Source organism: Enhydra lutris, unplaced genomic scaffold (genome assembly GCF_002288905.1).
Source record: "Enhydra lutris kenyoni isolate GAN:26980312 unplaced genomic scaffold, ASM228890v2 scaffoldscaffold12, whole genome shotgun sequence".
NCBI lineage: Eukaryota > Metazoa > Chordata > Mammalia > Carnivora > Mustelidae > Enhydra > Enhydra lutris.
In genome coordinates, this window is record NW_019154096.1 from 61,229,098 (window position 1) to 61,371,006 (window position 141,909).

Consider the following 141,909-nt stretch of genomic DNA (forward strand, 5'->3'; position numbering starts at 1 on the left):
ACAGTACAGCCCCTCCTTGGGATCCACACTAATAAAATGATTTTCTTCACTGGAGGTGAGAGCCAGCACTTTCTCCAGCTCTGAGCCCTGTGGCTGGAAAACTTCTGGAAGCCAAAGATTTTTGTACTGTTACCTGGTTGCTCTTAGGTCCATCCTCATATTGAGCATGCGTGGACAAAAAGCTATCTGTTGCAATTAGATTTTTTTATTGCACTATTATTTCAGTCATTTAGGGGTTTGGAGAAAGATGGGGGGTGGTATGGCTAATGGAGACAGATGGTCAATGCAATTATCACTTGAAAAACAGGTTTCTCCTTTAAAAATGACAACAGCAGTGGACTCTCAATGGCAGGTAAAATTTGGAAAAGGATTAGGAAAGGATTACCTTAGAGAAAAAGAACAGGTGCATCAAGGGTGTCCCAGTTTGAGGCTGGAGGCCTTCGGCTTTTGAATGACACCCTCAAAATAGCCCATTTGCAATTCCATTTGCACCCAGGGACTACGGCAATGGTCAGTGTTGGTTACCTTGAAGAAGGACCCAGAGAGAGTGAAGGTAAAATTTCCCTCATTCTTCGAAGGGAAAACAAAACTTAAAGGAGCGAGTATGTTGTACTTTTTAGCAAAACAGAAGTATACATATACCTAAGGAGAGGGCAGGAAACCCACAAGTCTCAAAACTCTCCACCCTGAATGAACATGGTTGTTCCCCTTTAGAACCCTGGGAACAGACAGAAAAAGAATCTTAATTCTCTGAGTGTCTGTGGAGCGAAGGCCAGAATTTGTACAAGGGAGCTGATCACAGAGTATTATGAATAGAAGTGACCACCTGCCCTATATCCATCATAGAAGTGAAGAAACTTAGCCCGGAGAAGTGCAAGGACCTACCTAAGATCATGACCAGTTAGTGATAAAATTGCAACAGAAATTTAGCCCTTTCTTTTATACTATGAGTAATCCTATCTTACAAGGCTTGGTCAAGGGCTCAGAGAGAAAGGTGAGATCAAGGGGGTCGGGAGCCCAGGCTCTGAGATCAGGTTTGCAATGCTGCCCCACCCCCATTTTCTCTTTTTGCGACAGAGGGTATCTGGGGAAGGCAGCAGCAATGAAATCATAATGACGGCTACTTACTGAATGCCTCACGCGTGATGGGCCCCGAGCTAAGCTCTCCGCGGCCATCATCCCACAGGATCCTCACAATCACCTTGTGAGCTAAGTGCAGTCATCATTCCCATTTTGTAGATGAAAACCTGAGATTCAGAGAGGTTATAAAGTTGCCCAAGCTTATATACCTAAATAAATGGCAGAAGGAAAATTGGAACCCATCTCTGCCTGGCTCCAAACCCCAAGCTTTTAACTCCTGTGCTGTATCCTTTCTCAAAGCAGACGGCCCTCTGAGCTCTCCGAGTCACAGTAGAGATTTGGGTGACTGATTAACTTAGATATACAAAGGAAATGAAATCTGACTGGTGCTAGCTTAGCTGTTTGGGGACGGAGGGGATAAGGGAGGAATGGTGCCTCTAGAGGGGGCCAAGCTCCCTAGAGATGGTGGTGAACCCCTCGGTGTGGCCCCCAGACACGAAACTGGCAGCCCCGTCCAGCTCCCGTCTGAGCTCGTCTGGCGTGGTGGCTGGGATAGAGCCCAGCTGAGCCCTAGGAAGGCAGAACCTTGGGCAGATAAGGCTTGTTCCATGCTTGTTTTATCTCCATCACCTCCTGCACAAGGGTTGCCCACCCTGAGCCAAGCTCAATTTCCCCCCCATCACCCTTCAAGATTTTAGGTGCTCTCTAGCAGTAATTCTCAAACATAGCTGCACATAGCATTTAAAACTAGGGGTATCTGAACCCCATTTCCAGAGATTCTAACTTAATTGCCCTTAATCTCCCCCCAGTTGAAGTTGCCAGATAAAATACAGAATGATCATTTAAATTTGAATTTCAGATAAACAACAAATACTTTTTAGTTTAACTATGTCCCAAACATTGCAAGGGTCATACTTACACTAAAACATTGCTCCTTGTTCATCTGAAATTCAAATCTAATTGGGCATCTTGCATTTGCGTTTGATAAATCTGATGGTCCTATTCCTAGGTTGTTCTAAGGCAGAGCCACAGGCTGAGAACCTCAGTCCTATGGAACCAACAATCCTTCTAAGTGGACTGTGTGCTGCTCCCAGCTTCACAGTCTTTGGCCCCAGCAGCAAATACATGTGGTTTCTCAGCACCTCCTCTCTGTTCTCTAACTCAGCAGCAGAGTGAATTGTGTAAAATCGAGGACAGACTGTGAGAAGCTAGCTTGGGGGAGATTGGTGATGTCTGATGAATTACACTGAAGCTTCTTCCTACTCCCTGAGCTGGTCCTGCGTGCTGAGCTCCTAGTTGTCAATGTCCATTGCACACTTTTCTGCGCATGGCATTTTTAGGCACTGCTGGAAATGCTGTGGAAGCTCTGGAAAAACTCACAGCCTGGAAAGGGAGAATCCAAGTGTCCTTTACTGGAGAAATTTTCAGTCTATAATCAAATAAGGATTTGGAATAAGCACCCTTGCTATGCACATAAACCCAATTAGCAAGACCACATAAACTACCACCCGACAAACGTGCACAACCAAATGTAAGTGGGATAGAAACAAGAAGAAGGAATGTTCTGCTGTGCCAGGCTGGAGATGATGGCGTGCCCACCTCTGCCACGTGCTAGCTGTGTCCTCTGGGGCAAGTCACCTCTTTTTCCTCAGTCATCATTTCTTCATCTGTCAAATGGGGGTGAGAATAATCACTCATGGAATGATTACAAAGATGAAATAAAAGTGTGGTTGGAGACTAGGGCCTGGACTATCATGAGCATTCTACGAATACAAGCTCTCATTCCCGCAGTATCCCTAAAATAACATAGGACCCCATCACGTGTTTGTATAATAAACTCAAAAGCACCTGCACCCAAAGGTTGTAAAATTAAAACTAACCAGATGAGAAAACATTTTCCTTTACATCAATTCAGTCTAAGATTTGCTAGTGCCCAGTTCTATCCAGACTTCGAAAAGTGACCAGGAAATGAAGAGAGAATTTCCCAGTTCTTGCCTCAGCGCTAGGGAGGTTCTACTCAATTCAACTTTAACAATGATGCGATTAAGTATCAAAAGTCTAAGACAGATTCTTGCAACTGTATACCAACATGTTATTCTCCTGTGCCGGCCTGTCTGGGATGGGTGTTTTCAGGGTGTAGTTATATGGAAATAGCCTCTGATTACATTTCTGACTTCTCCAGGTAGGTTATAATTTTACACAGTTGTTTTGACGTGAATCTTTGGCAGACCACACATACCTGTGAGACCTTCAGGACCCCCTGAAATAGGGTGACATGAATTTTTTTTTTAATTAACTATTCCGATACATAATGTAGTATTCCTGACTTACTACTGTGGAAACACGCAAAGGGCCAGTTGTGTGCAAACAAAAAATAATTTCCAATGCAAGCAAGAAGAGAGAACGGGAAACAAGAAGGCAAACCCTTCCTCACTCTTGTTTATGATTGTTTCTGTGATGCGTAAGAGGATGTCACAGTTCTCTGGAGGAATCCCATATTCTGGCTCCAACTTAAGGTTTACATTTCGTTTTCTGAAAGACACAGGAGTAAAGAGTCCTGTTCTCTGTGCACATATGGGACTAGCTATCTATCTCTCTGTATGCTTACAACTGGTCCTCTGTCTTCTACGTATATACTTGTGTGAGAGATAAGTCCCATGAGGGTGGGGGTATGACTCTTGGCTCACTGCTGTGTCCCTGTGCCTAGAGCGAGCCCGACACGTGGAAGGCTATGTCTTCTGATGGAATTAATTAACCCATATGTTGAGTATGTGCTCTTGTATCCATTATTCCTGATAAATACACCAATTTGTGACTCATCGACCTTTTCACCCATGAGAAGCTTTGGATCAGCAAACAGTGAGGGCACCTTGCAGGTCTCACACAGGAGAGATGGAAAAAGGAGAAAGGGAAAACAGGCTAGGTGAGGACACTGATGCTACCGTGCCCAAAGTTATAAATATTTATCCAGAGTTACCCAGCAGTGCGGTGGGAAAGCTGGCCCAAAACTCTGGGTTTATAACTCTTTCCCCACCTTTTTGTCATTGTTTTTATTTTCCCTGAAGATCTTTCAGGACTCTCTTCATCTAATACTATGCGGATATGTGCACAACACTTCACAGTTGCCAAAGTTCCTTCGTATGCACCCCATCAACGAGGTCAACATTGTTCTTCCCACTTGGTAGGTGAGAATCGCAAGGCTCTGAGAGGTTGAGTGACTTACATGAGTTCAGCCAGCTAATAATCAGGAGGATTATTTGCTGCCGTAATACTACCTTCTCCTTCCACCTCCTGATGCCTAATATTTCACCACTGGAACTTCATTCCTTTAGTTTAAAGCACGGGCTGCCATCTTTTAATTCCAAAAGCCTTTGGTAATGATCCTATCTAAGCTGGTGTCAGTCACTGGTACCTTAATATACATGAATTTAGAATCTTTGCTGAAAGCATTTTTTGTAATACAGAGATGTTAAAGAAAAGAGAGGCCTGAAGGACCCCCTTCTGCTAGAAGAAACCCTACAATGAGATTTTGTATGTTGCGGAGGGGGGAGTGGGTGGTGGCGGGAAGCTCCATATGATTCCTACTTTGGTCTCAGGCCATTGCTTTCATCCTCTGGTGATTTTTGAAAAATTTCCAGCAGAAGCATCTCATTACCAGATACGTAGAGCAGTAAGAACAGGGGAGAGAGTGACCGAGCCTCTGCACTTCTGGGGAAGGGAACCTCAACCATGTGGCTCAGTGGGTTTCTGGCTTCTGGACAGACAGCATTTTGATATTTAAACTTTAATGTGAGTGACTCAAGAATAGTTTTGCAGACAGTGTCAAATGCCTCCTCTTGCCACGCTGGAGCAAGGAAGCCAGGAAGGACAGGCACCAAGGTTCCGGCCAGGCAGGAGTACATTCATTACCCTGTGTGAGGGTGCCAGGGGCTGGGGATGTCAGGGAAGGAAGGCATGCTCCCTGCCCTTGATGAGCTCATAATCTAATGAACCCTATAAGTACTGGGTGTTGCATAGGAGAAGCCCAGGAGGTGGCTAAGACAGGAAGAGCCTGGCAGCCTCAGAGGTCCAGGAGAAGGGAGTCAGAGTCCAGAAGAGCAGAGATAATGACCCAGGAGCAGGTGACACCCGGGTGAGCTCCAATGTAGGGTGGAGACTATTTATCCTCTGTCCATGTCTACACCCGCTGGTGACTGTGTGGGGGGGGGGGGGGGCATGGGGAGCGGTCAGAGGAGGCCTGGTCAGCACTTTTAAGGCTGTTCCAGGAGCCAGTGGGAGAGGCAGAAGCCACACCGCTCTCCTTGTCCCTGCCATTGTGCTCATGTCTTACCAGTCCCTAAATCTCTATTCCTGGACTTCCCTTGAAGCCACTTCTCCCTCCTAGTAGGTGAAACCAAGATAAGGGCTCCCAAGGAAAGAAGAGCCAACTCTCAGCTCACTGATGGACAATCCCTTTCCCAAGGGAAAGGTGCTCAGGAAAAATTTGGGTAGGAAAGCTCTGGGGAATTAGGACTCAAGTGACAATGCGGGGGACAGAAGATCTCTAGATGGTGTTTATCAAGCCTGAGTACAAAGACCACAGGTCAAAGAGCAGAGAAGAACCTGGCCTGGCCATGCTGGCAAGCTCCAAGGGCAAGCTAGACGTTGGAGTGGTGGACTCAGTCAAAAAAGGCTGGGGAACGGAGATGGGGGAAGGAGGAAGATCAGGGCTGAGAAGCCTGGGAAAGCCCAAATGGTCCAGGACAGAAAAAACCCATCCAAATGCAGAATGGGGAGGTCTGAGGTCACTCTCCTTGTGTCTCAGTAATCAACTGGTCTCCATGTACCTGAAGACAGAATTAACAGGCAAAACAAACCCTTTTGATGTAAGCATGTAGAATGGAGGGAAAGAGGGGTAAACGCAGGTGAGAGTGATCTTGCTTTAATATGCAAACAAGGCTGATGGAAGGATATTACCAACAGGCAGAGAGGCCAAGCAGAAAAACAGAAGTTTGGGAAAATAGGACCCTGACGGAATGGGCCTCCAAGTTATCTTGGGCTTCTGGGAGCATCTTGGCTGGCCTCACTTGGCACTGGAAAAAAATCACTGCTTTTCTTTCAGAGAGTTCCCATATTTTCCTCAGGCCAGCTGCCTTCTCATCTACTACCTGTTCTCTGCAAAAATTGCCAGCAAGTTTCCAAAGCAGCCTGTTTATTTACGGCGTCAAAGCCCCGGAGGAAGTGAGGTGCGAAAGGCTTGACTCGATCCTCCTGGGAGGAGCTAATGGGGAATGGAGCTGAGCTGTGAAGCCAGCGTCCTGGATGGCTGTCCTGTGGAATTACCCCTGAAATGCCACTCTTTCTGCGGGGACCAACTTTATTAGAGGAACTGTTAATTGAGGGATGGTGTGGGAAGGGGGAGAGAGCAATAAGAGGCAGACATGATTTAACACTTGATGGGCTCTGGAAAAAACCAGCAAAACCCAACAAGGAACAGGGTTTGGAGCTTTAGCTTGGTACATTCCTCGTTCCACATACATGTTACCAAAATGAATATATGTAAGTGTACTATGTGTGGGCTAGAGTCTGGGGCACAATAGCACAGACTTAGTGAAACAAAAAGGCATTTCTCCTGCCTCCACTGTGTCTCTTGTGGCGCCATTGTCTGATGCTAAGAACTCACATAATAACAAAAAACAATGCCCCTATGAAGGGGGGGAAACTTGATTTGGCACCAGCAGTGGTGTTTTCCATGGGAATGGTGGTGGGGGCTGTGGCTGACTGTGGGAATAGTGCAAATCAGCACTTTTTTGTCGATTTTCTTCAAGCCATTGTTTATCTTGGCTTTGGTCAGATCCGTGGCCCAGCTTGAAGATTCCCACTGGGTTTTCTGAAGCTCACAGACCTATGAGAGATGAAAAAGGGATAAATAAATAATTACAAAACACCCTACTCCCCACCCCCACCCCTGCCCCGGCACTCATGGGTGAGGTATGCCTCTCCCGGCCAGTGTGTGTAGACTTATGTGTAGGGCACAGTACTGCATATGTGCACATTTGGTGTGCCCACTGGGGTGAAAACTCAGGTTTTCTTCAGGCTTAGCTGGTTCACTGTCTCACTATCATTTTTCCCTCGGGTCAAGGGAGATTGGGGCTGTTTTATACAAATGCTAGTTTTTGTAAGATGGCATTAGATAAAACTTGTTTGAGACTATACCTCTCTAAAAGTCCTTATACTTACAGGCTTTTAAACATGAGTTACTCAGGTTGTGGTCCCAACAGGAACAAAAAGTCAGTAGTTGTTCTGATAATGGAAGGTGAACTTTTATTTCATAGCTCCTAGGAGCCTTTATTCAATCCTAGCTAAAGGATGCAGAGATCAACTATGCAAAATTTGTCTCAGGACAGAAAATGGACAGACAGTATGTGTAGAATGATTATATTATGGTCCAAAATGTGAATACATTTGGCTTTAAAATGCCAATTACTGATTGCTCCTGTCCTCTCAGTAGCAGGTTATTATATTCCGAAAGTACACAAGACTTTCTTGAAGGTTTTGTGAGGGTATGTGTACTCTAAGTTTTACATAATGAATGTTTTACAAAGAAATGTGCTTTCTCTCCTTTTTAAAAGAGTTTCCATTTCTAATAAGGGTCTTTCCAGACAAATGCGTATGAAGCCGCTTCTGAGCAGGATGGCTGGGTTGCTCAACTGCAGGGGGCAATATTTAATGTGTCTTCTATGTAAATGGTTCCCCTGAAGGAAAATTCCAGTTGGCCTTGCAAGGTGACAACATTTAGATGGGTTTGTTGCAGAGATGTTTTCCAACAGTGCAGAAGAGCCCTGTTTCCTGCGGCTTGATCCCCTACCCCACCCACCTCTTAGATGCAAGTAGGGGACCCAGGTTCTTATCTGGTCTGGATTGAAAGAAAAAGATCTTACCATGGGTCAGGTAGTGTGCTAAGTGCAGATATGATTTAATCAACACAAGAAACTTATCAGAGTTTCATGGATGGGGAAATAGGCCAAGAGTGGTTAGGGAACTTGCCTGAACTCACACAGCCTGTGAGCTTCAGAGCTGAATTTGAAACCTTTCTCCGTGACACTCCCTAATGGCCTTCAGCTCTCCCTCTGACTCCCACTGTACCTCTCCCAAGCCTGGAAAGCATCCCTGTTTCCCCGCAGATCCTGACTAGGTGATAGCAGCAGTAAAAACAACAATGTCAATGGGTAAGAGTCTTCAGAGCCAAAAGGCGGAATTCAGCTGGGGTGGGCGGTGGTGGTGGGGGTGTGTGTGTGTCCCACACTGCCATTTCTGCTGCTCTGCCAAATAAAAGGGTGCCAGGTGCAGAGGCACCCTAGTGTGAGCTTTGCACAGCTGGACCAAGGCTGGGAAGAGGAGTGTGGAGAGAGATGCTTACATCTCCTCCCCCTTCCTGGAAAATAACTTTGCATTTGAAGGGAGAAAGAAAGAGTGAGTAAATCTGTAACTGGGATTTGGTGGCCTGGGGATTTCATTTGATCCGGTGAAGACACATGCCTGTTCCCGTCTGTGTGCAGGGGTGTATGAATTGGGGGGAGGAAACTTCAGGTTACATGTGATGGGGTTTTTTGGATTGGGTTTTTATTTAAAAAGAAAAAAAAAAAAAAGTCCTAGCAGCTACCATTTAATGGGGACCCGCTCACTAAGTGCGAGGCATTGTGCTGGACCCTTTACGAGGTCTTATTTTTATGTGAAGAAAAAAATAGCTTACTAGTTTGTTTTTATGCAGGTCCACTTAAAGGCATCGAGTATTTTTTCCATTCGTGTTGAAATACAGCGCTCTACTCTGAGGTAAGATTTGGGGAGAGGCGGGGAAGGTGCGGGGACGGGCAGAGGGCGGTCCCTGCCTCGCTTGTCTCCACCTTTTATTTTGACCGGTCCGATGGCGACAGGCTCGCACTAGGACCCAGGCGCCAGAGCGCCTCCGTCTGTCCTGTAGGTTCATTCAATCTCCCATACACACAGACCCACTGCGAGACCGACACACACTCACACACACTCACACACACAACTGAACGCACCGAGGCTCGGGAAGTCAGGTCGTCTCCTAGCCTCGGCGCCTCCTCCGCTCCAGCCAGCCGGGTCTCCTCTGGGGACCGGAGCTCGGCCGGACAGCGCAGCCCCAAAAGAGGACCAGCTCCGCGGACCCCGGTTCCTCCATGGGCAAACGCGGGCGGCCGCGCAAGGAAGCGCGCTGTGAAGGCGCGGGGCTGGCCCCCGCCGCGCCCCCGGCCGTGGCCGCGCCCCAGCCCCCGGCCCAGCCCGAGGAACCCACCGGGGCCAAGCTCAGGTGCCCCTTCTCGGACATTTTCAACACCAGCGAGAACTCGATGGAGAAGCACATCAACACTTTTCTGCAGAACGTGCAGATTCTGCTCGAGGCCGCCAGCTACCTGGAGCAGATCGAGAAAGAAAACAAAAGTAAGTTTAGGGGCCCCGGCTCCTCCTCGGAGCCCGGCTCTTTCTTCCTCAACCACTTGGGCGACCCCTGTCGCCTGCTCGGCCCGCGCCCCCCTCCCCCCAACACACACATCCAGCCCTCGGCAGTAAAGCCGATGACACCGGAGAAAGGACACGCACGCACAAAGCTGCTAAAGATGTAACAAAGACGATAGGGGGGTGGGGGGGGCCTGTTGGTGCGTCCGTCTGTCTGTCTCCCGGAGGCAGGGAGGACCGCGGGGAGCAAGCGGGGGAGTGTTGTTTGCTGACAACTGAGCCCAGAGCTCATCTCTTCGAGGTCGCCTTTCTTCTCCACCCGCCCCCCCTCCCAGCCTTCTCGGGCAGACAAGTGTTGTTTTTCTGTCGCTCGTTCCTGGGTGGGGTGGGGATTAGAAGCCGAAAGTTGGAAATCGTAGGCAGAGCTCAGCGGTTCGAGAAAACACACACACACACTCACGCACACACATACACACAGAGACACACACGACAACAATAACAACAACCACAACCACAACAACCAAACAGCCCTCCGCGGCGTGGGCTTGATCTGGCTGACTCGGTTCTGCTTCTCCCTCCTGTCTACTGTGCTTTTTCCTCCCCTCTCGCGGCAGGGCTCAGGCCATCGCGTCCGCGGATACAGTCCCCCAGCACCTCGGTCGCCCTGGGGTGCCGCCGCCCCCCTCCCCCAAACAGGCCGGCTGGGCCAGGCAGCACCAGCAGCTCGCCCCGGACCCGCCGTCCTGCGCCCGGGAAACTTGGCGAGGGGGACACAGCTAAAAGGAAACTTTGGGATCTCTCAGGAAACAATAGTTGGGGAAGAAGGTGTGGGCTGTTGTGTGCGGTTTCTTTATTTTCCGCGAGACGACTTACGAGTGAGCGCGCCTGGCGAGGAAGGCAAGCGCCTGCCGTGTCGATTTCTGCCGTCCTCCCGCCCCCAACCCCCACTCCTTCTCTTCGGTTCAGGTGGAGAGCAATGTTTGTGGGGGGGGTTGCTGGGAGCCCCACCCGGGCCTGGCCTCCTTTTTGTATTTGTTTGTTTCATTTTTGCCCCTGCCTGTTGGGTCCCCCAGCCCTCCCAGGCAGTCGACTCAGCGTCCTAACGGGGGCACGCGTGTGCGGCGTCTCCAGCAGGGTGCTCACAAATAAGAGCTGGGGGAAGGGGTCGAGGCAGATAAACCGATGGACTGGAGAAAACCAGGCTGTTTAATCTGTCCGAACAAGTAGGAAGATCAATGAGACGAGAGAGAGAGAAAATGGTCCGATTGCAACGTGTCAGATCTTGCAACCCCCCCCAAAAACACAACAACAACAGTCATCAAACACAAAAACACCTCAGCTGACCAACACCCCAGGCCTCCAGGGTGAAAGTAACCGTGTGTTGCCAGCGCAATTGTGCCGTGGCTGAAGGCAAAAACAAGGATCTGTGTTGGGAGGACGGTTGTGTGTGTTCTTTTCTTTCTCTTCTCTCCTGTTTTCTCGGAGTGCCACGGTTGCCAGAAAGGCGCATCGCTGGCTGCGTAGCCGACTCAGTTTGCAATTATTCATGGTGCGGGGGGGGGCGGCATTCGTCAGGAGGGTAGTTTCTGAAAAGCCAGAGCTGGTAGGGAGCTGGGTGAAGACGTGGTTTTGTTTGGCGTGTTTGCTTTTGTTGGAGGGGGGAGGGGCGCGATTTCTTTAGCTACCCCTCACCCCTGTCCGGGGTTCTCCGGAGTCTGTCCCACGGTGCCGACTCTGGCGGGGGGTGCACCCAAAGAGGGCACCTTGGCAATGTGTGGCAAACCTGGTCCTCCCCCCCACCCTCAGCATGTTGTACTAGGGAGGCTGCTGGAGCTTCCCCCGCGTCCCCCCCCCCCCCCCACCGCACCCGCAGACAATCAGAGACCTCCGCCCCCCCTTGCCGCCTCCCCCGCGGCGTCCCCCGCCGCCCTGGCCGCCGCCACCTCCTAGTTTACCCCGTGCCGGGGCTCCGGCGTGGCCACCAGTCACGTAAGCAGAGGGCCGGGCGCGCCGGGCCGGGCTACCCCGCACGGGGCGGGCCAGCGGCAGCCGAGCCGGGCTCCTGTGGCGGAGGAAGCCGGGGGGCTTCCTCCCGGTCCCTCTCCCGAGCGTCAGCGCTGCAAGCCCCGCAGCCCCCCCGAGAGGGGTTCGGGAACCTCAGCGCCCCAGTCAAAGTCAACTTCGTGTGCGTAATCAGCCCCTCGGCCCCACTGCCCCCCCTCCGGCCGGCTCCCCGCGGGAGTATTTTTAGCTCTCTTGCTTCTATTTGCCGCGGCTGTTTGGCTCTGCATGACGTGATGCCAACGGCCCCCAGATTTCCCCGAGAGCTTGGGGCGCTGCGCCTTGCCCGGCTTGGCTGCGGGGGCCCAGCTCCAGGCCCTCGCCCCCTCCCCAACAGCTCTCGCTGGCGAGGGTGACCTCCAGCAAACTACGGGCGACCATCGCCGGGTCCTCTATTATGCCCCTTGCAAAGAGAAGCGGCCCACGGGGGGCTGCTTTATCCTCCCCACTTTCGGTACCCCCCCAACGCCTTCCGCTGGGTCTGGGTTTCCTGGTATGGAAAACGGCGGGCCCTACATCTGCCTCATTTTATTGGGGGCGCTTCTTCGCACTGGCGCCGCTCGCCGTTGTTTTCTGCTCGCTGCACACAATGCCCGCGCGTCACGGCGGTCCGCGTGTGCACAGCAATAACGCGAGTTGGGGGGCGGGTCGTGCGTGCGCCGGGCTCGGGCACTGCGGGTCGCTCCGCGCGCGCGGGGCTTGTTTTGCTTCAGAGCCCCGCTTTCCGAAACGCTGACATCATTCAGTCTTTGGGGGAGGGAGGGGGATCTGGGCGTCCGATAGGACTCCAGCATTTCTCAGGTCCCTGGTTTTTGGAAGGAAGCAGGGATCCTAGTTGTTTCATTATATTATGATGGGAGGGGGCTCAAGCTTTGTTCGTTGGGCAAGTTTTTTTTTTCTTTTTTTCTTTTTAGGTCACTACTGCAAAGGGCATTGCTGGCCGGCTCAGGTGCACAACCTCCCCGCCTTCATTTCAGCCAGTTCCCCTGTAATCACTTGATCTCAGTTTCTCCGCCTCCTCCTCCTCCCCCTCCCAGCTAGAGACACATGGTTTCCACATGGAGACAAACTTCTTTCCTCTGACTGGACTTGACCTAGCTGCGTTGTTCAGCCTATCGCCAGCTTCAGCTTTCTCTGACGTCACGCGTTGCTGAGGCCAGAGACTGGTGGGTGGAGCCAGGAGGCAAGCCAGGAAATCTCTGGGAGCTGTAGTGTGGCCAGCTGGTACAATCCCTTCTTAAAGGGACTCTCTTCTCCCCTGAGAACGGGTGTCAGCCTTGATTCTCCATTTCGGGTTCTGTGAGACCTTCCCGAAATGCACCAGTAGACCCTGGTCACGAGATCACACGTTTCGTTTTTACTGTTGTTTGCAAAGTACTTACTTGGCAGGAGCTTGCCTTATTTTCCATTGTTGCCAGAACTGCTTTTCATTGCCTCTTTGAGGTTTCCGTAGTAGGAGTGCTCACCAAGCTGTGGCCACAGTGTTGAATTATTCCCAGTAGATATGGTGCGTCTCCTCAGGGGAGGGTATTCAAATTAAGTCACCCACTACTGACTGGCTACTCTGTGCAAGGCAAGGATTCCCAAGGATGTGTGGGTACATTTTCCTGACGTTCCAACTGATGTGACTCCTTAAGGATCTCAGATTAAAGGGCTCCAGAAATATTAATCATGGAGACTAGGACCAGTTATCACAAAACCAGAAGTTTTATGTAAGTCACCTCTGGCATGGGCTTCTGTATCTATTTGGGGTCCAGTGAACGGGGGGCCGGGTGGCCGCCTAGGACTGACTGATCGTTAGAAAAATATTTACTTCCTGTTTTGGAAAAGATTAAAACTGAAAGGGAAAAAGAACCAGACTCACAGAAAAGCTGCTCAGTGGACAAGCAGAAGCTGCTGTTAACAGGTAACATCCAGAGGGTAGTAATGGGCTGCTCAGTGTCTGGGGAAGGTTGCTTTGGGGGGCAATGCTTAAGACAGAGAAGAATGATTACATGGGAGTAGAGGTCATGGATTACTCTCTGGGGTGGATTATCTGGGTTTGAGGGTGAGGTGCTTTCCTAGGGGCATGGACAGGCCAAGGAGCAGCCTCTTCCCCCTGATGGAGGAAACTGCTGCTTTGTGGTGTCATTTGGCTCCTCCCTGCCTTCCTCTCCTGATCTCCTCTGCTCCTGTCCAGCAGGTCAACCCGCAAGCACGTTTCTTGGTCATGACTCTTTGCTTGACTCAGACTCTTCCCTCTTTCAGAATGGCTTCATTCTCTTACTCCTCTAGGGTTATCTGTATCTTACTCATTCTTCAAGACCTAGGTCAGCTCCCACCTCCTCTGAGAGCCTCCTCTGGCTATTTCTTAATTCAGGGTAGTTGAGAGACTGAGAGCTTTACAGTTAACCCAGAGCAGGGCCCAGACTCCTCCTCCTTGCTGCTTACTGGCTTTGTGACTTCCGGTACAAGTTAACCAGCCTCTCTGAGGTTCCGTTTCTTTTTTGTAAATCGAGGATAACAATAGAACCAGCCTCACATCATTGCTGAACAACTAAACGAGGTGCTCCATTTAAACATTTAAAGTCCCTGGAATATAGTAAGTGCTCAATAATTAGCCTCTTCTCTGAGCTTTGATAATCAGTAACCATGCAATCTTCTACCCACTACCTGTGTATTAGCTTTATCTTCCCAGGGAAATGATTAGCATAAGGGAAAGATCACCTATAGCATTTCAGTGTATCCCGCCATTGCATATAGCATTCCACTGGGCATACAGGAGACACTTAATACGCATTCTTTGGTTGGATTTGTCATTTACTGGCTATGGCACAGTGATCAGGTTTGAAGGCTAGGGGACACAGTAAAGACTTTCTGGGGGCTTGGAGAAGAGTTGGAAATTCTGATCTCTTCCAAGGAAAGAGGTTCTCCTGTAATCAACATAGGTTGCTCTTGGCCTTTAAAGACCAGGGGCTGCACAGAGATGGTAGGTTAGGGTTGGAGAGTTGAAAGTGCCCACTGTCATCTGCTGTGACCCAGAAAGTGAGTCAGTTACTAGCTTAGAGAGCAGGGGACTAGGGCAGCCTTGCTAAAATTGAGGACTTTAATGGCAACTAATGTTCAAGCAGGTCACATTTCTACATAGCAGGCACCTTACAATTCATTCATTTATTCTGCAAATATGTATTGAGCATCTACTATGTGCATTCGCTTTTCCCTGACAACTCTGTGGGTTGATTTATGGTGGGGGTGGAGTGGGATATTTGGTTTTGGGGGCTTTGTAAAAAGAACATTCTTAAATCAGGTCTTTATTTTTGCTGCATCCTAAATTATGTTTCTCAGATTCAGCCCCCCCCCCCCCCCGTTTTAAATATGATTTCTGCCCACTGGTAAATGCCAGAAGAAGACTTTGAGGATATTGTTGTGGCTTTCAGAGCCCCCAGAGCTCCCAGGGACTGGGCACACCACAGAGGGGACCCAAGGGACCCTTAGGAAATCGGAGAAGTTGAATTGAGCCATTCCTGGTGTGTGTGGGTGGGGGGGAAGGAGGTCCCATCAGTTCCAAGACAAAACAAGAGCTGCTCATTGACCCTCCGTGGCTGATGGAAACACTCCCATTGACACACCCAGAAATGGGGGTTTTTATCTGAGGACGGCTGGGCAAGAGTTTGGAGGGAAAACTGAGGGAAATGAAGTCGGTTTCATGTTGCAGCACCAGTTAACCGCGTTGCATAATATAGGTACCGGCCACCATTTTTGAGCACCGACTATATACCGAGTATGGGGCTAAATGTGCATTATCTCCTCCAATCTTCACAACAACCCCATGATACGTGCAATTTTATTACCCCATTTTATGGAGGGGGTAACCAAGGTGCAGGGATGTTGGGTAACTTGCCCAAAGGTCATATGGTTTAGTAAGTGGCAGAGCTGAGTTTCGAACCTAGGCTTCTGATTCCAGAATGAGCCTGCCCTCTTAAGCCCATATGCATGTACACATTTACCAGCCAAGGAATGAAGTCCAGAGACGTAAAATGACTTGCTCAAGGTCACCCAGCAGCCCAAAGCAGAGCTGGTATTTGAAGCACTCTGTTGATTGTTCAAGGTCTTCCTGTACATACCCTGCTTAGAAAAGGCTTAGAAGTGAGGCCGAGGACAGAAGAGCCAACCAGAGAGGATTTTGTTTTGTTTTGTTTTGTTTTGTTTTGTTTTTTGTTTTTCAGACTTGTTCAACTCTCCTGGCCCTAACTCAAGTTTAGGCTCCTAGGAAACACCACCCCCTCCTGCTGCCTTTCCCAAGTCTGTCCTCTGGGCATATCAGAGGACTTGGGCTGTTGCTATGGTACTGGGGCCAACAGCAGGTTCATCAAAAGCCGGGTCTTTTGCCTTTTAAAAAAAAGCCTGGCCCTGCAGAAACGAATTGGCCACAAAGATTTGCATCAGTCATTGTGGCTTATTCTGTTGTAGGTCCCCCCTGCCTCCTTACCCCATCCCCTCCTCCCTACCACCACCACTTTCTATAAATACAGTTGGATAAATATTGATTTAAACTGGGTTTCTGGAGGAGAAGCACATGGCTGCCCTGGCCTGGTCTTCGCTTAGATACCACCAGTATGCCAGGCCTGACCCACCTAACCCCCCGACAGCTCTGTCTTCCAAATGACCCGTTTAGGGAAGGTGAGTTGTGGTTTTGTGGCTTTTGAGTTGAGAGAGAGAGAGAGAGAGAGAGAGAGAGAGAAAGAGAGAGACAGAGGAGAAAAGGAGTAAAAAAGCAACAACCCAGCAAGAAATAGGAATCTTCTTGCGGAAGGAAGAAAGCAGTTTTCAGCAGGCAGGAATCCGGGGTGGGAGGTACATACTGCATTCTGGCCTGCTGAACCATTCTCTTGCCTTTCCCATTCTTCCTTCCACTCCATGTTGGGGTTTGTTTTTATTATTATATTATTTTTTTAAAGATTTTATTTATTTATTTGACAGACGGAGATCACAGTAGGCAGAGAGGCAGGCAGAGAGAGAGAGAGAGGGAAGCAGGCTCTCTGCTGAGCAGAGAGCCCGATGTGGGGCTCGAACCCAGGACCCTGAGATCATGACCTGAGCTGAAGGCAGAGGCTTAACCCACTGAGCCACCCAGGTGCCCCTGGGGTTTGTTTTTAAAGGAGGCAGGTGGTAAGATAGAGTGTCAGGGCTAGAAGGAGCCCCAGCGGTCATAGCATCCATCACCCTCACTGTAGAGATGGGAGGCTGAGGCCCAGAGAGGGACAGTGGCTTTCCCAAGATGACACAGCAGAGGCAGAACCAGACTCTTCTGGGCCTCTTGCCTGGTGGTGAGACTGGATTACAAGCAGAGCCCCAAACGGGGCTTTTGTTTTACAGGTCAGGTGCTTATAAAGTCAGCAGTTCTCAAACCTGGTTTACTGATCCTAGGGTGTGTCCAGTTATTGCAAAGGTCATTGCAACATTCTCAATAGTCTTTCAAAATGAAGCTAATTTGAATTTGCCATTTAGAAAAAAATATTTTCTTTTACATGGGGGCTGGAGGAAGCAGGAGGAGCCCAAAGGCAGGGACAGTGACAGGATGGTTACCCAAGCCTTATCTGAGAAGGAGAAATAAAAGTCTTCCCAAAGGGGCCTCCTCTGGGAATGGTGGGTGGAGGAGCTCTGGGCTCACACTGGAGAGAGGCTTCCATTCCAGAGGGACCGACACCTGCTCTCTGGCTCTTCTGCTACTAAGGGGAAGTAATTGTCTCTGATATCATTGTCCCTGAGTGGCCTGGCTGGAGGTGTGAAAGCGTCAACAGCTGACTTGATCTCTCTGGCCAAAGATAATGGGAATTTGCCACCACCCTCCAGAGCGTGAGGCTTCTTCTTTGCTTCCTCATCTTGGCCGAGTTGGGTTAGGCCACTTGCTTGTGAAACATTTTGAAAGTTCAGGTGACCCTTGCTTTGAGCAATACATCTCCAGGAAATATACGTAAATAGGAACCCTTTTTAAAAAAAAAAAAAAAAACTTAGATTGGAGAACCTCTCTTTAAAAGGCCCTTGCGGCAAATCGTTTTATAATCTGCGGAACTAGGTTGCTTGTCAGGAATTCTCCCTACATTTGTTCTGTGAATTTCTTCATTCATTCATTCATTCATTCAACCAACGAATATTTAAAGAGCACATACTGCTGCTTTATGTCAGGCACTGCTGTGCTAGTTCAGCCCTCATGCGTGGAGTGTATACTCTATTCCAGTGCTAGGTTTTAGAAATTCACTTGTCTTAAAGTGAGCCCCAACAATGTAGCATTGCATCTGACTTGGACTTTGTGTCTTTGGTTCTAGCCATTATTGCAGATGGGACAAAAATTTATCTAAGGTTTCCTTAAAGGAATAGTCCCTCTCCCCTCCCTGCACCCCCTACCCTCACCCTGTGTTTAAAATCTTTTGTGTTTAGTCTTTGTCTTTGTACTTTTTACAGATCTGACTTTTTTTCCCCCCTGCCTGAGCTTAGGAAACTAAGTACCCTGTAAGCAGCCTTGTAAATAAACACATTCCACTCTCAGTTCTTTACAGATTGAGGCATTCTGTACTTGGAGGATTGTCCATAACTAGTGTTCCTACCAAGCCCACTCTCCCATATAACAAACATGCCCTTGGCCACATACCTCTTATATCCAACTCCAGCATCTGCTAAGGAAATTTAAACACCGCAAAATTAGAAAGATAAACATAGTGTCCTGGGGGAGATTGGGAAATTCAGACTAAAGCCAATAAAAAGGGATTTGGATTACCTACTGTTTGAGATATTTTACTCTTGTGTCTTTATGGCCATTAGCAAGAATACTTGAATAAAGATGATTTGGGACAATTTTGATACTGTTGTATTAAAATGGGGCATGCCCAGGGCTGCTCTCTTTGTGGCCGTGGGTGGCAGGTGGGAGCTGGGGTGGCCTCTGTTTTTCTTTCTGCAGGGGTCCAGAGCTACCCTATGGCATCCCTGTGTTAATCTCCCTCTTCCTCCACCACACCCAACCTCCCATACCATATTTCTTGACTCCTAAGACTCTGAGTGCCTTGCATGCAACTTTCTTTCATTCTTTCTACCAGCTGTAAAATTTAGCTCAATTCAACAGATAATTACTTAAAACCTGCCAGGAGACAAGCCCAGTGCTTGGTGCTTTCAGAGGGCAGACGGCATGGTCTCTAGTTCCAGCTCATATTCCAGCACAAATGATAGACAAATAGAGACCAATAAATAATTCTTGCCTGTCTCCTAGGAGTCTGATAACCTGTCCCCAAGGGGACTGCTGACAAGTGCAATGTTGTCTCTGTTTTCCAAAGGCATAGCGATAATAACCCCCTTTACTGAGCAGTTACTATGCACCAGCACAATGCTAAGTGCTCTGTATTAAACCCTCACAACCATCCAATAGGAGGGTGCTAGAATTATCCTGATTCATAAATGAGGAAAGCCTCAGCCTTGGCAAGGCTAAGTTTCCCAAAGCCACATGCTAACACAGAGTGGAGCTGAGGCTCAAACCTAGGTTTTTCTTTCTTTTTTTTCTTAGGAGAAGTTGGGCCTCAAGGGGCAAGAGGCAAGAGATGGAATCTGGAATGTTTGAAGTCCAAGCTGAGGGTTCCCCTTGAGGAATGCCTCCCTGGAGTGATTTCCTTTACTTCCCACTCATCCTAGGGCAGAGAGAAGGCTGCTGAAACCTTCCAGGGCTCCTTGGGTACTGACACTAGAGTCAGATTTTCTGAAGGGCAGTAGTCCTAGGGTGTTGCTCCTTGCATGTGTAGTACTGCCTTGCCCAGCACCCACTGGGGAACTCACCCAACCAGTAGGGCTCCTGTGGCTCTGCACACTAGGTTGTCAGGGATGTGAATCCACACCCTATCAGGCTGTACTAGGTTTGCTGAAGGTGTTCGAGCTTGTAGGGCAACTGGTCTGGCCCTGCTTGGAGCCAAGGTCTTCTGCCAGAGAAGCTGGGGTGGGCGGGGGCGGGGGAGAAGCACGTGTGAGTGGCAGAGATGAGCTGTAGACCCTGGCTGCCACCGTGACCGCGTGGGCCAGCTGGTTCCGGTCAAGCGGCATAGGTCCAACCTCTTCCTCTCCTCAGTGGAGATCGAGGAAACAAGAGTGATCTTAAATATAACTGGGTTCATGTCGCGGACTTCTTTCAAACCTTTCAATAGTTTCTTTCCTATCTCACCCTTACTGTTGAGAGCAAGTATGGTCTCCTAAGATGGGCAGCCTTGGCCTCTGCTGGGAGCTTGTTGGAAAGGGGACTCCCAGGCCCCGCCTCAGACCTGCTGAATCTGAATCTGTATTTCACCACGATTTCCAGGTGATTTGGGTCCTCGTTAAAGTTTGAGAAAGCTGGCCTGGACAGCCCTTGTGACTGCCCTGGTCTTTCTGTCCACCCAAAGCCATCCTGCATTTAGTATTTATCCTTTATCCTACATATCACAATTTACCATGAGTTTGCTTGCTTGTCATCAGTGTGCCGGGCTAGAATACAACACCGTGAGCCCCGGGTCCGTTGACTGGTTTCATTCATGATTCTATCTTCAGCATCTAGCTTAGTGCCCAACACAGAACAGATGCTTAAGGAATAGCTATTGAATGAAGGATGAGTTCTCTCTCTTTAACCTTCTGACCTAGTGTTTCTCAACAGGGGAGCTACTGGTGAGACAGTTGTTCTTATGTGGATTACTCCAGAATACTGCAGGATGTAACATCCTTGGTTCCTACTCACTAAATGACAGCAGACCCTCACAGTCATTGTGACACTCAAGAAAGACTCTCCTACTTATTTCCAAAGCCTCCCAGGGGATGGTATTACCCTTGGTTGAGACCTAACCAGTTTTGTTTGGTTGGTCTGATTAAACATACCTTGATGTATGCTGTGGGGTTCCAGACTTAGAAAATCTACGTTTGAATCTGGTCATTACCTGTGTAACCTTGGGCACATCTCTTAACCTTTCTGGACCTCATCTGCAAAACAGGGAGTCTCAGAGGTGTGCAGAGGAGCCCATGAGCTGACTGTACGAGCAGCACTGTGTACGTAGTTGGCTGGCATGACGTGGAAGCTGGTACACAAAGGGAGGCATATTGTTCCAAGCTTTCTGGGGAATCCCAGAATCCTAGAATCAGAATGCTGTGGCTGGAAGAGATGGCAAGATCACGCTCATCTTTAAGCAGGCAAGGAAGGGCCTGGTGTTTTTATCCTAAATGGTGCATCTCAGGCAGAGAACTCAGCCCTAAGGCAGCAGGCTGGGTGTGTGACTTAACAGTGTCCAGGGCCTGGCAGGACCTAAGAGTGACCGCCCCAAGTTTCTGCTGCCTGGAAGGGAGTGGTGATGCCAGTGGATGGGGGCAGGGCAGCTCTAGCCAGGCTCCTGGTTGGGGAGGGAGGGTTACCCAGGACTGTGGCAAGAATGTGGGGCATCCTCTTACCAGCAGGGAAGGCCTCTGGCAATCTTTTTTGATTTTTTTTTTTTTTAAGGTTTTAAAATCAAGTTGCATCTACCTTTGAAAGTAGAGATCATTGGATCCAAAGGCTGATACATGCAACAAAAGATGTGAATAGTATATTATTGCTTTTGAATATAGATGCAAACATTCTAAGGAAAATACTAATTCATGGAATGAGCAATGTTTCGAAAGAATAACATACCATGGCTGAGTAGGCTATATGCCAGGGATGGCTGAAAGTCACAAAATCTACCAGTATAAATGATTATAACCACAAATTAAAGGAGAATAATAAGGGACTAGAGCAACAAATGATGAAATGTCATTTGAAAAAAGTATTCAGGATGCATTCCCGATGAAGGAAACCATTTCCATACAAGAAAGATTATTGAGGTTAGGCCCATGGCTTGTGGTCATCACCAGCAAGGGGGGTGATTCCAAGGCCACCCTTTCCTTAGAGAAGAATGAACCTTAAGCCGAAAACAAAAGCAGGCTTTTAGGATGTAACTTGATATTTAAAGGTTTGGGGCTCACGAATTTAAAAAATCAGAAGACTTATTCTAATTAATTAATTGATTTATATGTCACAAATCAACCAGAAAAAGACTTAGGGAGATGGGTAGAGAGCCCAGGACGAGAGTCTGTGGGCCTGAATCCTAATCCTTGCTTGGTGGCTTTGATAGACAGCAGCTGTGTGGCCTTTTGGTCAGTTACGATATCTCTCTGACCCTCAGTTTTCTCATCTGAAAAATGGAAAATGGAGACTGGATTGAGAAAGAAGCCTAATGATGTAAACGTCTATGAACTAAACCATGAAATGTTATGGGGGGGGGCATTAACTTGGCACGTCCCTAGCAAAGTCCTTTTCCGAAATCCGGAAGATCGTATCAGTTGCACCCCCAAGAGGGATGGGTGCTCCGGGGGCAGCAGGTATCTTAGATGTGCCTATGAACTGAGCCCTGCAATGCAGATTTCTTCTTGGATCCAAGTTAATGCAAAAAAGAAGCGAAAGGACATTCGAGAAATTAACACATCCATTATAATCACCGAAATAGGCTGCTGTAATAAGGGCCATTTAATAAAATTGTAAGAAGCCCTTTTCTAAGGGGGAAGAGATAGGCCAGGATGGAAGTCAAGTGCAGCTGTTTGAGCCTCTGCCAGTGGCCTGATCTCACCAGAAAACTGAAGTTAAAAAACAACAAACTTCCAGATTCAGCAGTCTCAGATGAACACTGCCTCCCCCTGCCTGTTGCTCCCGCCCCCACGTCCTTTCTCTCCCTGTCTCCCCAGCTCAGGCACCTGGGTGGCTCGGTGCTTTTCCGAGTGGTGGGGATGTCAGCCCGAAGCCCTGGCGACTGGAGCCCTGGGAGGCGGCAGCTACCTCTCGGGTTTAGCATTACGTCATCCTTTCTAGACCCAAATTTATCTCAGCTGCACGCAGACCCGCAGCTCTGAGCTGCCGCTGACTTGAGGAGAGCTTACGCATGAAGTTAGGCAAGGCTGACTCACTGGGCAGAAGGAAAGGTTTTCTGCTGCTCTTCACGTTTTTGGGCCCTGAGGGGGAAGGAGGTTGTGTTGTCGTTTTGGGGTGGAGGATGGAAAAAGACGTAAAACTGTTAAGGCTCTCATTTAGGAGCTCAGGACTCACCCTTCCTCCATCTTCAGCCTTCATTGCTTGAAACCCCCCCATCCTTACAGATAATGGCAGAAAACAGTGCCCTGCACACCAAACATTTTGCACTTTCAGGGAAGTTCCCTTAAGCACCAGGTGTTACCAGTACAGTGACTTTGGACTTGTAACTTAACCTGACGGCCCCTTCCCCGCTTTCCATCTCTCCTGTCTGCAGAAAAGATGTAATACAGACCAGTTTCCATTGTTCGTGAACCTGCAATAAGTCCTTTGGAAATCTGCATGGAGTAAACTGACAGAAAGGACCCCTAAGAATGGAGAGCTTTGCCTCCTTGCTCCAGGAGGCAGCTCATCCCCATCTGGGCTGTGTTTGTTAGAGGCCTGGGGGCTTCAGGGGGACTTTTTCCATTTTCAAATAAGGCTCCCCTGAGAGAGATACTTTAGGGAGAGGACAGGACCAGGGATTGTGGGTAAGATTCCAGGTTCTTTGGTTCTTCTCTCAGTTTCCCCATCTGCGTTTGTAGGACAAACTGGATTCATTTGAATAAAAGAAAGGCCACAGCTGCCTCTGGGTTCCTCCAGGCTGGGACTGGCGCTGAGGGATGGTTTATGAAGAGTATTCCTTTCCTGAGGCTAGAGCCCCAAGCTTTGTGCTGTGGGAGGCCATTGTGGCCAATGCCAAAGCAAGAATTCTAGGAGTCAGCCAGAGCAGGGAGAAGGAAATGGCACCTTCAGTTGCTATTGGAAAAGAATGACTTCCTGTATATAAATCTGCCCTTAACACTGCCCACTGCCCTCCATCACCATTACCTCTGCTATTCTTCAACATAGGCAGGTGGGCCTTTTTGGTGACTCTCACCCTACTTCCCATTTCCTCCTCTCCCTCTTGGCCGTGGCTCTAAAACAAGGGCTGTTTAATTCATCTGGAGGTCAACTGTGAAAGGTCAGGCACGTGCACTGAGCATCATGCTTTCTCTTAATAACCTGCTAGAGCATATGATCTATGGATTTAAACCCATGTGTATTTTCAGTTGGTACTTTTCTTTTTTTTTTCTTTTTTGATTGCATGTCACATGGTTTATCTCCCACTGGGGAGACTTTTATTTGTCATGAATCTACCTCTTTTAAATTCCTGCAGTAGCACTTAGCAGTTTGGGATCTAAAGCTTAAGGAGTTTACAAGTAGTAGAAACTAACTTTCAACCTAGTAATTTCTGCCCTTAACTAACAGGTCTTAGCAGATAGCTATTTTCTTTTAAATAATTCCATTCTTCGCTTTGCCCCGTATGTCCCTTGTTGAGAGTAGTTGTTACCGGTATCTAATGGGAAACCCCAGATCTGAAGTGATCTATCCAACAACAGAAAAAGGAAGGTCCCTATTTTAAAGTCTTTACAAAAAAAAATTGACTCTCCTGTGAACAGCTTGGGAACACCTCTCATTTTGGGTCTCCCTGCATTTGATGGGACATCTATTTGGTTCTTAAATGTGGTGCCAAATGTAATATTTAAAAGGGCTGGCATAATTTTGCAGTTTTTGACTTCATTGGAAATTGAAAAGAAGAAGAAGAGTGAAAGGAGAGAGAGAGGGCATTAAAATGCAGCATGAATCTCATGACATTTTTGAGAGTAAGATTTTCATTCTGACATGGTATTTTCTGCAGTAGCCACTGGAATGACCATAGGGAAGGGGAAATTCTCCCCTCACCAAGAGCTTCCTGTTGTTTTGGATGTCCACCAGCAGGTTAAAATAATCAGGGTGGGAAAACGTTATGGATGTTTATACAATTCCCAGCTTGCTCCTAGAGCATTCAGCAGTTATGACCCTCTTGCCCTTCCTCTCCCTAGACCAGTGGTTCTCAACTGGGAGTGACTTTGTGCCCCAGGGGGACATTTCGCAGCGTTTGGAGACGTTTTTGGTTGGTAGTGTGCTACTGGCATCTAGTGGGTAGAGGCCAGGAATGCTGCTGGACATCCCACAAAGCACAAGTCCGCCTCCCCCCGCCCCGCCACGAATTATTTGCCCGAAATGTCAATAATGTAGAAGTTGAGAAGCTCTGGTCTAGACTTTGAGGGCTTGTTACATGGAGGACTTGGAAAGAGAACGGCAGAGAAGATAGCCTTTGGCAATCCTTTAATGTGGTCCCTGCTCTCTTTAGCCACTGCTTTCAGTTCCCTCTCTATGGAGGAGAACAAGAGAGGAAACAGTTGTTATAGCTTCCATTAACTGAGTGGCATGTACTAAATGCTGGAATTTTTTCATTTAATCTTCACAATAAGCCCTATTGCCCATAGACTCCTTGAGAATAGGATCTATGTCTGTTTCTCTCATTACTGTACACATTATGTCCAGTACAGTGCTTGACACATGGCAGACCCTCAATGTTCGGATAAATGGAGTAACTATATCTATTTTATACATGAGGAAATGAGGCTTGGAGAGTCCAGACAGGAGTATAAGTAGAAGAGTCAGGATTTGAACTGAACCCTTCGTGACTTCAAATCACTTACCCACTGAATCATGTCCTTCACTTGCAGTAGTAGAAAGGATTTCTAGCCTCTCAAGCCACTAGTGAGGGCCTGAGGCAAAATAAGTTTTTAAACATACAATTAAAAAAAAAAAACAAAAAAACAACACCATGAAAAACTGAACTACCTCTATGTGGAAACCAGGGTGGAAGAAGGGCCTCATGGCAACTTTCTCTGGAACTGGAGGGATCATCCCCTGTTTCTGAACAGTGATCTTGGCTTTTCAAATGCTTATGTGTGCACCAGCTGAACAGCACATTTTGTGATGCGGCAACTGAGGCATGTAAGTTACATGGAAAAGCAGTAGTAGATAGAGGACTAGAACATGGCATTTCAGATAAAGAATGCTCCAGGTCCTGGGCACCCGTCGGAAGTCACTGGGAAAAGAGCTTTCCGGAAACTGGCTCAAATTCTTCCTTCCCAGAAGTAAAGCCCAGAAAACTTCGTCTTTACACTCTAGCGACAGAAGTCGAACGGGACTACATTTCCCAGCTGCCATTGCGGAATTCGGCAAGGCGCAGGCCCACTGAAGTGGTGTGTGTACTACCACTCCCGATGTGCAGTGGGAGGCGCGGGACTACATTTCCCAGGAGGCAGAGGAAGGGGCGGGACGGGGGGCGGGCCTCGGTGCTGCGCCCGCCCCTCCCCCGTGCTCGCGCGGAGAGGTAAACAAACCGCGCGCGGGCTGCCGGCGGCGGCGGCGGCGGCGGGCGCGGCGGGGGCGACAAGGGCGGCGGAGAGCGCGCCGATCCGTGGCCGGGCTGGCCCGCCCGCCCGCCGCACATGTACCCGGGCGGCACCGGCCTGTATCCGCCTGCGGCGCCTCCTGTCGGCCGGGGAAGGGAGCGCGTAGAGGTCCCGGTCGCCACCAGCGGTGCCCATGGAGAGGGTGCGGATGATCAACGTGCAGCGCCTGCTTGAGGCGGCCGAGTTTTTGGAGCGCCGGGACCGAGGTAACGGCTGGGCGCCGCCGCCTCCGCCTCCGCCACGCCTGAGCCCGCGCACTCCTTCTCCACGCGGGGAGTGCGGTGTGGCGTGTGAGGGGAGGGAGGGTGCGTGTGTATTGGGGGGGATGTGAGAAGGGGTGCGCGTGTGAGGAGAGGGGTACGTGCGTGAGCAGGGGAGGCAGGGGTGCGTGCGCGAAGGGTGCGTGTGTAAGAGGTGCGTGCATGAGCAGTGTGTGTGAGGGGAGGTTCGCGTGCGAGCAGGGGTGTGTGAGGGGAGGGAGGGTGCGTGTGTGAGGAGCGGTGCGCGTGCGACAGGTGCGTGCGTGAGGAGGGGTGCGCGTGTGCAGGGAGGCGGGGGTGTGTGTGAGGAGGGGAGCGTGTGTGAGGGGGGTGCGTGGTAAGGGTGTGAGGAGGGGTGTGCGCGTGAGGGGAGAGAGGGCGGGGAGGGGTGCGGGAGGTGGTGGGAACCCGGAGCCTGCGAGGGGAGGGGTGCGGGAGAGGCTGCGCGAGCCTGCTTGTGCGGGGAGGACTGGGGGACGAGGTAGGGGGGAGGGACGGGGATCTGGGGGCAGAGGGGAGGTGGGGAGGTGGGCCAGAGCAGAGGGAGGGAGTGTGTTGAGAGTGGGCGCCAGCCCGAGGACTTGGGAGGTTGGAGGGAAGAAAGAGCCGAAAGAAGTGGGAGGCGGCGGCGCAGGTAGGGGTGGAGGAGGCGAGGCTGGGAGCGGAGCAGGGAATGCCTGCTGAGGAGCCCCTGGGGAGGAGGGTGCGCGCATGTGGGGAGGAGACGTCTGAGAAACAGGTAGGAGGAGACGGGACCCTATTTAGGGACTGGGACTGGAAAAGATGTAAAGAGACTGGGGAGTGAAGAGTGGGAACTCTGGAAATTATGGTGTCAAGGGAGAAAATGTCCTCTGAGACGAGGCAGTTGAATGGTTTGAAATACGTGAAAACGGTGCGCTTAGTGAGAGACCCAGAATGGGGAGAGTTAAAGGGGGATTTTGAGGCAGGTGAAATAATTGAGGTGGATGGTAACTAGTCTCAGAAATTAGTGTGTTTCAGTTAAGAATTCTTGGAGAAAAGGATTTTTGGAAAGGGTGGAGAGATTACTTGGTTTAGAGGAAGTATTTGTACACCTTTCAGGTGATGGGTTGGGTCTGTATATAATGTTACAGGATAAATGTCCTCACAAGGACGGAGAATTTTATCTTCCAACCAGAAAGTGGAAAATTTTTACCTCCTTTTCTTCTGCTGTTTTCAGCAACATGTTACTGCAAGGACTTCAGATCTGTGGATCCGTGGATTTGAGTACATTCCTGTTCTCATATCTTTTTCTCTTGCTGTCTCTGTAGAGTGTGAACATGGCTATGCCTCAACGTTCCCCTCCATGCCGAGCCCGCGACTGCAGCATTCAAAGCCCCCAAGGAGACTGAGCCGCGCACAGAAACACAGCAACGGGAGCAGCAACACCAGCACTGCCAACAGGTAGCAAGCTGGGGAGGTTTAGAAAGGGCACCTGGAGGGAGGGAGCACACACTCAGGCAGAAGCTCCGGTCCTACGGACCTCAGTTCTTTAACACCAAGTCTGGAGCAACACTGAATAGTCAAATGAGTTCCTTTACCACCATCCCTGGAGATTTGGCCCTTTTAAACTAATACAGTCTAGATACCATAACCTGAGTTTGTGGGGAAGGGCAGGAGTAGAATCCAAAGGAAAACCAAAGAGTTCTTGCTGGGTTTATTAAGTGGAGACGTCTGTGACTGAGAGGGACAATAAAGTGAAACCTGACATGTGTCCATGCATGCAACCACATGCTAAAAGTAATCTTAGTCCAGCTTTAAACTTGGATGATCCAAGAAGAATTTTTAAATGCCAGAAATAGCTCAGGCAGGATATAAAGCAGAATCAAGGGTTTTGTTGAGGGAATAAAAATATTTGGTTGAAGTAGAAAGTTAGTGGGCCTGGTCTGTTTGTTGTTTAAGGGTGAAAGGGAAGACCATGCTATGAAAGTTGTGTCTCTTATTTGATAAGACAGAGTTGGTAAGGGAGATGTTAAAGAAAAAAACAAAACAAAACAGAAAAAGAATGAAGATGCTTATTTTTCAGTCCAAAGGGTTCCCTAGGAAATGCTTGTCTGGATGTACTCAGACATAGTTGACTTCCATTTTTTGAAGACTTTTGGTAGTGCCTGGCTGTCTTTTCAGTGTTTTGCCCCAGAAGGCCAGGGAATTCGAGTGATTCAACTCATAGGAAGTTTTCAAAAGGCCACCTTAAAACTAATAGACGCTGTTTTTTCCATTTATAAGAGGAATTAAATGAGACCTCTTCTCCTGATTCCCCAAAGCTTTGTCTAGAGAATGTAAGAATTTATTTTGGAGAAACACAGAACAATCTCTGGGAAACTAAGGTTGCCTGATGAGTATGGGGAACTCCAGACAGGTAGTTAGGTAGTCACTTGGGGAAGTAGGTTGGGAAAAGAGGAGGAATTGGAGCTCTTACTAATAGATGCAGGAAACTTGAGGCTCCTGTAGATAATAATTAGAGCTGGAAAGGTTGGATTTTCCCACTCTGCATTTTTGACATTGCTGAGGCGAAACTAGGATTCACTCTTCCCTCTTTGACTCATCTTTAAAGCTGTGAGTTTCCTTTTTTGGCTTTTTCAGTAGGACTATTCTGTGTTTTTTAAACTTAATTTTTAAAATTATAAAAATAGCTATAAGCTTAATATGCTGTATTTATTTATTTAAAGATTTTATTTATTTATTTGACAGAGAGAGAGAGACAGCGTGAGAGGGAACACAAGCAGGGGCACTAGGAGAGGGAAAGCAGGCTTCCCACCAAGCAGGGAGCCCCACGTGGGGCTCGATTCCAGGATGCTGGGACCATGACCTGAGCCGAAGGCAGATGCCTAATGACTGAGCCACCCAGGCACCCCTTACTATGCTGTATTTATGTTTATGTGTGGGTCTAGAGGGTTTTTCTATGATATGATAGGTTTGGAATGAAAATATGTAATATGATACATAGCATTTATACAAATAAATTTCAATTTTCTTGTTCTTCACTGTTTCTATTAGGATCTATATTTCAAGAATTCAAATTCAATCCATGTATAGATTAAAAAAGGTTTAAAAAAAATTTTTTTTAATTTAGAGACATGCAGAGAGTATCAGGAAACCAGACCTGGGTTTTGTCATGCTACAAATATTTACTGAGTATTTCCTCTTTTGTAGAAATCAGGTAAATGATCTTATTACATTTTCTCTTCATCCCTCTTCTCATCTATAAAATGAAGGGATGGGCTACATTAATTTACCAAGGTCCCTTTCTCCCCTGAAGTTCTGTGACACTGATTTATTGACAGTTCTAGAGATCAGTTACAATATTAGTTATTCAGTATACCACTCCATCATTGCAGAGGCAACCTCATTACTAACAATTCAAGGATTATAGATGCATAAATAAGATATACATTTCTAGATTTTACCAGTTACATTATAGGTCATTAATAAGTCTTTGTCATCTGTTGACTTAAACTTTGCTTAGCTTGGGGTTTTGACTAAGTGGTGTTTCTGTTTCGTGGTAGGGTTCCTGTTAGGATTCTACTATTGTGTATGGGACCACAGTGCTAATTATTGTATGTTTTAGCATAGCATATCAGAAAATTTGTAAAACTACAGGCATGCCATGTTCTTACAGTACCCATGGGAAAATAATTACGTATACATTGGACCACCCAAGGCTAAGGAAGATAATTTTTCATAGGAATATAAGTAGTAAGAAGGAAAGAAAAAGAGAGAGAAAGAAATAGATTTTAGAATATACTAAGGTCCCCCCATGTGTGGGGTTTAGACTGGGGCCTATAGATGAGAATTAGTATGTTAAAGTGAAACACTAGAAATTATTTTTCCTTACCTTTTGTTAAAACTTCTGCTTCATGGGATAGAGGAGCCAAGGATCAAATTCCAATGCAGGGATATGTGAGAAATGGGGTTGTTAGTCCATTTGAAGGAGACTTTATGGGCTTCTGATAACTTGAGGCCTATTACTGGATTTAGTAGACATTTTATTACATTGGTTACATATAGCAGAAAGAAAGAAGACTTGTAAAAATTTTCCATTTACTGGTCTTCTGAAACAAAGAAGGTAATAGAATTATGGCATATCTGTCTTATTTTCCTGATCAAAAAGGTACTTTTGTGGAAGTTGCTGTTACTAGTATGCATCTTGGACATTGATATCTTGTTTGTCATGACATTTGTTTCCCTGACGTCGTAGCATCTTTCAGATATAATGTTGGCTTTTCCCCCCTAATATTCTCAGGTATAATATGATCTTCCTGATAGAAAATGTTGTTTTTTAAGTTTATGCTGAATGTTAGCTCCTAATATTATGTTTAGAAATCTTATTTTTACAGAAGTACAAAGGAGAGAAAATAAGTGATATAATGTGATGTTACAAGCATGTACCTTGAAAATCCCAGTAATTTTATCATTTGGTATCCTTCTAACTGACAGCTCAGAAGTGGGACCTGTAGTATTTAATTATTTTTTAAATACCTGGTTGAATTTACTGTGGTCTTGGTCATGGCCTTCTGGCACATTTCCTAAAAATCACCCTTCCTAAGATGTTACTGCTGTTAGAAAACCTGGGTGCGTTGCTCTCTGGCTCATTGAGGAGCCTCACATAAGTTCAAATTCCCAGTTTTTTACTGTTTGGTCTCACAACTGAAAAATTTCAAGATCTGTCATCTTTAAAACTCTACTAACACTACTCTGCCTGGCTTCATTGTAACACTGATTTTCTCCTAAATATTTCTTGAATCTGCTGTCTTTTCCCTAATCTTCATTACTTCCCTCCTAATGAGATACCATCTATCTCTCACCTGGAGACCTGTTATAACCTCCTAACTGGTATCCATGCAACAACGCCTGGCCCATATACAATTCTGACGCATTATATTGGCTAGCTTTCTTTCTTCCTTCAATACACCATGTTTCTTCCTACTTCAAGGTCTTTGCACATACTCTGTTCTTTCCCCTTTGCCAAGTAAGTTGTCCTTATCTAATAACACTCTTACTTCAACTCAGTCATAACTTCTTCAGGGAAGCCTTTTCTCATCAGGCAAAGTAGATTAGGTGTTCACATGATGGCACCCCTACTTTTCCTTCATGGTGTTTATCATAGTTTGTAGAAATGCAGTTCTCTGATTGATAAATTCATGTCTCATTCATTGGGCTAAAAACTCCATGAAGGCGGAAGTTGAATCTCTTCTGCTTAAGGATCCATCCCCAGTGTCTATCACAATGCCTTGCACATCGTAGGTGTTTCTTAAAAAACGGAAGGTTTTCAAACTCCAGGTAGATTGCCCTCTGTGGAACTGCATTTCTCTTTTGTGCTGTATGGAAGGAGACATTATGCAACTCCTGCTTTGGCAAACTCTGATTACATTGTATTCTTCTTCTTCTTCTTTTTTTTTTTTTTAAGATTCTATTTATTTATTTGACAGAGATCACAAGTAGGCAGAGAGGCAGGCAGAGAGAGAGAGGAAGCAGGCTCCCTGCTGAGCAGAGAGCCCGATGATGCCGATGCCGGGGCTCCATCCCAGGATCCTGGGATCATGACCTGAGCAGAAGGCAGAGGCTTTAACTCACTGAGCCACCCAGGCGCCCCTGATTACATTGTATTCTAAAGAATGTTAATGATAATATATTTGGAAAGGAAGATAATATGTAGTATTTGAAGAATAAAAATCTCTAACTGCCAGTTCTTTTAAATGGGTATTACAGTATATTATAGTATAGTATATAAGTATATTATAGTAGACTATAGAATGCTGCAGTTAATTTTAAAAAACACTCACTGTCATCCAGTCATGAAATTAAAATATTAAAACCTACCTGCTCTGCCAGAACCATAAGTCTGTCAAATATTGGCAATAAATGTTGGTATGAGCCTATGACACTTAGTAATTGAGTTGTTTTAAGGTGATGTAGAAGGTAATAGTAAGTACCAATTTATGTTTGAATTTTAAGTTGACGAAAAATTTAATTTATTTGGTATCCTTTGGCTATTAAAGAATCTCACAAGAGCAGCCACATTTCAATTCCTTTGGCTAGGATTGAGGACATTAGAAAACAAAACAGCTTTTCCTTTTGCTTATAAAGCTTTAGTTTAACTATTCTTAAACTACAGAATCATGAAATGTTTTAGTCTTAGAGGGAATGATTGTATTGTTGTATTTTCAGCTTTAAAGCCTTTTTGGTTGTCTCTTGTAGAGGATTTTTTTTCCAGTAGCAGTAATTTGAAATTTGTTATATCTTCTGTTTTTAATCTTAAATACGTACCTGTTAGTTCACTGAATAGTTGAATGAAACCCTTTTTTTTTTTTTTTTTAAAGATTTTATTTATTTATTTGACAGGGATCACAAGTAGGCAGAGAGGCAGGCAGAGAGAGAGGGGGAAGCAGGCTCCCTGCTGAACAGAGAGCCCAATGCGGGACTCGATCCCAGGACCCTGGATCATGACCTGAGCTGAAAGCAGAGGCTTTAACCCACTGAGCCACCCAGGCACCCCGAAACATTTTTTTAATTGTGAAATTTCTCTTTACTATTCTATGCTTTTCAAATTTTCTATATAAAGAAATAGTTTCTGAGTCTCTGTCGAATCGATAACTCCTAGAGTATCAGGACAAAAGTAGAGATTAGTAACAGTTAAACTTTTTGTGATGTTAGTATTGTTCTTCAGTATTTTCAAATGTTGAGTGATTAACACCTCCTGTGTGATGTTTTCTGTGATATTCTGTCTTCCCTTAAAACTGTTTAAATGAAAAATTCTTAAGAATTATTTATATACCTCACTAAACAAACTCAGACTTTCCATTAAATGCTTCATGGAAGCATAAGTTTGCTGTGCAGAGTTTCTAAAGGACATATTCCCTTATGGAAGTATGTTTCAAGGAGATTTGACGATCATGCCTTGTAAGTCAGTAGGACAGCTGCTTCTGTTCCTGTTTGATTAGTGGCCTTTTCCCAGAATATTGAATACATGATGTGGAAGATCGCAAATTATAAAAAGGGAATTCAGGATTTCATTTGGTGTAGTTCTCTGCTTTATGAAGGTAAGATATTATCACTCATTTTATGATTAAAACTCATGTGGCCCAGAGATAGTAAGAGATACTTATTTAGCTCTAGGTGGTGGTTGCTTTAATATCAAGCTGGATTTTCAGCAGAATATGCATCATTCTAACCAGAAGACACTATTGACCTGAAGAAAGCTTTTTCTTCTAGATTTCTCCTTACAAAGGAAACAGCATTGCTTTCTTTTGGATATAGGATGATTCTTTGTCACTTCTTAAGTAAAGATAGTTTTCCAGATACTAATTTAATCACAGAGCTTTGATGGTATCATTTGACAAAATGTATTTCCAGATCCTATTTGTGGTTGATAATGCTGATGTAATTAATATAAGCATACATATTTTTTGTTAGATTGTTTTTATTTTTCATTTTGGCTTTTTACATTTTAAAATATTGGCAGCTTTTCCTCCCCCTGCATATGTATATAGGAGTGTGTGTGTGTGTGAGAGAGCAAGAGTGTGTGTGTATGTGTGCACCATCTTCATTACCATTTAATGAAGAAAACACATGTTGTCAAGTAAACATATAAATGTATTATTTCAAACTGTGATGAGTTTAATGTAGGAATAGATGATCCTATGAGGAGTATAACAGGGAGGACCTGATTAAGTCTGATAGATGAAGGAAGGCATCTCAAAAGTGGAACCTCGTATAAAGCAGGGGTAAAGAGGTTTTTATGTTCATACACATCTGTTAAATCATTTTTAATTATAGCAGGATATTCTGTTTCATGGGTATATGATAATTTGTTAAGCCAGTCACCCATTGATTTAAGTTCTTTTTAGATTTTTTTTCATTTAAAATAGGGCTATTCAGAACATGTTTTTGCAGATAGCTTTGTGCATTTGTCTACCTAGATCCTTAGGATAAACATGAAGAATTAGAATTCTTGGGTCAAAGGGTAGGATCCATCTTCAATAATAGTAAAAATAGTAACACCTTGCATTTAATGTACTACTTGTCTATAAAGCCCTTTGATGTACGTTGTTACCTCCTTTGAATTTCAGAACAGTTCTGTTAAATGTAAAATGAAAATATTTTCCTTACTTTTTTTGTTGAGGAAACTGGACTGGCAAGCAAGGTAACTTGCAAAAATAGAATTAGGAAATAAGACAGATCTCTGGGATTTGTTTCTCTGGGATCAGCAAACAGCCCTTGGCAAGAATTTACTTAAAAAGTAAGACTTCGTGACCGTAACCTGAAATCTATGTGTTAGCACTCTCCTTTTCTGCTCTGCCTGAAATGCGTCGTCTGCATCTGCCGCTTTAAGGCTTTCCCACCAGTGCTTTTTCAACTTTTGCAATTTGCTTCCTTTTTCACTAGTTACTGAAACTGCTTTCTTAAAGGTAATTAGTAACCAAATTTACTGAACTTATACAATGTACACAGAACATGCCTCCCTATGATACAGGAGCTTATGGTGCTTTTGGAAAAATATGTATATAATAAAATGATAAATTATACAAATCAGTAAGATGTTATAAACATGGCTATTTTATTTGTCAGATGATAGTATACAGATTAAATTATTTAAATTTATAGAAGATTATTACAGTAGGTTATTATAGAAATGTTGCAGATTCACAGTATATACTTATTCATTAACTTTGACATGGATTCTAGGAGACATAGGGATTCCATACCTTAGTATAAGTGAAATTCTTTATGTTTTATCTAAGTAACTAATTTCTTATAAGAAAAAATATTTGGGGGGTGCCTGGGTGGCTCAGTGGGTTAAAAGCCTCTGCCTTCAGCTCAGGTCATGGTCCCAGGGTCCTGGAATCGAGCCCTGCATCCGGCTCTCTGGTCGGCAGAGAGCCTCCTTCTCCCTCTCTTTCTCTGTTTGCCTCTCTGCCTTCTTGTGATCTCTCTCTGTCAAATAAACAAATAAAAAATCTTAAAAAAAAATATTTGGTTTGGTGGACAATTTTGTTATTAATGTTACTATATACATTTCAGGGGAAAAGTGTGGGTTTTCTTTTTATTTAGCTTTATGATGTTAGATAAAAAGATTTCTGTGTGGTATTGATTTCCTTACATTTCTTTATTATGGAAAATATTTTCGATAGTCTTTTGAAAACACTATGTAAACACCATTTGTGGAGGCCATATGATGAGAGCTTTGAAGCCATTGCAATGGGCATTTTTAAATTATAGAAGGACATAATTTTATTTTATTTATTCATTTTTTTTAAAGATTTTATTTATTTATTTGACAGACAGAGATCACAAGTAGGCAGAGAAGCAGGCAGAGAGAGAGGAGGAAGCAGGCTCCCTGCTGAGCAGAGAGCCCAATGCGGGGCTCGATCCCAGGATCCTGGGATCATGACCTGAGCTGAAGGCAGAGGCTTTAACCCACTGAGCCACCCAGGCGCCCCTATTTATTCACTTTTAAAGATTTTCTTTATTTATTCATGAGAAACAGAGAGTCAGAGGCAAAGGGAGAAACAGGCTACCCATGGAGCAGGGAACCTGATGCAAGACTCGATCCTAGGACCCTGGGATCAGGACCTGAGCCAAAGGCAGGCACATAACTGACTGAACCACTCAGATGCCCAAAGAGTGTAATTTTAGTCTCAGTCAACGTATTTTGATAAAACAACTGATTTTCCTTTATTCTTATTTTGATTAATTAGACAGGGACAATTAGGATTCTCTTCAAGGAACTGTAAATAACCTTTTTATGCAATAAGAAACTAGAGGGTAAAATGTAGTAAGTTCGTCTTGGTATTAGAAGAAATGTAAATTTTGAGGTTTTTAATTTTGATTACCATCATCTTGTGTGGGAGTATGTATCTTCAACATAAACAACAGAAAAAAAGTGATCTTCATATTTCACAAAAACTCTGGACAATATATTTTTGTTACTACTGAATCTGCTAGGATTGCTTTCTGTAGTCTTTGCTGGTAACAGTCAATGCACAGAAGTTACAATTTAAAATTCAGACTTCTAGGGGCACCTGGGTGGCTCAGTGGGTTAAGCCTCTGCCTTCGGCTCTAGGTCATGATCTCAGGGTTCTGGGATCGAGCCCCGAATTGGGCTCTCTGCTCGGCAGGGAGCCTGCTTCCTCCTCTCTCTCTCTCTGCCTGCCTCTCTGCCTACTGTGATCTCTCTCTGTCAAATAAATAAAGTCTAAAAAAATAAAATAAAATAAAATAAAATTCAGACTTCTAGCTTGGATAGAAAACAAACAGACTGCTTTGTATGAAGTTGATCTTGGGGTGTTTAATATCATTATTCTCATTGTCAGTTTATTTATGCTTACTGGAGACAAAGGTATGTTCGTGTTTTTAACATTGAAGTTGAAGCCTATATTAGAATAGCTGAGTAACGTGTTTCTTTTATACTTTAAACATTTAAGTATCAGTAGGAATTTAATATTAACTTATTAAGTATGAGTATGTGTTTCATATTGTTGGCCATTTCCATAAATGTGGTAAATAACTTGGATGTTAATGGTAGAGTGTAATAAGCGTGAGGTACTGTCCTGTGAAATGAGGGTGTCCTATTCTGCATGTTCACATGAAGGAATTTTTGGGGTGATGGAAGTTTCCTAAAACTGGATCGTGGTAAAGGTTATGCAACTGTATAAATTTACTGAAGTTCATTGAACTGTACCCTTAAAATGGGTGAATTTTATTTTATTTTTTAAAAAAGATTTTATTTATTTATTTGACAGAGATCACAGGCAGGCAGAGAGACAGGCAGAGAGAGAGGTGGAAGCAGGCTCCCTGCTGAGCAGAGAGCAGGATGCCTGGGCCCATCCCAGGACCCAGGGATCACGACAGAGGTTTTAACCCACTGAGCCACCCAGGCGCCCCAGGGTGAATTTTATAGTATGCAAATTATACCTCAGTAAAATTGTTTTAAAAAAATTGCCTGTTGCTGTTTATTGCAGTAAGATAAGAAGAGTCTTGAACGTGTGATGGATGCTTAAAAGAACTAAAGGTGGAATGAATGAATATTAGACAATGAGGCCTTCAGAACTTGAAAAGAACCATTATGGGGTTAGGAGTAGGGAGTGTAGCTGGTTGGAAAAAGATCCCCCCTCCATTCTGCAGCTACCAAAGCAAGGAGATTCAGCTACCCTGGCAGCCTCTCCTCCCTTACTTCCTTTGAGAATCTGTTTTCTGTGTGATGTACTTGCCTTAGACAGTAAGATTCTTTGAAATACATGTGTAACATCTCTGTGCGTCTGCTTCTAGTACTATAGGGAAGAGTGGGACATATTAAGAATAAAACTTGGGATCTTTAAAAAAAAATGGGCTTTATATTTATATAATTAATGCTGTTAATTATGGTACCATTCATTTATTTTCCCTCCAGCGTACCTAATGAATATTTAAAAAGCTACTGTCTTTTTTTTTTTTTTTAAGATTTTTATTTATTTGACAGAGATCACAAGTAGGCAGAGAGGCCGGCAGAGAGAAGGGGGAAAGCAGGCTCCCTGCTGAGCACAGAGCCCGATGCTCCATCCCAGGACCCTGAGATCGTGACCTGAGAGGAAGGCAGAGGCTTAACCCACTGAGCCACCCAGGCACCCCTGAATATTTATTTCATGCCTGACCCTATCCTAAAATATCAAATTATAATTTGGAAGTCAAGAGATTTAGGAAATCACTGATACTTCCGCATTTTTAAAGGTTTTTAGAATGTTGCTCTGTGTTATCATGTATTACGTGTTATCAAAATTAAATGTCCTGTTTTAACCTTTGGAAGTATGCTTAAGAGCAATAATTTTAATTTTCAAAATTCTGGTTTTTAACATTATTCTCTCACCTAAAAAGTGATGATTTCATGAGTAATGTGTAACTTTAGTATGTATTAGATGCTTCTTAGTTTCTGGCACTACTAAGAATAGAAAGTGAAGTAGTTATTTTTTATTTTAAATTCTTAACATTTCAAAAAAAAGTAGGAGATGTATATAGTTGTAAGACTCCGCTAATACTAAATGACTTATAAAGAAGATTAACATTCCTCTGCCTCATCTTTCCCCTTCCAGTTTCTACTTCCTAGAGGCTACCACTTCAGTGATTTCACAGTTCATTGGCTGTTTGCTCTCTTACTTCTTTTCCTTTTTTCTCCTTTTCTCTTTTCTTTTCTTTCTAAGTTTTTACTTATTTAAGTAATCTCTGCACCTAACATGAGGCTTGACCTCATGACCCTGAGATCAAGAGTTGCAAGCTTTTCCAGCTGAGCCAGCCAGGTGCCCCTCCTTACTTATTTCTAAATAAGAAGCTTATTCTGAGAGTCATTGGGTGGCTTAGTCAGTTAAGCATCTGACTTTTAATCTCTACTCCGGTCATGATCTCAGGGTCATGAGATCAAGCTCATGTCAGGCTCTGTGCTTAGTGTAGGGTCTGCTTGAAATTCTCCCTCTGCCCCTCCCCTGCTCTATTTCTTTCTCTCCAAATAAATAAAATCTTTTAAAAAAATTTTTTGAAATAAGCTTATTCTGCTTATTATCTGATTTCCTGTTATGTTATTGATTTCCTGTTATGGAAGATGAAGACTTGACTGTATTCTTCACTAACAGCAGATAAATTGTATGCTGGAAATGAAAATTTTTTTCAAGTACACATAAATATAGATATTTCCCAAAGGAATGAGATTTTTAAATTATATTTTTTCTGGTAATTTATATTATTAGTCTCGCACAATAAAGAATTGACATTTTATTCTCATTTTTTTGAGTACTTTATGGTACAGTAGATTATTGCCTCAATTTCTGGATAAGTTTTATTACTTTTTTAAAATTTTATTTTTTTTTTAAGATTTTATTTATTTATTTATTTGACAGACAGAGATCACAAGTAGGCAGAGAGGCAGGCAGAGAGAGAGAGGAGGAAGCAGGCTCCCCACTGAGCAGAGAGCCCAATGCGAGGCTCGATCTCAGGACCTTGGGATCATGACCTGAGCTGAAGGCAGAGGCTTTAACCCACTGAGCCACCCAGGCGCCCTGAGTTTTATTACTTTTTTGAAAAATAAGTTTTATTTGGATATAATTTCCATACAATAAAATTCCCCAGTTTTTAGTGTATAATTCAGTGACTTGACATATGTATACAGTCATGCAGCCTCCAGCAAAATTATAATAAAGAGCATGTTTATCAACTCAAAACATTACTTCGTGCCTCTCTGCAGTCAGTTTTCTATCTCTGCCTCTTGGACCTGGCAACTTCTCACACGTTTTCTGTCACTGCAGTTTTGCCATTTCTAGAGTTTCATGTAAGTGGAATCATGTATATACTCTTTTTGTGTCAAACTCTTTTCACTTAGCATAGTGTTTTTTGAGATTCAGTTTTTCTGTTTCAGTAGTTCATATTTTTATATTGCTGAGTAATAATTTAATAATTTTTAATTTAATAATTTAATTTAATTTAATAATTTTATATTGCTGAGTAATAACTTAATAATAATAATAATAATTACTCAGCAATGTTTTATATTGCTGAGTAATAATCCATTGTATGGATCTACCACAGTTTGTCTATCCATTCACCAGTTGATAGACATTCAGGTTGCATATAGTTTTTAGCTGTTATAAGTAAAGATTCCATGTACTTCCATGGACAGGTCTTTTGTGGATGTATGTTTTCATTTTTCTTAGATAAATACCTAGGAATGGAATTTCTAGGTCATATAGTAAATATATATTTAATTTTAAAGAAATTGTCAAACCATTCCCAAAAGTATCTGTACTATTTTATATCCTTTTTTTTTTTTTAAAGATTTTATTTATTTATTTGACAGATGGAAATCACAAGTAGGCAGAGAGGCAGGCAGAGAGAGAGAGAGAGGAGGAAGCAGGCTCCCTGCTGATCAGAGAGCCCGATGCAAGGCTTGATCCCAGGACCCTGGGACCGTGACCGAACCGAAGGCAGAGGCCTTAACCCACTGAGCCACCCAGGTGCCCCATGTACCATTTTATATTCTGACTAGCAGTGTAGGAGACTTCCAGTAACTCCACAACCTGGTTGGCACTTGGTATTGTCAGTCTTTTAAATTTTAGCCTTTCTAGTGGGTGTGTCAGAATAACTTGTGGATTAGATAGCGTTTTCCTTATAACTAGTGATCTTGAGTGTCTTTCTATGGGCTTATTTGCTATTGATATATCTTCTTTGGTGAAGTATCCAATGATATTTTTTACCTTTTTTCTTTTGAGTTGTTTGTTTTCTTGTTGAGCTGTAAATAGTTCTTTTGTAAATTCTGGGAGCACCGGTATGGTTTAGTCGGCCAAGTATCAGATTCTTGGTTTCAGCTCAGATCGTGTCAAGGGGCTCAGTCAGCCCAGAGTCTGCTTGAAATACCCTCTCTCTTCCTCTGCCCCCCCACCTCACCCCAATAAACAAATAACATCTAAAAAAAAGACTTACCTAAAATATACAAAGACTTAAAAAAAAAAGTTCTTTGTAAATTCTGGATACAAGTTCTTTATTACATATGTGTTTTGCGAATGTCTTCTCCTATTTATCATTTTCTTAACAGTGTCTTTTGAAGAACCAAAGTTGCATATTTTGATGAAGTTCAGTTTATAATGTTTGTTTTTTATTATTTGTGATTCTAATGTCCTAAAAATCTCTGTATAATTCAAAATCATGAAAGATTTTCTCTTGTTTTCCCCTAGCAGTCTTATAGTTTTAGGTTTCATATTTAGATCTAAGTTTCATTTAGAGTTAATTTTTGTAGGTGTGAAGTGAAGGCTAATGTTCATTTTTTGGCAAATACTTTTTTTTTGTTGTTGTTGTAAAGACTCTACTTTCTCATCGAATTTCCTTAGGATCTTTGTAAAAAATCAGTTGACCACATATGTGTGAGTCTCTGATTGGTCCAGTGATCAGAATTTTTTTTTTCCTTTTTTTTTTCCAAATATTTATTTTTATTCCAAAACCACAATGTCTTCATTACTTAGGGTTTTTTTTTTTTTTTTTTAAGTTTTTATTTATTTGAGCGAAAGAGCAAGAGAGACCGTGCACACACACACAAGCAGGGGGCAGGGGCAGAGAGAGAGCAAGAAGCAGACTCCCCGCTAAGCAGGACCCAGGACCCAGAGATCATGACCTGAGCCAAAGGCAGACACCTAAACTGACTGAGCCACCCAGGCACCCCCCCCTTTTTTTTTTTAAATAAGTCATGAAATCAGTAGGTCTTCCAGTGTGGTTCTTCTTTTTCAGAAGTTCTTTTGCCTATTCCAGGTCTTTTGCACTTTAACATATGTTATAGAATCTCCTTGTCAGTTTCTACAATAAAGCCTATTAGAATCAAGATTGGGGTTGTATTGAATCTGTAGATTAATTTAAAGAGACTTCACACATCTGAACAATCTTGAATCTTCTGATTCATGACCATGGTATGTCTCTTCATTTACTCAATTATTTGGATGTTTTCATAGTTCAGCAATGTTTTGTATTTTTTCAGAATATGAATAATGTATATAATTTGTTAAATTTATCCTTAGGTATTTATTAATCTTTGATGCTATTATAAATGGCCGCTGAATTTCTTAAATTAGTTCTAATAATTTGTATATTCCTTAGGATTTTCTAAATAGATAATAAATGATGTTGTTTGCAGTACAGACATTTTTACTTCTTCATTTCCATTGTATATGATGTTTCTTTTTTCTCCCTTATTTCACGTGAGGCCTCTAATATGGTGCTGAAGAGCAATGGTGAGAGTGAATTATTCCTTGTTCTTAATCTTGAGAAAACTTGCATTCTCTTTCAACATTGAGTATGATAGTTGTATTTTTTGTAGATGCCTTTTCACAGGTTCAGGAAATTCCTTTCTTTCCTAATTTACTGAGTTTTTTTTTTTTTTTTAATCATGAATAGATGCTGAATTTTGTTAAATGTACTTCTGCATTTATTGAGATTATCCTGTATTTTTCAAATTATTCTGTTAATGCGGTCAGTTACATTGATCGGTATTTTTGTTGAATCTTAAATCAGTCTTGCATTCCTAGAATAAACTCTTTGTGGTCATGGTATATTTTGTGATACTGACACCAACCACCCATAGTTAGCACCATGTCCACAAGTTTAAGGGTGCAGTTCTCAACATGACTGTCCTCACCATAGATGCCAGCTGTACTAACTGGCTAACTTCTAACTGGCTATAAATTTAGGGGTTCTTAATCCCCTCAGGTTTGATAATTCACTAGAACTCAGAGAACTCAGGAAGGCACTATACTTATGATTACAAATTGTATTATAAATAATAGAAATCAGGACCAGCCAAATGAAGAGAAATATGGGGCAAAGTCTGGGAGAGTTGTGAACATGGAGCTTCTATGTCATTTTCCTGTGGAATCAAGATGCATTACCTTCCTGGCACGTTCATGTATTTACTAACCAGGAAGGTCACCTGAGCCTCACATTCCAGAGTTTTTATTTAAAAATCATTGCAGTCATGGGGCGCCTGGGTGGCTCAGTGGGTTAAGCCTCTGCCTTCGGCTCAGGTCATAATCCCAGGGTCCTGGGATCAAGCCCCGCATCAGGCTCTCTGGTTAGCAGGGAGCCTGCTTCCCCCCCACCCCCCACCTCTCTGCCTGCCTCTCTGCCTACTTGTGATCTCTCTCTCTCTGTCAAATAAATAAATAAAATCTTTAAAAAAAAAGAAATTTGTCCATTTCATCTAAGTTGTTTGAATTTATTGGCATAAAGTTTATAATATTCTCTTATCATCCTTGTAATGTGTATAGGATCTAAAATGATATGCACTTTCATCCTGATATTACTTCTTTGTTTGTATTAGTAATTTTTGTCTTTTTTTTCTTCACCAGTCTTAGAAGTTTGTCAATTTTACTGACTTTTTAAAAGTCAACTTTCGGTGTTATTGATATTCTCTGTTGCTTCCTGTTTCTTATTATATTTATTCCTCTTCTTGGCTTTATTTTTTATTTTTTTTTTAAAAGATTTTATTTATTTATTTGATAGAGAGATCACAAGCAGGCAGAGAGAGAGGAGGAAGCAGGCAGAGAGAGAGGAGGAAGCAGGCTCCCCTAGAGAGCAGAGAGCCCGATGCGGGGCTTGATCCCAGGACTCTGAGATCACGACCTGAGCCGAAGGCAGCGGCTTAACCCACTGAGCCACCCAGGCGCCCCTCTTCTTGGCTTTATTATTTCTTTCCTCAACTTCAGAGTTTCTCAGCCTCAGCACTATGGGCAATTTTGGCCAGATAATTCTGTTTTGAGCATCATAGTCCTTGATCTCTCCTCACAAAATGCCAGTGATCCCCTCATTGTAATAACAGAAAATGTCTACAGACATTGTCAGATATCTGCTGGTGAGCAAAATAGCCCATAGCTGAGAACCATTGCTCAACTTTTTTCAGTTTAGTTTGCTTCTTTTTCTAACTTCTAAAAGTGGAATCTCAGATCATTGATTTTAGACTCCACCCCCAGCATAAGGATTTAAAGCTAAACATTTCTCTTGAAATACTGCTTTAGCTGCATCAAATAAATTTTGATATCTTGCATTTTCTTTATCATCCTTCTGAAGACATGTTCTGATTTCTTTGTGATCTGTTCTTTAACCCGTGACTTATTTAATTTGCTCTTCTTTTTGAAGCTTCTTCTCTTTTTTTTAAAAGATTTTATTTATTTATTTGACACAGAGTGAGAGAGCACAAGCAGGGGGAGCAGCAGAGGGAGAGGGAGAAGCAGGCTCTCTGCTGAGCAGGGAACCTGATGTGAGGCTCGATCCCAGGACCCCTAGATCATGACCTGAGCCAAAGGCAGAGGCTTAACCCACTGAGCTACCCAGGCGCCCTTTTTGTAGCTTCTTTTTTTTTTTTTTTAAAGATTTTATTTATTTGACAGACAGAGATCACAAGTAGGCAGAGAAACAGGCAGAGAGAGAGAAAGGAGGAAGCAGGCTCCCTGCTGAGCAGAGAGCCTGATGTGGGGCTCGATCCCAGGACCCTAGGATCATGTCCTAAGCCGAAGACAGAGGCTTTAACCCACTGAGCCACCCAAGTGCCCCCTTTTTGTAGCTTCTTTTTTTTTTTCCTTTTTGTAGCTTCTTAAGGTGAAACTTAGACCACTGATTTTGAACCTTTTTTTTTTGTAATAGAATTTAAAGTTAAACATTATTGTATGAGCATTGCTTTAGCTACATCCAACAAATTTGGTATGTCGTGTTTTTATTTTCACTCAGAATATTTTCTAATTTCTCTGCATTTTGTTTTTTGATTTGTGGCTTACCTTCCAAATATTACTGTTTTTCTAGTTATCTTAACTATTTTTGATTTCTGATTTAATTCCATTGTGCTTAGAGAGAACATACTTGGTTCTTAGTTCTTACTTAGAAAACTTACTCTGTGTAATTTTAATAGTTATAAACTTATTGAAAATTAGGCTTTACAAAGTAAATGACTTAGGCATGCTTATGTAGTGAGCCAAAAGATTTATCAGATGCTTAAATTAGTTGTTTGCTACATTTGAAATAAGAATTGTTGGGGCACCTGGGTGGCTCAGTTGGTTAAACGTCTGTCTGCCTTCGGCTCGGGTCATGATCCCAGGGCTCCCTGCTTAGTGGGGAGCCTGCTTCTCCCTCTCCCAATCCCTCTGCTTGTGCGTGCATGCATGCTCTCTCTTTCTGTGAAAAAAATAAAGTCTTAAAAAAAGGAATTTTTTTTTGCTAAATTCAGTTCATATGCAATTAAAAGTTTTTTTTCCTGTTTATTGAAAATGTACGTGCAGAAAAATATACGAATTCTAAGTGTACAGCTTGATGAATTTTCACAAAGGTAAAGAAATAAAATATAACAGACTCTTCTTAGAAACTCTTCCCTTGGGGTGTCCAGGTGGCTCAGTTAGTTAAGTAACTGCCTTCTTGGGTCATGGTCCCAGGGTCCTGGGGTCCAGTCCCCCATCCGGCTCCCTGCTCCGTGGGGAGCCTGCTTCTGTCTCTCCCTCTTCCTGCCCTTCCCTCTGCTTGTTTTGTTCTTTCTCTCTGTCAAATAAACAAATAAAACCTTCAAAAAAATAAAAATAAAAGAAACTCTTCCCTTTGACTCTTTCCAGTCACTGTTATCCCTCCCCTGAAGTAACCAACTTTTCTAGCTTTTGATACTGTAAATTAATTTTGCCAGTTTTGCACTTTGTATGAATGGAATTATGCTATTTATATTTCTGTGTATATGCCTTTTTTCATTCAACATTATGTTAAAGTTAGGAAGATTCACCCATGTTTCACAATAGTTGTCCATTTTCAGTGCTCTGTGGTTTCACATTGTACGAGTACTTCACTGTTTGTTTATTTACTCCATTATTGATGGATATTTGTTGCCAGTTTTTGGCTAGTATGAAAAGAATGAGTATTCTTTTGTATGTCCATCGATGAAAATATATTAGTTTGGTATATGCCAACGAGTGGAGATGCTGAGTCATAATGATTATATATATTCAGTTTTGTTATGTAAGTTTTGAGAGAAATTTTATTGATTGTAGTTATTCTTATGTATCTTTTTTAGACACTTGATTTTTTGTGGCCTTAGTTATTGGGGTGGTTATGATTTTGTCGTTCTTAAGGAAAAAGCAATACATTTCTTATAAGGCAGGTTTCCTAAAAGCCTGCAATGTTCAAGGTTTACTGTTTTTAATGGTTTTTAGAAATGTGTACCTTTGATAGAAATAAATATACAAAGTTATCTTTTTGAAATAATTACTTTAATGAGTCATGAAGGTGAGGAGCACCTGGGTGGCTCAGTTGGTTAAGTGTCTGTGCTTGGCTCTGGTCATGATCTCGGGGTCCTGGGATCAAGCCTTCTGTTGGGCTCCCTGCTCAGCAGGGAGTCTGCTCCTCCCTCTGCACCTACCCCCGAATGTGTGCATGCATGTGCGCTCTCTCTCTCTCTCTCTCTCTCAAATACATAAATAAAATCTTTAAAAAATACATCTTGAAGGTGAAGAGTATGACATAGAGGATGTAGTCAGTAAAATTGTAATAATATTGTTCGGTCACTACACTTACCGGGTGAGCACTGAGCAATGTGTAGAATTGTTGAATCATTACATTGTATTGAAACTAATTTAACACTGTATATTAATTATACTTCAATAAAATTTAATTTAAAAAAGAATTACTTTATTGACAATTAGCATGATCTATCTTCTATTACAGTGTTTTTCAAACTTTATTGAACACTGTATTATACCACCAGCAGCAAAAAATTCTCTATTCTCATCAGCCCCCTTCAGGTATATAATTCAGAGACCCCACCTCTCCTCTGATGTGGCTGAGGTTTTCTGTTTTTCTTGCCTTTTGAGTATATGTCGAGGAGGTATAAACTTTAGGATACAATTAGAAGATACGTGTTTAGCTTCAGAGAATGTGTTATTTTCATCATGTGGAGGGCAACATTCATTTCACAATGCAAGTGAAACAGAAATGTTAACAAATTTGGGGTTTGCTCATTAACTCAACAAAGAGAGGTCTTTTCTTTTGCCGGAAGAGAATATTAATTCTGGGAATGGGGGCTTTTAGTTTTCTTCCACAGTGGCACTACTCTTGAGCCAAACTGTACTGTTTTGTTCCGTTTCAGTTCTTTGCTTCATTGCATTGACTGCCACCAAACTACACCCTACAGAATTAAAAGTTTATATATTAGAGCTGTGTTGTAGTCCGTGAAAAGTCACAGATCTGGTTGAGATAATGACTCCCAAATAGTGAATTCATTAGCGTGTCTCTCTTAAAGGGATATTATTTGTGAAAAAGATTACCTGCGATTCACTGATAAAATGATAGAAATGTCTTTTCTCCGTCCCTGGAAGTTGTTAAGAATTCAGAGTAAGGGTGTCTGAAAGGCATACAATTCATTTGTGTTTGCTTTCAGATGTGCATTTTATTTGGAGAAGAAAAGTGGGCTAACCCAATGGATTATTAGAACATCTCAACCTTACAGAGAACTTAACCATAATTGAATATTGCAATGGTATGTTATTGGAAGGATTTGGTTGGACATAATAGGCTCAGAGAAGCAAAAAGTTTGTTTCTGAGTGTACTAGTATGTGATACTCCTTTGTTGTCAGCACTGTTTGGATCATCATTTTCTTCATGTACATGTAATTAGTCATCTCTCTCTTTCTCAGACCCTAACCTTGTACTGTTTTCACAGCTGACTAAATGACTGAAATACTTCTTTTTTCTTTCAGTTTCTTTTTTCATCATTATGGTTGTTTGTTTATTTCCAGGCTAATTTCAAGTGTTGTTGAGAATCTATCAATTTATTGCCTCATGTAGTATACTTAATTGTTTTAGATAGTATATTTTTAGTTTTGTTAAAAATAATAAGTGTAGTTGCAATTACTAAAACATTTACTGAATGTTTATTATGTGTTAGATGCTTTTACATATTTTCCTCTCATTCTCACAGTAATCCAGCCAAGCCACATGTTATTATTCGTTTTACAAATGAGGAAACTGTTAATCAGAGAGGTTAAGTAATTTGTTTCAAGTCATACAGCTAATGTGAGTGATAGAGTTAAGACTTTTTTCCTCTAACACCACAGATCTCCATGACCTATACATTGTTGTTCTCTGGTTTTGCTTTGGACTTCATAGCCCTGCTTGTTTATTTTATTTTATTTTTTTTCCAAGTTTTTATTTAAATTTCAGTTAGTTAACATACAGGTTAACATACAGGTTTCAGGTATAGGATTTAATGATTCATCACTTCATCACTTACAGAGAACACCAAGTGCTTATCACAAGTACCCTCCTTTTTTTTTTTTTTAAGATTTTATTTATTTATTTGACAGAGAGAGAGAGATCACAAGTAGGCAGAGAGAGAGAGGGAAGCAGGCTCCCTGCTGAGCAGAGAGCCCGATGTCCTGAGATCATGACCTGAGCCAAAGGCAGAGGCTTAACCTACTGAGCCACCCGGGTGCTCCCACAAGTACCCTCCTTAATATCCATCACTGATTTAACCCATCACCCTACCACCTCCCCTCCAGCAACCCTCAGTTTGTTTTCTGTAGTTAAGAGTCTGTTTCATGGTTTGCCTCACTCTCTCTTTCCCCACCATGTTCATCTGTTCTGTTTCTTAAATTCCAAATCTAAGAGTGAAATTATATGGTATTTACTTTTCTCTAACTTATTTCTTTTAGTATAATCTCTCTAGGCCCATTCACATCATTGCAAATGGAACTATTTCAGTCTTTTTTTATTGCTGAGTAACATTCCATTGTATACATATATCACGACTTCTTTATTCATTCATCAGTTGATGAACATTTGGGCTCTTTCCATAGTTTGGCTGTTGTGGATAATGCTGCTATAAACATCGGGGTTCATGTGCCCCTTGGAATCAGTATTTTTGTATCCTTTGGGTAATCTATTTTTAACTTTTTGAAGAACCTCCATACTGTTTTCCAGAGTGGCTGCACTGGTTTGCATTCCCACCAGCAATGTAAGAGGGTTCCCCTTTCTCTGTATCTTTGCCAAGATCTGTTGTTTCATGTGCTGTTAATTTTAGCCTTTCTGACTGGTGTGAGGTGATATCTCATTGTAGTTTTTGATTTGCATTTCCCTGATGATGAATGATGTTTGAGCATCTTTTCATGTGTCTGCTGGCCATCTGTTCGTCTTCTTTGGAAGAATGTTCATGTCTTCTGCCCATTTTTTTAAAAACTAGATTGTTTTAGAAGTTCTTTATGTATTTTGGATACTAACCCTTTATCAGATATGTCACTTCCAAATATCTTCTCCCATTCCAAAGGTTAACTTTTAGTTTTGTTGATTGTTTCCTTTGCTATACAGAGCTTTTTATCTTGATGAAGTCCCAGTATTTTATTTTTGCTTTTGTTTCCCTTGCCTCAGGAGACATAAGAAGTTGTTATGGCTGATGTCAGAGAGGTTACTGCCTGTGTTCTCTTGTAGGATTTTGATGGTTTCCTGTCTCATATTTAGTTCTTTCATACATTTCGTATTTATTATTGTGCATGGTGTAAGAAAATGATCCAGTTTCATTCTTTTGTGTGTAGCTGTCCAGTTTTCCCAGCACCATTTGTTGTACGGTCTTCTTTCCATTGGGTATTCTTTCCCACTTTATTGAAAATTAGTTGACCTTGTAGTAGTGGGCCAGCTGTGCTTCTTTACTTACGCTCCTTTCCACTTGGCATGTCCTCTCCCTACCAGGTCCAGCCTCTACTGGTAGCAAATAGTCATCATTTAAGATTCATACCAAATGCTACCTTTTTCTAAGATTTACCCTGAAAGCCACATTTGGAAGTGAATTCTGCCTACTTTAAACTCCCACAATACTTTGTACTTTTCTTCATATGTTTATTTTGCCTTGAATTATAATTATTCTTATACATGTCTTAAATTTATTGACTAGAGACTATCTTTGATTCCCTGTAGCCTAAGACAGGCTTAAAGAAGCAAAGTATTTGTTGACTTGAGATTACAGGTACAAAAGCCATCAAAATAGAAGTACTACTGATGCATTTTTTTTTTTTAAAATTGGAAGATCATGACAGTATGGTAAGGATTAGTACATACATGATCATTTTTGTTTCTTGGTATTTGAAAATGTTAAATGTTACTCGTGGTATAACTAAATATGACATGTAATTCTTGGTTTGGTGGAAAAGTTCATATTCTTGGCTATTTTATATTTTTTTAGAAAGAAGATAAATAAAAGTCTGAGAGAGGTGGGTAGAACCTGCTGTTTTAATTTTGTTCACAGCAGTGGGTCAGATTATGTTCTTTTGGTGCTAGCTTTGATAATAGGCTTAATACAATATTGGAATTCAACACTTGGTTGTCTTTGGATGTATATATTCTTTTGTATTTATGGCTATGTGTGGGATTTCCAAACTGTTTAGAAAAAGTTTATGGTAAATAGTCTACCTCTCTCTAAATAGATTGTTTCCGTTTATTACTTACTTTAGTATTCCATTGTTTGTTTCACTTGTTCTAAGTTTTCTTCAGATAAAGGCAATTAAAGCAAAACTTACTATGAGGGGTTGGGGAATTTCATTATTGAATACCCATTCAAATTTTGAACAATATTCTTTATTTTAAATCTGTTTAAGATATGTCCTTTTCCTCTTCTGATTTACTGGTTTACTTTGACAAAAAAGAACTTAAACATTTTTATAAATAAGGGTGCCTGGGTGGCTCAGTGGGTTAAGCCTCTGCCTTCCGGTCGGGTCATGATCTCAGGGTCCTGGGATAGAGCCCCGCATTGGGCTCTTTGCTCAGCAGGGAGCCTGCTTCCCCCTCTATCTCTGTACTTCTGATCTCTCTCTCTCTCTCTGTGTCAAATAAATAAATAAAATCTTAAAAAAGAAGTTTTTATAAATAATTATGTAGTGATAGAGATTTGGTTGTAATTTATTTATTAGGTTTTGAGCTCTTGGGTCTGTTAAACTAGAAGTTCTGTGTTTTTATGATTTCTTTCATCTGAATTATGCATATCCTTGATGTTCATTTGGCTGAACTCTTGAAGCATCTTAAAAATTTCTTTTCTTTTGGGCGCCTGGGTGGCTCAGTGGTTAAAGCCTCTGCCTTCAGCTCAGGTCATGATCTCAGGGTCCTGGTATCGAGTCCCGCATCGGGCTCTCTGCTCAGCAGGGAGCCTGCCTCCTCCTCCTCTCTCTCTCTGCCTGCCTCTCTGCCTACTCATGATCTGTCAAATAAAAAAAAAAAAAAAATTCTTTTCTTTTCTTTTTTTTTAACCTCTTAAGGGAGAAATTCTTTTATTAAGATAATCTCTTGAAATTGAACATTAGTCTTTTTCATCCTCTGTCACTTGGACCTTATGATACCATTAAGAAAGCAAAAAGTGGACAGGATACAGTAACTCAAAGATGCCTTTTGGCTTTTGAACTATAACAGTGGGTAAAATTTCTACAAATTATAAGACTGACAAAAACACTCCTATTGTTAAAGTTTAGAAATGTAATTTTTAAATATCCACTGGAATAATAAATCAGATTAAAGTAATCAGTAATGTGATATTCTGAAAACATTTGACATTAACCAGGATATATTAAATGATTAAAGTTTTAGTTCTGGTGACAGGAACTTAAATTCTCTCATATAAAATTACTATTATTAATGCTAAATTATTGTAAAAGTAGTACATGTTCATTTAAGAGAACTCGTAACATAATTCTAATAATAGCTAACTTTAGACTTTGTTATATTTTGCTCTTCAGTATAAAGTTGTTTATTCCTCATAACAATGATGTGAGGACACATACTGTCACTTTTCCTATTTTACAGATGAGGAAACTGAGCCCAGAGAAATGAAGGCACTTTAGGCCACACACTATTTGACCCCAGCAGTCTGGCCTTAGCCTCTGTGTTCTAACCTCTCTTCACCATGTAGTTAAGAATTTGGATTTTGAGATTGATGATTCACAGACCCGTACCCCTGAAGCAAATAATACATTATATGTTCATTTAAAAAAAAGAATTTGGGTTTTGGGGCATTTGGGTGGCTCACTCAGTTAAGTGTCTGCCTTTGGCTCAGGTCATGATCCTAGAGTCCTGGGATTAAGCCCCACATTGGGCTCCCTGCTCAGTGCGAAATCTACTTATCACTCTCTCTATCCCTCTGCCCCTCCCACTGCTCATGCTTTCTCTTTCTCTCAAATAAATAAATAAAAATTAAAAAAAAAAAAAAAAAGAATTTGGGTTTTGGAGTAAGAAAGACCTGGGCTTAAATCAAAGCTCCTACTTCTACTCTGGGGACAAGAGCATGTCTCGACCTCTCAGAGGTTCTCAGAGGCTCAGAGATCTTATGTAAGGAAGAATATAAGTATTCTTACTTAGAAGACAAGAGTTGTTTGGGGGTAAAATGAAATACTGTATGTTAACTGCTTAACACACTGTTTAGCAGACACTATACTTGTTCAGTAGATGATGAGTATTATTATAACAAATACTGATAAGCAAAACGAAAAATAGTCCCAAAAAGAAAATAACCATTATTAGCATTTTGAGGTGTATCCTCCCAGTCTTTTAAAAGTGTGTTTCTTGATTTTGTTGATATATTTTCTTTGATTTATATTATTTTCTTCATTGTATAACTTTATGTTTTACACAAATGGCAGGAAAGCTTGAATTTGTATCACTTAGCAGTAAGGCAAACCTGTCAGCTTCTGTGCTAGCCAAAACTTTTTTCTCCCTCTGTTTAGGAGTTACTAAATAGAGGTAGAAGAGGACATAGAAGTACATTTTTCTTTTTTTAAAAAAATGGGATAATGTTTGATTTAAAAATCTACAGATAAACAAAATGTAGGATATTAGAAGTAGGCAAGAGAACATGTGCTAGTATTAATTTTATGAAAATAAGAGTGAAACACCAGTGTCAGAAGAGTTAGTTGTTAGCTGAAGACACCATATCCGAATAAATAGTTCTATTGAATGTAGACTGTTTCTTCCTGATGAGTGAGATTACAGAAGTCTGACTATATATTACATTGTTAAAGAAATTTGCTGGGTGTGGTATAGCAGTAACGAATCCCCCTTTCCATAGCCTTAGCAACAAGTGGCTAAATGGTCTTTTTTGTTTTCCTTTTAGGTCTACACACAATGAGCTGGAAAAGAATCGGTGAGTCAGTGATGAGTGCAGCTTTCATTTATGTTAAAAAACAAACTCAATGTTTTACCTGTGAAAATAATGTAATAGTATGTATGTAGTTATATTTTTATTTTTTAAATGTATAGGATGTCATGATTCTGCTATATATGTATTAAAAAAAGACTTAAATAGTAAGTTTATACTGTCTAAACTGGAGGACATCATAAAAAACATTTGAATTTTGAGTTTATGGTGTAGCCGCCTTTCTTTATGTTTCTGAAAACAGGTTAACTGTGATAGGCTCATGATTTAAATATGGTCATGCTATAGGTAGACAGAATAAAGGTTTTTGTAGTGTAGCTATTAAATATTATGACAAATTGTCGGTCATTGGATTTCTCTTTCTTTGCAGTTTCTTCATTCATTTGTTCATTTATTCATCCATTCAACAAATCTTTATCGAGCATGAAGTATATGTCAGTGCCAGGCAGGCATACTGCTTTAGATAAGAAATAAAAGAATGTGTGATGTAGTTTTTGTCCTTGAGGAGCTTACAGCTTCCTGGGGGAGACAGACAGGTAATTAAAATACTGTATAGTGTGGTGAGTATGTTAATGGAGAAGCAGAAGGTCCTGAAAGATTGCTTTGGAGAGTCATCTAATTTTCTTTTGAGGCAGTTTTGGAAGGCTCTACAGAGGATGGTGAGTGAGTACTGTATATTGAGAAAACTCCAAGAGACTCAGTATGAGGACTGTATTGAAGATGGTAGCTGGATGTAAGCCAAGCCAGATATTGGCAACTATGCTGAAGAGTTTGGGCTGCTTCTGAGAACAATGGGAAGCAGTTCAGTGATTTTTTTTTTTTTAAGATTTTATTTATTTATTTGACAGAGAATACAAGTAGGCAGAGAGGCAGGCAGAGAGAGGGGGACGCAGGCTCCCTGCTGAGCAGAGAGCCCGATGCGGGGCTCGATCCCACGACCCTGAGATCATGACCTGAGCGGAAGGCAGAGGCTTAACCCACTGAGCCACCCAGGCGCCCCCAGTTTAGTGATTTTTAAGATGGGTTGTTATGTGATCAGATTTGTGCTTTGGAAAATCATTTTGGCCATAATGTGAACACTTGGTTGATTGGGAGAAGAAATCTCAGAGGCAAGAAAACTCTTTTGGAAGCTATTGGAAGCTTCGAATGTAAGGGATGATGGTAACTATTGGAGATAGAAGTAGAATACAGAGACTCTGGGGAGTAGAATCAGTAGAAATTGGTGGTTAGTTGACCATGGAAGGTTAAGTTTTAGATAGTATTACTATTTACCAAGAAAGGGAATATAGGAAGAGGACAAGTTTGGGAGAGAAGATGAGGATTGTATGAGTAAAATATTCTGGTTTTGATACAGAGATTAGATTAATAAACAACGAACTGAAATAATCTGCATCAGCCGTTTTTGACAAACAAGATTTCCATGACCTTCAATTTTTTTGTCCTACCTTTTTTTTTCTTCTTCTTTTTTTTTTTTTTTTTTAATAGAAGGGACTTTACAGATTGACTAACCTAACTACCTCACTGCAGATGAATTTAAATGTCAAATCCTCCTTAACAGGCTCTCCATAGTCCTCCAGGCTGACTTAGTGGCTTTTACTACTGTGTTTGAACAATGCTGTGTTCATCTCTCTTGTTGTAAAACTTACTCAGGTAGTATTGCAATTATCTGTTCATATGTCTCTTTCTGCTGAATGACTACGACTGCCTCAAAGGGAGAGATTCTTTTTTTTTTTTTAAGATTTTATTTGTCAGAGAGAAGAGAGAGCACAAGCAGGGGGAGCTGCCAGAGGGGGAAGCAGGCTCCCCACTGAGCAAGGAACTTGATGATTTGGGACTCGATCCCAGGATCCTGGGAACATGACCTGAGCCTAAGGCAGATGCTTAATTGACTGAGCCACCCAGGCATCCCGAGAGATTCTGCTTTGTACAGTTTTGTAACCTCAGTACCTAGCATTTGATGCACTTAAAGTTGATAGAAGCATGATATTGAGTGAAGCCAGTATTAAAACTGGAGCAAAGTTAAGTGGTCTCGTAAAAAACTGCTTTGTGGCAAAGAAGTTTGGCAAACTTTACATTTTATTTATTTATTTATGTTAAAGATTTTTATTTATTTGACAGAGAGAACACAAACAAGCGGAGTGGGAGTGGGAGAAGCAGACTCCCCACTGAGCAGGGAGCCCAACACGGGGCTTGATGACCTGAGCCAAAGGCGGACACTTAACGACTGAGCCACCCAGGCGCCCCCCAACCTTTCATTTTAAAGAATCTCTTCTCTGCCTTGTATTTCTGGTGTGTTAAAGGAAGTAGCTGGCTAGTTTAAACATGGCAAAGACACTAAGAAGTGACAGCTCTGAGGATTCTAAAATTAAAACCTTATATTGTATTTTAAATTAGAGCATAGAGTATATATTGGGCCACATGTTTTAAATACTGATAAACACGTGGCTTTCATAATTATTTCACCCACCCGAATGTAGTCCTTGGGAGACCCTCATTTGGAAAGCTGGCAAAAACCTTTAACACTGAAGAGACTCTTCAGTAAACTGTTTAGAATGGAGCTTTTTAAGTCTTTGAGTAAATTTTATTTAATGCATTCCATGTATCAATTCTGACTTCTTGATAACTTTATCACCCATATTATTACTTTGATATATCCTAAAGTTGTTTAATATAGCATCTGTCTGTGGCACAGGTTTAACATGTTTCCAGCTTTTGCTGGATATTATATGAACTCCAATGTCTCCAGTGAAGGCATTTTTTCCCATTTTATTTACTTAGGTCAAAGACTCTCTCTCTCTCTTCTTTTTTTAAAGATTCTATTTATTTATTTACTTGAGAGAGACAGAGACAGAAGGAGTGTGCAGAGGCAGAGGGAGAAGCAGACTCCCCACTGATCAGGGAGCCCCATGTGGGGCTCGATCCCAGGACCCTGGGATCAGGACCTTGAGATCAGGACCTGAGCCCAAAGGCAGACGCTTAACCAACTAAGCCACCCAGGTGCCCCAGGTCTAAGACTCTCTGGCTGATTTCCTACCCTACCTCCCTTAAGACATGATTCTCTCATCCTCTTCTGTTTTCTTCTTTCTCCCTCCTTTTCTTTCTCCCTTCCTCTTTTCCTTGAGGCTTAATTGAAAGGTAATATAGAATTAATCTTTCCCAGATGCATTTGTTTTTAAAAGCGGTAGTTATCAATATAAATAAATATCAACTTTAGTGGAATGTGTCAGAAGGTGAGTGCCAAAGGAAGAATCCAATTTAATAACCTGCACTCTACTTCTAAAAAGTTAGGGGCTGTGATCTAGCAAAAAATATAAATATTGGTAAACACAGGATGATTTAAAGCGAAGGAGGTGTTTTAGCCAAATAGCAAGAAGGCAGCACAGGAATACTTTTTAAATTTACATCTGTATTTGTTATTACATTTTTAAGCCCCCACCTGTTCTATTTAATGGTTCTCCTCCCCCGCCCCGGACCAAGGCAACATTTTTATTTGATATATTAAAGAAAAAAGTTAACCTAGGTTTGCCTTTCATTTGCTTTTGAGTGCGAATTTACATGAGGAAAGTAATTCACTATCAAAAGGGTAGTTTGAGGGGCGCCTGGGTGGCTCAGTGGGTTAAAGCCTCTGCCTTCGGCTCAGGTCATGATCCCAGGGTCCTGGGATCGAGCCCCGCATCGGGCTCTCTGCTCAGCAGGGAGCCTGCTTCCTCCTTGCTCTCTGCCTGCCTCTCTGCTTGCTTGTGATCTCTGTCTGTCAAATAAATAAATAAAATCTTTAAAAAAAAAAGGTTAATTTGATTTTATCTTAATTCTGAGAAAATATTCCTGAAGTAATTCCTATTTTTGAGATTTTGCCACTTTACCTATGATATATTTATGTTAGGAGTTACTTTTTTTTTAACTTGGTTTAATATCTTGCATATAAAGCTGCTCTGAGTTAGTGTTTTTTATTGCAGTAAAGCAATGAGAATTAATGTAGATGATTTTAAATTGTTAGTGATTAACAGAAGAATTCCAAATTAAGGCTATCCCAAAGCCCTATGATTGTCAAAGCTCTGGTTCTGGCCTCGAGGAGAGAGTAGCCGGCCAATGTTGAGGTCCATACTCCCGTGTCTCAGAGGAAAGAAAGCCTCATGGTGGAGATTCGGAATCTGGCAAGCCAAGTGTAGTTTGGCTTAAAATTACCCCAGTACGCAGATAGGCCAGTAGGAAGCCTAGGGTAGTTTCGGGACTGATCAAGGAATTCAGGTTTTCTTGGATAAGTCCTAGGGCCATATTTCTGCCTAAAGACTGGATGGTTACGCCGAGTCTACTCTAGATAGTTCAGAGCATTTATTTGTTACTTGTATCCTCCCCTTGTGCCCTGAGACCCATAACGGCTTGTAACCGGCTCTGGAGGTGGAAGTAAAAGAGAAGCAGAGTACCTTTGATGTTCTGCATTCCTCAGGAATCTGTATTTATCATTTCATGGGGGAAATTAATGAGTCTTTGAGATTTAAGGTTTAAGAATTTCACATTATCCATTGGCTTATCAGTTGAGTCCTTACCAGAGGGAAAAAAAGCCATTCGGTACAGATTTTAGATCACTTCATTGCTTTTTCATTTTCTTAATTGAAATTACGGGTGATGTTTTTGAAAGAGTCAACAACTTTAACAGGGCTTCAACAGACTTTAATGGTCAAGAACCTTAGTGCTGACGGCACTTCAGTAGGCCATTCAACCCTAATAGCTGTCATGCCTTTGAAACAAAAGGCTCACCCTTATTGCAATTTTGGCAAAGCTAGACGGGCCAAATGAGGATACTGGCAGAGCAGAAGTGCCCGAGTATTTGGGATAATAAAGAAGCAGTTCCAATGAATGGTAATGGTGTCCTCCATATAGAGACTCTCTCATATTTCTGAGGGAAAGATGAAAATGACATTTATGCAATACTTACTGTATTCCCGCACTATGCAAGACTATTATGTAATCCTATAAGATAGGAAGGTGACAGTATAGGCCAAAGTGTTATTGAAAACTAGCCATTTTGACCATCATAACTACAATTTGAAGCAAGATGATGGGAACACAAAAGCAACCCTAACCATGGTTCCATCTAATCATAAATATGATAGCTATATGTAGTATCAATCTTTATCTTCAGTAATGATTAATAAATACCGTGTTTGGCATTGTGGTAGATAAAGCGATGTATGAGATACTGACTTTATCCTATCCTTGAGGTTAAGGTCATTATAGTTTGGTAATTATGGATTTCGTCTTTTAGTACTAGGATCTAGTTTAGTTACCAGCAAATGTCTAGAAAGGTGTATTAAAAGTATTTTCCCAATGAATCTTGGAACACTCAAAAAATAAAATGAAATGAAATAAAATAATTTTTAAAAAAGTGTTCTTCAAGTTGAAGGTTGAAACCCACTAGTAGTCTATGCAATCATTTTAGTGAGTCATTTTGAAAAAGGAAATTGAAAAGACTACGAAATACCAAAGTACATTGCTTGAGGAAAAGTTAAATGGAGAATTTTGAAACTTGTACATACTGGGTTATGATATAAAACACTGTGGTCATAGAGAAAAAGCCACTGCTCCGAACTGTGAAGGAGAATGAATGTATGCTGAGACATGAAGAAGAGATAGAATTTGAATCTATTGAAAAAATAAGGGAAGGGGTCAGTGTGATTAGAGCCATGGAAGGTGACATCATAAGCTGTGTTCAGGACAGAGTGGACAGATATTAGTGCAAGAGTAGAGTCTATCAGATTAACAGTGGGAAATGAGGCCAGAAAAGTGTTTTGGAATTACATTGTACAATGTTATTGAATGTTATAGAATTTGGATTTTCTTTTGTTGAGAGCAGTGAGTTTTTGAGGCTTTTGAAGCAAAGAGATAGTATGATCAAAGCATTTATAAAGAAAAAAAAGTATAGTCTAGGTTTAGAAGCAAGGAGACTAGTGTTGGGTGCTTTTGAAGTAGTTCATATAGTCATAGGATACAGGAACCAGCACTCAGGTGATGGACTTGGGAACAGCAAGGAAGAGAGAAGACTAAGAAACACCATAAAGAAAGAATATTATTTTCAGTTAACTACTACCATTCAGTTTTCCTTCCATTTCATTCTTCACATAGCAGCAAGAGTGATCCTCTTAAATGACATATCAGGGGCGCCTGGGTGGCTCAGTGGGTTAAAGCCTCTGCCTTCGGCTCAGGTCATGATCCCAGGTCCTGGGATCAAGCCCCAGATCGGGCTCTCTGCTCAGCAGGGAGCCTGCTTCCCCCCCCCCCCGCCTGCCTCTCTGTCTACTTGTGATCTCTGTCTGTCAAATAAATAAATAAAATCTTAAAAAAAAAAAAAAGGAAAAGAAAAGGACGTATCAGATCATGTCTTTTCTACTTACAGTCCTCCACAGCTTCCTGTTACAATTAGGTAAAATCTATGACCTACGAAGTCCTACAACTCTATCCCTTGTCTCCTGTGATCAAGCTGACACTGCATGGTTTCTTTTCCTGAAACACATCATGTTAATTTTCATCCTAAGGCTTTTGCACTTCTTCCTTTTGCTTGGAAAACCCTTGCTCTACTAGCTCTTCATCATTGTTTAGTTGTCAGGTCATCTCCTTAGAGGACAGTAATTGTTCCCCAGTCACTCTTTGTCCTATTGCCTTTTCTGTCCCCTTAACATTTATCTGTGTCTGAATTATTTGTGTTTCGGTTACTGGATTTCTTTGATAGAATGTAAGTTTCAGGAAGGCAGGGACTTTGTTTTATTTACCCTTCACACAGAGCAGTCATTCAATAAGTATTTATTGAATGAAAAAATGATTATATGTGCTATTGAGTATATCCATAATCAGTAGTATATGTACTTGAATTCTACTGGCTTAATGAAAAATGACAACAACAAAAATACATGAGAGTTCAACAGGCATATTATTATAGTAAAATAATTTCATAGGATGTATATGGAAAACTTAATGAATTTTTTAAAAGATTTTATTTACTTATTTAAGAGAGTGAGTGAGAACAGAGATCGTGAGAAAGAGAGAGAGAGAGAGAGATCATGGATGGGGAAGGGGTAGAAGGAGAAGCAGACTCTCTGCCAAGCAGGGAGCCCAATGTGAGGCCGATCCCAGGACCGTGGGCCGAAGGAAGGTGCTTAACCAACTGAGCCACCCAGGTGCCCCAAAACTGAATGAATTCTTAAAACATAAATTATATGAAAAAAACTTGATAATTGGGAACATCTTTTTTTTTTTTTTTTAAGATTTATTTATTTATTTATTTATTTGACAGAAAGAGATCACAAGTAGGCAGAGAGGCAGGCAGAGAGAGAGAGAGGTGGAAGCAGGCTCCTGGCAGAGTAGAGAGCCTGATGCGGGACTTGATCTCAGGACCCTGGGATCATGACCTGAGCTGAAGGCAGAGGCTTTAACCCACTGAGCCACCCAGGCGTCCCGATAATTGGGAACATCTTAAAAGGTTTTTACCATAACGGACTTCATCTTGCTTATCAGAAGAGAATCAAAAACTAATTGATTCTTTCAGTTCATTAGGATATTATATAGTGCGCTAAGGCACATACACATAATTTTGTAAAGAGGAATAGTTTACCTGATGGAGTTCATGCTCCACTTGTGAGGTCTTTATTTCTTTCTCATTCTATGAGTTGAAAATGGCAAGTATTTTTACAGGGCAAAGATTTATATATACTCGGAGACTAAAATATCATAAATAATTTCAACTTTTTTGTATTAGAATTTTTTTTTTAATATTTTATTTATTTATTTGACAGAGATCACAAGTAGACGGAGAGGCAGGCAGAGAGAGAGAGAGAGGGAAGCAGGCACCCTGCTGAGCAGAGAGCCTGATGCGGGACTCGATCCCAGGACCCTGAGATCATGACCTGAGCCGAAGGCAGAGGCTTTAAACCACTGAGCCACCCAGGTGCCCCTGTATTAGAATTTTTGATGTATTAGTTACATTTATCCCAGTGGTTTGAACATGATAAAGAATACGATATTTCTTCCTTAGACTATCTACATATCCAATCCCCCTTTGACATGAATATTTTGACAGAGTGATTGCTTTGATCTACCTTATCCTAGAACAAAACAGAATACTAAATCTTTGTAACCATGGGTTAGGCAGTGGTTTCTTAGTATATTACCTGATTATTTAGGATTCCTTGGAAGGAGGAGCATACAGTAACTGGTTTTAGCTGCATATTTTGGGTGTTTGTATAACATTTCTTAAAAAGAGCATGCACTTTTATATATAGTGAGTACATTTTAGAAAAAATTTACATTTGTTAGGAGGAAGAGAAATTATAGGATTGGTTTGGCAGAACTTTCACTGAAACTCTTACCTCAACTAATAGTACCTAAGGATATTTACTTGCATTAAAGAGAGGTTATGGGGTTAGGGAAACTAAACTTTTATTGTAAGTTTGAAATATATGACTGTAGCTGAATCAAAAGTCCACAGTTGGGATTGGTTGGGTTCAGTAATTTTGGGAAGTTTAGTCAAAAACTCTTAGCCTTGGTTTATTACTAAGATATAAATCTCAGTATGAAAATACCTTATAATAAATCTCAATTTGAAAATACCTTACAGTAACTTCCTAAGCCTGGTAAAGGGCATTTATGAAAACCCACAACTAATATCATACTGTGGTGAAAGACTAAATGCTCTCCCCTAAGATCAGGAATAAAACAAGTATGTCTGCTCTTACAGCTTCTACTCAACATTGTTCTGGAGGTTCTAGCCACAGCAGTTAGGCAAGAGAAAGAAATAAAAAGCATCAAGATTGGAAAGCAAGTAATAAATCCATTTTTATCCACGGATATTATAGTCAGATGTATAGAAAATTCTTAGGAATCCACATATACCAAAAAACCTATTAGAGCTCATAACCAAATTTAGAAGAGTTGGAGGGTTCAGGGTTGACACACAAAAAACAATTGTGTTTCTATATACCAGTCTGAAAACAAATTTATGAGAACAATTCCGTTTACAGTGACATCCAAAAGAATAAAATACCTAGGAATAAATTTAATCAAGGAAGTAAAAGATTTGTATCCTGAAAACTACTACTTAATGTTGTTCAAGTGGCAATACTCCCTATATTGATATACAGAGTCAGTGCAAAACCTGTCGAAATCCCAGTTTCCTTTTTAATAGGAATTGACAACTGATTTTAAAGTTCATATGGAAATGCAAGGTACCCAGAAGAATCAAAACAGTCTTGTAAAGAGCAAAATTGGAAGGCTCATACTTCCTAATTTCAAAACTTACTATTACGCTTCATAATCAAGACCATGTGGTGTTGGCCAAAGAACAGACTTATAGACTGATGGAATGAAGTCTGGAGGTAGTAACTCACATTTGTGGTGTGCCAGAGACAGTTTTTTGACAAGGATGCCAAGATAGTTTAGTGTCTTTTCAGCAAGTGGTAACTGATATACTAGATATCTACATGCAAAATAATGAAGTTGGATTCCTACCTCACACCATATGTAAAAATTAACTTAAATGAATCCTAGACCTGAATCATGAGCTAAAACTATAAAATTCTTAGAAAATGAGAGTAAATCTTTGTGACTGTGCGTTAGGCAGTGATTTCTTATATAGGACATAAAAGTACAAGCAACAAAAGAAAAAATAGATAACGTTGAACTTTATCAAAATTAAAAATGTTTGTGCTTCAGAGGATACCATCAAGAAAGTGAAGACAAATCCCAGAATTGGAGAAAATACTTGTAAAGCATATATCCAGTAGGAGACCTGAATCCAGAATATAGAAGAAACTTTTAAAACTAAACAATAAAAAACCCAATATAAAAAAACAGCCAAAAGATTTGGATACTTTTTTCTCCAAAGAAAATATACAAATGACCAATAAGTACATGAAAAGGTGTTCAACATTAGTGGTCTTTGCAAATCAAAAACTATGTGATACCACTTCATATTCACTAGTGGCTAACTTAAATTCACCGACTTTGTGGTCATCCATTCATCAGATCAGTCACCATAGGTTGGTAGAAAGGTCGGAAAGAATTGACTGACCTTATAGTTTGGCACTTAAAAGTAGTGATGCCATTATTGTCTGATGGTGCTGCACAAATGACTCAACACTTTATTACTTAAGACATGTAATTAACCACAGATAAGTTTCCAATATATTATATGGTGCTACTACCTACTACTATCAGTACTTGATAATAAGTCAAGTTTGAGTTCTGTCACATATAAGAAGGGTATATTTAAAGGTCTTTAAGAACCTCTAATTAGCAATGAAATCCCACAAAATTAAGACCATATATTGAAAGGATGTATTAATTGTATAAGTTTCATTTGAAGTGTAATAAAATGCAACCTGATTGTGTTTTGGGGGCCTTAAACAACAAATTTTAAAAGTATAGTTGTGGAGGGAAGGAGAAATAGCATTGTACAGAGACCAGGACATAGCTACTGATCTAGTTTTCTGATTAGGCAAATAAAATGATGGCTACTTTTCTTTTTAGTCTAAAGATGGAAAACTGACACCCTTATTTTTAATTTATGTAAAAGTCCTGGAGAAGATAATTTTATTCTTTGTACTTTTTTAGATAGTAGGAGTCCAGTTACAGTACTGAGTTATTGAGAGCAACTATAGGACACTAAAAAAGTAGTTATACATTGGGAAGTAGGAGATACTATTTAATAGAGTTTTTCTATTTATGAAGCCAGAGAACCGATAAATGTGGATGCTAACATTATCCAACAGTATGCAAAGTACCGCCATTATTAGTCATGGAGACGTATAATTGATGCATTTACTTTTGTATGGAAGAAAATGAATATTTTAACCATATTTTTATAGGGATAGGAATGGTGAAAACTGCAGATAAACTAAGAATAGCTGTCAGAGTGCAGAGATGGGCACCTGTTGAAATTAAATGTTATATGAGATAGAGATGAAGTAATTAGTGGGTTTTGGAGATAAAATTTATGGTTAATAAAGGAAGCGTAGCCAAGATAAAATTATACATCTAAAATGCAGCCTATGCAATGAAGTCATTGCATTAGTATCTAGCTAGATTCACAGTTTCTATATTGACCTTTGTCAGAAATAGCATATTAAGGTTAAGCTTTCTACTCCCTGACCCAGGTTGCAAGGTGATAGAGGCTGACTCAGACAAGAATTACATGCTAAAAACCAGTTGTTCTCAGAACGTAAGCTGTACAGCTTCTAAACATTGAAATCACTTCTACAACTGATAACATGGGAAGAGATGAGATCATTAGGTCTTAAAAATAATCCAGAAATATTATGACTTGAAACTCTAAAATTATGTCTAGAAATAATTGTTAGACTTTAAATAATTGACATGATGAATATTATTTACCATGGTAAATGTGTAGTACCTTTACATCCAAGTGATTGCACAGTGTGTATCTCTGTGCAACTATAACTTGTTTAAGAAAACACTTTCTCTCAAACCATGAATTCATTTTTTTTTTAAGATTTTATTTATTTATTTGACACAGAGAGAGAGATCACAAATAGGCAGAGAGCAGGCAGAGAGAGAGGGGGAAGCAGACTCCCTGCAGAGCAGAGAGCCTGATGCAGGGCTCTGTGCGGGGCTCGATCCCAGGACCCTGAGATCATGACCTGAGCTGAAGGCAGAAGCTTAACCCACTGAGCCACCCAGGTGCCCCTGAATTTGTATTTTTAAAAAAGGGAATAGTTTCATTAATGAACTTTCCTGGTATATTTTAGATGATAAAGTATACAAAATTTATTTTATATGCATCTTTGAGGAATATGTTTGATCCCTAAAACTGGTTCTACCTTTTATACTGATACTCATAATAATTAGATAGCAGCAGAATTCTACTAGACTTTGAGGCAATGTGCTTTTTTGGTAAATTCCTTTGTCGCATATAGTAATTAGTATGGTATAAATGCTCTGAGAAATATTGGTTTAATAGTAGTAGAAACTGAAAGTCAAGTACTTTTTCTTAAGCCGGCATCTTCTGCATTTAAAGAAATTTCTATTTTGGTAGAAATTTTGACAACTAAAGCATGCCAAGGCGTCTATCAGTAAGAAACCTTTTTATTACATGAGAGATTTCTTTAGTATCTTACATTTCTTTATCTTTTAAAAACTTAGGTTCATTTGATACATTTTAGCTGTTGCAGAGAAGAGAATAATTATTTTGTAGTTGCTTATATTTTTCTATTTGTTCTAGTGATTAACGCCAATTGCAAGTCCCATGGGTGTTACTAGTGAAAAACCACAAGTGTAAAGAATTCAGTAATGAGAATAAAATTTTCTAATATGGTTACTTGCTAACAGCTCTTGAAGGACAGATTTGCTTAGAAAATAATTAACAGCCCTGGGATAAACACATGACATGTTTCTTATATCTTCTAACTCAAGAGAAGTTGAAACTTAATGAACTCATGACTTTGTTGTTTTGTTGTTATCTTGGGGAAAGCTAATGGAGAAAGGTAGATTTTAATACCAAACATGGTTTAAGAGCTAAATTCTTGAAAAGGATACCTGGAATCCAACAGATAAATTCTTTGCAGATTTGTAATCTGTGGCAAGAATTGTACCAGAAGTCAGAAAATAATGATTTTCCTTTCATCTCTACTACTGATAGGCTGTGGATGTTATATATGAATTATTTGATTTCTTTGGGTCTTGCTTTCCCTGACAGTAAAAGGAAGAGACCTAAATGATTTCTGAATTCCCTTCTTACATGAAAAGTTTTAGAGTTCTATGAATTTTAAGGTTAGCAATCGTAGGAATATTCTTATTCTGTTGTCTGCAAAACATTTTCTGATACAATGTATGTGTCTATGCATGCAGCAACACCCCCAACACACACACACAAACTGAAAGAACAGCTGGAAAAATAAGCTTAGAACCTCACCTCATTCAAAATTTGGGATTCTGTAAAATATCTAAAGATTATTGTAACATATGGTGCTATGGCTATAATGATAAAAGCCTATTTTGTAAGTACTTACTTTGTAATGATAAATAATAAATAGTTCTATAAAACCAGAATTTACATGGGAAACCTGTGTGTCTGTGTGTATATAAATAATAAAAATATGTTCCTCAAAGCTGTATACACAAGAAAGATAGGTATGATTCTGAAATTCAAGTACTATTGAATATTTAGGACCTTGTTCCTTTTGGAAAAATGCTTTTCATTGACTTCTAAGGAAATGTAGAAAGTTAATCTGTGAATGTTATTGTGCTAAATCTTTGTTTATTTTTTTGTCTTTTTCTCTGACTAGTTTATATCTGCTCAGGCTCTAGAAATCCTGTTTTGTGATTATAACTGTATCATATTACTGTATCAAATCAGTCATTTTAACAGGCCCCTGTGATCATTAAATGAGATATGCCACACCAGAGGGGAAAAAAGCACATAGCTGTTAAACAGAACTTTAAGGAAGGTTGGCTTAGCTTATTTAAAACATTTTGTCTATAAACAGTCTATAGACAAAGTAGCTGTAGGTCAATATAGTGGAATCTTTCTTCCTTACCATTTGAAGAACCAAAGTAGCTTTTCAGTAATGTCCTCACTGCTCTGTTGGTCTGCCAACCCCTAATCTGGGGACATCTTAACTGTTCATCTGTCCTCCTTTCCCCACCCTGTTCAGAGTTGCTAAGGGTTGCTGGAAATCAGATGTGCTAAGTCCACTAGAAATTTATGCTGTCTTTAACTGTAACCTCTTTATGGATCAGCCATTTTCACTTCTTATTGTCTCCTTACAGCATTTATTAACAGTGACTATTCCACCTTATTATTATTTTTTAATGCTCCCAGCAGAGTGTAAGGCAAAAACACAAGCTAGGAGTCATCAAATCATATTCTAGTTTACGGATAGGGCTTCAGTTTCTTTCTTTCTTTTTTTTTTTAAGATTTTATTTATTTATTTGACAGACAGAGATCATAAGTAGGCAGAGAGTCAGGCAGAGAGAGAGGAGGAAGCAGGCTCTCCGCCGAGCAGAGAGCCCGATGAGGGGCTCGATCCCAGGATCATGACCCAAGCCGAAGGCAGAGGCTTTAACCCACTGAGCCACCCAGGTGCCCCAGGGCTTCAGTTTCTTTAAAATTAGGTGTAGAATTAAATGATCCTTAAGATCTCTTCTAGTCCAAAAAAATTCTGTGATTTCAAGTGCCCAATCCTACTTTTTACTCAGTTCTAGTTTTTGAACCAAGAGTTAGGACCCATATCCCTTTACGCCTACTCTAAAGACATTTCCAGTATATTATTGTGATTCCTATGTCTCCTTTGCTAAAACTGTGGACACCTGGTTCGAACTTGATTTCTGTTTTCTACCATTATACTTTTGGCTCAAATTCCTTGACTCTCCCTACCCCTACTTCCCTTTTGGACATCTAATGCATGCATAAACAAGAGGCATGAACAAGAGTAACAAAGTTTTTACAATAACCAAAAATAAGTAATGTGAATTTCTATATTTCTATCAATAGGGGAATGGCTAAATAAATTATAATATATTCATAACTTGCAGCAGGTGAAAAGAATGTGTGTATATGGAGAGATTTCCAGGAATATTAAGCTAAAAAACAAATTGAAAAATAGTATTTCCAGTATGATCTCATTTATTTAAAAATGTAACACATGGGGGACGCCTGGGTGGCTCAGTTGGTTAAGCAGCTGCCTTCGGCTCAGGTCATGATCCCACTGTCCTGGGATCGAGTCCCACATCGGGCTCCTTGCTTGGCGGGGAGCCTGCTTCTCCCTCTGCCTCTGCCTGCCATTCTGTCTGCCTGTGCTTGCTCTCTCTCCCTCTCTCTCTGACAAATAAATAAAAAATCTTTAAAAAAAAAAAAAATGTAACACATGGGACGCCTGGGTGGCTCAGTGGGTTAAAGCCTCTGCCTTCAGCTCAGGTCATGATCCCAGAGTCCTGGGATCGAGCCCCGCATAGGGTTCTCTGCTCAGCAGGGAGCCTGCTTCCTCCCCACTCTCTCTCTGCCTGCCTCTCTGCCTACTTGTGATCTCTGTCTGTCAAATAAATAAATAAAATCTTTAAAAAAAAATAAAAATGTAAGACAGTCCTATATGTAAATATATTGGAAAATGGAGAGATATATGTCAACTTGATACACTTGTTACCTCTGGGGAAGAGAGTGGGAGTCAAGGAGAAACTATTGTGTTGATTTTTATTGTTAGAGTTTTTGTAGTAAAAGTGTATATTGTGAACTTAAAGATTATTAAAAAGGCAGTACATAAAATCGTATTAATTTTTTTCCATAGCTAATAAGGCTGGAACGGGCCTCCGAAAATCATCTAGTCTGATACCCTTATTTTACGGATAAGGAAACCTGAGTCCATCTCTACCAAGTTGATTAATGGCAAAGTCAAGATTAGAATCTAGATTTTCTGATTTCCCAAACTAGAACTTTTTCACACTGTCTTCTAACTACAGCTAAAATAAACATTTTTCATGAAGTCTTTTCCTAATGATCCAAAGTGATATGTTCTCTAAATTCCTATCTGTTCACTGTTTGTATCCCTTATATGAATTTTAACTTACACGACCCTATCATAATGTCCTCCCTTTCTAGATCATATATATCCCTCCAGTGAGGGCAGGGACTTTAACTTGCTCATTTTTGTATTTGACACAGCATCTTGTGTGTAACAGGTACTCATTGAATTATTAATTCATATTTTTGTTTGATTTTTTGTGGCGGACTGTGCACTTCGTGTTAGATTAAGAGAAAAAAGTTAAATGCCAAACCAAATAAACATCTGTGGGGGGGGGGGTTGTTTTTGTGTATGTTTTTGCTGTTTTGTTTTGCAAAGCCTGCCACTTCAAGATAAAAAGTATTTTAGGAAGGCACATAGTGAGATATTTGCTACCCTGCAAATATCTTCCCTTTCCAAGGAAAATAGTTTGTTCTCCACTAGTGCTTCAGAGAGAACAGTTTGTCCCCATAGGATATTCTAGGTAATATGACCCACTTATGAAATATGCGGTGATTGTGCTTCATAATGGGACCTCTTGCTAAAGTTTTATCAAGAATGCCTCTTGAGTGTGATGGTTTTACAGATGAAAGTACATTTTTCTCTGTATGTGAATTGGTACAGCAGACCAAGAAACTTGATTGTGACTTAAAGTTTTACCAAAAATAGCAGAGAAGCTGTGATGGACCTTTTTTTGTTGTTGTGAAAACATTTCCTCAAAATGTTTGGAGTTATTACAAGTGTCTTGCCCTTGGTGTGGTGTCCCTTGTTCTGTTTAAATAGCTCTATAACTTGATATTAGCATCTTACTAAATTTCAGCTTGTTTTTTGAGATAGAGAGTCTTGTCTATGATTTTTATGTGTAGTTGTGTTAATTCTGTTTTTCTTTTGGTGTTTTGGTAACTTGGCTTATTCTTTTTCTTTTTCTTTTTTTTAATAAAGATTTTACTTATTTATTTGACAAAGAGATAGAGAGCACAAGTAGGCAGAGCGACAGGCAGAGGGAGACGGAGAAGCAGGCTCTCGGCCGAGCAGGGAGCCCAATGCAGGCCGATCCTAGGACCCCGGGATCATGACCTGAGCCAAAGGCAGATGCTTAAAGACTGAGCCACCCAGGCGTCCCTAACTTGGGTTTATTCTGGGTTTATTTGACATCATTCAAATCCTGCAGAATTTTTAAAACATTCTTTCATGGAAGGTCCCATTATCAGCTAGAACATTGTGCCCGCCAGGGCCTTAGGAAGACTTCCTCTTTTTTTGGAAGGCTAATATTTCTCTTAGTTTAGAATTAATAACTTTAGGAAAACATCATAGAAGCTAACAAGTTCCATAAATGTTTCTAGCCAAAGAGATTGTTATTGAAATGGCCAATTGGTGCTCATAGGTTTTTTTTTTTTTTTAAATTTTATTTATTTATTTGAGAGAGAGAGAGAGAGAGCATGAGAGGGGAGTTGCGAGGGAGAAGCAGACTCCCCATGGAGCTGGGAGCCCAATATGGGACTCCGGGATCATGACCTGAGCCAAAGGCAGTCGCTTAACCAACTGAGCCACCCAGGCATCCCGATGCTCATAGGTTTTCATCTAGATCATTCTTACTGTGTCAGAATTTAAAAGTGTGTGTGTCTGTGTGTGTGTGTGTGTGTGTGTGTGTGTGTGTAGCTTTGTTTAAAAATGCAGTTATGAGTTTGGCTCATTTGAAAACTATGAAGTAATTAAAATAGAGATAAGAATGTATTAAATAGGAAGTGATCTGTAGTAAATTTCAAATGTGGTTATATTGAAACTTGTTCTTGGTTTGTTGAGCATTTTATTAGAAATTTTAAAAATAATTATGTTTAGCACATTTTGATCTGCTGTGCTTGGAAGGAAAGATTTTAGTGCTTAGTTTCTCACTGTTCCTGAGATCACAGAATTTTTTTTTTAACTTTCATACAGATAAAGATTTGTAGATTAATTTACTCATGGTAAAGTTAAAAGGCCTTTGTTGTTTTCTAAATTTTTTTTGTTGTTTTCTGAATTTTTAATTGGCCTTAGAATTTGCTATAAAAATTACTTTTATTTTAAAATTGTAGTCAGCAGTGATTAGTAATATTTGAATGGAATAGGAAAAAACTGATTTTTATTTTTTAAATTTTTTTAAAAGATTTTATTTATTTGACAGAGAGAGAGAGATCACAAGTGGGCAGAGAGAGAAGGGGAAGCAGGCTCCCTGCTGAGCAGAGCACCGATGCAGGGATGCAGGGATGCAGGGCTTGATCCCAGGACCCTGAGATCATGACCTGAGCTGAAGGCAGAGGCTGCTTAACCCCTGGAGCCACGCAGGTGCCCCGGATTTTTATTTTTTAATTCAGGTCTAATTAGCGTAGTGTTATATTAGTTTCGGGTGTACAATATAATGATTCAGCAAATCTGTACATTACTCAGTGCTCATCGTGACAGGTGTTCCCTTAACCCTTCACCTGTTTCACTCATTCCCTACTTCCCGCCAACCACCAGGTTCTTCTGTATAGTTAAGCACATGTTTCGAGAAAATGGATTTTTAAACATTAGCTTGAGGGCATTTTCTGGTTGGTGCTTTAATCTAAAAGTAATTTCTTTCAGGTGGTAGTTCTTTATGGAGAACATTTTTGGAAATGATATAAAGAACTGTATTCTGCTTCTATCTGTGATTTCTTAGTTTAAGTGTAGCAAACCTGGAGCTCAAACATATGTTTGAAATTGGCAGCTTTAATTTGAAAAATGGCCCTACCTTTCTTGGCAAACGAAGGTTAATTAGAGGTTTCTCAGCCTTTTTGATAGAGCTTTGAGTACTTTACTAGAGAGGGGTTGGATGCTGGTGTAGGTCCAACAGGCAGAGGTTAGGAATAAATAATTTGAAGAATTATTCATTTCTTAGCTGCAGTTTTACCGTTAACACTAAAGTACAGTTGGACCTCTCTTTTCCCCCTTTCCCACTGTTTGCACTTTTACTTGAGATAACCAAGAAGTATGTTGAAAGTTAGAGTTTGGTTTAGGATTTGTTTCAAACTTCCTTGATTTTGAAAAATTTAGGGTTTGTTTTGAACATTAAATCTAAGACGACTTATGAGAAATAGTCAGATGTCCATGCTAATGTCTCCTAACTGTCTTACATACCAGTCACCCCAAGATCATGTTTTCTGATTAAAATCTTTGGTGGAAATGGGAGTTCATTGAAGTTCATTGAAGTTGCTTGGTTTCTGGCACTGACAAAGGACTCCTAGAGGTAATTACAAACAACTGACAGGCACTTACTAGGTATTGACTGTGTGCTGGGTACTAGGGGATAGGATAAAAGGAGACTAGACTCTGCTTTTGAGGATTTATAGTCTAGGAAGAAGACAAAATATATGATTATTATAAAGCCCCTATAGACAGCATATAATTAAGTGTTAAGTTGTGTATGTCCCACATGGGAGATGAGCTAAACTCATAGCAGCAGGTTATCATAGGCCAAAACTAGCATGAACAGCTTAGTGTTATGAGCGATTATTCCTGTGACTTGCGTGCTTCTTTCTAGGAGTTTGCCAGTTTGGTTTTATCACATTTTCAATATGTTTTTAAGGGCTTTCAGGAGAAATGCTGCATCTGAAGCTTTTTTGCTTTGTCTTTTAAACATTTAAAATATGGTTTGTCATTTATTCTGAAGTGAAATTGAACTTCCAGCAATTAAGCATGGCTAAGATAGATATGGGCCTGGGACTACATTTAAAGACTGTGATAAAGCCTTCTTCATCTCTACTTGCTTTCCTGGTGTGTCTCTAATGGCAGCTAAAATACAATGTTGTTTTTAGTGGCTGTTTACGGAGGGGTGTCTACTATGGTTCTCTCTCTTTTGTAGCAATGTTGGTGAATACCCAAGTGTCTTGTGAAAAGACTTTGTGAAAAAGTCTCTTTTCACAAAGTCTTTTCACAGGAAAATTTAACTGGGACAGTTCAATCTGCTGTAACTTTGGGTAAATAAGGAAAACCGAAAGCCCATTTCCTTAGCTCTCCATATCTCTTACATGGCATTTTGTTTTGGAGTACTGTTGAAGATGTTCATTTTATTCTAGTAAGCCCTGTATGATAAAGTCTTAGTAACTTTTGTGATCATGTTTTTCCCTTGTAACTTATATTTTTTCTGAGTGCTTCTCAACTTATCCTTTAATAGAGAACCCAAGTGTGCTTTTATAAACTTTTCTCTAGTACATCAACCTTAGGGCACTGACTTTTAAAAATTTCAACATACTGCCTATCTCTTCAGTTTGCCTAAAAACTAAGATAGGTTGACATGGGATTTTATGCCATTTACAAAAAAAAGTCTGTTTTTCATACCATGCTTTGTTTTCTGACACTTTTATCCCAAAGTAATTAGAGCAATGTCAACCCTTTAATATAAAATTAAATGAGAAAATTTGGGTTTTCTAATTTGCAAATGGAATAGCTAAATTAGAATAAGGAAGAAATCTAGAATTTTTTTTTTAAGATTTTATTTATTCATTTAAGAGAGAGAGCACAAGCAGGGGAAGAGGCAGAGGCAGACTCACCACAGAGCTAGGAGCCTAACATGGGGCTTGATCCCAGGACCTGAAGATCATGACCTGAGCCGAAGGCAGCCACTTAACAGACTGAGCCACCCAGGTGCCCCAGAAATCTAGAAATTAAGAAGGGGTACACTAAGATTTGTTTCACCAAAATAATAATGACTAGAATTAGGAAGTATAGTCCCTTGAAGCTTAGAAGAGGGATTTTTGGATTTAAGAAATAAAATGGACAGTCCTGCTTTACATAGGGAAATCCTTATAGGGATTTATTATCCTAATAAAAAATGGAAATAAAATCAAACCACTTTAGATCAGTTCTTTAATAAAACATTGCTACTGGGCTTTAGTAAGAAGATGTTAGGGGTATGTTTCTATTATGTTATATTATATATATATATTTATTTCAGGGTTCATATGCATATGTGTGTGTGTATATATACACACACACACACATACACACACACAGAGGGCAACCATCATAATTTCCTGAGCCATCTATTGGTATCACTGACAGAAATGTACTCTTTGGTATTTGGATCATTGGTGTGACCAATTATGACATTTTTCTCTAGGGTTGTAATGTCTCTGGTTTTTCTATCTTGATTCACTTTATTCCAGTCTGATTCATAATTATTCCTTTACCGAACAGCTTGTATCTGGCATAGCTGTTAAAAAAAAAAAAAATCCAGTCTTTTCTAAATAAGGTTCTTTTTCAATCGGAAATTCCGTCTTTGTAGTTAAAACATTTGTAAACATAACACAATTTAGATAGAGCTGAATGACTTTGCAAGACTGCTATTTTTGTAATGCAGGAGGCTTTTCCTAAAGAGCGATTTGGTGATCCTGGACTCCTAAAACTCCTTTGAAAGCAGTTGGAATTTACTGCCGTATGTATTGGGTCAGATGACGGAGGAAACATGCATTTGCTTGGCTTGCAACGTTCAGGAAATATCGGTGTGTTTGGAAGAAAATACTGAATATGTTTTGGGTGTTATTTTTCATCATTTTCAAAGGATCCTTCATATATCTTTTGTCTCCTAAGATTAGAGACTGGTGATCCTAGAGATATTTTAGGACTTTCATCCTGTTACATCTCTAATATCTGAAAGGAAATACAGCTAAGTGGGGCAAATTTATCCAACAAATTCTATCACCTTCTATGGTGGGAGCAACAGTTTTTGTGTCCTCATTGGAATATATTTAAGTGAACCATATAATCTGTCCTGCAGAAAAGCTTCGATTTTGATTGGCAGTGGTAAGAAACTGGAGCATGTTCCCTCAGCCTGGCTTTTTGTCTTCAGATTCATAGAGCAGGACGGATTTGTTCTGGAATCAAGACGTAATGGCATTTGTGCAGCAGGCCTTCTTGGACAGAAAGCTATATTGGTATTGAGTTAAGGCTGGAATCATAGAAAATAAATATTAGATCTCTGATTCTTCTCTCACTTAATTTTTTTCCTGGACTTATCCAAAGGAGAGTCAAACTAAGATTTAGAGATAGAAACAAGCCATAAATTTGAACCCAGTTTTTTTTTTTTTAAACTGATAAATACCTTTTCCTTTTCAGAGGGTCTTAAAAAGTAAAGTTCGTTAAAAAAAAGAAGTAAAGTGCATATTCTACCTGACTAAAAGTCCTCAATGCCTTAATACAACACTGAAAACATTTCTGTTTTATTAGAAGAGAGCGCGCCCAGGACTGGAGCCAGGTGTTAGCAAAGCTGCCTCCAGAAGTAACTTTCAAAAACTACACTTCAGTTGGACTCTTTGTAGTCATAAAAAAAAAAAAAAAATGTGATACAGTATAATGAAAGAGAAAGATCAGAAGGGTTATGTAACTTTGAAATAAAGATAAACCAAAACATTAATTCTCTGTCATCGTCAGGACTGTGGCATGTTTAAAATTATCTGAGTCTTATATTTTAGAGAGTCTCAATTCCCAGAGAATACCTCAGGATTATTATTATTTTTAAATTACACATTGGGCAATCATTCCTCTTTGTTACCCTTTTCCTGCCCCAAATTTTACTCCCCCAAACAAAATAAAACAAAAAGCAAATAACCCTTCATTTCGGTTTCAGGGAAATTTTTCTAAAATGGGGCTTTAAAAATAATCCCTGGCTCACCTGACTGAATTAGCAGATGTCCACCACTGCCAAACCATTTGCCCTCTGCCAGTAGTAAGCATGGTCACCACTTGTAATCATTTAGCTCCCCATTTCAGGTTACTCATACTCAGTACAAATTGTGGCTCTCCTCTTCCAGAGATGTATTAATTCTTAGGCCAGAGTGTTCCTTTTACGTTTAATAAAATGTGTCTTTCCTCCTAAGTGAGTACACCCCCTCTTAAAATGAACTATTATACTAATCACATCTTATTAGCGGGGCCATGTTTAAAAGCATTGTGCTATTTTCATTTTATACTTCTAAATGAACATTTATAATCCAAAGCCTTCTTCAAGTGTGCTGTTTGTGCTGTGTGGAATCATTGTTTTATTAAAGATAAGTAACACTATTTTCTTCGTTTCCCTCTACTATCCTGGGCTATATAATTTGATGTAATGAAAGACTTGCCCTGGGCTGTGGGTAAGAGTGGGGCTGTGAGTGTTAGAGCCACACTTTTCTAGAAGAATAGACTAATGCTTGTTGTGTGTATTTTGTGTATAAAACTAGGGCAGTGTCTTAGAGAACGTTATCACTGTGTCTCAAATCTGACTTGCCAGCACGTAGGAAGTTTGTTTTGGTTTCAAAATGTACTTTACCCCATGGTGGCTGGCAGGGTACAATACTATTGACATCACTGTGTTTCAAATAGAAAATTAACAAGTAGCTACTGTTGTGACTGCAGATTGCCTTCCCAGTCCCTGTGAGAGAATGCTTTTTCTTTGGACAGCAGCACTTCTCGGCCCCTTGGTACCATTAAATCAGCCAATGGGGGCTGCCAGAATAGGGATGAACACTAACAAAAAGCTGAAGAATAGGAAAACTGTTAATAATGCAAAAATCTTTAATCAGTTTCCAAATTGACGTGAAAGATAAATAATTGTTAAAAATTTCTCTCCCACCCACAGCTAAGTTTTGACAGTAGGCCAGGTTCAGAGCCTGATCTCTCCAGAGAGGAGTATCCTTTCCCTCCACCCAAACCCCTGGAGAGTTGCCAAAGGAAAATAAGCTATTTTGTATTTAGAACAAATTGCCACTGTTTTCTCCAGTGATGTAGCCCTATTTCCCAGACTTTGAAACTTGGAATACAGAAAGTTCTTGTGTGACCAAAGAAGAAATATGGTGAATGAATGATCAAGGTTGTTTTTTTTTTTTTTTTTTTTTTTTCCTTCCTAAAACCGAGTACTCATAAACAGATAAGAAAGGGGATGAGATATATGTAGGGAAGTTAAATTTAGCATAGAGTGGATGTCAAGTGAACAATTTCTGTTAAATCACTTTGTAAATTAGGTTCCTTATGGGGGTTTTCAGTGAAGAATATATGCCTCTGGAACCAGATTTTAATTATTTTTTTCAAAAGTCAAGTTTTCCTTAGAGATGAATGCAGGACAGTTCAAAAAATTGTTTATGTGTCCTGCACTGGAGGCATCAACTGGTCAGCAGTCCTGTGATCTTTAAAGCTGCAGATACTAGTTTCTTATGTTATCAGATGGGATAAAAAACAAATGTTCATTTAATTTTTTTTCTCTCTTGCATTGTAGAGTATTTTCTTTTATACTTTCCTCTCTTATACCTGAGTTTGCTTAGCTGTGTCTTTTCTGTTTTTTTTCCTAGTAATGGCTTTCCTGCCATTAGACTTGTTATTATTATTTCTTAAACAACAGCTGGAACAGAGGGCCAGAATTAATTCAGTCAGTTTCTTTACTTGCAAGGAGGCTTATTACTTGGTGACCGAAAAATTGGATTAGAAAAAATTATTGGTGAATTTCATTTGACATTGTTGTCTTAGTCCTCCATCACTGTAAATATTTGGATAAATCGGTCTAATGGCTGCAATTCTCAGTCCTCTACTTCACTATTAAATAGATGTCGACCCTAATCAGGAGTGAGGTCGGAGACTGTCCGTTCACTCTCCACGTAGTCCGTCATCTTTGGTGGTAACCTCAGCTGCACACACAAATCCCCAGCACACCGTTCTGGCATCCGTAAGCAGTTCTCTCATGAATGTCGGCCTGGCGTCTGAGTACACTCTTTGGAGGCCCTAGTATTGTTACCTCAACTTTGGTGAGTTTGAGAGTCCCAAAAATATCCACTAGAAATTATGTTACATCCCCCTCTCCACTGTGTGTCATTATTCTGTTTGTTACTAGAAAAACTGAAATGACTTAAAGTATGGATTCAGTCTTATCTAGAAAGTAACTAAAATACAGTGTGGTTAGTGTGAAAATCTAATATTAATTTTCTGAGGAAGGGCTATATCAATGAAGATGTCATAGAAGAAACAGTAGTTTGGCTGTGGGCTGGTAAAGGAGTTAGATGTTCACTCAGTAGGCAGTGGAGAAGAGGACATTCCAGGTAGAGAAATGGGTAGATACAAAAGTGCATTTGGTTTGTGGAAGAGGTTTGCAAGGGTATGGGTAAGGGGAAGTGAGGCAAGAAAGGTGGTAGACCAAAGGCCGAGTGATAAAACATCTTCAAACATAAAAATGACTACTGGCATCTTTTAAAATTTTTATAGCATCTAGTTCAGTGGCATAATAAGGTGTAGCTCATTGTTTACTGATGGTCATTGATGTTGACTAAACGCTGTTTCATCCTCTTCATATCTCTGAGATGTAAAGACGAAATAAAATTTCAGCCTACATGAAATCTGTGCAGTTTGAGAAAGAATGTATCATTTTTTGTCGTTTTTGAGTACTCACGTCTCTCACCATCTCTTCTTCCTGACTCCGCTTTCCCTCCTTCACTAAACCTTTGAACAACACAATCCCAGTTATGATTCAGAAATGATGTTCTGAATTCTAAAGCTCTGTAGTGATGTGAGGTAATTTGCTCTAGTAGTTTGAACAGATTCTGGGAGGTCTTGGGATGTGGTATAAAATTGTGCAAGATTTATTTGAAGTCTTTTTTTGCCTTAAAAGTATACTTTGCATTATTTCTGCTTATTTTCATATAAAATAGTATTTTCTTCCAAATTTTTGAGGAAAAGTATGATTTCTGGAAGTCATACTACTGTATATTTAACCTTCTGGCTGTAAATATTCTCTGGCTACGATTTTATTGGGAGACAGTGATTTTCTTCCAAGATTGAGTAAAGTATATCTCAACTTTAACTGATTTCATTTAATTGTATATAGATGAGCCCTTCAGTGCTAAGGTGGACAATGTGACTATAGAATAATTTATATTATTATAATATTATATAGTATATATAATTTATATAATTTGCAGTTTCATTATAATACCTGCCAATATTCCTATCTGGCTATTTTACAAGATACCAATTGAATTACAAAAAATATTCGTGAAAGCAGCTTTTTTTTTTTTTTTTAAATGAGAAGAGAGTCCTGGCTGTTCTGAGTTTTTGTTTTGTTGTCAAGTCCCATGACAGAGCAGTCAGCTCTGATGCTAAGGAAATGCCGTTTACCATCATTTACCAAGTCACAACCTGACAGTTAATAGCTCATTTATTTTTTGTGAAGCAGTTAGCATGTAAGTTGTAAGTGAAACGTATGTTTAGCACATGCCATTTTACGGGAATAGCTTGTCTGAGTTTTCTTATTTCACAAACGTAAACAGCTTGACAGCAAAAAAAAATGATCATATTTGTTTTCATAAATAAGATCCATGAGTAGCATGTGTGCACCTGATATCTGGATTCATTTTTAATGTCATTTTTCTTAAGAAGAAGTAGGCATATATATTTTTTGTGTATCTTTAGAGATTTTCAGAAGATTCTCAACACATTAAATATTAGAGAAACACTGAAATAAGAATGTGTAGGATAAGCAGCTAATTGCCGTCATGTGCAGAAGTGGTGGGTAGGGAGTTGGGAAACCTGGCCACAAGCCACTGCAGCTTTGAAGAATGTGGCTCAAGGGAGGACTCTCGGTCATTGCGTAACATTCAGCAGAGAGGAAAGCACAAGTACTGTCCCTATCACTTGACTTGTTTTCCATTTTGCTTAAGTTCCTTGGCAAAGTTTTGATAATCCTTAGTGGAGGAATGAGAGACAAGCAAGTTGCAATGAAGGACCGTGCCTCAAAGGGCACCAGCCAGTGGATGGTGTGAGGCTGGGCAGGTGTTAAATTTCATATTGTTGTTGGGGAGAGGGATTAGAGTTTTAAGAGACGACTTGAAAAACATCATCCTATGGTACTTGCAATTTTTTTCTGAAAGGGAATTCTTTCCTCTCTCCTCCCTCAACACTGTGTGCTGCTTGTGGTTGACATACCTATGCCTTAAAATATCACAGCTACTAGGAGGGACCATTTTATAGCAAAATCATTTCCCCTCATGTTCTGTGATATTTCAGTTTGGCAGTAGAGTTTACAAGGTTTGAAATCAAAAGCAGCGCTGGTTCCTTCAGGGAAAAATGATCCCAATCTACCAAAATAAAAGCCAAACAGACTCTAATTGTTCCTTTTCCCACAAGGGGCTTGCCCTTTCTGAAGGTGTGGGTTAGTTTGATAGGACCTTCTCTCCAACAAGGTTAGTCACTGGAAATTGCCTCATCCCCTGGGTAAAACCCACTTTTAAATCTATTTTAAAACAGACCTCAAAGTGTCTTTGAAAATAAAAGTGCTTTGCTATCTCCATTCTCTTGCCCCCTCCCTCTCAGCAAGGAGATTCCAGTTTTCTCACAGGGCACCCCTGCTGCAGTGTCTAATCATCATGCTAAATTAGGAAAGATTTACATTGTAGAGTTTTTATTGAGCCCTCCGTGTGCTGTGAAAAGTTAAATAAATGCTAACCAGGGGGCTAAATTTTTTTCTTGTTTTCCATCAAGGCTAGTTCCATAAATTTTACAATGTCAGGTTTTTCTATTGGTTGTTAGTTTGGTGTTCATCGGAACATTCAGAACATCAGCCTTAACTTTCCCCAACCTTCCTTTTTTAAAATTTTATTTTAAAGATTTATTTATTTTAGAGAACGTGCGTGGATGTAAAAGGGGGCGGGGGCGGGCAGAGGGAGAGGGGGAATCTCCAGTAGACTCCTCACTGGGTGCAGAGTCTAACATGCGGCTCTATCTCACAACCCTGAGATTATGACCTGAGCCGAAATCAAGAGTCAACTTGATTTCTTGATTGCTTGCTCAACCAAGCCCCCCAGGCACCCCCCTGGCCCCCAAGCTTCTTAACCTGCTTCTACTAAAGGTGCAGGGCTATACCATTCGTGAATCCTTCTTTTCTGTGTCTGCTCTTCCACTCCTTGGAGATTTGAAAAATATCATTTTATGCCACTCGCAGATTTTTTCTTAGTGCGTAAGGATTTTCAAATCAAACCAAGGTTGTTGGGTTTTTTTGTTTGTTTGTTTGTTTTGTTTTCCTCTTGTCCTCTTTTCTTCCTCCAGTGTCTTGCGGTCCATGATTTGGCAACCCCATATGAGAGGCTCCTGAGCCACCGGTCACATGAGAATGAAGGCAAGAAAAGAAAGGACCAGATGGCATCAAAAGATATGCCTTTCTAGGTCGTTGGTGGTTAAGCTTGCAATCTGGTCACCAGCAGGGAGACCATGGGGGAAAGGGTGGAGAGCAGCACAGCACCACTGTAAGGGAAGAATTCTGCTGTACAGTGTGTTTCAGTAATCTGCTGGGGCAAAAAAAGTTACACGTCAAGGTGAATGAATTTTCTGGTTCGACTTCCCAGTTTATAGTCACAGGGTATTACATTGCTCTCGGAAAGGTGAATTCACCTAAAACCGGCATAATAAGCACATGGAAAACTGTGTGCCGTATATTTGGATGGCAGTTTTGGAAAGTGTGGCTCCCACTTGGTCAGTTTCTGTCCTTCAGCTGACATTAACCTTTTGTTACTCTCTTCTCCAAATGCCTGATTCTCTTACCAGTATAGAAACCGGAGGAAATGACATTTGGCTCTCACAGGGACCTTTCCCCACAGGAGAGCAAAGGACATCATTTACCATCCATTCTTCATACTCTTACCTATTTTAAAAGATTATGTTTATAAAACATGGAAAATGGCATCACTGGTCTTTGTGAGACATGATAACTCAGGGCATGTTTTCTTAAGCTATAACTTGGAGCACATTTATAATTACTTGACTGAAGAAATGTTCAATAGGGGCTAATAAAAAATATTTTAGAGGGTGGTCTGCCTTGCTGTTCATCTAGCCATCCTACACGTTGACTCCCTTGGCTTGGGCAGATTCTGATTTGTCATTGCTGTTGCAGACCACCAGACTACTGAACTTGGCTGATACTTTCTTACAGAATTCCAGCTTTGTTGTTTTCCCCTGAAAGAAAAAAGTAACTTGATTTCACTTTATGAACTTGAGTCCGTACTCTTTTAATTGTCTGGAAAAGGCTTGCTTTTCTATAGACAAATTCAGTATCCTTCAAGTCCAAAGTCAAGTTTCAACTTCTCTTATAAGTGTGCTTTCTCCAGTTACAATCTCCTCTTTTATTCAGATTCTGTTGCCCTTGAATTCCGTGTGACTCATTTCATTATGAACCAGATGAAACCAAACAATATATTTCATTCTGTAGTCTAGATTATAAACTCCTAAAGTTCACATTTCTTTTTTTACTTCCACCACTCAAGCAAGTGTGTGGAATATTGCTGAATATACAAAGTCGTGTAGTAAATACATATCTCGATGATAAGAAGAAAGAGAAAAAAACATAGACATTTTATGATGTTAGTTGATTTCTACCTAGATTTTAATATGACTTAGATCTGAAAAACAGAAAACTGAAGCACTCATTTTTTCCTTGATGTAAAACTCTAGTAAGGGGTCATTGTGAAGTTCCTTAAACTCAATGTAGAAGATATTTCCTGTATATACACTGAACTTCTGGGGTTAAGTAAACAAAATTGACAAGTTATTCTTGTGCCAACATACTTGTTAACTTTACTAGTTAGTTGCTGTATTAACTTTTTTAGATGCCTGAATTCAGGGCCCCCTTGGGAGCCTCTAGTTCTTAGCAAGACGACCGCCAGTCTTTCTCTCCGTCCTCCAGTCATACTGTAGGAGTGCAGTTATTAGGCATATATGCTAGAATAATTCTAATGAAGAGTTTAAAGGCACTTTTTACTATGGATTTTTTTGTTTCGTTTTTTTTTTTTGTTTGTTTGTTATTGTTTTAGTCTACCCAGCAAAAGCACTAAGTGATCATGTGAATCTTCACTCAAGAGGTTTTCCAGTTAAAAATGAGAATTTTACTAAAGGTTCTGTGATTTGGGGTAGCACAGCAGGGCAGCACAATGACTTTAAAATTGTTAAGTCTCATTGAGGGGAATCCATTGATACACCTTTAATTTAGGGAAAATTTTAAAATTCCTTTATCTACATCAGATATGTCAAGCCTGGAGCCAACTATTAGATTTGAACTACTGAACTCTGTAAAGAGGTTTGGAATTGATATACTAATGGACTCTTGACCAAAGCTGGGGTAGTGGATGCTGGAAGAATCTTGACAGTTCATTACCAAACTCTGACCTCCGGACCCTTCATTATCCTTGCTTGTCAGTGACATAATTGTTTGCTTATTGTCTTCTCCTGCCCCTCTTTCAAATTGCTAGCATTTGAGAATTTCACTTATTATTTCTTGTGTAGTAAGAGCAAGAAAGCATAGTTTGGTGGGTGAACTCATAAAATCATTTTGGCCCTCATTGAGAGGAGGATGTGTTTTGTTCCTTGTTCAAATGAAGACAGTTGCTAAATGGTCAGTTACAACTCTTTAAGGAATAAGGATAAACTGTGAACACATTTGTGGATTTTCTTATCAGATATGCTATTTATTAATTGCTAAATTATGTTATGCCTGTGAAGCAAAGAACCAGAGATGTGGACTCACATTGTGTTAGTATACAGTTAAGTACCCAGAATGCTCATCATGGTGATCGTAGTACCTTTAGGATACAGGGAGGGTAAAACCATGAGACTCTGTGCTAGCATTTTCAGTAGAAAATTTCCCTAAGTTGTCCATAGAATGGGTGTATTAAAGAATGGAATAATTTTTTTGTAAAGAGTTTTGTCAGGGCACCTGGGTGGCTCAGTTGTTTAAGCGTCTGCCTTTGGCTCAGGTCCTGATCCCAGGGTTCTGGGATCAAGCCCCACAATGGACTCCCTGCTCAGCAGGAAGCCTGCTTCTCCCTCTCCTTGTGTCCCTCCCCCTGCTCGTGTTCTCTCTCAGATAAACAAAGATCTTTAAAAAAATTTTTTTTGTTGTTACCTACCTTTTTCCCAATGTGTAGAAAATTGGAGGTGGGATAATGAAAGAGAGGTGAGGGAGAGAAGTAAAATTTAAAACTAATGAACTGGTGCACTGAGATGTTAGGAAGCAGAGGACTGTTTCCCGGGTGGTGGTTTCAGTGGCTGAAATTGACCACAGAGCCATATATCTTGCTAAGCCTGTCCTAGCTGGTCATACCATTTTGCTGTTTCTAAGGTGTAGAATCATAAGAAGTTGCCATTTTTATAAGTGAGACTTAGATATCAGAATTTTTCTGTGGTTCAACCTAACATGGTAACAGGTAACACTGTAGGATGGCTACAGTTGTAGAGAGAGGTGTGTGGGTGTGTGTAAAAGATGGGAGAGAAGAAATGGAAATTCCTGAGCATTTTATACTCCCTGGGGTTATTCCAGCTGAAAACTTCTACTGTAGCCTGTCGTTCTAGGCATTCAAAATCAATACAATTAATTGCCCTGGTATGCTTTCCTACTTCCACATTAGTACACTTGGAGACAGTTTGTGGGGTGGCTTAAAAATAAAGCATCTCGGGGCGCCTGGGTGGCTCAGTGGGTTAAAGCCTCTGCCTTCGGCTCAGGTCATGATCCCAGGGTCCTGGGATCGAGCCCCACATCAGGCTCTGCTTGGCGGGGAGCCTGCTTCCTTCTCTCTCTCTCTCTGCCTACCTCTCTGCCTACTTGTGATCTCTGTCTGTCAAATAAATAAATAAAATCTAAAAAATAAAAAAATAAAAAAAAAAATAAAGCATCTCTGACAGAGATTACCACTGGGGATAGTAATCTGAAGTGACTGTGTCTGCGGAGTACAAACGTCATGGTAGAGCCCGAAAACCAGTAAGCGTGCCTGTACTTGCATGTACTTTGCAACTGAAGAATTAGGGGTGTAACATGGATATAGACTAAGTAACCTGTGAGTTATTATTTGTCTTAAAATAGGCTTTAGGAGGTTTCTAGTGCAATATTTAGGCTGTGCTGATTTGACTTTTGTCGTCTTTTGTAGACGAGCTCATCTGCGCCTCTGTTTAGAACGCTTAAAAGTTCTGATTCCACTAGGACCAGACTGTACCAGGCACACAACACTTGGTTTGCTTAACAAAGCCAAAGCACACATCAAGGTGAGAATTTCTTTCGTATTTGTACATTATTGTCTCAGCCCTTGTTTCATTATAAGCAATGATTCCTGTTCATAAACATCAGCTAGCTCACTGTGCCCTCCTTAATAACTGACCTCAAGAGGAATCTTCCTGAAAACTTTTCAGCTAATCTGATGGGAGCAACATAACCTGATTAAACTAAATTGTTTTGACAGCATGGCCATCTGAGGAGCTGGGAATACTAGGAAAATAACAATTACTCTGCTGATCTGCAGAAGGAAGGCAATTGTGCCCTCTGGTGGAGATGACGTTGTTTGGCTCTGTCCTCCAGTATTTTTCCATTGAACTAGAGCACAGAGCAAGTTTCTCTGTCATGGAGATAACTTCACAGACTTTGCGAACTCCATACCGTTACAGTCATGTAGCATTCATTACGCACAGACAGAAAAGAAAAAATGAAGAAAATTATTTTTGATGTTTAAAAATACGTATTTATGTATGTTTTTAGATACACACACGTATATACCTGTATATTCAGATCTTCTCTGCCAAAGAAGAAAACTTTTAAGATGTTAGGTAAGAATGAATTTTATTGTTTGTACTGGACCGTACACAAGTATCATTTTATCATTTTAGAAACTTGAAGAAGCTGAAAGGAAGAGCCAGCACCAGCTAGAGAACTTGGAACGAGAACAGAGATTTTTAAAGCGGCGATTGGAACAGCTGCAGGGTCCTCAGGAGATGGAACGAATACGAATGGACAGCATTGGATCGACTATTTCTTCAGATCGTTCTGATTCAGAGCGAGGTAGGCCGTTTGCTTCTTCCCTAATGAAATACTAAGCATCCCTGTATCTAAATTTAGGCAGGGTACGTTGGAAAGCCCTGTATTTGCTTTCTTCTCTTCAGCCAGTGCTGCACCCTTCTGGATTTTGTGCAGTCACAACGTGGTCTAGCAATGCTTGATGAACTATAGAACTTTTTTTCCCTTTATTATGTAGGTACGTATTTTTAACTTTCTCCTTTGAAACAATTTTTTGAAAGATTTTATTTATTTGAGAGAAACAAAGATAGTGACAGAGAACATGAGCTGTGAGGAGGAGAAGCAGACTCCCCACTGAGCAGGGAGCCCAATGCGGGGCTCAATCCCACGACCCTGGGATTATGACCTGAGTGGAAGGCAGACATATAACCAACGGAGCCACCCAGGCGCCCCTCTACTTTGAAACAATTTTAAACTTAGAGAAAAGTTGTGTCTTCTGTAGAAAATGGTAGAGTTCTCATATACTCTTCACCCAGGTTTCCCTACTATTAACATCTTTTGTAGACATAATAGTTACTGCAACCAAAATTAACATTCATGTAATATTATTAATCAATAGACATTACTCATATTTCACCAGTTTTCCCACTAATGTCCTTTGTCTGACCTAGGATCCAATGCAGGATCCAACATTGCATTCGGTAGTTCCTCAGTCTCTATGACCATGACAATTTTGAAGAATACTGGCCAGTTATTTTATATAGCGTCTTTCAAGTGTCTGAGGTTTTCTCATTATTAAGTGGAGGTTTTACGTTTGGGGGGAAGAAATATCACAGAACTGATGTTGTGCTCTTCTCAATTCATTGCATTAGGAAGATACATGCTGTTATGTTTTGTAACTGGTCATGTTAATTTTTATGTCTGTATTTTAAAGGCCACACCCTTCATTTCTCTTTCCATCTGTCCCAGACTGTTTGTCTTTGGCAGAATGAAAGACCAAGAACAAACCAGGAATTTTGTTTGAATTTTACTGATCTGTTCATCTAACGCTCCTACCACATCAGGCCTCACAACACAATAGAAGATCCCAGAGGTGAACTCTCATGATTTTAAGCTCTATATTAGGGAAAATAGAGCTCATGAGATCTTGAGGATTCTAAAACAAAGAATTGTTTGTAGAATTTCTTTTGACTTTTTATATGGAAGTTTTCAAACGTACACAAAAGTAGAATAGAATATTGAATTCTCATGTACCCCATCATCCAGTTTCTTATATTCCATAGAAGCGTTTCAAATTGATTTTTGATCCCTTTTAGCACAACCCTAGGAGTCCTTGGGTTTGTTGTTTTTGTTGTTTTGCTATGTAAGTTTGTTTTTATGTGGCACTCAATTTCAGAGAACAAAAGTGTATCAGAGGCAGCGGCAGGAACCTTGGGGACATGCTGCGTCTGTCCCTGACAGTTGTAGCAAGAATGACCCCAAATTAAGAGGCAGACCTCGATCCTAGTCTTTCTTCTACTGGTTAGTAGCTGTCTGACTTTGTTAGGTCTGCAGGTTTTAGCTGCCCTTCCTGCTGTTAACTCCTCCTTGTACCCACCCCACCTCCAAATTTGAGAAAGAGTGTGTCTTCATCATTATAGTTCTCATTTTTTTTTTAGTAGTCCCCATGTGCTAGAACCTCTTTTCCTGTTCTTATCTAGAAGCTCTCTTTCCCAGTATTATAGGGGACTTTTAGTGCGATCTCCAGTCCATTTGGCTAGAGCTAGAGCAGTCTCTCATTTTACTTTGTGATGAGTCCAGCGAGCTCTGTTGGATAGGGTGTTTTGATTCTATTTTCTAATCGTAGGTTGGATGAGTATTCTGTGATACTGGGAAAGACCAAATAGCCTGTGAAGCATTATGGATGTGAAACAAACAGTTATGAATTCAGAAGATTGTTTGGACAGCTTGTTTGGACAGATGCCTGCATTTCAGAAACATTTCTAAAACTTTTTGAAGCAACAAGCCCTTTTGAAAATAATACTCTTTGAAATAACTTACTCTGTCTTCTTGCGCTCAGCAAGAATTCACTTTTCCTAAAGCAGTTGTGATCAGTGTGAACCCTTAGAGTCAGTGCCAGATACAAAACATCAGACTTTGAGCTTAAAAGAATTGAAGAATCTTGAGTTCATTCTGGCTGTTATGGGAGAGAACAGTTTTTCAACTGCCTTTTGTTTTTTAAAATGTATACTGTATTTTAAGTAGTATTGGTGATTGCATATGTAGTATTTAACAAAGTGTCGATAGCCAGTCATATATGTATGTATTTATTTATTTATTTATTTTTAAAGATTTTATTTATTTATTTGACAGAGATCACAAGTAGGCAGAGAGGCAGGCAGAGAGAGAGGGGAGAGGAAGGGAAGCAGGCTCCCTGCTGAGCAGAGAGCCTGATGCGGGGCTCGATCCCAGTACCCTGAGACCATGACCTGAGCCTAAGGCGGAGGCTTAACCCACTGAGCCACCCAGGCGCCCCATCCAGTCATATATGTATGTAGGGATTAAAAATCATGTTTGATTTTGAACTAAAGTTAACCATCACTGAAATGCCTTTGCTGTTATCTTTGCTATAGATCTCACTATAATCCAGAGACTTTTCAGGCTCATACCCTCATTTCAAGCTATATTTCATTCAAGAAAATTAAATCGAATTGAATAGAAATCCCTCAGGTTCCCTCTATAATGACTGGCTTAGTTTGGTTGCTGAGTAGTCAGAGGTCTTTGTGATGAATCCTAAAAGTCTGTAGAACTGTCTGTAGAATGAGACTGCCAAAGGCAAGAATAAATGGATAAATTTTCTAGTTCACCTATACTAATGCTTTTTTCCCTCTTTAAGGCAACTCTGATTAATAAACAACACTGAGAATTAGTTTCTAGTTTAATGCAAAACAGATGTAGTTAAAGCACTTGGGGTTGGGATTTTTTAATATTAAGCACTAATTCCCAAACAGGCTGAGTTCTTTTGGTGGGAGGTCCAGACGGACTGGCGTCAAAGGCTTTAGTAAACTTGCTGATTGAGACCACCACTGGTTACCAGACATTCCCCTTTACAAAATGTATCCCTGTGTCTCTTCACCTTTAGTTACTTCTGTTCTCCAGAGATCACGGATAAGAAACTTGTATAATTATGTTACACTACAAAAACATAATCACTTTTTCTTATGCCCTTTTCTCATTACTTTTTGAAAGTCCAGATTACTAATGTTCTTCTTTGTCTCTCTTTGGCAGAGGAGATTGAAGTGGATGTTGAAAGCACAGAGTTCTCCCATGGAGAAGTGGACAATATCAGTACCACCAGCATCAGTGACATTGATGACCACAGCAGCCTGCAGAGTATTGGGAGTGACGAGGGTTACTCCAGTGCCAGTGTCAAACTTCCGTTCACTTCCTAGAACCCAGCATGACATAACAGTGCAGGGCAAAATATTCACTGGGCCAACTCAATCCAAACAGTCTCTTAAATTGGGTTCATGATGCAGTCTCCTCTTTAAAACTAAACAAAACTATACTTGAACAAAAGGGTCAAGAGACCTCTACTTAAGCAAATACTTAGCAAAAAGTGGGGCAGAGCCTCCCCAGCAGAACAAATACTCATAATATTCATATTTGAAAATCTGTTTCTAATGGCAGCAGAAAACTTGGTGAAATTTTCTTGATTTAGTTTATTTGAAAGAGGACATTGGAGATTCTGTCCTCTTTTTCTTCTGTGGTTTGCTCATAATACAATGAGTAGACACATTTAAGGATGGGGTTATGAACCCTTCCTGAGTTTTATGGTCCTAAAAACAAAGTCAAACCTATAGAAATGAGAAGACAAGATAATCAGGCATTAACTTGGATAGCTAAAGAGCTATTAAAACTCAGCCTGGGACAGCTTATCAGGAAGCCTGTGGATGATCAATTCTTGGGGGAAAAAAAAAAAAAAGCAAGCTCATTTCATGCTCTGCAAAAGGAGAGACTCCCATGAAGCCTTTTGAAAGGGATCATCATGCAGCTCAGCTTTCTGTTGGATTCCATGCTAAGCAAGCTAACCTTATCGTGCATTGTGATCAGTAGGGCACCCCACCGCCAGCTCCACAGTCAGCCGCCCTTAGGCCCTTGGGCAGCATGGGGGCAGTAGGACAGCCTCTACCACACAGGGCCTAGGAATTCGGATTGAGGGGCCAGAAGGAAAAAGCTCTCCATGCCTCTGTGTCTGCGTGGGCCAGAAGAATCGTGCACGCAGATTAGCAGGCCAAGGTCTGAGCCATGGCAGCATTTTTATTTCAGATTTTGATAACTGTTTGTATGTGTTGAAAACCAAAATGACATCTTTTTAAAGCTTGTCCATAAAGAACATAGATGTCTTTTATAGTGGAAAAACACATGGGAAAATAAATCATCTATTTTGATGCAGCATTTGATAATGATAAAACACCTCACACCTCACTCTTTATAGTGCACAAAATGAATGAGGTCTGGGCTAGGTAGAAAAAAGGTCAATGCTGTTTTTATTTTCTTTTAGAATCATTACCTTTTACCAGCTTTTAACCATCTGATATCTATAGTAGACACGCTATAATACTTAACATAGTTGAGTTCGGCACTTGTCTCGTTTTATTGTAAACATTTGCTTTCATTTTCCTACCGGCAGTCTCTCTCCTTCCTCACAGTCCCACTGTGCAGGTGCTGTTGTTGCTCTTCCCAATATTTTCAGAAACGTTTTAAGTGAAATTTCTTTTCTAGCCTGCACTTTGATGTCATGTGTTACCTTTGTCTTTCCAAATTCAAGGTGTTCACCCCACCCCACCCCACCTTCTCCTTTACCCCAGGAAGCCTTCTTGGATCCCCTTACCCCTGGCTCTTTGGACTTTGTATACTTTGAATAATTTAACTACCCTTAATTACTTAAAAAAAAAAAAAAAGCTTTATGATTTTCGTAACTTATTGCTGATTTTAATGGGTTGTTAATTTCAGTCCTGTAGTTTTATTTTGTTTAGATAGGGCTGGGCAAGGAAAAAGAAAATAAAGACCACCATATGTAGCAGTGCAGTTGAGTTGTGTGTGTAATGTTAGACTATCCTTTGTAAGTAGCACTTTGACAGCTTTCACTGCTTCTGTGTATCAAGTGTACCATCTTGGTCACACACAAGGCCTCAGCATATACTTGTTTGTGCTCTTCCTGTGCCTCCGAAAACATTTTATCCTTGACTGTGCTATGTTTGAGTGGAAGAAACCCTTTGAAGTAGATGTGTGAAAAACTGCATGCCTTTAGAAGCCCATTATTAGAACTTGCTACTTCAGGTGCTGGGGACTTCATGAAAAATATGATAAATTCATTTCTCTGGCCCAGGTCAATTATTTTTGGTTTCACTTATAATTGCTCCTGGCTGGGTCAAAATGTTGCTCTATGTATTTGCTCACTTTTGACTTTCCCAAGGGAGACAGCTTAAAGACTCTGCTAACTACCATGATAGTAAATGGAAGCCAATGACTAAGCTTCCATTTTGTTGTTCTCACGGCATTCACTGGCATCACTTGCCTAGGGCTGGAGTTTTGGATGCCATTCAGGAGACCTTGAGGTGCTGCCATTTTGTTGTATATGTACAGGTTGGTGGTCTGGAAAGCCTTTGTCACAAATCTATAGTAACTATTTCAACTGCCCTCTAAATTACTCTTTCCCTGGGTTTGTTTACCTTGTGGGAGGGGAGTGGATTGTATGATGAGTAAGAAGTATTAATTTTTTAAAAGACAAATCGACTTTGAAGATATAAAAGTTAATTGCAAGAAATAAAAATTGTGAATGAAGAACACCCGAGTGCTTTTTGTCCCACCCTTCTCTATGAAGGAAAAAATAAGGAGCATCCACACCTTGAGAAGCAACTATCCCCTACATGTTTAAGTTGATACGACTTCAGTAGTCCAGAATTAATGGCAATTTGAATCATTGCCATTCCTGTTCTGTAATTTAAACAGGTGCCTTCTTGACTGATAACTCCATGTAACCTAACTGCAGATGGTTTAACGTACCCGATAATCTTAACTGCTTCAGGTAGGACACAAAGCCATTTGTTATTATCCGTTCTTAAGGACTTTTTTGGGTATCCCTTTGGCTACAACTATCCATTTAAATTGAAAATAAGTCTGGAAGTTCCCGTTTAGTCCCTACCCACTAACCTGAGTTAAGGTACCCTTTATGTAAAATGCCTGAGTAATATACTAAGAGAGGTAAGTCTTATTTCAGCGCATATTTATTACCAAAGAAGATTCTGAGGAAGTCAGACTGTAGCTTCTGGTTAGAATAGGTATGAGAACTCTGGTAGAAATGACTTTTCTAGTCCCCACGATGGTAGCTTTTAGCATTATGAAGGGATTTTAAAAGGCAGTGAGGATTATTGAGGCAAAATTTCCTAACCTAAGGCCACACTGCCTCCTGGGTCATTTCTCACAAGGAAATCGTTTCACTTCTTGGAGAAGGTTCTTTGGTAAGTTTGTTTTCTTCCACTTGAAGAAGCAGGAGCTGCCTTTTCCCCCTTTCTTTTATTATCCTTACATCTCAAAAATTCCATACTCCCTACAAACAGCAGCATAATCTGGGAAGAACAGGGTTTTTGAGGTCACATTTAAATACTGGTTCTAATATTTGCTATGGACTCTGGGCAAGTTAATTTCTTCATGGAGCCTGTTTCCTCCTGAAAAGTTGTTACAAATACTACCTCTATTTTGAAAGGTTGTAAGGATTAAAACTTACATATGTAAATCCCCACACATATTCAACCTAGGAGTTTGTAGCACCAAAAGAAAAATAAGGTTTGTACTTCTCCTTTCTCTGATGAATGCAACCTTCTAATTTCTTCATCCTTAATATTGAATTTTAGTTATTCTGACTCTGGGTCTTGCAGAAAAAGACAATTTTAATAAATAAAATGGTTCACTTTCATAGAATTCCATGACAGGTTATACTTTGTAAGAAGTCACTTTTGATGTCCTATAGAATTTTTTAAATAAAGACTTTGTAAGATTGATGTATCAGCGGTTTTAGTGATTACCTGGATCTTTCTAAAAAAAAAAAAAGACTAACCCGAGCTTCAGTCTGTTAAACACTAGTAGTAACCACTGCATAATGCCCTAGTTAATATTTAATGCTGGCCTTGCCAAGAAAAAAATCTTGGCCCATGGACTGGATCTAAGAGGAAACTGGTTTTCTTGTGGAATACATCTGATTCTTCCAAATAAGTGTAGTTCAAGATACAGGTACTGGCTGACAACCTCATTTCTTGGTGGTTTTACCTTTCTCTACCATCATAAATTATTAGGGGAAATGGCTTAGACGAAGCTTTAAAGTACTGCCAGCTAACTTCATGTAACTTTGAAATTTTTTCCTTTTCCTCAAACTCTAGCTCTTTGTTATAGAGGAATGCTTGAAGTCTTTATTGGTAGGGCAATAACTGGGATATTTATCTCAGATTTTCACACCAGGGCACCAAACAGCATTACAGAAACATAAAAGCCATAAGGTGTCTCTAAAATGCATATTAAAAATACAAATTTAAGAAGCCAGTTGGTTCTACACTAGCAGCTCTATCACACTCTGAAAGGTATGTCAACTAAACCTGACAGTGCTTTTGGAGGGAAAAACCTGGCAAAAGAACCGAAGGGATACTTACTCCTTCCTGCATACTTCTGAGCAATGAACAATTGGACAGTTACCATCTATTAAAGACTAGCCTAGCTGCAGGTCTCAGGCTTCAACTCTGGTTTTCCCAGGATAGAGAGTCAAGTGTCCTCCAAACCTGAATTCTTTCTCTAGTCAGAAACGCACTGCAGCTTGCTAAAGTGAGTACAGGGCTTGAAAGGGGAAAAAACAAAAGCACATCAGTTTTCACCAAGAAAGGCAAATCATAAGCCAGCAAAATAATAAACATGACTTTGGGCCTCAAGTTGAGAAAGTAGCTCTTCAAACAAAAAGCAACCTTTCTCTTAATGCATGGAACTATGGCTTCTTTAGCTGCGATCTTAAGATAGTAACTGGGAAAACAAATGACAGCTGTAATAATTTCAGTAACTTAAGTCTGTGCTCGTTTCATAAAAGGGAATTGGTGAAGTGCCAGGTGTAAGTAAATTGTCAGTTTTTATTTCCTGGGAACTAAAATTGGTAATTTTAGCTAGTTCAGCTGTCAACTGCCACAAACCCCATAGTATGCCCAGATCTGCTTTACCCCAGTCAAGGCCACAAAAGAACCACCTTTATATTTATATATAAGCTGGAAGGCAGAAAAGGCAATCGAAGAACTTCACAGAACTCTAACAGCTTCGTCTTACATATTTTTTTACTTTCTGTTGGCTAGGCCAGGACAAATTCTTAGAATGCCAATATTAGTCTGTGCACCTTTTAAGGTATTTAAAAACTTATCTATACATAAAAATCATAGTATAAGAGGATTCAATTACTTGTGTTTTAAATTATGGTATTACCTGTTCTATTGCCCGCTATGTTCTTCCTCTCCACTGTAGTAAAAATTCAGTTTAACTTGCAACTCAAAAACCCTAGATATAAAGAATGTTGACATTTACTGTTGAATAGGTAAATTACCATTTATACTGATTGTTTCATAGTATAATATAAATAATACAATCCAGCAGATATTTATTGAACTAAAGATTTTAACAAATACAAAACCTTACTGGTTTTAAGATTTTTTTTTCTTCTTTCGTCTTCAGTTAATGTCCAAGTTGAGGCAAAAAGCCAAACCAAAGCTCCAAAAATATTTTTTGCCTAAATTTGCACAAGTGACATTTTTCACCTTTTATAATGACAACCTACAGACACAACTTATAAAACTATGATTTTCATTTGTCACCAGAAGGTTTTCTCTATTTTTTTTTTTTTTAACATTTATTTGAGCGAGTTAGCACATGCACAGCAGTGGGAGGAAGAGGGGAGGGCCAGTGGGAGAGGGAAAGAGAATCTCAAGCAGACTCGAGCTGAGTGTGAAGCCCCACACAGGGCTCGATCTCACAACCCTGAGATCATGACCTGGGCCAAAATCAAAGTTGAACACTTAACCCACTGAGCCCCCCAGGCGCCCCTCCCTTGCTATTTTAAAGGCAGATACACTCAGCATTAAAACTGCATTATAATGGAAACATACCCACATGCACATTTACTGTGACAAAGCATACTAAAATAATGAGTTATGATAGACACATTTCATTTTGGTCTGATGCCTAATTTTAATAATTGGGCTAAGGAAATTGCCCGTTAGTAATTTTTCCTTCATTTCAAACGTCAAACTGTTTTTGTATTTAACCTAAAACATGGTTCTAGGCCAGGGGATACACATCAGAATCACCTCTGGTGTTTGTCAAAAACAGATATACTTCGGCCTGGAATAGGACCCAGATCCAGGAATCCCTCTTTTAATTTTAAGCAAGTATTAGGGTAACTTTATTATAACCTGTACTCGTTTCCCATCAGAGACATGCCGTAAAATAGTCTAACACAAAAATTTAAACTTCTACTAGCACGTACTGAATTTAATCACTTTGGTAATTTGACAGTTCAGTAATACATTTATAATTATGGGCTTCGAATTATACGCAGTGGACGTTGTTATGCATTATGATGTGAACTGTCATTGTTAAGGTTAAGGAAACGCAAGTCACCATTACCACTTGCACAGTAAATAGCAAACACTTCTACCGTGTTTACCATTTCAGGTATTCTAATAAGTACTTTACTGATTAACTCATCTTTACTACCTAATGAAACCAGTTTTTTTATTCTACAGCTAAGAAAGCTAAGACACAAAAGAGGTAGGCACACAGGTAAAAGTGAGGGGCCAGGATTCTAACAGCAGTCTGGCTCCGGAGTCCTTGCTCTTCCAGTATGGTCTTTCTACATGTTAATTAAAAAAGCATTTGTTGTCTGTGATACTAAGTTTATTATTACTAAAATTTATTATTGGGGGGGCGTATGAGGCCTGTTCTTTCTTGAAACAATAACAAAGTCAAATGTCAAGTTTTGAGAAGATCCATGCAACCACAGCTACTTGGAGGCTGTATATCACTCGTGTCAGGAACTCATTCTGAGTTGCAGAGTTTCAAGACTTCTTTTTGATGGGGAAACTACATTAAATTTTGTAACAGAGTGTTCTATATATCACAAAGTGTCATGTTTGGTTTATAGAGTATTGAACTTAACCACCTTCCCTTGTAAAATATCACTGGTATCATGCTTCTCATGAAAGCATCACACTAGGAGATAGGTGCTCCATCCCCCCAGGGATCCTTTTCATTTAGTCCAGAAACATGATCGTTATCTTGACACTAGCACTTTTCAAAGGGCTACATCTACATCTTTTGACACAGAGACTAGGGATCTCATGCTGTACTTTTTTTTTTTTTTAATGTTTTATATAATATGGTCATTATTCCTTTTCTCTCTCCTACAAAGCCCCTCCAGGAAAACTAATGTGCAGAAAGGAAGGCCCTTGGGTCAAAGGAGATACAAGTCTCAACACAAGAGTCTTGCCTATACAAATAACAGGTAAATTACTATACCAACAAATGTACCAAGGTGATCTCACCAAAACCCATCCTGTGTAGTCAAACATCGTACCAAGTTTCTTTCCAAGTGCTTTTGATTTTAAAGGGATCCCTTGCAATTCTTCAAAGATACCATTATTAGGAGATTTGTTACACTGGTAACAAGAACAGTATATTTTTAGTTCTTCAAGCTAAGTAGCCCTCTACTGCTCTAATTTGTGCCTTGTATTTAAAAAAGACTTCACCTTTCATTCTGTCCTACATGCTCTACCCTGTGGCCATAAATTACAGGAAGGAAAACTGATCCTCCTGGGTTGGGAGGGAGGTGAAGGGACAAGATAAAGAATTCTACTTCTCAACACTGTACTCCCTTCCCTAAGTTTCAATCTGCCAAAATATTAAAGTCTTAAAATTTTTATTTTCTCCTTTAACTAAAAATGTACAAACACCTCTATACACAGTACAAGCCCTTAAGATAAAAATAGTTTGTCCTTTAGGATCCAATTTCTCATGTCAAATCGAAGTACACAAGGCTTTACTGCAATCTGTGTCCCATACTCAACACTCTCGCCTGTGGAAGTGAATGCAAGCAAGGATACTGAAGGTGATCGCTGTAGCAGTGCTGCCGGCTCGGACCTCACCACCCTTCTGGTAACACACCCCGGAGATTTTAAAAAACACTTTATTTAATAAAAGTTAAACATACAAAAACTGAAATTAACACATACCCTAAAAATCACCATCTTCCATTAATCGGAAGACATTTTACTATGCATATATTTGGCTTAAAACTCAACTCAGGATACTGTGATGTTCACTTACACCAACAAATGCTGACAACTTGATCTAGTTAACAAAAATTGCAAACTCCTCTACATGAACATAATATACAGGGAAATTCTGGTGAAATTAATGCATAAGAAATACAATAAACTTTTAATGATGAAACATTCGGTACTCTTGTTCATTAATTTAGCCTTGGGTGGGTTTTTTTTTTTTTTTTTTTTTACAAAAATAGTATCTACACTGTATACAGGGCTATACATCAGCTTTTTGTTTTCTTATATAAACATTACACATCCAAAAAATGGTACTACTACCATAAGGGAAAGATCAACACAGGAAAAGCGTAAACATTAAAAAAAAAAAAAAAAAGAAGAAGAAGGAGGAGGAGGAGGAAAAAGAAACCAAAAACAAAAACAGAAAACAACAAAAAGCCCTTAGAAAAGGAAGCTGGTCCTAAACATGGTTCTTACATGAAATTAAAACTCAATGAAAAAGTTTTAAGAGCTGGATCAATTTTAGAGATAGCCTAATAAGCTTAGGAAACAAATTATTGAAGAAAAAAACTCAAAGTGTGACATTTTAATCAAATTAACCTACTTTTAGGCTTCATTAGCAACAGCTCGGTTCAAGTTGAAGGAAAAAAAAAAAGATCTCTTTAGGTTGGTATTTTGCCTTGCTGTTCCAGTGAATTACTACAGTGTGTGGCAAGTTCAAAGCATCTGAAAATTCCAGGTTAGGACTTTACAAAAAGTACACACCATCCATTACGTAAGGGCCTGATATTTGGAGAATCAACAATTCATCTAAGTGCTGTATTTATGCAGCATCTATCTAGAAAAGTTGCTTTATTCAACAAACTTGGAGGAAACTGGTAGTAGTAACGAGAAGTTAATGAATAGCAGTTATCAAATGCAATTTCTTCAAGTTTCATTCTATTGAAGTCAAACAAGGACGACAATGGTATCTTCCTTACTCATCTAACAAATAATTTACCTTTAGAAAAATATAAGGATAAAAAGGTAAATGTAAGCCCTGCAGAGATGAAATCCCACAGTTTTTCTGACTATTGTGGCATCAAATGCCTGACGTTGTATTTAGAGGTATCTTGATACTGTGTCATAGGTTTATCAGCAATTCCGCAAGTTCCTACTCCAACTTTTCCGGTTACACTCTCAGGAGAAGCAAAAATACTCCTTTTTACCTAGTGGAAATGAAACAGAAACCATCCTGATTAATTTTGGGGGGAAAACACTTCCAAAATACACTTAAGAAGTAGAGTACACATAAAGGGAACCGGAGCGCTCTTTCAAATAAAACCTACCAGCGATGCCCAGCATACAAGCACGTTAACGCGGCAGGCAGGGTTCATCATACTCCCTCTAAGTGGAATGTAAGGTAGCAAACAGTTTCTCAAACTTTAGTTTACAGAAGGGTAAACAATCTAGATCTTTTGTAATTTCTGATATAATCTCTCTCATCCATAGTGTTTCTACTGCAGAGAGACAGTGGCTAATGGAGATACTGTGCAATAGGGCAAACAGAAGATTAAAGAGGATTTTGAATTCAAGATCCAGTTATGTATTTCTTTAAACCTATGTATCTCCTTTTTTTTTTTTTAAAGATTTTATTGATTTATTTTGACAGACAGAGATCACAAATAGGCAGAGAAGCAGAGAGAGAGAGAGAGAGAGGAGGAAGCAGGCTCTCTGCCGAGCAGAGAGCCCGATGCGGGGCTCGATCCCAGGATCCTGGAATCATGACCTGAGCCGAAGGCAGAGGCTTCAACCCACTGAGCCACCCAGGCGCCCCGTCCTTTTTCATTTTAAAGTTATTTTACTGACAATGACACTTTTCAAAGGTATGAAGTACGATGAAAGGATATACTAACCTGGCCTTTTTTGTTTTTAGAATAGGCTCTGTTGTTGAACTGTTGCCATTTAACCTTCTGGTCCTCTCTTTCCTGCTCAAGTTCTTTTATTCTCTGTGCTTTTTTCAAAGCTTTCTTCTTTTTATATTCACGCTGCTGGGCAATCATTTCTTTTCTGTGTGGATATAACGCTTAATGTCAACTCTTAAGATTTAACAGATGATTTCCTTAGAGATATTTAGCAGTACCAAAAAACAAACAAACAAAAAAACCCAAAAATATCCATAATAAACTTACACATTACATGAACAGAAGCACTAATACCAACACCACCAATCACCCAGTACAAACTAAGAAATGTTATCTGAAATACACAGTATTCCTGGAAGCTTTCAAACCATATCTGTAATCTACTACCTACTCAAATACATTTTTTTTTTAAGATTTTATTTATTTGTCAGAGAGAGAGAGAGAGTGTGAGCACAGGCAGATAGAGTGGCAGGCAGAGGCAGAGCGAGAAGCAGGCTCCCTGCTGAGCAAGAAGCCCGATGTGGGACTCGATCCCAGGACTCCGGGATCATGACCCGAGCCGAAGGCAGCCGCTTAACCAACTGAGCCACCCAGGCGTCCCTCAAATACATTTTTTAAATATTTTATTTATTTACAGAGAAAGCAAGTGAGCATGTGCAAGTTGGGGGGAGGAGCCAAGGGGGAGAGAGAAGCAGACTGCGCTGAATGTGCGGAGCCTGACTTGGGATTTGATCCCAGGACCCCAAGATCATGACCTGAGCCAAAATCAAGAATCGTTTGCTCAATTGACTGAGCCACCCAGGCATCCCCTCAAATCAAATATTTAAACTATGACTTTTTGATGTTTACACTGCTTTTGTCAAGTACATTTAGAAATGAATTTTAACATTAATAGCTGTCTAAACCTTTATCCATTTCTAAATGGACAGTTAGCAAGTTTAATATGCTGCACTTAGAAAAGAGATGCAGAGGTGCCTAGACGGCTCAGTCGGTTAGGCGTCTGCCTTTGGATCAGGTCATGATCCCAGGACTGATGGAGCCCCGCACTGGGCTCCCTGCTCAGCAGGGAGTCTGCTTCTCCCGCTCTCTCTCTGCCTCCCACCCCCTCTGCTTGTGCTCTCTCGCTCATTCTCTCCCTCTCAAATAAGTAAAATCTTTAAAAATTAAAAAAAAAAAAAAATCTCTATTTCACCTCAACAGGAGAAGCACAGGAGAATAAAGGGAAATCACAGCTTAAAATTCTTAAAAACAAAAACTGAGGTTTTTCAAAAACACTCCTCGATATAGGATCAGAGCCTAAAGCTCTCTCAATAATTTCTGCTGACTTTCAGTAATTTACATACTGACTTTCTCACCAAAAGGATGAAGAACGAGGTCTTTAAAAAAAGAGGCAATATGATCTAGATGCCTCTGTATCATATAATCACCACTAGTAAGGTGTGGCTTTTTTTTTTACACCGATGTCAAAGACTAAAAAAAACAGAGATGTTACAATGTTCTACAATCTGATATTCTCATTAGGATACTCAGGTGGTATAATTTTTCCAAGTTCAAATATATTTAAGTAGCAACTTAAGTTTTAAAAACTTGTGACAAATCCGAAAAAGAGAAAATTGGGGCAAATATGTGTAAGATAACCATAATATTGTTAACTCTACCTCTTAAATACTATTCAAACCATACACTTCTCTCCTCCTACCGCTGCTCCCTGGTTCAGGCCACATTACCTCACACCTGCATCACGTCAGTAGCTGCCTTCCTTCCCTCTGCTGTCAGTGATTATTTGAAAGCTCAACTAGGATCACATGGTTATCTCCTCTATTTGAAATTCATCAGTGGCTGTCAAGCTCCTCATAATCTGGTCTTGACCTAACCTCCTCTCTTGTCAAACCACCCACTTTTAAGCCCCAAGTGTTATTACCACAGGAATTTGTTTCTGTTACCCCCATGTTCTAATCTTGTTTTCTTTTTTTTAAAAGTTTTCTGAAAAGTTTTTTCTTTTTTAAAGATTTATTTATTTGACAGAGAGACAAAGAGCACAAGCAGGGGGAGAGGGAGAAGCAGACTCCCCTCTGAGCAGGGAGCCCAATGTGGGGCTTGATCCCAGGACCCTGGGATCATGACCTGAGCTGAAGGCTGATGCTTAACTGACTGAGCCACCCAGGCACCCCTGAAAGTTTTTTTAAAAACATTTACTGAACTCTTATTCCATGTCAAGAACTGTGCTACATGCTTTATAAATGCTAACTTAATCCTTATAACCCTACAACATAGATATTATCAACCCTGTTTTACAAATAAGGAAAGAAGTTAAGCAGTTTGCCCAAAGTCATATCTTTAAGTTCATTCGTCACCTGGCTAACTCCTTTTCAAATCTCCGTTAAAAAAAATTTTTTAAGATTTGATATATATATATATATGAACACGCACACACACACACACACACACAAACACACACACACACCCAGCAGGGGGAGTGGCAGAGGGAGAAGCAGGCTTCTCCCTGAGCAGGGAGACCAAGGCAGGGTTCAATCCCAGGACCCTGAGATCATGACCTGAGCTGAAGGCAGCCGCTTCACCAACTGAGCCACCCACATGCCCCCAAATTTCAGTTTAGATGTCATTTTCTCAGACATTTACTCTGATGACTGAAGTGCAGTTTAGGTATTTTTGCTCCCTTAAAGTACCCATTATGTTCCCCCTTCATAACTTCTATACTTAATTATTAAAGTTCTCCTTTAATTTTATGTTTTGTTCTCTAGCCTATAAACTCAATCAGGACAAGGCCCAAGCTGGAGTCTTCACTGTGGTAGAAACCCAACACCTGGCTTAATAAGAGGTACATAGTATCCTCTTAATAAATACACTGTATGCCTAAGTGGGCCTAGGCATACACAGACAGACAAAGTTGACGCTATACTGCTAATCTTCAAAATAATGGCAAAGAGTATTATAACCTTTTTACCTCAACCTAGCCTGCATGGATTCTACCTCAACTATCAAAGTGGGGAAGACTATACTTAAACTGCTAAAGTCAAAACCACTTACTTTGACATGGGTTTGTTGCCACTGTCCTCCTTTGCCTTCCTTCCTTCTTCTACAGGCTTGAGGTTCAACAGTGGGGTCACTTCAGCATTGCCGTAGCCAGCAAAGGTGATTGCAGCAGTGCCGTTTTCTTCATCTATCTCCTCGATCTCCGCTTCGTAACACCTGTAAAGATATCATGACTGTAAGCAGGTGAGTAAAGGTTTAGTACTCAGCCTATAAGACTTACACTGTAGTGTTTCAACTATTACTGTGTCTTAAACGGAACGTCTGTCATCAGTTGGCTCTTTAGTAAAGGTAATATAAAAGAGTGGTTGGAATTAGCCATCTACTATGAAAAAAAGGGATCCTAATCAAAATATTGTCAAGAAAGTCCTTATAGGTCTTTTAAATGTGCTTTAGTCGGTCTCTTTGAGAAAAGATATTTTTATATGAATAATTTAAGTGTATATGTTTCACCTAAGTCTAAGATAGCCAACCATTCACTAAATTTTCAATTTGAGGAAAAAATTAAGATTATTTAAGCTATCCATTCATTTTCCTCTGCTTTGATTTTTCTCTCGTCTAGGATCCAAGCCCTTCAACTGCCCCAAAATGTAATCTAAAGCTAAAAACTAAACTGTATCAGTGGTAACCTTCCAAGAATCAAATTGGCTCTACAAATCATATTGGCTACATAGAAGATTAAAACAGTGTAGTTCAAACTGAATAAAAACTTCTTACCATTGTGTTTTATTATTTCATGTTATAGTTAGAGTTTTTTTCTACACTTACTGTCCATCTTCACTCCAGATTGCCATACACTTGTCTCCTACTTTCCATGAATGAGTGGGCTGAGTAGAAGCAAAACTGTCTGAACTTGCAAGAGTTTCAGAAGGTTGAGTTGACAGAAGGTCTTTGGTTAGTTCTATAACTTCCTAAGAAGAAAAAACAAAAACCGTAATATTACTTTTATAATTCACTTATTGCCTACTTTCAACAGGTTTTCAGTTTTTGATGACAATAGCTCTCACACCATATACCATTTATTAAGTACACTAAACATTTTTATTTGTAATTCATTAACAATACTATGATATAGGTACTATGATTATCCTCACAGAGAAACTAAGATACAATATTTTATATAGTGTAGTGGTGGAACTAGGATTTAAACCCATACAGTTGCCTTTCAACTTATTAACCTCAAATACTAACAAAAAAGGGTAGACCTGGGCTTATACCATGCATTATTTCTTTTTTCAAGAGAAAAAAGCCCCACCCAATGTGGGGCTTGAACACCCAGCTCTGATATCAGGAGTCACCTGCTCTACTGACTGAGCCATCAAGGCACCCCTACCATGTAGTATTTCTAAGTGCCTATTTTAGCTACATAGATCTAATATGAGAAATAGTCAATTATGAAGGACTCAACTAGGCTCAAGATAACTTTTTTCTCCTATCTTGTCACATATATTTCACACACCTGGACTGTTTTACAGGGCATTAGTATTAACTCTCTAGCCAACATGTTCTTCCCCACCCCTGTCCAAAAAAAAAAACAAACCAAAAAAAAACCCAAACCTCTTGAAGCAGCCTTATTAGTAATAAAAATGTTCCTGCTCATACATATTTATACTAAAATTCTATAGGCACATATAAAAAGCCAGTAGTCTTCCTATTCATTAATTGTAAAACTTACCCCCCCATCTATGTAAGTAAATTACCAGGTTAGATTTAAAATATTCTATAAAGCACATTAGCACAGCTTCATTTTGGAGGGAAAAATAAAATAAATGTAACACACAGGTAGGCAATACCTTCCTGTGTGGCAAGTACTTTTTCTATTTCAGGCTTATACTTACTGGCTTCGTTCAAGGGTGTTTGGTAGGGTTGGTTAAAAAACTTTAATTGCATCAATTGATAAGACTGTGCTATCTACTATATTTTACTCTGATGAAGACCTATGTAATGCAGCTCTGTATCTGATTTATTTTAAAAACTTGCACACCTGCCCCCACAGTTGCATATAAAATACCTTAATACATCACACTGTGTTTTGGGAGAAAATGTAGCAAAGTTAAACTCTATACTGAGTTTCTTATGGCTCCCATTGAAGTTTCATAATGGTAGTTTTGGTTCAGTAACCAAGAAATTACATATTAGCTTTCTCCTAAAGATTCTAGATCTTCATGACTATTTTTGAAAAACTAATATTTGAGCCTTCAAAAAAAAAAAAAAAAAGAAAGAAAGAGGAATTATTAATAAGCCCTTGGGAGAAAGGCCATTTTTGTGAATTAAAAAACTAAAAAACTAGACTAACTCAGATTTGAGTTAAAAACTCAGTAGAGTAGTATCTTTAATGAGATTTTATTAGGGCCAAAGAGCCACTTAAATATCTTTTTATTAGACAATCCTTTGCAATAAAGCAAGGAACTTCCGCATAAATAGATCATGTACTATACAAAGAAGGAGAGTAAATTATCCAGTCTTGTTTTTAGTCAACCACTATTAGGGCCAAGAATATAATCTAGTAAGCCTGACAAGAGGCCATATAAACCCTATCATTAAACATTTAACTAAAGCACAAACATGATTTCTGTATTTGTAGATCTCAGATTTAAAACTCTACCTTTCTTAGCATAGAGCATCTTGCCATTTTATATTCATAAGGAAATACATTTTTAACCAAAGGGTCCTGAAAAGCTGTGCATGTTACTATTTTCAGAGGCCTGCACTGAAGCGACACTTTTAAAAAACTGAAAGCATTTATCTCTAAGAGTCCTTTCATTTTGCCATGTTTCACAAACCCCTCCCAACGAACTATGAAGACCCTTCTCAATGTTTTCTTTACATGTGCATACGGACCAAAGTATTAGAGAAACTATTTTATGTATGAGGGGGTTCTTAAAGGTACATACCATTAATTACTTTTCCTCCCCCAAGTCTGAGTTCTGAAACTGCTCCTTCATCGACAGATGGGCAGCAGTTACAGTAATCGGCAATTCCAGGAGCATCAGATGTTGTGATCTACATATCAGCAGGTCAAAGGGTGCACTCAAGCACTCTGCTTACTGAAGGAAGGCGTTTCGGGGATGCAGAGAGCCACTGTAATATATGAGACAAGTGACTTGACCCCTGCCTCCTTTAGAACCAGTTTATTCAGCAAAACAGCCTAATAAATTGACTATTTTTGTGATTATCACAGACTGCCTGGGGAGCTAGTCAGGTAGCTAGCCTAGATCTTACTATATCCACTTTTTTAAGTGAAAAAAGGCAATTAGGACTTCAGTAGATTAATGTGCTGCCTGCTGTGTTAGCTTTATTCTATATGAAAGACAGTACATAAAAAAATAACAGACGCCTTACTGGCAAAATGAAGTCACTGAAAAAATGGAGAAAAGCATTTTGTTATAAATGAAAGGGCAAACAAATTCATAACCAGGGTAAAGACATTCCACTAAAGGAACACAAAACAAAGGAGGCCACAAATGCAGTCATCAGTCTGAACAAGTATTCAGCAAATATAAATGGCAGAATTAAATATCAAAGGCATGAGGTATATATCCCAGAAAACAGAGAAAAGATAAAACGGAAAAATATTTTTTAAAAATCCATGATAAAACAGAAGCTGTAACTGTAATCAATGGAGACAACAATCAGTAGATGGAAGCAGATATCCAAATACTTTTCAAAACGTTATTTAATCTTTAGTGATGCCTTCTATCTTTGAGTAATTTTCAGCTCAAAATAGACCTGTATCTAGCAAACAGACGTGAAAAGTTTGTTCTCATGACGAAATAAGAGGAAAAGAAACTGTGATCAAGATTGGCCAGGAAAAACATTCTGTATTATTATCTGAAGTTTCAGAATTTAGCTTCTAAATCTGTGCTATCCAATATGGTAGTCACAAGTGACTACTTAAAAAAATTAAAAATTCAGTTCTTCAGCTACCCCAGCCATATTTCAAATATTCAGTAGTCCCTACTAGCTACAGTACAACACAGTAAATATAAAACATTTTCATCACAACAAGTTCTACTGGACAGTGCTGTTCTCAATGGTTGTAGAAAAGATGATACTTCACAGATCAATGACCACCAGGTCATTATTCATGGAACCCTAAGAAGGACATTTATGTGCTTACTACAATGCCTACCATTAGTCTCTCTCCCTACAATAGTTCCACTAAAGATCATGTCACAGTAAGGCAATTCTGCCTAGACTCTTGACAGTTTATTCTAGAAATATTAAAAAAAAAAAAAACCCACCCTCACAATGTTTCAACCTTCACTCCCAACTTCCCCTCTACCAGTTCCATACATATCCTTCGTCCAACTGCCCAGGAAGCAATATACATAATACCAACAATGTTTTATTTTCCTCAAAGAAAAAAAGGACTGCTTTTAAGCTAGTGGAAGATGCATGCCAGAATTTCTCTTTGAGGTAAACAGAAAATTGGTCTGGGAGTGGGAGAAATTGCTCCCCAAACATCTTTCTAGTATTGGCTAGCACTCTCAAATTCACTGGCCTGACTTCTACATACTGAAGAGGGGTCCTGGTTTTCTGTGTTTTCAACAATTACATACTATTGCAATTTCAGGCAAGTTTATCCTAATTGCACAATTTGAACCTGAAAATACTCAACTCATTTTAATTATGCCCAGATAAACTCTTTCAAAGTCCTGTATCTGGATCCTATTTCAAATAAGTCTCATTTATTTGCAGTTCTAATAACTCTAAAATATTAATTTTATTGGGCAAGAGGATGATAAAGGGAGGGAAAGGATTTAGATAAAGATGATTCTAGTTTTGTACTGAATCAGTAAAGAAAAGTCACCAAATCAAAACACATTTTAAAACTTTCAAAAAATCAGGTTCAAAATTTTAAGTTCTCAAATTTATTAAAATGAAGTGATACAGATGTATAGACATACAATATTTTTATTAATCAACCTCGGGTTCTGAGAAGCAACAGACATGTACTATATGGTTTTATGCTTGTTTTGAAACCCCAAGTGCAGGTTTTAAAAAGGCAAGTTTCATACCTACTGAACTTTCCCATGACAAAACAAATTAAGATCTTTCCACACCCATTCAATTTAACTTCAACAAGTGTCAACAACTACAATGTAAAATCTAGCCTTAAATTCAAATATTACGTAACATTTATGCAGAAAACAAGTATCTCTTTAGATATCTTTATGTGTTTTTAATACAAGGTGTTTACCTGCTAGCTTTGAAACACACACACACATTCTCTCTCTCTCTCTCTCTCTCTGATTTTCAAAGAACCTTGTGACATTAAAAAGACTCTTAATCAGGTTATATTTCTCTCATTGTTTTTATCATTTATAAAATGCTTCTACATTTGTTTTTTCTAATACCAGTAGAGGTAATATTTAATTCCATGTGTTTTTTTTTAGCTACTTCTCAGATTTCCTTTGCCAGATCTTTAAAAATAAAAGTACTCTCCACTGTAAAATTATATGTACCTCTTCTCTAGGTTTGACACAGACTTCTTAATTCAAATATTTTTAAAAATTGTGTGAACATACAAGATTTACATAAGAACAATGCTTTACTCATTCTGATGCATACGACTGAGGAAGCAACCCTACCACTGCGAGCCATGCGCCCTGTGCACATACACATGCATGTGCACGTACACATGCACACACATGGGAGGAAAGGAGAAGAAACACTCCCCTCCAAATGGTGCTTTGGATTCTAAGCAATAAATCATTTGAAAAACAGAGAAATACTTTTTCCAAGCAATGTAACTATTAGTGTCCTCTTATACTTACTTGTAAATCTTTCTTTAATTTTAGCAAATCTTCATTTTCTCCGTTTCCGGACAACGCAGCTTCGACTTGCTGGAGTTGAGCTTTGTAGCTTGCCAGCTGCTTTGCTAGATCCTCTGACATCTGGGGGAAAATAAAAAGGGTAAGACCAGGAAAACAACCAAAAACACCATAAAAAAAATAATTTCCCTGTCTGCCTGACTTAATCCTTACCAGTTTTGCTCCCAACTCCTTAATATAATTCATTGCTGCAGCTTAACTTATTACCATTACCTTTACTCTTAGTTCTGAGGAAAGCTGTGAGTCAAATCCAAGCTTCAAGGGAATGGATTCCGCAGATTATAAACTTGTTTTTGTTTCTGTGTGGAATTTATCGGACAACAGCTAAGGCAAAAGGAAAAAGGAGAATTTCTAATCTTCTTTAAACTCCTGTAACAGGGAAGACACTGTATTTGGTTCAATTAACAAGGTGGTTACATCTTCGCCGGGAAAAAGTTTTAAAAAGCACTAATCTGATGGAAAAATAGAGATTTAAGAAGAAAATATTTCTAAACCCTAAAGCAGACTTCCAAAACAAAATATAAATGACTTTTGGACTAACTACATAGATAATACTCTCTACATGAACTATTAATTGGTTAAATGTGTTCAGAAGCTCTTCTCCAGAGCAAAAACGTTTCACCCGGTCACTTAAAATATTGCCGATGCAGTGTCTTCATTAAAGAAAACGGCGGAAACACTAGCCCGTTTAGGCATTCTAAGGAGCGTGCCTTTCACCCAATCTGGCTCATTCTTTTCCGGAAAATAAGATAAAAGAATCCTTTCTCGGTTTGTAAAGACAACACGTGGGGTTTCCGAGGACCCTTCTCTGTCTTAAAATTCCCGTCCAACCACAGCCTGGAATTTGGAAGGGCTCCAAAGGGGCTAGAGTAAGCCAGGCACCCAACACCTCAAAGCCCGCCACAACCAGACCTCGAAATTCAAACACAAGCTCCAGAGAAACGGCAAACAAACGGAGCGGACCCCAGCAGCGCCGGAGCCTCACACCCCCAAACGCGCTCCGCAGGGAACCGCTGAGGCTTCCTCAAGAGGCCTCCCCATCCCTACCACACCCGACCGGTTTCCCGGGTTAGCCCCGGTCGTCGCCGCCGTACGGAGGTCCTGGCCCCGTTCGCGGCCACTCAGGGCCCAGCTCTGGGTGGCAGAAAGAGGCCGGGCCCCTAAGACTCTTGCCGGCGCCCAGGCCTCTCCAACGCGGCCGGATCCTCGGCCGCAGGCCTCGGCTTCAACTAGGGAGAGGCCGAGGCCCCGAGGCCCTGCTCTCGCCCTCGCCGGCTTCGTTACCTTGTGTGGGGCTGGGGGCAGGGCGACAGGAAGGGGTCGGGGCAAATGAGCCCAGTAGTGGCGGCGGCAACAGCGGCAGCAGCTACAGTAGGAAAAATCTCCTCGGTAACAACAAGGCGACTCTGTCCGAAATGGGAGAACTTGGCCGGCGATGGGGGGGGAGGGGAAGAAAGCCGGGCACTGGAAGGAGGAAAAGACAGAAGCTGGTCAAGTCTCGCGAGAGGTTAAAAGCCTCGCGAGACGTCGCCCTACCACGTGATTCCTAGCTTTCTCTGCGCGACCCATCCTTGCGTTAGGGACGCGGAGTGGGCGGAGCTTCATAGAAAGGAAATGGCGTAGCTAGGTTGCGCCAGGCGCTGGGTGTAGGTTTGTGTTATCCCGATTTCGGCCGAGTGCCCAGTCTTTGACGTCTTTAGGAGTGGGTGTTGTTGGGCTTTTCGTGAAGTTCCCAGCGGAGTAACCGCGTTTTCTTTCTAAGACTAGCGGTGCTGGGAGGTGGGAGGAACGGAGTTTAAAGCAGCGAGCATACTAGTGGTTGGTTCCCAAAATGTGGTTCCCACAACTCCTGTATCACCATCGCGTGGTAACTTACTAAAAGTGCAGATTCTCAGCCCCCACTCCAGACCTCCTGACTCAGAAACTCGAGGTGGCTCAGCAGCCTGTTTTAACACGCGCCTCAGGTGATACCAATATCTGCTCAAGTTTTAGAGCCATCGCTTTATATAGTAAGAGAAGACTTAGTAGCAATAAAAAGGTAATTAAATTGTGGCAGAACCTGTTGGAGCGAAGGTTGATTTATTTAAAACCTATTTTGTTAGACCCTGCTTGGTTTTAATAACGTAAATTATATAGGTTAATCTCGCCTGATAGGGAACCATTTTCAGGTTATTTTGTCTTAAACGATAATCAGAGTGATGTGAATACTTTGTTTAAAAAGAAATGTATGTTTGTAATATACTCTGGGCAGCTGCATAAACCTATCTAGAGATTTGGAATAGAAGCCAAATGTTTTCACTGGTTATATTTTTCACTGTTTACTCTTTCTAAATTTTTCCACACGTATATCATTTTTTCCAATTAAAAATATAAGATCCTGTGACACAAAGAGGCTACACGAATGCCTGGAAAGAACCTTCTTTAGGGGGTTGGGGTATGTTGCTGGACCCCTAAGAAGGCCCTCCTTTCAGATGGGCTCTTTTGGACTGACATCTTTCTCTGATGCCCTCTTGCTTTTTTGAAGGGACCTTCCCTTCTCTAAATACACAGACATATCCCTCTCATTGAGTCAGATAACCTATCGAGATGGAAACTAGATTAGGTTTGTGATAATTGGGGTGGCAATTTGGAAGAACTGAAATGCTGCAGAGGGCAGCAGTGTGTAGCTAGAATTAAGAGGCAAAACAGACCAGAAAGGATGTGCTTCCTTAACATGGTAGAAGTTTGTTCAAAATATAATGTAGTTTTTTAAAACTGCACTTATTGTAATTGTGTATTTAAAGAACTAATGCCAGGAAGATCTTCCTTGAATATAAGGTATATTTTGCAGTTGTGTAAAAATCTTTGAATTAAGGGAACTCTTTTTTTATTTATTTCAGTAATCTTTACACCCAGTGTGGGGCTGAAGTCACAACCCTGAGATCAAGAATTGCATGCTCTTCCGACTGAGCCAGCCAGGCACCCCTCAAATAGGAGAACTCTTAATGAACCACCTCCAGACAGAGAGGAAGTATTTATTATAAGCTCATGTATGGATTTCTATAACATCTTGATAGCTTTTGTTTTCAGGATTGCTTTTAATCTCTAACTCCTCTGTACAACATGGATTGTATTTGGTGGGGAAAAAACAATATAGTTTTAATTTTAATTCTCATAAAGAAATAACAGCTGTATATGCCAGATGACATTCTAAGCGCGTTACATGTACTCATTTAATTTCACAGTGGTTCAAAAGCTATTAGAGACAAAATTGGAGCAAGTATAAACTTTGACTAAGAGCGATACTTCAAATAAATGTTCAGACTTACCACCTTCACTGAAGTGTGAAAATCTGTGTCTAATTTTTCTTAAAATGTTCTCATTCAAATTTGATCATGCTTATTCTTCAAAAAGAGCAGTATCTAAAACCTCTAGTTTTATTTTATTTATTTTTTTTATTAAATTTATTTATTTCATAGACAGAGATCACAAGTAGGCAGAGAGATAGGCAGAGACAGAGAGAGGGGGAAGCAGGCTCCCCGCTGAGCAGAGAGCCCGATGCGGGGCTCGATCCCAGGACCCTGGGATCATGACCTGAGCCGAAGGCAGAGGCTTTAACCCACTGAGCCACCCAGGCGCCCTAAAAACCTCTAGTTTTAAAACCTGGTATTTATTTTATTGAAACCTAGTAGGTAAATAACATTCGAAGACTCCTAATTGTCATTAGTATATACAGCTATTGCCTTTCATTACTAAAGAAAATTAAAATATAGCAGCTGCCTTTGGAAATGTGCCAACCCACTGCAGAGTACAAGAGTATGCAACAATTATTGGTTAAGTGACAGATTGCGTTCTATTTTTTTTTTTAAGATTTATTTATTTAAGAGAGAGTGAGAATGCGTATAGAGGTGGGGCAGGGAGGGAAGACCAGAGGGAGAGGGACAAGCTGACTCCACTGAGTGTGGGACCTGACTCAGGGCTTGATCCCAACACCGTGAGACCATGACTTGAGCCAAAATCAAGAGCCAGTCGCTCAAATGATGAAGCCACCCAGGAGCTCCAAGAGATTACATTCTTTATCTAGTTTAGCTTTTATTGCCTTCCCTCCTGACTAAAAGTAGAACCAGATTTGCCCACATTTTTTGCAATCTTGACAAATGCCTAAGATGATGAATTAGAGATGTGTGTATCATCATAATAACTGCTTGTACCTTTGCCCTCTTTAGTCATAATAGGTGTTTTGAATGTTTGCATGGAGAGTTGCCGCAGGGCAAGCTACTGGCTTTTTGTACTTATTGAGTGTTTTTGCACACAGTGGATTGAAAATATACCCTGAGGTGATTCTTGGGTGTCATCATTCATTTAAAGGTGACAGAAAAACACCCTTAAATGGATGCTGTCCAGTGCAGGTGCTTATCAGTCATAGCAGTCTGGCTTGTCCACTTTTATTTGCACCGCCTTGCTTGTCTCAGGATGTGCATTTTCAGCTATTCCTGTGTTTTACATGTACCAATAAAGAACTGAAAACATACCACCAAAAAGAGAAAGCAGGATTCCTTCAGTTTGAAAAAGATTATAACCTAAGGCTTTACAGGGATCAGAAATGGCAGTCATTCAAAGTTCTTTAGACATATTTGGAAATGGTGTTTAATAATAGTCTTATGTGTATTCTTAGTGGGATATACTCTGAGGGCAAAAAGAACAACAACAACAAAAAATCTCAGATGTCACAGATTTATTCTAATAGTACTATTGGCAATGCAACTTTGAAACTTTTTAGGTCTACTATAAAGTGAATAATACATGTTAGAAATCTAGGAGAAAAGAAATGAAAATATAAAATAAAAGAAGGTTTAGGGGGAAGGCATCTGATGTTAAATTTGAATTAGAGTTTATTTGTGTCTATTTCTTAGAAGAATATATATAATTTCTCCCAATGGAGGGTCCCCATATCTTGATATCTAGATCCCTTTCTCCACAAAAGAAACCGCATTTCTTGGAGAAATGGTTGTTTTCAGGTCTGAGGCCCAGAAAATACAAAAGTACAAAGGTGAGCCTAGATTACCTTGCCAGAAAGCAAGGAAGTACCCCAAAACTATAGGATTAAGTGAAGGGTCACAGAATCAAGTTTGACTCCTCTGGCCAAATGTGAGTCAAGCTGGGCTGAACAGAATAATGACTATGATAGATGAGCAAAGCATTGAATACATTTTTAAAGTTCCTAAGTCTAGGGGCGCCTGGGTGACTCAGTGGGTTAAGCCGCTGCCTTCTGCTCAGACCATGATCTCAGGGTCCTGGGATCGAGTCCTGCGTTGGGCTCTCTGCTCAGCGGGGAGCCTGCTTCCCTCTCACTCTCTCTGCCTGCCTCTCTGCCTACTTGTGATCTCTCTCTGTCGAATAAATAAATAAATAAAATCTTTTAAAAAAAAAAAAGTTCCTAAGTCTAGAGTGATACTCGGAATCAAGGGTGAGGGAAGGGGTTTTTTTTTTTTTCTTTGTAGGAGAATGCCAGCCAGTACCTACAGATGGACTAATACAATTAGAAATATCTGTGCAGGGGCGCCTGGGTGGCTCAGTGGGTTAAAGCCTCTGCATTCGGCTCAGGTCATGATCTCAGAGTGCTGGGATCGAGCCCCACATCGGACTCTCTGCTCAGCAGGGAGCCTGCTTCCTCCTCTCTCTCTCCCTGCCTCTCTGCCTACTTGTAATCTCTGTCTGTCAAATAAATAAATAAAATCTTAAAAAAAAATTTTTTAAAGAAATATCTGTGCAGTCCCTAATAATTGAGGCAAAGATGATCAATAGATGCTAGAACCTGTCTTTAAAAGGAAGTAGGGAAAAGGGGATGTTTGCAGTGTCACGGTATCACCCCACAGATTACTTAATTATAATTAACCTAGTGATCACACTTAGCACCGCTAATAGTGAACAATCTGATTTGTAGGCCTTTTGATTTGATGCAACATCATCCCCAATGAAAGAACTCTGCCCAAAATGCTTAACCTAAATATAATCAAGACTTTTGATCCAAATTTCTATCTATAGGAACTAGAGATAGAGGAACAGAGAAAATGACCCTGAGGGAAGATTCTGATCCAGAATATGAAATATTCTATAAGAAAATGCCTAAATTCTTCAAAAGGTCAGTGTCGTTAAAAAGAGGGGGGGAAGGACGCTTGGGTGGCTCAGTTGATTAAGCTTCTGACTATTGATTTTGGCTCAGGTCATGATCTGAGGTTGTGAGATGGAGTCCTGTGTCAGGCTCTACGCTAGCTGGGAGGCTTCTTAAGATTCTCCCTCTCCCTCTGCCCCTTCCCACCACACATGCTTACACACACACACACACACACACACACACACAGTGGGGTACTTCTAGATCAAGAGACAAAAGACCAAAAGACAACAATAAATGCAATGGGTAAATCTTGATTGGGTCTTAGTTTGAAAAAGCTATAAAAGAAATTTTGAGGATACTTTAGAAAATTTGAATATGGACTGGGTATTAGATGGTATTGTATTATTGTTAACTTTATTGAGTGTGAAATTTACTTAAGTTGCTTAGAAGAATGACCTGCTCAGGTATTTAGGGATAAAGTAGCATACATCTGTAATTTATCTTTAAATGGTTCAGCCAAAAAAATTGTATGAAATGTCATAAAATTCATATGGGTGTGAGTATGAACATATGTATATCTATATGTATATAGATGGCCTTCTGTGTATATACACACACAGTAGTCTCCCCTCATCTACATTGTGGGGGAGCATATGTTCCAAGACCCCCAGTGGATGCCTGAAACTGCAAATAGTACCAAACCCTATATATACAATTTTTTCCTATTTATGACATACTATGACAAAAGTTTAATTTATAAATTAGGCACAGTAAGAGAGTAAAAGTAATAAAAAAATAGAACAACTATAACAGTATACCATAATAGGGGCACCTGTGTGCCTCAGTTGGGTACGCATCTGACTCTTGGTTTTGGCTCAGGTCGTGCTATGAGATGGAGCACCATATTGGGCTCCATGCTCAGCTCAGCATGGAGTCTGCTTGAGATTCTTTCTCTCTCCTCTCCCTACTCCTCTCCCTCCCTCTCTCCCTCTGCTCTATCCATTGACACCTGCATGCATGTTCTGTCTCTCAAATAAAGTCTTTAAAAAACAAACAATACGCAATAATAAAAGTTACCTGTCGTCTCTCAAAATACCTTCTTGTACTGCACTCACCCCCTCTTGCGAGGACGTGAGATGATAAAATACCTGTGCGATGAGATGAAGTGAGGTGAATGACATGGCATTGTGACATAGTGTCAGGCTTCTCTTGACCTTCTGACTGTACCTCAGGAGAGGATCAGGTGCTTGTCGACTGCAGTTGACTGCGGGTGATTGAGACCATGGAAAGTGGAACTGCAGATAAGAAGGGACTGCTGTGTGTGTGTATAAATGTGTACGTGTGCATGTTTATGTGTATGTGTGTAGATACATATATGTATACTTACGTGTGTGTGTGTGTATGAAGAGCAGGAATTAAAATGTGGCAAGATGTTAATGGTCATCGTAGAAGATATATGTGTTCATTCTACTAATCTTTCAACTTTTCTGTATGTTTCAAATTTTTCAAAATAAAAAGATGGAGAAAAGTATTCAGAAACTAGCTTAGAATGGTTTTAGGTGGTAGCGTGTGTGTGTGTGTGTGTGTGTGTGTGTGTGTGTGTGTGCGTGTGTGAAATGGTGGGGGAGAGCAGTGGGTAGATCATTGAGAGGGTCTCTAGGAACAGCTTAGAGGTAATATGAGAGATCACAGAAGCATATGTGACTATCAGAAACAAAAGGCTGTAGAAAGCCGGATGGGTCAAGGTCTAGCAGGAAGGTGTGGGCAGTGGAGGCCAAAGCAGTCACAGGAGCTCTTTGAAGGCCAGGAAGGAAGGCATGAGAATGAATTACTTTGACTTCCCCACATGCAGGAGAGGTCCAGTGGGCCTTGTCCTCTGATGTGGTGACAGGAGCTTTTTTCATTTTTTTGGCCCTCTTTGGCTTTCTCATATAAGTCTCTAGTGGTAGCCTTAAGATGGTCTTAAACTCAGAGTTAATTGGATTCATTTGCATCACAGTCCCTGAAAATACCATCTTTATCTGGTTCCCACCCCCCACTGTTCACATTGATTGTTTATTTTAGAAAAAGCTTAGTTATTGAAGAAACAGCCTGGAACATTCTATATCACCTTCAATACACAGTGGGTAATAGAACAATCTTTTTTTTTTTCCCTTTTGAGAGAGAGAGACAGAGCATGCAGGAGCATGGCGGCAGAGGGGAGCTGGGGAGAGGGAGAAGCAGACTCCCTGCTGTGCAGGGAGCCCCACATGGGGCCCAGTCCCAGGACCCTGAGATCATGACCTGAAGGCAGACACTTAACCAATTGAGCCACCCAGGAGCCCCCACCCTTTTTTTGAGGATACTTATATCAAACAACCTGGGTGGCTCGGGTCTACAAACCCAGATGTAAATAGGAAAAAGGAGACAGTTAACACAACTTCTTTCCAGAAGTCAAAATAAGCCCCAGAATTTGCCCCATGAAAACAAGTGGCCCACAGCTTGATATGGTTACATTTAGCCATTTTATTGACATAATGTCAGCGGTTGAAAAAAAAAAAAGTACTATTCCAAGGAGGCGTCAATGCTCAAAGAACCCGTTAGGTGGCAGTGGGGACACAGGCATTGATCCGATTACCGCATGCGCAGGAGTGGGGGAGGCAGGTGCGGGCAACTCACCTCCTCCAGTGTTTGAGCCTTAGGGAAGTAACATAGTCAAGCAGCTTTTCAGGAGAGGAAATAGGGAAAAACCAACCACCAGAGGGAAAAAATGATGGTTTATAGTATCTAACAGGTGAACTGCTAGTCACCTGCTGTTGGTTTTAATGTGTATGTTTTCATTTGTTCTTGCTAGGATTCTTTCAGTAAAATAACTTCATATCCAAAGTCCTTTAGATCACTTGTGTGCTGTTTACAGCATCTCTGTGTTGTTGGTTTTAGAACATAAGCTAAAATATAGGTAGGGAGCATGGCTCATTTTGTACAAGACCCAGTACATTTAATATGTGCTTTTATAGTGACACTCTTCATTCTGTGTAATTAGTGCTCATGGAAGGCTTTGTGTGGTCCTGGTAGGTGCCATAGGTTGGGGTTCCTGGGAAAAGGACTCAGATTTCCATGAAGAAATTTATTGGGTAGTGCCCTTGGGAACATCACCTGTGAGAGTGACAGGAGCGGGGCTGGGCAGAGGGAAAAGCAGCTGCCTCCTACAGGAAGGAGCTCTGGAGCTGAACGGCCCTTTAAAGACCCTCTACCCCTTAAGTGAAGGGGGCCTGGACTTTATACCCACCCAACCACAAATGATCAGCCAACAGATGTGGGCTGCCTCTGTGAAGGGGGCAGAAAATATTTCAGCTGAAAACTGTCAGCCATCAACATGCCCTAGTTCCTGGTGAATGAGCTCCTGAGTCCTGAATGGGCAGTGCACAACCATAGGGAAGAAGGTGTACTTTCTCCATATCACCCCTATTTTTAGGCATCTCTGATGCCTCTCTTGTAGAAGCTACCTGAATTAGAAACTGTGAAACAGGGGGGCCTGAGTGCTGGAGTCCTTGAGGGCACTGGTGCAAAGGGGGTATCATGTGGGGTCCCCGTGAGAGAGCTGCAGCAGCAGCTCTGGGTGTGGGAGGCAGAAGACTCCATGGTGAAGAGTCTGGAGAGAGAACATCTGGATGATGCGGGGCCTTCTGTTCCGGTGCAGTGCCAGTGCTATGAGGACAGCCAGGCATCCATGCAGCCAGGTACACCAGTGCAGTGAGCGCTGCCGTGCACCTCTGGCCCAGGCCCAGCTGGAGAAGTCCCAGGACCACCTGGCCCTGTGCGCCATGCATTGCGATGACAAACCCAAAGATTCAATAGATGCAGGAAGTAAAGAGCTTCAGGTGAAGTGGCAGCTGGAGACTTGTGTGGGGATGACCATATGCACCCATCCCGACCGTGACCAAGAAGATGAAGAAGTCTCTTATCCATTGGGAAATAGAAGTCTTTGCAATTGGCCATCAGGGTTGACAGCAGGAATCTATTTAAAAAGAGAATTGGGAGTTTTGGCCTTTCAAGTGATGTCCATGAAGAAATTAAGGGTGGTATCAAGTTTGAGGCATGTGTCACTTCTTTCTGGATACTAGCTCCTTTGTTTGAACCCTAGAAAATGAAATGGGAAAAAACTGGTGCTGAAATTTGGGTCAAAGATAGTACAGAACAGTTTTTAGTAGCTTAAATTTCACATGCTGGTTCTGGCACTAGGGATCTCCTAGGTCAGGGATCTGGCCTAGAAGCCAGAGACCTTCAAGGTACCAGATTCTTCTCCGTACACAGGTATGAACAGGCTGACAGCTTCCCCTAAACTGCCTATGATCTTGTGGTGTGTGAACAGAGGTGTTTCTGTTTGTTGCCAACCTCCTGTTTACCAGAAGGATCACCAAATCATTTTCGGTAAGCTGTAAAACAAAATCTACGAGGTCACTAATTTAGAAGGGAAAAAAAGGTTTCTAGCTCTTTGTTTTGCTTGGGTTTGTTATTATACAAGGGGATGAAGTTGATTTAAGGTGTGGAGTTGGGAGAGGTAGTTTTGGTAAGAACTTTGAACAGTTCCTCGTAGGTATATGTTTAATGCCGTCAAGATATGTATATATATTTCTTGAAATACACATTGCATTTTTCAGCTAGAAGACCCTGCAAAAACATGAGAGGTGACGTTACACTGGGTATGGCAAGCAGCCCTTCCTCTCACTGGCTGCTGTGATGGGCCCCACGGCTGTCTGCAGCAGAGCCACAAGACAAAAATCTTGCAGTAGTTATCACTCTCCCTTGAAGGGAAAGGGGTTTTGATTGCACTGTATACCAGTATCCAGGAAATGAACATTGAAGGGGGCATTTCTTCTTAATTAAGAGAGTTACTAAGTACCAGATTTAGAAGAACCTGGTTTTTATAGAACAGAATGGAATGAAAGCCTGAACTCAGTATTATTTAGCCCCCTGAAATAACAGAGCCCTATCAAGACAATCCCTTCACAATAGGAAGGTCAAAGGGGGAAAAACAAGCAACTCCCGTGAGCCATGATTCCTTTAAAGCGAAAGAGGGACATCCTCCCCACCATTACCAAATACCACTTTGCCAAGGGCCTTTGTAGCAAGCAGCGTTCCTGCCCCAGCTCCAGCACCTTATCATTTTGATTAGGACCTTGTTGTTTTTACCAACTTATCCTTTGAAGTGATAATATAGTCTATGCTTGGTGTTTCAAGGCTGTGATATACTTTCTAGTGGCTCAGTTCTAAGAAATAAATAAGGGTTAGTTTTTCCTAAAAAAAAAAAAAGAAAAAGAAAAAGAAAAGAAAGAAACCATGAGACAATGTCACCTTCTCATTTTGTTTTCCTCACATTAAAAGCTAATGGAAAAAATGCTTTGGCACTTCCTGCAGATGATATCATGTTGTTTTAAATCGATTTCTGATTGTGTGTGTGTGTGTGTAGAGAGCCACTAATGTATAGATGCTATTATATATATATTATGCTGTAGGAGAGCTTGCTCATGCATAAGCATCTCAGATACACAGATTAGGCATTTCTTCTCTTGAAGAATTTCCCAAATTTTGGGGGGCACAATTGGTGATTATTTACTCTAGCACATCAAAAGCCATTAAGCATGAATTTTATAAACAGAAAAACCATTACGGTAAATTTTAGAAAAAAGGAATAATTTTTGTTTACCTGAAAACAGACTCTTCCTAGGTGGAAAATGATTGACTGTTATAAAGAAGTTTTAAAAATTTTTAAATTTTTCATTTTTGGCCTGACTTCCTCTTCTGTATTCTCTGACACTGGTAATCTTACTAATTTTCTTTCTAATTTCAGCTAAAAGAACTACTTTCTCCCCCTTGTAGTCATTTGACTAATTCTTCCCCCTGGATGTGTTTTGGATGTATCCCCTCATCTCCACTCTAGTGCTGCAGACCAAGCTGCCATCATTGTCTCTCCTAGCCTGATGCAATAGCACAAGAATGGGGCTTCTTCCCTAAGATTCATCCCCCACACTTGGCTGCCAGATTGGTCTTCTGGAAATACCAGTCTGAGTGTGCCCACACCTACCTGTGAAATCCCAACTTGTTAGCTCACCCTACAAGGCCACTGGTGATATGGTCACAGTCTGCTTCTCATCCTGGACACTGACCACACAGTGGTACCCACTACAAACCTGCCCTGCCCTTTCATGCCTTACTGCTTTGCTGCTAGGCTCTGGTCCACATCACAAGCCTTTCCTCACTTCCCTGTCCAGGAGAATGCCTTTAAAGACCTAGTTGTGAAAGGGCATTGGTGATTGTTTACCAGCTTCACTAGCAGGTAAATCCTTGCCTCCTTCTTCTGCTCCCTTAGTATTTTTACTTCTAGACTAGTGGTTTAGCACAGAGCTCCTGAAGGCATCCTACCCAAGGGGCCAGGTGTGCCTGGCACGAGTAGAATTCCATCTTGAGAACATGGAGGAAGCCAACATTCAATGGCAGTGGGCATTTGTTTTACTTTGGAGAATATTTTAAGGATTTCTTGTGATTAGTGCTATGATATTTCTCTGACACAGGCAGAAGATGCTAGTTTCTTCATAAGGCTATTACTATAATAACATAAAAGGAGTTAAAGTTTTGAAGCATTTTCTGGCTGGCGAGAACTTTTGATTGATCCCAATTAATGATGTGTCTCCGCAGGCAGTTGGAGGTGATTTCTACATTCGTGTTTGCTGATGAGGATATAGATAGGAAAAACAGGACTATAGTAGCTTGATTATGAGCAATGTGGCTCTGGCTTTTTTTTTTTTTCCGCGTTACTCGTTAGCTGCCTAAGTTGATGCTTTCTCCACAAGCAGAGGGAATTAGAACCAGTTAACCTGACAGTCAATGGAAGAGTAAAACTAAGGTATCTGAAACAAGAAAGTGACTTTGTAGTAGTTTGTAGAAACTATAAATTTATTTTTAATTTATAAATTATAAATTTCGAAATTATAAATTTCTAAAAATTATAGAAATTATAGTAATTGTGCAAATTATAATTTGTAGACATACATGGCCATTTATCTTGTGGTTCATGAAGAGAAAAGTATTGACCACAGAGCCCATGTTTATTGACTCTCTTTTGCTATAACTTATAAAGTGTTCTGGGTCAAGTCACTTTACCTTTTTCTGTCCCAACTGAAAAAAAGATGAGGATAACGTATCTACCGGTAGCCTCATAAGACAAACAAGTAGATGTGAATATAATAACTGCATCTAACAGTTTGTGAACGCAGATTAAATGGTCTTGGGCCTCTTTGGTTGCAGTTGAATTCTATTTTGTCTGACTTGGCTTTTCCTTTGCTTCACTCTCACACTTCTGTTTTATGATCATAAGAGGCCGTGTCAACATGCTTTGCCTGGCAGGTGGAGCACCCTGGATCTGGGAGCTATCATTCTCGTATGCTTTCTGCCTCTCACTAGCTGGGAGACCTTAACTTCGGTCAGCCCCCATTTCCTTATCTATGTTTCATTTGTGATTCTTAGGTTGTTAGCAGGTCAAGAAAGTTGACATATGGTCTTCCCTGAGTAATCCAGTCCTTATATAATTAACTCGATCCTGCCTTCATCTCTCCTTCCTCTGAGTTTCTAAGGAAGTATATCAGGGTAACACAGTTTAACCTGTATTAGTCCTCTGATGATAAGCTCTAGTAAAGCAAGTTTCTATGTAAGAAATCCTGTCTCATCCCCTACCACCCCGCCCCAGCCAACTCCTAGATCTGGGCATTTGCTGTGGACTCAATTTATCCATGTCAGCTACAGGGGGAACCTCAGGGACTCCACAGTTTTCTCTTCAAAGTTGACTTCTACTTTGACTTTACAGAGAAAAGAAATGTCACTTGGCAAGAATTTCCTTTGATACCTTCCCCCTCGAGCACACATACCTAAAAATTATTTGTATTGATTCATCCTTGAAAAGATTGAAAAAATATATTAAAATATAATGTGTATACAACCAAAAGCATCATTAAAAAAATTAAGGACAAGCCACAAAGCACAAGAAGATATTTGCATTAAAGAATCAGTAACCAGAATTCAAAAAACAAATAAACACCCTATATATCATTAAGAAAAGTGAAAATAGGGGCGCCTGGGTGGCTCAGTGGGTTAAAGCCTCTGCTTTCGGCTCAGGTCATGATCCCAGGGTCCTGGGATCGAGCCCCACATCAGGCTCTCTGCTCTGCGGAGAGCCTGCTTCCTCCTCTCTCTGCCTGCCTCCCTACCTACTTGTGATCTCTCTCTCTGTCAAATAAATAAAAAAAAAACTTAAAAAAAAAAAACTTAAAAAAAAAAAAGAAAAGTGAAAATAATGAGGAGAAGGGAAGGAAAAGGATATGAACAAAAAATTTACAAAAGAAAGAACCCCAAATAGCCAATAAGCATATGAGATATACTCAAACTTATGCATAATCAGGAATATGTCAACAAAAACTATAACCCATTAAATGGGAGAAAATTTAAAATTCTGAAAAGAAAAAAAAAAACAGAAAATGGTAACATTCATGCCTGGCTGATGCCAGGACATGTTATTCTATCTATAGAGAGAGCAAGTTGGCACCATCTAGTAAGTAGAAAGTGGTCACCCCTCACAGACCAACAATTCCATTCTGAGAGAAGCTCTCGATGTATAATAAGGAGATACATAAAATTTATTGCGGCTTTGGTTTTAAAAACAGAAACTTTAAAAAGAATAACCTTTACGTCTACCAACAGAGAAATGGAGGAAAAAAGTGGAACATTTAGTCAGTGGGTAAATAAATATTCGTGAAACTAATGAAAGTAAAGGTACATGTATCAACAAGGATAACTCGCAATATAGGTAAATATTCAGCAAAAATAAATTACGGAGTAATATGTATAGTAGGAGACCACTAATACAAATTTTAAAGTCATGCAAAAATATGTTGTTTATGGGAACACATGTATAGTAAAAGTGTAAGACCATGCATGGGAATCAAAACAACCAAATTCAGGATGGTGATTTTATCTGGAGAAGAAGGGGCATTGCGACCAGAGAAGTAGTAGGCAAGAGGCTTCCACTATACCTGTAATATTTAGTATATAAAGTTTAATATGTATGTTTATTTTAAAACACGTAAGTTCTATACAAGGCCTCCTTGGTAAACTTTAGAAAAAGGTACGCAACACCGCAGAGGCATGGCTTTGTTACTACATTAATTCAAGGTGCTAACATAGCCCCATGTCAGGGCTTATAACTTGGAGAGCAGAATGTCCCCCTCAGTCAGTGGTCCTCAGACGGGACACAGCCCATACAACCATATGCACCAGCCTGACTCTGTACATCAAACAAACCCATCTTCTCCTTCCTAGCATCTCAGAGTCAAAGGGCAAGATCTTCCTTCTGCCTAACACAAACCCCTCCAGCTGAACTGTGCTCATTTCTCAACTTTCTTTTATCATTAACCTCTTGTTCCCGAAGCTTCGGCCTTGCTTGCCTACTTGCCCTTTCTCCGTATGTTTCTATTTGCTACTACTGCCTCCCACTGTGGTCTGGTTTTCTCTTTGACCACATCACTGAAGTAGCTGTCATCCATAAGTCATGAATGCCAGACAGAGAGCCTCTCTGCAGTTCTTGCCTCATCTGATCTTTGCAATATTTGGCACCTTCCTTGGAAACTCCTCTTTTGGCTTCTGGGACCTTATTCTCTCTTGAGTTTCCTTCCCTTGCCTGCTAGTCTGTTTTATAGGCTCTCGTTCTACCACCCAGCTTGTGCATGCTCATGTTCCTTCCTCACCCATGCTGCTTCTCACTCTCTTCTGGTCAAGTAGCTTCAGTGTTTACTTAACAAATGTTTTTTGAACACCTACTCCATGCTAGGCACTTTTCTCAATGCTAGGGATTTAGCAGTGATAAGGCCTTACCCTCATGGAGCTTACATTCCAGGGAGGCGAGATTGATAGCAACAGGTTGTTGTGGGTTTTTTTTAATGTTTTATTTATTTATTTGACAGACAGTGATCACAAGTAGGCAGAGAGGCAGGCAGAGAGAGAGGGGGAAACAGGCCCCCCGCTGAGCAAGGAGCCTGATGCGGGGCTCGATCCCAGGACCCTGGGATCATGACCTGAGCCGAAGGCAGAGGCTTTAACCCACTGAGTCACCCAGGCGCCCTGATAGCAACAGTTTTAAAAGTAGATCTATGACATGTAGGTGGTGATAAGTTCCATGTAGAAAAATAAAGAAAAAGAAAGGGAAACATAGTGCAAAAGGAAGGGGCAGGTTGTATTTATTGTATAGCAAATTGTGAGGAAAACCTCATTTAAAAATTAACTTTGTAGTTGACACCTGAAGGGAGTAAGAATTGTGAACCATGTGGATATTTAGTGGAATGTCATTCCATGCAGAGGGAACAGAAAATGCAAAGACTCTGGAATGAGAATGTTCCAGTCTGGGACATGTTGAGTTTGAAAGGCCTATTATAATAGGTGGAAATGCCAACAAGAAGATCAATCACCTCTAGAACCATTAGAACAAGAACCTATAAAATGGGCAAAGGTTCCACCAGCCCAAAGGAAGAAATCCAAGAGAGAATAATGTCATGGAAGCTAAAAGAGGAGTTTCTGTAAGGATGGTGTCAAATATTGCAAAGATTGAGGTGAGGACTGCAGAGTAGCTCTCTGTCTTTAAGACTTAGAGGGCCTTGGTGATTTTTTGGATGATAGTCCTTTCATATATACATATGATATTTATATGTATCACATATATATATAATATAGTAATTTTGGGGAAGAACAAGTTTGCTAGAGGTGGAAGAGATAGTATCGAGAGTAGTTTAATTTGGACTAAGTCAAGTGATAGTGTCTATTAGAGATCAGAACGCAGTTATACATTAGGTACTTGGATTTATTCAAGAAATACTTTTTGGGTCCTTGGAATTCCATATCTGTTAATAGCAGAGTAGTTTATATTGGATTAACCCTTTTGCAAATAATTTTAAAGTCTAGAGGAAAAAAAATTACCTAAAGGTATTAAAGAGAAACCAAACTAGAAACTAGAGAAGAGTTGAGACTTAGAAGAGAATGGCACTAGATGAGTTTCTTGTTTGTTTTTTTAAAATGGCTTTCTGCCTAAGGGCAAGCACCAGTCAGTGTCATGCTGGGGCAGCTAGAATGTGGATAGAAACCCACAGTTTTGATGAATTTATTTGAGGAATTAGCAGACAGAGTTTGAGGTTATCGCAACTGGAAAATGATAGTGCTGGGGGGTATCCTAGAAAGGAGAGAATTGCAGAAGAGAGGTTCCAGAATGTGTACATTGAGTTTACCCAATCTCTGACTGATCTCTGAACTACACACATGTGGGGAAGACTTTCAGTCAGCCCAACTAATGATAAAAGAACTGAATGGAAATTTCAACCCTTGCCCACTACAGAGGAGAAAAATTTAGTAACCAACTTAACTCTTCAGTAAAAATAAATTCAAAGCTTAACATAACAAAAACCATAGTTTCTACAATGCACCATTTACAATGTGCTAGCACAATCCAAAATTACTAGACAGTCAAAAAAAAAAAAAACCAGAAAAGGGACGCCTGGGTGGCTCAGTTGGTTGGACGACTGCCTTCGGCTCAGGTCATGATCCCGGAGTCCCAGGATCGAGTCCCGCATCGGACTCCCAGCTCCATGGGGAGTCTGCTTCTCCCTCTGACCTTCTCCTCGCTCATGCTCTCTCTCACTGCCTCTCTCTCAAATAAATAAATAAAATCTTTAAAAAAAAAAAAAAACAGAAAAAATGTTACCCATAATCAAGAGAAAAGAAATAGATGGAAATTGATCCTAAGATGATGCAGAAATCAGAATTAAGACACAATTATTTTAAACTAGCTATTATAACTGTTCAAGGACACAGAAATATGTTCATAATGAACAAATAGGAAACTATTAGCAGAGGGAAAGAAACTGTAAAAAAGGAAACATTCTAGAAGTGAAAAATTTAATATCGGGAATAAAAAATTCATTTAATAAGCTTACCAAATGATTGGATATTGGATGGAAGGTCAGTGAGCCTGAAGGTAGATCAATAGAAATGATCAAAACTGAAGATGAGAAAAAAGGTGAAGAAAAATTAGGAGCACCTCAGTGACTTGAGTCAGTATCAAAAGTTCTAGCATATAGCAAAATAACTCAATCATAGAAAGAAAATTATCATATGATCTCCCTGATATGAGGAAGTTGAGAGGCAACGTGGGGAGTTTTGGGGGGTAGGAAAAGAATAAATGAAACAAGGTGGGATTGGGAGGGAGATAAACCATAAGAGACTCTTAATCTCACAAAACAAACTGAGTGTTGCTGGGGGTAGGGGGGTCGGGAGAGGGTGGTTGGGTTATGGACACTGGGGAAGGTATGTGCTATGGTGAGTGCTGTCAAGTGTGTAAACCTGGTGATTTACAGACCTGTACCCAGGGACTAATAATACATTATATGTTAATAAAAAATTTTAAATTTTTTTTAAAAAGTTCTAGCATAGGTGTAACTATAATCTCCAAAGAAGATGAGAGAGAAAATAGTTCAGAATTTTTTAAAAAGATTTTATTTATTTATTTATTTGACAGAGATCACAAGTAGGCAGAGAGGCAGGCAGAGAGAGAGGAGGAAGCAGGCTCCCTGCCAAGCAGAGAGCAGAGAACCCAGTGTGGGTCTCAATCCCAGGACCCTGGGACCTGAGCTGAAGGCAGAGGCTTTAACCCACTGAGCCACCCAGGCGCCCCCAGAATTTTTTTTTATTAGAAAATAGTGGCTAAAATTTTTCTAAATTTGGCAAAAAGACTTGAAATTATAGATTCAAGCAGCTTAGTAAACCCCAGGCAGAATAAATTAGTTAAAAATAAAATTGAATTAAAGTTTTAAAAAATTAAAAATGAGTAAAACAAACCAAACCTAGACACATTAAATTACTTAAACTGCTAAAAATTAAAGGTCCTTAAAAGTATTTATGGAGGGCGCCTGCGTGGCTCAGTTGGTTAAGCAACTGCCTTTGGGTCAGGTCATGATCCCGGGCTCCTAGGTTTAAGTCCCACATTGGGCTTCCCCTGCTCTGCAGGGAGCCTACTTCTCCTTCCCCCTCTGCATGCCACTCCCCTTGCTTGTGCTCTCCCCCTCTCCTCTCTGTCAAATAAATAAAATCTTTAAAAAATATATTTGTGGAGCACCTACTGTGTGCCAGGCTCTTTTGAGCAGTGGAATAAAATAATACACAAGACAGTTGTTTCACTACTCACAGCCAATACAAATACCATTCTCTACAATACATTTTTTACTGAGAAGACTTTTTAAAAAGATTTTTATTTATTTATTTGAGAAAGAGAAATAGAGATAGCAACAGAGAGAGCACAAGTGGGGAGGAGAGGGAGAAGCAAGCTCCGTGCTCGAGCAGGGAGCCTGACGCAGGGCTTCGACCCCAGGAACCTGGAATCATGACTGAGCCAAAGGCAGACACTTAACTAGCTGAGCCACCCAGGCGCCCCAAGAAAACATGTTTTTAAATATCAGCTGATCATGGGGCCCCTGGGTGGCTCAGTCAGTTGAGTGTCCAACTCTTGGTTTTGGCTCAGGTCATGATCTCATGGGTTGTGGGATCAAGTCCAGCACTAGGCACTCTCCTTAGTGGGGAGTCTGCTTGGGGAATCTCTCCCTCTGCTCCTCCCCCCAACTCATGTGCTCGCTTTCTCCTTCTCTCTAAGATAAATGAATAAATCTTTAAATAAACAAATATCAACTGATCATTACCTGGGTGACCCAGAGATCATACACATGTCTAAAATGGAATTTATCTTTTCTCCAAAGTTACTCCTTTCCTTATACTTCCCTTTTTCAAGAAGTAATGCCACCTGCAACATTCTCCTGTAAGAGAGAAGACTCATCCTTTCTTTACTTTACCTCTATGAGACATAGATTCTGACTGTTACACCATTATATTGCTCAAACCTCTTTCACCCTTCACGGCACCTGTTTTAATTCAATCCTGTATTAGTTATGGCCTGGAAGGAAGCCTCCTAAGGTGTCATCTCTTCTTTCTTCTTTTAGCTGCCAGAATTTTTATTTTAAGTCCCAGTTCTTATCATGTCACTTTCCAGTATAAAATCTTCCAGTGGTTTTCCATCCCTTTGGAAATAAACGTTCTTTACCTTAGCAAGACCTACAAAGTCCTTTAAGATCTGGGTCCTGCTGAAATCTCCAGCCTTAATCATATCAAATCATTTGCAGTTCTCTTTTTGAGCCATGGTATCACACCTCTGTGTCTTTACCAATGTTGATCTTTTGTGTGTGGTGTGGGGGAGGTTTTTCGTCTCTCATTTCTCCGGCTAACCTGTACTCATCCTTCAACCCCCACCTCAAAGATCACCTCCTCTTGTAAACCTTCCCTTACTCCTTTTCTCAACAGAATTGGATATTCCTATGCTCCTCCATTTTTCTAAAGATTTTATTTATTTATTTATTTGAGAGAGAGAGAGAGAGCATGAGCGAGCAGCGGGGAGGGCAGAGGGAGAGAATCTCAAGCAGACTCCATCCTGAGCACAGTGCTTGAAGCAGGCTCATTCTCATGACCCTGAAATCATGACCCAAGCCCAAACCAAGAGTTCAGTGCTTAGCCAACCAACCAAGCCACCCAGGCACCCCATTCATGTTCCTCCTTTTTGATATCATGGTATCTTGTGCTTATTTACCTCTGTTATAGCTGGTGTTCCACTATATTCTCACCATTGATTTTCCTTTAGGGTCAGGTCTTACTCATCTTTAAGTCTCCAGAACATGGCATATAGTAGATGCTTGATGTTTGTTGAATATGTGAATGCCTGGGTAAAACAGAGTCTGAATTGATTATCTACACAGATCCTATCCATTTTTTAGCCACTCAGATCTTCTTTGCTGTGATAAACTTTCCCAAGATAAAACTGTCCATGTTGAAAAAAAGCAGAAAACTTGGGGAAAAGCCCAAGGAGAGGGACTTTGTACACATGCTTAGGTAAGGAGATTTGAGGTTGCTGAAGCATAAATGGGCTTATTTTCCCACCACAATGATGACTTGAGCTAAATGATTCACCTCCTTCAGTGACTACCTTCTTGTATGATCGTTAGACCTGGGTAGACCAGCTGGCTTAAACCTGGGAGTGCAGTCTTTTTCAGTGAAACTATTTTTATATTCTTTTCAACTATAGACTACACTTTTTCTTTTTATACCACTTATTGTTCAATAGTACTATGCCCACTGTTCATATTCCTGGGTCCTTTGCTTCTAAGCTAGATTTAGTAGGCCCTTTTATGAGCCTATCTCATAGACTCACAAATGGGATTAAGCAACTCATTTTCCAAAACAAGGCCTAAATTTCTCCAAAATATCTTTTGTTTGAAATCATTTTCGGCTCATCAGCATTACTGATTTCAGATCCACCATGATGGGAAATGATTCTCTCTGAACTTAGAGACCAACTCAAACCAGGAAGGTGGAACCCACAGAGAGGTTTGACTCTCACAGTTGAATGGGTGTGAATCATCTTTAACTCTGTAGGGAGGCCTTTGCTATGGCATCACTCCCATATCTGCTGCTTGCTTCTGCTCCATCTTCCTTCTGCCAAAGCTGGCTGGGTACAGGGCTAGAAACGAAGTGAGCCAGCATTCACCTCTGTTCTCACTGATTTATACCAGTCCTCTTCTCTGTGGCCTGGTCTCCTTCTAGGAGTTTCCAGACAAAATCATTCTCTTACGTAGTTTATAGTATGACCTCTCTTGAAAAATATGCACATACTTTGTTTTTCTGTTTGCTGAAGCTAATTACCACATTAGTATTTTCTGTAGATACCTCTTGACTTACCCAGTATTCTTGCCCTGAACCCACTTAATAGGTAACATAGGGAGGGCTCTCGGAACCTGAGAGAGGCAATATTCCTCCAGAATGTTGAGCCCAAGCCACACATAGCAAGTCTGTTGCCAACTCTCTACCTCTCAGAAACTCCTGTTAGGATGAGAGAAACTCCTTTAAAGTTCACTAAAAAGCAATTTAGATGCAGCAGAAGTAGCAACAACAAAGGTATACCAAAGAAGGAAAATAAGTTGTCAAGAACAGTGAGTAATGGTAGAGTTTAAAAAAATCAATATCTGTTCACATATTTCTATGCATCGGGTGCATCCATCAAAGTGAGTGGGTGACATTTGTCCCAGCCTGGCTGAGCCAGCCAGTGCTGTATGACTCACCTTCTGTGCTATCAGCAAACCACCAAGCCTCTTGCCTGAGAGTTAACAAACTCACTAAAGGAAACTCCATTCTGAATCTGTCATTAATTGAATCTTTAAATGTAATCCAATTGCCAGCCAATTTACAAATTTCCTCCATATTCTCTAGCTTATTTCTAACTTTCCTCCCAATCACTTTTGCAGCCTAGCTGGATTTGATTGGATTTATCTTAGTTTGCTTTGAGGAGGAATTGAAATACCTCTGTCTCTAAGAAGATCATTGTGTCTCCCCCACAGAGGTCAGGTAGAGCAGAGAGGTGATCTCATAGGGTTTTTCCACCCAGTGATTCTGATTTTTTAAGACAAATATGTGAAAGCCCCAATCATTGCCTCTTAAAATCCCCTTTGTGCTCAAAGAGGAAGCTTGGTGAATAATTCCAGCAAAGTATCAGGAATATCAGATAGCACTGATTCACCAAGTTCTGGAAACAGACCTCAGTTTCTCCAATTATTAGTTCAAGATGAGAAAACTGAAGATGAGGAAACTTCCCTTTCTCGACTAACAATGAGGTAACAAAACAGAGATCAGCTTGTCCTCTGACAAACATGACACATGAGTTGACAAGTGTTCCATTTTTTCCACCCCAGCTCATGCTGTGCCCTTCTGGCTACATTGCTTCCGTGGGTTCTCTGTTCAAGTCTTACTCATCTTTGGAGGTCCCACTGTCTCTCAGGAACCTTTCCCAACTTACTAGATCAGAGGGAGCTTTTCTTCCCCTGAACTCCTCTGGCACATATGCCAAAATCTCTTCAAGGACATTTAGTGTAGGCTTTCCAGGGTAGGAATTGTGCTGAATTCTTATTTGCACACTGGTGGGCTGGTGGCGCTTAGCTTATGGCACTTGCTCGCTATGCAGCCTGGGCATCAGAATCACCCGTGCAGCTTTTAAGACATTACAAATGTCCAGGCCCCACAACAGACCTTCTGAATCAGAATCACTACTTAGGTGATCTTACAGATCTTCCTCAACTTATGGTGGTGCTACATCCCAATAAACCCTTTGTAGGTTGAAATTATCACAAGTTGAAAATTGCATTTAAGACACCTAACCCCCCTGGGGATAAAAATATATTATATGTTTATTAAAAATAAAATAAAAAAAAAAAAGACACCTAACCTACCTACGGAATATCACAGCTTAGTCTAACCTATCTTAAGCATTCTCAGAACACCTACCTTAGCATATAATTGGGCAAAATCATCTAATACAGGTGTATTTTATAATGAAGTGTTGAATATCTCGTGTCATTTGTCGAGTACTGTACTGAAAGTGAAAAACAGAATGGTTGTCTGGATACAGATTGGTTATAAGTATAGCAGTTGGGTGCCTGGGTGACTAGTGGGTTAAGCGTCTGCCTTTGGCTCAGGTCATGATCTCGGGGTCCTGGGATTGAGCCCCATGCTGGGCTCCCTGCTTAGCGGGGAGCCTGCTTCTCCCTCTCCCTGCCGCTCCCCCTGCTTGTGCTCACTCTCTCTCTGTCAAATGAATAAATAAATCTTTAGGAAAAAGGTGTAGCAGTTGTTTATTCTCATGATCATGTGGCCGACTGGCATCACAAGAGAGTATCCCATGGTATAGCCCGGGAAGGATCAGTAATCAAAATTTGAAGTATGGTTTCTACTGAATACATATCACTTTCACACCATTGTAAAGTTGAAAAATTGTAAGTCAAACCATCTTAAGTTGGGGACCGTCTGTATATAGGCAGGCACTTTTTAAAACTCTAGACTTCCATCATAAATCTTGTGATGGTGTGTGGTATTGCTATGGGCACCCCCTTCCCCCACCTCTAGGTCCCTGACTCCTACTCCCTTCCTTCCTTACAGAACCCGCATGTGTTCAGAGAGCCACCCCTCCTCAGCATAGTCCCCTTGCTTCAGAGGAAGCATCCCATCACCCTCAGCATGAAGGGAGGAGCCCTGTAGTCTGAAGCTAAACACCATGATTCAGGAATGGGTGTGTGACCCAATTCTGGCCTTTGAGAGAAGCAAGAGGAGTGCTGGACCTCTGGGGAGGGTCTTTCTGTTGTAGGAAGCCCTACTCTTTCCTGCTGTTGCATTAGTGGTTACCGGGGCCACCCTGTGATCTTTCTTGCTCCCCTCCCCTCTCTGCCAGGGGGGAGCAAATCTTAGGATGAAAGTGAAAAAACCTGGATCCTTGGGGGTGGATCAAGCCAACCTGAGCTGATCTAAATTTAGACCACTACTTGTGCTACATTAATAAATACCTAATTGTTTAAGACAGTTCTCTTACTAGTGGCTTAAATATCCTCCTAGATACACTTGTTTTTGTTTCTTCAATCCCAAGTATCACCCACACTGCCCTCTTTAATAAGTGCTCAGTAAGCAATTGTTGAAGGAATGAATTCACGGTCATTGAGCACCAATATATGCCGAGAACCGGAGATAAAGTAGTAACTAAACAAAGTTCCTGTCACCTTGTGTTTTGTACTCTGGTGGGAATAAAACTGCCTTTGTGGGTCAGGTTAGCAGCCTCTATAGAGAAACAAGCTTTTTCTTTCTGTTTGTGCAAGTAGATGGGTTCAACCAACGTTAAGTGGTTAGAATGAGAATACTTGTGCCAAAGGATCACTGCTAAGGAATTCACCTGACCACCAGAGTGACTTTCTGCAGTTAAAGAAAAAGGAAATAACAAGTGGGATCGTGAAGAATACTTTGTCCCCAAGTTCATGACTCAGAGGAAAAACGACAGTGCCCTTATTACTGTATCTCAGCCACAGAGCATAAGACACGTCATTGCAGAGGACCAAATGGGGTGTAACAATTTTGAAAGGGCTAGGAAAACTTGATTTTACTAAATACAGCGAATTTGGAGAAGGAAAAACGGATGACCTACTGAGTGTCATCTGTGAGTATATGAAAGGTAATCACAAGGTAGGGATCAGCTCACCTCCAGCTTTTCCCTCTGTGATGCCCATCACTAAAGATTAAGGAAGGAGTGACCTGGTAAGGGAAATGCCTGATGGGCAGGCAGATGTTGGGTAGCAGCAGACCTGGTCAGAAAGCAAATTCAGAGGGGCGGGGTAGGAAGCACAGTCCAGCCCCAGGAGTTGAGGGGCAAAATCAGGAAGACTAACAATGATGCAAGACAAAGGGAAGCATTCTAGACCTAGAGAGAGGAGGGCTTTGTGGACCAGGGCTCAGGAACTTTGAGGCCTGACACCAGAGAAATGAGAGTCTAGGACATTGACCCTCCTGTCCTGAGATCTGGCCTTAATCATAAACTCAGTACCAGTGGACAGAGAAGAGACGGACAAAGCATGACCCCTTCCAGGGCAGGAGGTGTCACAAAGGCCCTATGAGATAAGGTACATGACACAGTCAGTGCTGTGTAAATATTCAGTGGGTAATTGAGCTCATCGGGCGGCCCTGTAAGATGGCAGGAGTCAGACCATTCTTCATTCCCAAGCATTAAAATCATAGTTATCCTGGAACTGGCATGAATTTCAGCTCCCTGAAACAAAAAGAGAATTGTGATGGACATCTTTTTTTTTTTTTTTTTTTTTATAAACATGTATTGTATTTTTAGCCCCAGGGGTACAGGTCTGTGAATCCCCGGTTTTCCCTTTTTTTTTTTTTTTTCCCCCTCTTCCCACAACTTGCATCTCTGCCCTCTAGTGATAGCATTGAAGTTTTTGAGGGGAGGCCACTCTCCTCTGCCCCCAAACCATGTGACTCAGGTGAAACCAATTCCCAATCACATGTTGCCACCTAGGAGTGGTTGAGTAACTTGGCTTGACTAATTAGCATATTCCTTCCCTCTAGACACACTGATTGGTTCAGGGATGGGCATGTGATCCAAGTTGGTCCAATGAAAATCAATACTGAGATTTTTTGCTTGAAAGGCTGGAGAGGCAGCTCTGTTCCTGCTGGTTTGCCAAGCTGTACATGTAGAACATGAGCACAGAGCCGGCAGGAGCCACTGCTTGCGGAGCACTTGCCAGCAAGTGGAACCAATCCAGAGGAGAGCAGGGCTAAGAGAGAAGCGATTGCAAGGCAATAATTCTGACAATATAATTTTGAGTCTCTGGTACCTGCCATGCCGAAAGACAGGCCTAGTCTTGACCTTCTGTTACTATTGATTATGACAGTCTAAACTGGGTTTCTGTTGCTTGCAACTTGGTGTACTGAAATGATAATGAAAGACCATATTATGATAACTTGCTTTCCCATCTTCTCAGATGAGTTGATGAAATCCAGCCAGTCAACTTTCATAGTGCCTCCTATTGCCAAATACTGTTCTAAGCAGTGGGAATAAAACCAGGAATACAATGGAGTCCTTGCCCACAAGAATCTTAACTCCTAGCACGAGGAGACTGCTATTGAACAAGTCAAAATAAATACATAAGAAAAGTACAGGCATAGCTAAAAAGGATCAAGAAGATTACATTGAATTGTGAGCAGGTGAGGCTATTTTTAGTGGGGGTAGCCAGGGAAGGTCTCTTGAAGGAGGTAATGACATTTGAGATGAGGTCATAGTAATAAGAGGCAGCTGCTCAAGATGGGAAGAAAGCACCCACGAAAAGAGGAGCCGATGTAAAGGTCCTCAGACTGGAACAAGACTGGCCTGTTCAGGGGACGGAAAGGAAGTGAGAGTCGCTGCAGTGTCCTAAGTGAGGGACAAATGGAGAGAGATGAGACTGGATAAGTAAGCTGCGGCAGCCTCTTGGCCTTCTGAGAGTTTGGGTTTTATTCTGAATGCATTGGGCACTCACTGGAGTGTACAGAGGACCTGACTTACCTTTTAAAAACATTATTCCCATTGTTAGGTAAATGTTGGACTAAAGGAAGATAAGAGGGAATAAGACCTATTAGGAGGTAATGCAGGCGTCCAGGTGAGAACTGATGGAGGGACCCTGGGCCAGGGTTAGAGCAGCGGAGGGCAGGTGGTAGATTTGGGATACCTTTTGGAGGCAGAGCCAATAGGATACACCAATGGGTTACAAGTGAGGTGTGTGATGGGGGGAAAGAAGAGAAGTGTGAGGAAAGGGGGTGATTCAAGTGCAATGAGCAAGTTTTAGCCTAACTTTAGGTAGATGACGGTGTCACTTACAAAAGTGAGAAATCTGAGTTGGGGGGCAGACTTGCGGTAGGAAAGAATCCATATTTCTATCTTAGCTGTGTGAGATGTCCTACTAGGGATGTCAAGTTGGCAGGTGGTTAGCCACCCCTGGAATGCAGCAGAGATATTTAGGCTGGAGATAGTTATTTGCAAGTCATAGTCATGGATGGACTGGATGAGGACACCAAGCTAGAGAAGAGAGGTGCTCAAACCCAGAACCCCAGGCCTGCACCAAGGGGAGGAGGAGCAAGGGAAATGAGGAATGGCTGGTGAGCTAAGAAGAAAACCGACAAACATGATGTCACAGAAACCTAGACAAATGTTTCAAGAACGAGCGAGTTGTCATCTAGGGTTGCCCTGAGGTTGAGAAAGATGAGCTTAGAGCACGGGCCAGTGGCTTTGGCAGAATGACCCTGATAAGGGACCGTTTCATGGAAAGATAAGGACAAAAGGCACAGGGCAGTGAAGAGAAGAAAGCCAAAGGAAAACATCCAGGTCAGGTGGTCAGTAAGGCTTGCTGGCTGGGTACCGCAGGGCTAGATGTGTGGAAGGGATTGACAATCCTTTGTTAGGGATATGCTGTCTTTAAGAATAGACTATTTTTACAATTCATTCATACAATTTAGTTTAAATTTGTATGCAATGAAATACACATATCTTAAGGGATGAGGGTTTTTTTTTTAATTGAGGTAAAAATCACAGACCAAAATCAGCCATTTTCAAGTGAACAGTTCAGCAGCATTCAGTACATGGTGATGTTGTGTAATCCCCACCTTTACTTAGTCCCAGTTTTCATCCTTCCCAAGGGAGACCCCATACTCCTTAATGGTACGGGGTTTCCTTTGGGAATATGCTGCCTTAATTCACCACTTAATTCACATTTTACATTTATTTTTTAGGTCTGGGTAGCTAGCCTCCATGTAACCCAGCATTTTATTGCAAGAAGCAGGGCCAAGCCAAAGCAACCTGTGATGTTAGAAGTCAGGATCGCGATACTTTGGGGCAGGGGTGAGTTTGTAGTGAAGGGAAGGAGAACATCATGGGGGCTTCTGAGGTGGTCTGTGTCTTGACCCAGTTGGTGGCGCATGGGTATGTTCCTGTAAAGATAATTATTCACGTTGCTCACTCATGATACCCACACTTGTCTATACATATGCTTCGATTTAAATTAAAAGAAGAAGGGCGCCTGGGTGGCTCAGTGGGTTGGGGCTCTGCCTTCGGCTCAGGTCATGATCTCAGGGTCCTGGGATTGAGCCCCGCATCAGGCTCTCTGCTCAGCGGGGAGCCTGCTTCCCCCTCCCCCTCTGCCTGCCTCTCTGCCTACTTGTGAGCTCTGTCTCTCTGTGTGTCAAATAAATAAAATAAAAAATCTTTAAAAAAATTAAAAAAAGAAATAGCTAAGGAATCAGGAGGCCTGAGTGTTGGTTCCAGCGTAGGAAGTGAGGAGCTGCGTCACCCTACACAAGCCATTTAACCCCTCTGGACCTCAAACTCCCTCACCTGTAAATGGAGAGGATTGAGCCAGACGCCCTTCAAGGTTCCTTCCACCCAACATGGTTCCACGTGCAGTTTCCTCCATCCAAAGTGGGGCATTTGTGCTGCGGAGATCAGCCTGAAGCCCTTACTGACCTTGGCAGAGGGAGAGTCAGGCCTCATTCATGTTCTTCCTTTCAGAAACTAACGGTTGCAGCTGATGTCTCTGTGGTACCACTTGTCAGCGGCAAGGCAGCTGTGAAGTTAATGATAGTGCAAATAAAAAGCTGCTAGTAATTAGGCGGCTGGATGTTCAAGCATTATTGTTATTTTAAAAAATCAATTAGCTGAATAAGAAAATGCCATTGAGACAAACATTTATTTTTCTCCCTAACACAGTTCCAGCTGGGAAGGAGGATAATGTGGTCAATTCCAGAAGGGGGAAATATGGAGCTGATATATTGGAAATTAATATAGATTTTTAAAACTGCACAGGGGAAGATGGAAGCTTTTAAGTTTTTTAAAAACTTTTGTAAGGGAGGAAGAAGTTTCACATAATCACCTGTGATTTGTACCCACTATTGCTTTATTAGCAAGCCTCCAGCTCTGGCAATGACCACATCCCCCTTTCTTCCTTTTAGAAGGCCTTTTGTAACAAAAAATGCTTTTAGGACATCTGGGGTTACTGGTCGGTATTCCAAGCTCTGGAATAGGACCTGGGGAATCTATGAAGCAAGTAAATGAAAAAACAGAAATGTTTTCCTGTACGTCTCTTGTTCATTGTTCTAATAACTGCCTTTAGCCAAGCAGATCGTATAATATGGTTGTGTTCGGTTAGAGTGCTCTTCTGAGGACTGCTGGGGTCTGTGTCCCGCATTAACCAGGTAACTCTGGGGCCAGGTGTGAAAATTTCCTGGGCTTTAGTTTCCTTATCTGTGAAAGGAGATTCTGTTAGTGCCCACCTCAGGGGGTGCGTGTGTATGTCTGTGTGTGTACACGGGTGTGTACACACATGCACACAAAAATTAGTTTGCATAACCCACGGAGAATGCTTTGCTCGATGCCTTATATGTAGCAGGCACTCAGGAAATATTAGCTCTTTTCACGCTGGGGAAAAAGAGGGAGTTCTTAGGCCTGTGGGGAAGGGACAGGGAAGGGACACGGAAGGGGCAGGCAGCAGGAAGTGGATCCAACTGTTTGCCTTTTCTGTGGCCTTGTGGACTCCTGCATGCGAAGGCTCTTGACCACTGTGGCTCTCATAAGACCCCCGCCAGGGCTTTCAGGCTACTCTGTGCTTGTCAGTTTTGTGTCCCTGCTCGTTGCACTTTTAGAACCACAAATAGCCCTGGAGAGAGGGAGTCAGAAGATCTGTGATGCATGATGACCACGCCCCCTGCCACCACAGCTGGTGACACAGGCCTTTAGCATAATGGAAGGCATTTGGGGATCTATTTTTCTCTCACTGCGTAGAGGATTACTCACCTCACTCCTCTGTGTCACAAGGAAGGAGGGGTGGGGGGCACACAATAAACTGCCAAGGATGAGTCAAGTTTTAATAGAACATCTTTGCTCTGAAGGCAGGGACTCCTGCTTCGTATGCTTTCCCGAGATTCAAATTGCAGAGCAAGCCTCGAACTTATGCTCTTTTACTTCCTTCTTCTCAGGGGAGGGTGGCAACTGGAACTGTATTGTTTTTGGAACTGTGTTTTGACCATGTTCCTTCTAGGTTGGAGAATGGGGGAAGGTGATACTCCCAGAGCTGGCTCCCTTAGGGCCTCGGTGAGTCTTGATAACCAGCCCAGGCTGGTTCGTGCAGCTTCTGCTCTTACCTTCTCCTAAAACATCCACCCCCATCTGAGCCTTTCTGCCCTTCCCGTCCAGGGGCGGCCAGGTTAGCTGGCTCTGGAATAGAAACAAGTGTGGAGAACATCTCCTTCCCTGACCAGTACACTGCGGTGGCCTTAGTAGGTGTGTCATCTACCCCCTGCTGGTCTTGTCCAGTCAGGAAGCCGGTTGATTCCCACATGGGTGTACTCACCACGTCACCTGTGGCTCCAACCTCCCTGTGAAGCTCTTTCCTCAGGGTAGCACGGAGTCTTTCCCCAGGAGGTGTCCAGGGAGAGAAAGGCTAATAAGAGAGAAGCGATATGATCAGTTTTGTGATCATTTAGTGTTGAAGCTAAAGGATATTTCTTATAACATAGTGCATTTGTATGTATTTTCTTATTTCCATGGTATGAAGCAGTGGAACAATCAGAAAGAAAGTAAAGGGGAGGGTCAAGTTCAGGGTACAGGCCAGGAGAGGAGAATGTAGGACATTGTCGAGTTGACCAGCCCATTGGCAGGAGGCATATTTTGAACATCTCCAAAGACCATAGGAAACAACATTGCAGAAAACATTGATTTTAACTGAGCTAGTGTGCTTGAGGCCAGCGGTTCCCAAACTTAGCTGAGCTTGAGAGTTATGGGGAGCTTTCCAATGATACATGTTCTGGGCTGTGTGCCGGGGAATTCTGAGTCCCTGGTTTTGGATGGGAATCTTCATTTTAGAAGTTTTCCCGGGTGGTTCTGATGACCATTCAGGTTGTTTAATTACTAAGTTGTGCCACATTTCGAGGGGAGATGGTCACGTATTACCTACCACCAACAAGGCAGCTCAGGCTTATTTCTAAACCTTTTGTTACGAAATGTAACACACAAACAGAAAAACACACAAAACAGAAAAGTGGCTCAAAGCAAACATCCAAATGTCAAATAGAATATTGCCAATGGATATGTTTTTTGGCAATTAAATAAAAATCTTCAAAATTTCCGTATTTACAAACCACTGAAGCTATTCCATTTCTCCAGCACCTGCTTGCAAGCCTTGGGATTCAGGTATAATCTCTGATAACTCGCAAGTTTTTCTCTGGCTTAGGGGCTGACTTTCACTCTTCGTAATCCTGTACTTGACTCCAATGATGAACCAGGAGTCAGAATCTCAATTCAAACCCCAGCTAGTTCCTCTACTTGCCTGCGATCTTGGACAAGTTCCTTTACATCTGAAATAAGAAAAAGAACAATATCTACCCCATAGGATTTTGTGAACATTAAATGTATTGAGCCAACTCAATATTGCCTGGTGATCTACAGTTTTCCTATCAGGCCCTGTTTTCACTTTGCTCATCTCCAAAACGTCTCTTCCCAGAAATTCTCCCTGTGACGGAGGCGTGTTCCATTTCCATCTGCATAGAGACCTGCTCTCTTATCTCTTGTCTTAAAAGGAAATAAGCGAATTAAAAACAAACAAAAAAAACCCCTTCCTTGACCCCACATCCCTGTCCTGCTATTACCTTATTTTTCTGCCTCCATTCCTGCAACATTTCTGTAATTACCGTCTCTGCTTATCACTCTTGTGTGGTCTCCTCTGTGCTCTGCAGTTCGGCCTCTGTTGTCCCAAAGCCACTGAGACCACACCTGTCAAGATGACCAAGAATGTCTGCTTTGCCCCAGTCTAGCAGTTCTTGTTCTATTCTGAACTTAGTTGGTCTTTCAGTGGCATTTGACAGAGTGGGCCATGCTGAGAGCTGGAGAGAGAAGCTTCTGAGCAGAGGGAACTGAAAGCCCAAAGGCTCTGAGATGGGGACAAGCTTAACGGGTTCAAGAAGCAGGAAAAAAGGCTGGTGTGGCTGGAGCACAGGAAGGGAGGAGTATGAGCTGAGAAGGCAAAGGTCTGCAGGGGCCAAATCATGGGGCACCTCGTCAACTAGAGCGAAGCTTGTGCATGGCGCCTGGCACAGCGCAGGTGCTTGGGGTTAGCTGTGATCACTGTTATTATTATTAAGATCTTGATAATGCCGAGGGTGACAAAGAGGGAAAGGGAGCTGGGTAGGGAAATGAGTTAAAATTCCCAGGTCTTGAAGAGCCTTCAGCCTATGGAGGGTCTAGATTATACATAGGTAACTGAAGGGAAGCCCACAAACCGATTTCTTAATGGTCAGTTGTCGTCATCACCCCTCCCCCTACCACACACACTTTCTTGGTGAATTGTATCCCATCCTGTGATTCTCTCTGGATAATTAAGGTTTAGTTTTTCACTTGAAAGGAAGCAAAAATGGGCCATAAGTCCCAGTGAAGAAAGAGATGACTAAGAAGCTACCAACTATGAGGTTACCACATGGGCTAAGGACAGACACTGGCGCCGTGTCCTCTCTCCTTTTCCAGACTGTTCAAAGTAATCACCTCCAGATAAATAGTAGCTGGTCTGTTGTTTCATTCATGCCAAGCTGCGAACTGCACAAAGGAAATCAGACTCCGGAAGCCCCCCTTTGGTTTCCTGATGCAACGTGTGTGACCTAAAGCAGCTGTGTTTTTATCCTCTTCGTGTCCTTGCCACACACATTCCTACTGTGGGCACCTGCAGGCACACACACACACAACACACATTCAACATACAAACATACTTACGCACACACTCAGTGCACCCCCAGATACTCAGTACACACATTCAACACACACACATCTTTGTCATAGCTAAATTTAATTTGCTTTCATTTCCAAACTCTGACGCTCGCAGAGTTCTTCCTCAAAATGATAAGCCCATAGAGCATTCTGGGCAATGGCATGTAAATGAGTAAGATCACTGTGTTCCCTGTTTTTGATTCTGGTAGACCATTCATATGGCAAGAAATATGCTAGGGTAGAATGTATTCCATTCTTAATCTGATTGTTTTCTGACTTTTGTGCTTGAGGACATTTTGTCATTATACTGGTTTTCTGGTGTTCCTCTTTTTCATGTCTAGAAGCTCAATATTCTTTTCTGTCATGCACCATTTCCAGCACTCCAGGCCAGTGTGATGTCTTTATCCTCTCCATTTTAGATTCGAAAGCATCTGTCGAGTGTCTGAATTTGTCTGGCTCAATACAGGTGCTTCTCTTGAAGGAAACCTAATAAAGTATGAAAAGTCAAAGCCACAGGAGGACTCAGCAAGATTTCCTTCCTATCTTAGTATTTTTCTTGTTTTTAAAAAAATCTTACTCTATATTAATAATCTTATTTTATTTTAGAACCTATCAATCACCCTCGGATGGAAATGGGAAAAAAATTATCTGTCACCCACAGATTATTTGAGAAACAATGAAATATACATTAGAACCAAGAAATTTTTTTTAAAGATTTTGTTTATTTATTTGATAGAGAGAGGGGTGCGGAGCACAAGTAGGCAAAGTGGAAGGCAGAGGGAGAGAAAGAAGCAGGCTCCCCGCTGAGCAGAGAGCCCGATGCGGGGCTTGATCCCAGGACCCTGGGATCATGACCTGAGCTGAAGGCAGACACTTAACTGACTGAGCCACCCACGTGTCCCAGAACCAAGAAATTCTATTCATGAAAAGACACAGAGGTTGAAAAAACAAGGCACGTAAAAGGGGAGATTGTTGGCAGCACATTAATGGTTAAGGGAGCTTTAAGAATCAATTCAAGTAAAAATGGGTGAAAAATCACTTTACAGGAGAAATCTCAATGCCTGGTGAACATGTGAGCTATGCCCAACCTCATGATCATCTCACTGTCAACGAAAGCCACAGATTATTAATAGGGGGTCAAGTTTTTTTTTTAATTTTTTAAATTTATTTTCAGCGTAACAGTATTCATTGTTTTTGCACCACACCCAGTGCTCCATGCAGTCCATGCCCTCTCCAATACCCACCACCTGGTTCCCCCAACCTCCCACCCCCC

General features: G+C 40.8%; 2 protein-coding genes and 1 pseudogene across 5 annotated transcripts; 2 read left to right on the top strand and 1 right to left on the bottom strand.

Moving 5' to 3' along the window:
• The first annotated feature begins 9,128 nt into the window (after positions 1-9,128).
• Positions 9,129-89,092, top strand: LOC111144825 (MAX interactor 1, dimerization protein). 2 transcript variants are annotated; one of them, XM_022499330.1, is made up of 6 exons: positions 9,129-9,522; positions 27,491-27,623; positions 52,825-52,854; positions 84,290-84,404; positions 85,020-85,191; positions 88,414-89,092. In XM_022499330.1, the coding sequence occupies exons 1-6, from the start codon at positions 9,261-9,263 to the stop codon at positions 88,575-88,577; spliced, it is 876 nt and encodes a 291-aa protein (XP_022355038.1). In that variant the 5' UTR covers positions 9,129-9,260; the 3' UTR covers positions 88,578-89,092. The 2 variants fall into 2 exon arrangements, with proteins under 2 accessions (XP_022355038.1, XP_022355039.1); XM_022499331.1 differs by lacking the exon at positions 9,129-9,522 and adding an exon at positions 26,055-26,147.
• Positions 89,093-96,690: 7,598 nt separating this feature from the next.
• Positions 96,691-108,777, bottom strand: LOC111144898 (survival motor neuron domain containing 1). Of its 3 annotated transcripts, XM_022499489.1 has the most exons (7): positions 108,568-108,777; positions 107,227-107,346; positions 104,341-104,527; positions 102,215-102,357; positions 101,444-101,605; positions 98,387-98,540; positions 96,691-97,699 (listed from the first exon to the last, which is right to left on the bottom strand). In XM_022499489.1, exons 3-7 carry the CDS (start codon positions 104,341-104,343, stop codon positions 97,562-97,564), a joined length of 600 nt encoding a protein of 199 aa, XP_022355197.1. In that variant the 5' UTR covers positions 104,344-104,527; positions 107,227-107,346; positions 108,568-108,777; the 3' UTR covers positions 96,691-97,561. The 3 variants fall into 3 exon arrangements, with proteins under 3 accessions (XP_022355197.1, XP_022355195.1, XP_022355196.1); XM_022499487.1 differs by lacking the exon at positions 104,341-104,527 and having other exon boundaries at positions 108,568-108,771; XM_022499488.1 differs by lacking the exons at positions 104,341-104,527; positions 108,568-108,777 and adding an exon at positions 107,497-107,630.
• Positions 108,778-115,940: 7,163 nt separating this feature from the next.
• On the top strand, positions 115,941-117,364 carry LOC111145032 (annotated as a pseudogene).
• The last annotated feature ends 24,545 nt before the right edge of the window (positions 117,365-141,909 follow it).

Excerpts from the sequence above, each read along its gene's own strand:
- LOC111144825 (XM_022499330.1), top strand. The coding sequence starts at position 9,261 with ATGGGCAAACGCGGGCGGCCGCGCAAGGAAGCGCGCTGTGAAGGCGCG. Across the intron at positions 9,523-27,490 it reads GATCGAGAAAGAAAACAAAA|AGTGTGAACATGGCTATGCC; the intron begins GTAAGTTTAGGG and ends CTGTCTCTGTAG. Across the intron at positions 27,624-52,824 it reads AACACCAGCACTGCCAACAG|GTCTACACACAATGAGCTGG; the intron begins GTAGCAAGCTGG and ends TTTTCCTTTTAG.
- LOC111144898 (XM_022499487.1), bottom strand. The coding sequence starts at position 107,346 with ATGTCAGAGGATCTAGCAAAGCAGCTGGCAAGCTACAAAGCTCAACTC. Across the intron at positions 98,541-101,443 it reads GGCAACAAACCCATGTCAAA|AAAAGAAATGATTGCCCAGC; the intron begins GTAAGTGGTTTT and ends ATATCCACACAG. Across the intron at positions 97,700-98,386 it reads CTAAAAACAAAAAAGGCCAG|GTAAAAAGGAGTATTTTTGC; the intron begins GTTAGTATATCC and ends CATTTCCACTAG.